The sequence below is a fragment of the Trichomycterus rosablanca genome, chromosome 20 (assembly GCF_030014385.1).
Source record: "Trichomycterus rosablanca isolate fTriRos1 chromosome 20, fTriRos1.hap1, whole genome shotgun sequence".
NCBI lineage: Eukaryota > Metazoa > Chordata > Actinopteri > Siluriformes > Trichomycteridae > Trichomycterus > Trichomycterus rosablanca.
Genome location: NC_086007.1, coordinates 1,087,625 through 1,230,303, shown reverse-complemented (window position 1 = coordinate 1,230,303; position 142,679 = coordinate 1,087,625). Strand labels below are relative to the sequence as shown.

Sequence of the window (142,679 nt, the reverse complement as noted above, 5' to 3'; positions counted from 1 at the left end):
AACTGTTTTTATTATTTTATCTGCATTTTCCATACTGTCCCAACTTTTTCTGATTTGCGGTTGTATTTTCCATGTACTGGTGAAATCAAACCAGCCCTGTTTATATAAGCACAGGTACACTATATGGAAAAAAGTATTTGGACACTTGACCATGAGCTTGTTGGACATCCCGTTGATCTTCTCTACTAGAACAGCCGCTCTTCTCTCAATATTTTTAAAGTATGTCTGTGGGAATTTGTGCCCATTGAAGTAAAAGATGGCAGGATTAGTGTGGCTGGGTATTGACGTTGGTCAAGTAAGCCTCAGATGATTTACATATACAGTACATTGTCATTTAGCAGACGTTTTTATCCAAGGAGACTTACAGTACCGTGACTGTATACTGTCTAAGCAATTGAAGGTTAAGGGCCTTGCTCAAGGGCCCAACAGTGGGAACCTGGCAGTGGTGGGCTTGAACCTGCAAACTTTTGATTACTAGTCCAGTACCTTAACCGCTAGGATACAACTGCCAACGTTCCGGTTCATTCCAGAGCTGTTGAGTAGGGCTGAGGTCAGGGCTCTGTGCAGGCCAGTTTCTTTAGAGGCCTTCCCTAAACTGTTCCTTTCCTGTTCCGGCATGACCAAATGGGCACAAATTCCTACAGTCATAGTCCTATGAGAACCCTTCTCAGAAGAGTGATTGTTGTTCTAGCTGATTGGTCATACAGAGGTCACTGTGTTTTAATAGTGTTAGTTTTTGACGAATACTTTTGACTCCAGTAAAATCAAGAATAAGAAACTTTTTCCAAACAGTCTGGACGCTTGCGAATAAGCAGATTTGAAGCTGACTGGGTTTCTGTTCGCCTGCTTTAATCCACCTACTAAAAATAAAAGAGCAATAAAAGGCCGGAGCGCTAATTAAAACCCTGCGTGTCAAAACAATAAACGCGGGTCCAAAGATGAGCCCGCGTCCCTTTACTTCTGATATCCTCGTCTCCTCGGCGACGAGGCGCAAACACAGACGGCGGGCCGACGCCACGGGGGATGAGTCTCCGGTCCAGAGGCCAATAAAGCAGACGGGGACTGTGGGACTGTGCGTGACACGAGCGCACTCATCCTCGCCACGGCCTGCGACCCGGCCTGATAATCAGAGGCTTATCAGATAGCGCTGGTTTCATCCTCAAGTGATAAATAAGTGTAAATAAGTATTCTAAAGTATGTGGACGCCTCACAACAAGCTTGAGGTCCTAGTTCAAAACGCTCAGCGCTAAGCTGGACTCGCTTCCCACCTCGAGGAGGCTCTGTGAAGGAGTCCTGTGGTATCTCTTAATGACACACCATGGTATTTGGACTTGTTACTGATATCAGTCTGGATGGTCCATTCGCAGCACAATGCGTCCATGTCTTCCGTAAAAGAACTGTAATCCTGATTCACCAGCAGGTACCTACAGAACATCTTGGTGCCATCTCTTAGAGACACACCCTGGTAATTAGGACTAGTTACTGATATCAGTCTGGATGGTCCATTTCATCTTTGGTCCGCACCACACACTGTTTATTCTTTCCAAAAAAGGCCTGAAATCCTGATCTGTCACGTTCCCACTGTGTGACGGTCCATTCCAGGTGCTTCGGAGCCCAGAGAACCGGACGCCGCTTCTGGACATTGTTAACGTAAGGCTTCTTTCTTGCACAGTACACACTATATTGCCAAAAAGTATTCACTCACCCATCCAGATCATTAAATTCAGGTGTTCCAATCACCTCCATGGCCACAGGTGTATAAAACCGAGCACCTCGGCATGCAGACGCTTCTACACACATTAGTGAAAGAACAGGTCGCTCTCAGGAGCTCAGTGAATTCCAGCGTGGTACCGTGATGCCACCTGTGCAACAAGTCCTTTCGTGAAATTTCCTCACTACTAAATATTCCACAGTCGACTGTCAGTGCTATTATAACAAAGTGGAAGCGATTGGGAACGACAGCAACTCAGCCACCAAGTGGTACCACGTAAAATGACAGAGCGGGTCAGCGGATGCTGAGGAACATAGTGCGCAGAGGTCACCAACTTTCTGCAGAGTCCATCACTACAGACCTCCAAACTTCATGTGGCCTTCAGATCAGCTCAGGAACAGTGTGTAGAGCTTCATGGAACGGGTTTCCATGGCCGAGCAGCTGCATCCGAGCCTCACATCACCGAGCGCATGGTGTAAAGCACGCCGCCACTGGACTCTAGAGCAGTGGAGACGTGTTCTCTGGAGTGACGGACCACGCTTCTCCGTCTGGGTTTGGCGGTTGCCAGGAGAACGGTACCCGTCTGACTGTATTGTGCCGAGCGTAAAGTGTGGTGGAGGGGGGATTATGGTGTGGGGGTCGTCTTTCAGGAGTTGGGCTCGGCCCCTTAGTTCCAGTGACAGGAACTCTTTGTGAGAACAGTTTGGGGATGGCCCCTTCCTGTTCCAACATGACTGCGCACCAGTGCACGAAGCACAAGCTCCATAAAGACGTGGATGAGCGAGAGTCCTGACCTCAACCCGATAGAACACCTTTGGGATGAATTAGAGCGGAGACTGTGAGCCAGGTCTTCTCGTCCAACATCAGCGTCTGTCCTCACACATGCGCTTCTGGAAGAACGGTCAAAAATTCCCATAAACACACTCCTAAACCTCGTGGAAAGCCTTCCCAGAAGAGTTGTAGCTGTTATAGCTGTAAGGGTGGGTCGACATCATATTAAACCCTGTGGATTAAGAATGGGAGTCACTCAAGTTCATACGTGTGTGAAGGCAGACGAGCGAATACTTTTGGCAATATAGTGTAGATTTTGATTCTATCAGATATTAATGAATGAGCAGCAGAATATTTATCACATTTTAAAAGAATAAAAAAACAGTTTTGATATGGTGAGTTTAGGCAGTTTAATGCAAAATAATAACAATAAATCAGGTCTGAAACGCGGCCGTATATATTCTGCACCCACCGTGCTGCGTACAGACTCACATGCACCGATAAATCCACTCATACGTACAGTACTGATTATCCTAAATATAATATATTCAACATCTCGTCTATGATTCAAACACTAGCTAGGCTAAGCTAAGGCAGAGACGATTAAGGTCACGTCCTCGGAGACGTTCTGCTCACGTGATGCGTCACGACACTTCCAAACACGATGACGACGACGACAAAAACAAACAAAATAAACAGAAACGATGAAATAAAGCTCAGTGTTCAGCATCCGACGTCGCTCAGAAACGGCCACACCCGGTCATCAAGCATCAGCCAATCAGAGGCGGAGATTCACCCCATCAGCCATCAATCAACCGTTTATTTTCCACCCTCAGTGTCGGTCAGAATATAAAAAAAATGGTTTTATATTGTTTTTTTGGTGTCCCAATCCACATCATTCTCTATCTAATACATGACAGATCAGTACACCCCCCCCTCTTCAGTCATTATATGTTTGTTTTTTTCTTCGTATTTAGTCATTTCCAATTCCAGACTGCGAACCCCCGATCTGATCTGATCGAGGAGAGTCGGATCACCACACACCCCCTCGGACATCTGCGCCGCTTCTTATCACCTGCCAGTGTCAGGTTCATCATGTACAGAGGGTCACGCTTAGGACACCCCACCCTCGCACAGGCGCAGTAGGTAGAGACCTGGTCCGACCTTCCCTTCCTCAAACACGGCTGATTGGGTTAGTGTGGACGCCCAGCCAGGTCGTGTAGACATGTTACACCACTGCTCCACCAGAGCACCCGTCATTACCAGTTTTACCATCTCGCCCCGGCGCTTCACATCCATGTTATCGGAGGAAATGTCTACACGAGCGCTATTATCTGCATGTCTGGTCTGGCTTTTATGAAGATTCACTCTTGTGAACAGGGAAAAACTGACCCAGGCGACCCATGTGACACGAGACAGTCGCCATTAGAGAAGGCTGACCCATCTGTGCAGCCAACCACCACTCACTGTCCACTCTATTAGACACTCCTACCTAGTCGGTCCACCTTGTAGATGTAAAGTCAGAGACGATCGCTCAACTATTGCTGCTGTTTGAGTCGGTCATCTTCTAGACCTTCATCAGTGGTCGCAGGACGCTGCCCACGGGGCGCTGTTGGCTGGGTATTTTGGGTTGGTGGACGATTCTCAGTCCAGCAGTGACAGTGAGGTGTTTAAAAACTCCAGCAGCGCTGCTGTGTCTGATCCACTCATACCAGCACAACACACACTAACACACCACCACCATGTCAGTGTCACTGCAGTGCTGAGAATCATCCACCACCTAAATAATACCTGCTCTGTGGGGGTCCTGACCATTGAAGAACAGCATGATAGGGGGTAACAAAGCATGCAGAGAAACAGATGGACTACAGTCAGTAATTGTATGCCTGATCGGTGTAATTTAGCCTGATCAAAATTAATATTTTAACTAGAATGAATGTTAGTTTCACATATAAACATTCTACATTGATCTTGGTGTGATTGCTTTAGTTTGTTAAGCATCTGTGTGTGTGTGTGTGTGTGTGTGTGGACAGGCTCTGTACCCACAGCGACCCCTACCAGGATAAAGCCCGTACTGAACATGATTGAATGCCCCATCGCTCCTAATTAAAACGCCGGCTTAATGAGACGGTCGTGGAGCAAAATGCAAACGAACGATGCTCAGTGATTATTTAATTATTTAACGTTACTATGGTCACCAAATAGCTAAACACGTCCTAAATTAGGGAGACAAACATCACAAAGACAAATTTTCACGCCACACATCACGGTCCGTCCCCCCCAGCTCTCCCTCGCACCCATTTTTGGGTCCCGATGTGCCGCACCGACTCTCTGGTGTGTGTGTCCTGTAGTGGAGACGGATATTTAGGGAAGGGGGTGTACGTGCGCCCCAGCTTCCCCCCTCTCCTTAATTAATGTGTTCCTGTTGTGTTTTGCCGATGGGTCCGGATGCGCCGCCGGGGCGGGGTCACGCCCGGTCCTTGCGCTTGAGCTTGTGGAGCTTCTTGGTGCTGCAGTTCTTGCTGAGGAGTTTGAGGACTCGTTCTCTGTGATCCAGGACCTTCAGCATGGCCTCGCGGGCCTCCGAAATCTGGTCCATCACCAGCTTACAGCGCTGCATGTTACCCTGCGGGGGGGCAAAAACATTCTGGTGTAATTTTAGGTATCACGAACGCCGACATATGTGACTATAGCTAGAACAGCCTTTAACTTCAAGATTTTGGAGTCAGGATCAAACCCGAGGTGCCGAGTTCTGAGTTCTGACTTGCCTGTATGAGCTCGCTGATGCGGTGCAGATCTTCCTCGGCCGCGCCTTTCTTCTTGGGCGCCAGACCCTCCTGGAGGTTGTTCAGACGGCTGTAGACGTCGTGTTCCAGGTTGGTCTGGGGAACACACAGGAGCAAAATACGAGTCTGCATCCCAATTCGTCTCATTCACACATGAGCGACCTCACATTCATCAGACCCGCCCAGATTTACATTCTAAACGATTAAAACATTTATACGGTGCACGGAAAAGACTCTAAAAGACAGACAGACAGATAGAAAGACAGAAAGACAGAGATAGAAAGGCAGACAGAAAGAAAAAGACAGCGAGAGAGAAAGACAGACAGAAGGAGAGACAGACAGACAGAAAGACAGAGATAGAAAGGCAGACAGAAAGAAAAAGACAGCGAGAGAGAAAGACAGACAGAAGGAGAGACAGAAAAAAGATAGACAGAAAGAAAGACAGAAAGGCAGACAGAAAGAAAGAAAGACAGACAGACAGAAAAACAGACAGACAGAATGACAGAAAGAAAGACAGAAAAAAGAGAAGAGACAGACAGAAAGGACAGAAAGACAGACTGAAAAACAGACATATATACAGAGAGACTGAAAGACTCTAAAAGACAGACAGAAAGAGACAGACAGATAGAAAGACAGAGATAGAAAGGCAGACAGAAAGAAAGAGACAGCGAGAGAGAAAGACAGACAGAAGGAGAGACAGAAAAAAGATAGACAGAAAGAAATAGAAAGAAAGACAGACAGAAAAACAGAGAAAGACAGACAGACAAAAAGAAAGACAGAGAAAGAAAGACAGACAGAATAACAGAAAGAAAGACAGAAAAAAGAGAAGAGACAGACAGACAGAAAGACAGACTGAAAAACAGACATATATACAGAGAGAATGAAAGAGTCTAAAAGACAGACAGAGCAAAAGACAGACAGAAAGAAAAAGACGGCAAGAGAGAAAGACAGACAGACAGGAGGAGAGAGAGAAAAAAATAGATAGAAAGACAGACAGACAGACAGAAAGACAGAGATAGAAAGGCAGACAGAAAGAAAGAGACAGCGAGAGAGAAAGACAGACAGAAGGAGAGACAGAAAAAAGATAGACAGAAAGAAATAGAAAGAAAGACAGACAGAAGAACAGAGAAAGACAGACAGACAAAAAGAAAGACAGAGAAAGAAAGACAGACAGAATAACAGAAAGAAAGACAGAAAAAAGAGGAGACAGACAGACAGACAGACAGACAGAAAGACAGACTGAAAAACAGACATATACAGAGAGAATGAAAGAGTCTAAAAGACAGACAGAGCAAAAGACAGACAGATAGAAAGACAGACAGAAAGAAAAAGACGGCAAGAGAGAAAGACAGACAGACAGACAGGAGGAGAGAGAGAAAAAAATTGACAGAAAGACAGACAGACAGAAAGATTAAAAGTCAGTCAGTCTGTCAGTCTGTCCCGACCCTGGCAGAGGAGGGCTGTAGACAGGTTACACAGGGATCTGTATAGCGTACGGAGCGTCACACAGTTCAGCCAGGCTGCGGTAATGAGGAACCCCTTCGCCCCCCCTTCCCTCAGACACAGGCCACGAAGGTCGATCAGAATGAATTTGGGATTAACCACGTTATGAAAACTTGCTGCAGGCTGAGAGGAACGTTTCTGGGTTCAGGGTGAGACTCCATCATGTTCAGTAGCAAACCGTGAGGTAGAACGAGTTTCTCACCAGCTGAAGCAGCTGGGCGGCACACAGGTGGACCTTCCAGCCCTGAGCTCGACACAGCGCCCCCTTCTGATTGGCCACATCCTGCAACGTGCCCTTCTTCTCATCTGAGACGACGACACACACACACACACACACACATGCAGTGTTATACCACTTATAATATGAACTAGAGATGCACGAGTACGGATACTAGTGTCGGGTATTAGCCCGATACCGCGCTCATTAACTCGTACTCGTACTCGCAAACGAGGCTCCGATACTAAACATCCGATACCGTGTACCTAGTGCACGTCGCTGCGTTAACGCCGGGGTTTTCAACCTGTGGGGCGCGAGTGCCTGACCGGGGGGCGTGACATTGCGAGATTTTTTTACTTCTAAAACTAAAGCAATTCATTTTTCACCCACGGGAGACAGATTGAATTATTCTCACTGACCACGACGCTCACACGCACGTTTAATGTTATTTAGTTCCGTTTGAAAAAAAAAAAACCCTTCAAAATAGAGCTAACAGTGAAGATAACCGGTTACAAAAGCAGCGACCGCTGTGTTTGTGTTCAATACTCTGTTCACAGTGTCGATACAAGTGATTCAGGAGTCGACTCATTTTAAGCTTCTTTTCTCAGTCATCTCTCCGTGTTTACTGTTATAATGAATGATGCGGTTGTAAATAAACACCAAATACTACAGAACATTCTGTGTGACTCGCTTACCTTATAAAGCTCAGGCTTAATTATACTGCTTATTACCACAGAGCGGGAGCCGACTCGGAGTCGTTTACGAATGTACGTGCCGGTAGAATCGGCTCAGATGGGATCGGACTGTATTATCCTTTTAAAGTAAATATTTCAATCAGCAGAATCGCATCGCATGTATGATGTGCACAACGTTAATGACGTGCGTTTATTAATGAACGTTAACGTTAGCTTGTCAGAAGCTTTCTCAATGATGTCTGTGCGGTGTTTTTTTGTTTTTTTTTTACAATTAGTGACGGCAACCCAAGCAACTGTTCCACTGCACTATTTTACACTAAAAACTAAACTATTCCATAATGCTCCAGATTGCATCATTCTAAATACAAAAATACATGTACTCGTACTCGTACTCGGTTGGGAAAAAATGGTATCGATGCATCCCTAATATGAACAGAACAGTATTACACAGAAAATTATTGTTTTATCAGTTGTAGTGAGACGAGAACTGAAATGAAGCTTTTATTCGATGTTCACTACTGGAGAGCGAGCGAGAGTACAGCGCGTCAGCAATACCTTTGACCCGGACGTCGCTGTGTCTCTGGAAGTGATGATAAGCAGCTTTCCAGGGGTTCCGGTACTGACGCAGGAGCGTGATAGGGGGGCGGATTTTCATCGGGACGTAGCGCACCCCCTCCTCATCTACAGCAGGTACACAAAACACAACACGAGGCATTACATTACTGACATGGACTGGACGCCGACGTCCCGGAGGCTTCATGAGCCCGTTGATCTAAGAGGAAGCGGGACGGACCGATGTACTCCTTAGGAGGCGATTTGCGCTTTTCGGGGCGATGGCCGAGAGCTTTGATGGGCGGCTTCTCCTCGTCTGTGCTGTTGGTCTCCATCATCTCGCTCTCCTCGGTGGAGATCACATGCTGCTGCTTCCTGGGCTTCTTCCTGGGGGAGGCGCCCGGCGGGAGATCCGAAGGCGTGACGGCGAGAGCGGAGGCGCCGGTAGGGGGCGCCGCACCCGCTGAAAAAGAAGAGTTGAGGGAAAGACAAAGTGATTCTTGAAGCACTGGTGGGGAAAAAAAAAACACATTAAAATCACATTCAGGGGCAAATCTCTGCAACGGCGCCCCCTAATGTCTGGGTACTCGGAGCGCTCTCATTACCTGCTTTTGAGATGTCCACAGGCTCCTCCTCCTGCTTAGCGTGAAGGTCCGGAAGGGTGGAGCTAACGGCACAGGCGGCGGCGCCACCGGCCGCCGGGTGAGCGGGCGGGGCGATCACGTTGGCCGTGGACATGACGGACGGAGTCACGGCCATGGCGGCGGCGGCCGGCTGAGACGGCGGAGCGCCCGAGGTCAGGTGGGAGGACGCGGCCTGGGCGGGGATCTGGGAAGAACCTGGAGCGGCGTTCTGCAGCAGTTGCTCCACGCTCTGGCTGGGAAGGGCGTCCACGCCGGCGGGTACAGGAGGACCCAGAGCCACCAGGACCTCCGATTTGGGCTTGAGTCTGCAACAGAGCACAGAGAAGTTGGAACCGCACAAGTGGCTGGCAACTGTCCCAGCCTGTTACAGCCTCAGTCATCCACATGCTGGTTAACACAACGCTTTAGGGAAGTCCCACGTCTGCCTGCGTATTGGTTTAGTAATGGAGGATTCGTACCCTGCGGGTCGAGGGGATCCTGCGGCGCTCCTCATGCCCACGTCCATCCTGGCCGAGTCGCCGAGCTGAGTAGCCGTCATCAGGTTTTTCCTCACGGCGGAGCTTCAGATACACAAAATGCACATCAGTACAGGCATCACATGTTCAAATATAATGTTACGGTTCCGTGTTTCAGCGTGAAGGAAGAGGTGTGATGGTGGTGTGGGAAGCATTTTTAGCTGCTGGTACTGCCGAGTTGCTTCACGGTAAAAACTCTCCCCACGGTCCATTGAGCTTTTTATGCACATGTAATAACAACAAAGAGAGTTTGGACACGTTTCTTGACTCTCTAAGGGCGCAGTCACATGGTCAGCTCAGCACTCAAAGTGCGGTTATAAAACGGATAGTTCCGGTCCTAAAATCTGATTGGCTGCGCCGCGTTCGAAGCCGTTGTAAAGTCGCCGATATACGCGCACCTATGACCACCTCACATCATCCCATATTAATACGCCACTGAAAAGAACAAGTACAAACTTGGTTGAACACTAATTTAACTCATGTACAATACATGGAAATGTGCAGATTAATATAAACAGTAATCCTGATCATTAAGCGGGTGTTTCGTCCAAGAAATAATGTAATAGTGTTTGTGGAGGAATGTTTATTACGAATGTTATGTTCGCCCTCATGTTTTGTAAGTGTTTTTGTAAATTAAAACATCTATAAATTTAACATTGTTGTATTTTATTATATTTTATGTTGACCACTCGAGACCAAAACATCCTTCCCCGTGATAAAATCGCAGTAACGCACGGTCTCTCGTGGCTTATTGCTTTCATATGAGCTGAATCTGCATCAGTGTGGAACAAGCGTCAGATCCAGGGTTACAGCTCCACATGTATCTGTGTTTATCTGGATTCTCCTCCCTGTTTCACTTTTAAACTTGTGTTACAGCTCCAGCTTCTGAGAAATGGTGAGAATCAGAATCAGCTTCTCCCAGAGTCTAAAACGCTTCTGGTTCAGAATAAAGCTTAACGTGGTTTAATGTAGTAAAAGAAGGAGACAGGAGCACTAAACTTCTCTTCATTATTACTGCTCATAAGTTCCTCCACTAATCACGTTCCTCACTCGCCGTTTTAAGTGTTGTTTGTCCGGCCCGAGTCGCTTTAACCGCGTCATATCAAACAGTTCGTCTCATTGGAGGAGCTTTGAAAAGGTCAGCGACCGGTACCGATCCGTGGGTCATTTATTACCGGGCCACACAAAGAATAAATAATTAGAGACGCTACAGGAGTAATTACATTTCCAATACTCTTGGGGTGTTATTGTCTCTAATCACCACTAGGTGGGAGCAGAATCTCGTTGCGGCGTAAAATGGAAACGAAATTGGTTTTGCCGTCTCTCATGCGAACGGACTCTTGTTTCGGACTCACCCGTCGGTGGCCGGCTTTTTGCGGAGGATGCTGGGCCGAGGGGACGAGACGAGCGTCGACGTCCCCGATCCGGCCCCCTGGGGGTGAGTCTGGGTCACCGCGGTGATGGGCTGGCTGCTGTTGAAGGTGTTGCCGATGGAGTTGCCGACCAGGGCGGAGCCGTCGGCCAGCACCACTGAGGAGAGAACAAGCATTCGACGTTCAGGCGTGGTCACGCGAGCGCGCTCATTTCTCAGGGATGTAAAAACTCCTGACCTGAGGTCTTGGCCTCGTTGGCGATTTGATGGGGGTTGATGGAAGCAGCCTGGATGCCCTGGGGCGTGATCGTGGAGCCGCCGTGAAGCCCCTGGGCCGTGATGGTCGCGTTCTGGCCGCCCTGCGCGGCCACGGCCGCCGGCTGCATGTTCTGGGTGTTGATCTGGGCGATGCGATCCACCGTCATGAGCTGCATGGAGTTCAGATGGACGGCAGAGGCCATGCCCACACTGGGCTGAGCTGCGCTAGGAGGCTGGGCCGTCACTGTAACACACACACACACATTAAATAAAGCCTAAATAAACAGTACACCATGTGGCCAAAATTATGTGGACATCTGACCATGAGCAATGACATGGAGTTGCCAGCTGTACAGTCGATCTTCCGATTCGTCTCAAAGCTGTTTAGTGGGGTTCAGGCCAGGCCAGGCACATGCATCATTTCCCAGAAAGCACTATAAGAAGGCCCGCCTCACGCCGAACTGACCGGGCGTCCACAAAAACACAACTGTCCCAGCTTGAGGGAGGAGGAAAGGTTGGACAGGGTCTCTTCCAGCGGTCACTGCACCAACATCGGCAGGTGATAAAAAGAGGCCACAGATTGGGCACAGGGGAAAGGGCGGGGGCTGCATTTTGGGTACAGCATGGATAGTTCAGGATTTGTTTTGGTCTGTAGGGTACCATGTAATGGAAAAGGGGCACAACAGCACTTAACAGTGACACCGTGTCTGTGAGTGCCAGTACACGACGTTCCAGTGATGTGATGCTCGTGTTTCTGTTCTGAATACAATTCCAGGTCACGGCTTCTGATCGAAACGAGCGAGTTACCTGGATAGGGTCGAATGGTGGACACGGAGCTGGTGATCGGGGTGTAGGTCATCGGGTAAGAAGCTGGTTGATAGGTGGGCAGAAAATATTGAAACTGCACGGGAACAGACGGCCTGTGGATAACAATTATTATTCATTGTTAATAATTATTCATAACAATGTGCAACTTTTTTCCCCTCATGTGTAATTATTACAATGTGCAATATTTTTCCCATGTGCAATTATTTGTAAATATTTTACTGACTTTCTTTATTTTACTGAGTTTTTCTGACTTTTTTATTTTTATTATTATTATTATTATTATTATTATTATTATACAAAGTTTAACATACATATTAAGTTACACACACACACACACACACACAAGTGCATTAAATTATTCTGTAGCATGAAGAAAACACTTTCTGCAGGAGTTTATCAGTCTATCCCACAGCTGTGGAAAACTTTTGGCCCACTTATTTTTTTTAATTTACAAGATCCAACTCTTCCATTTGATGCCCACGTCCACAGAACGTTAGAGCTTTCTTCTTTCTCATATGTGACGTTGCCGAAATCCCACCACGCCCCTTCTCAATCTGCTACAGGATCTCTCGGTCACACAATTCAGCAACACTTGGTGACCGACGACGACTTTTCTCCTTGGCATGACGTAGACACACGACTTGGTGCTCTAGAACCACCCGGCAAAACTCTCGATCCGGCCCGCCACATGAAGCGCCGATGCATTTTTAAATAAACGATGCCGTCACTTTTAATTCAGTGCGTAATTCCATGAAATTGTGACTGAAGAGTGAAGCTAAATTAAGTGAATACAAGTTACTTCAGCGGTACCAAATCTTTGTCCAAACCAAGTACGAGTAAAAAAGAAAGAAAAGTGGATCTCGAGCACACACTCTAAAAAATAATATACTGGATCTACTTAATTGTTAATTATGGTAACAATTTGCATGCATTAAATGCAACAAGCCTTTCGCTGTTAAACTAACTTAACTAAATTAGGTAATATCAACATGAACATTTTTAACACCATCACGCTAAATTAATCTGAACCTAATTCATTTAAATTTCATTGTTTTGTTTCACAAACCCAAATAAATGAGGTCCCGCTAATATGAATATGCCGAATATTATCGGAATGTCGGCGAGAGAAGGCGGCGATAGGAATCAGCTCTTTTACTGAATCATTGGACAGACGCTTATTCATACACATATTCATTCATACCACAAACACACATGCCGATTCATTTCTCAGCGTATCAACAGAGTTGAGTCAGTTCATCTGGACACAACACTCTACAATAAACTCGTGTCCAGACGAACTGACTCAACTTCGCGAATTTGTGTACCCGGGTTATCGAGCACGCATCAACACATATTTCATCGTAGCCACACTGTTCCCAACGCTGGGCTGCACACGGTCACTGTAGGTCTGGAAACCACTGCCGCAAGTCCTTCTGGGTAAAGCTCCGCCCCTTCCCAGTACAGTCGAATCCGGTTAATCGGACCACATCGGGACGCGATCGTTTTGGTCCTAATGACCGGCTGGTCCGATTACACGAACGTGCCCTATGTTACAAGGAACGATCGCTTTCTCGTGTAGACTTTAATCGGGATTGACGGGAGGGAATTCCTCGCACGTGTTGCCGGACGCTCTCGTTTACGCTCGACTTCATTTCGCCGAAAAGCGGAGATGCAGATGGATCCGATAACCACGCTGCTGGCTACTGGGTGCGTCGTCGTGGGAAAGAAAGTGGTGGGCGCGTTCACCTCCCGCTGGTTTCGCTCTCGTCAACACAACTTTTGGGATTTCCTGACCTTTGATATCTCGCTGACCCGCTTTGCATCCGCTCTAAGCGGCGACTTGTGGCTTCTTTTTTCTTATTCGCTCTCACGTTCTTTGGTCCGATTGAACGGAATTTTGGTCCAAATGAGCGAATAACATCACACGTACATAATAGGATTTGTTTCTGTACTCTAGGATTCGGTCCGAATAAGCGGCTGGTCCGATTAACCGGATTCGACTGTATTTAAACATAATACATTCAAGCAACTCAGAAATTTTAGTTGGCTCAACTCAAAATTGGTATGATTTTGTACTAAAGCAAAATAATGCGTTGAAAAAGGTTTCAATTTTGAGTTTGTCTAAAATAATGTCTTTTTAACAAATGTAACAAACTTAATTATTTTATGTTGAGCTTACTTGTTATATTACATTTAATTTACTAATGTGCTGAATCATTTTTTAGAGTGTAGGAAAATTAACCCGGAATGGACATGCGTTTATTTTTTTTAATAAACGGGCCATGCCGTCTTCTCATGTCTGGTGCGCTTGGAATGCATGGCGGTGGCAAAGGGATATAATTCACGGAGGCATCACGTAACGAAACACCCAAAACTCGGCGATCTCCGAGGTGAGGACAGAAAGCACAAGATTAAAGCACTAAAAGACTTCCGACCACCACATTACTCAGTCGGCGTCAGAAAGACGGTGCAGTATCTCCCATCGACCAGGACATTCCTTGTAACTACCTGATTTTTTGTAGCTGTATTACAAATTCATGTGGACAGGTCTGTAAAAAATGACATTCGTGGCCCTCTGGTGTAGGTGTTTGTGTGAAACCGGCCCTTGGTAAAGAGAAGTTGTGCACCCCTGCTCTAGAACACCACTTTTATAGAGGAAGTAAGCATATTGTGTTATCTTAGCATATTTGTATAGAAGTTACTAAGGATCACAAAATTGCTATTTAGATCCTGATGAATAAAAAACTTAGTAAAGTAGAGCTTTGTCATAGCTGCAATCACAAAGCCTGTGATGAAGCGTCCGCATACTTCTGGTCACACGGCTCATCATTAAACGCTCTCATTAACCTAAATGACAACTAAGTGGCTCCCTCTAGGGTCAGTGTGTACCTGTTGTCACTGCGGTTGTCCATGGCGGCAGGATTCGGGGACGAGCGGAGGGTCGGGACCCCAGCAAACTCGGGCTGGATGCGGGTGGAGGTGTGTGTGATGGGCTGCGGTACCACCTTGGCTGAAGTAAGAGTATAAGAGTAAATAAATGGGCAAAATGGGAAACGAATTGGGATCGGTAAAGGTTTCATACCGACAGGGATGGTGGAGGTGGTGACCGTGGTGGCGTGTGTGGAATGCGAGGCCATCGGCACCGTAACTATATTGCCGCCGGTTGTCGTGGTGGACGGAGCCGTGTTGGTGGCCAGGATAGGAGCCACTGTCGCTGCCGCCACGGGCGTCACAGAGCTGAAGATCGGTTTCTGCAGAGAAATAAAAACAAGGGTGCATATGAGTCCAACGAGAACACGTTTACACCCTTAGCTTTGTGAGGTTTATCAGTATAGTAGAGGGTGTCCACAGAACAAATCAAACGTAAATCAGGCACTGAACCTTTAAAAAAACAAACACAGTCGACACAAAAAGTCTGCTCATCACTAGGAGGAGCCAGAAGGACGTCTTGAGCTCTTATGAAACGCGTTGACGCTTTGACGCTGTACCCGCTGCAAAATACGACGACTGCACGGTCATGTTATTAGGCTGCTGTTTGGTATTTATAGTCAGATCCAGATACTGGTCCTGGATTATTAATCAACAGGGGAGGGACTGAAAGACTGCTCACCTGCGGCATCGAGTGTGGGAGCGCCTTCTGAGCACCCATGGCCGGGTGCGTCGGGAGGGTGATCCGCGTGTGCATGTCCCGGGCCGAAGCGGGGCGCTGGATACTCAGGGTGGCGGGGGGTGGGTGAATGGTGAGAGCTGAGCGCCTGGGATTAAACAGGAGGAGGAAGATCGTTATAAACGGTTATAAAAATATTCCATATTCATTCAGTTAGTTTCACTGTATAAAGTGGATGAACCCACTAGCCCGGGTGCCTTGAATGACAGATTAAACAACCGAGTATGAGTCTTTGTCCAAATCCATAAACAACTTGCCTCGGGCCCTTAAGCTAATCAATCTCAGTCAATAAGAATACCCATTATAGTCCACTGACTAAAAAAATAGTCCTGATCTAGGCAGAGTGGGTGTAGTTTTACATATTCTTGGCATCTTCTCCAAATTTACTTCTCCTCATTTTTTTTCACACACACATACACGGGGCTCTCACGTAGAAACAACTCGGTGTTCTTCTCTTACCCGTGCGCCAGCTCTCCCGAGTGAGCCGTCACCGTGTTGATGACAGGAGACTGAGGCCTGGTGGCCGTGACCGGCGCTACTACTGTGGGCAACACCGCCGTAGAGGTGGTCACTATGGGGCGTGACTGCAAAAACGAAAGACAGAAATCATTGCATCTTAAATCATTCAATGTGAAAGACAATCAGCAAGGGTGCGATTACTTTTCCCCCCCCAGTACAGTACACAAACAAATATGCGAGGGGGAACCTGTATGGGCTGATGGATGATGTGCTGGACCGTCGGCTGTCCTGCTCCGGGGTTCGGGTTGGACGCCGGCCTCAGCACCGTCGCTCCTTTGGAACTGGACATGACGGCGGCTGCCGCGGCTCCTGCCGATCACACCGACACAAGACGACGCGTCGGAAGTGCGTGAGCATTTATTTACAGTCTAAGTGACGCTGAATGGTCGACCAGAAATACGAGCATACGAGCACTGACCTCTGGGTAAATGCGAGGGGAACTGATGCTGCGGAGCGGCCGAGGAGCCGAACTGTAGGGTGGGCGTCCCTTGGCGGATTATCTGCACGTTGGTGGCCATAATACGGTGCAGATTTCCAGCGTGACCCTTCGAGAAACAACAACGAGCATCCCATTAAGTTACGATATCCCACAACAATAACGTAAAGAAAATTTACATTATCTAAGCTTGACTTATTTGAAGCAGCTTTGCGATATATCGTAAATATCGATATATCCGATATTACTTTTACATGATGTTGAAAATGACCGTATTCGATATATCGAGTGTGTGTAGAATACACAGGTTACCATTCGAGTCAACGAGTCAGAAACGACTCTTTTCAAACGAATTATTCATTGGAATGGAATCAGGGAGCTGTGCTCTTGTCTGTGGTAAAGATTCATTCGTTTTGCGTAAACGACTCCATGAATCAGTTCATCTGTTAAAGAGATTCAGATGTATAAACCAATCAGAGCTTCCGAATTCAGATTTTGGGAGGGATTTCAATCTCTCTCTTCATTGGTTACCGCTTTCAGCTTTGTACCGCGACAGCCGAGGAAATAAATGATTTAAAACGGTTTTCACTTTCATTAGTTAGGAGGACGAACACGGTTGGAAATGGATTTTTATATTCTGGAAACATACGGATGGCCTCAAAAAAGAAAAAAAGTGAATTACATCCCTAATGGAACAACACACACAAATATTTAGTCTCAATTTTTTTGTTTTTGAAAATTACTTAATTTATCTGGATTTTAGAGCTATATAAACAAGCTTTATTGTTAGGCTATGATTCGGTATATTATTGCTTTTTAATGACAAAAATGAGACAGATTTAAGACAAATCAAATGCGTGTTTACTGTTAAATACAGAACAGAGCAGAGCAGAGATGCGCAATAAGAATGCACGGCTTTTCTCTATTAAAAAAAGGCTTAAATTTAGCTTCTAGCCTAGATATTTTAAATGCACATCTAATCAAAATACGGTAAAAAAACAAACAAACAAAAAAACGAAACCTTTCGTTTAGAATAAAGAATAAAGTCTATAAGACCTTAAACCTGCGTTATCGTGTCCTTGTTGCGCGCTAGAAAAAACAACATGTTCACCTGATGTGGTCTGAGAGAGGATCCGAGTGGGGTAGCGATGTTCCCGGCGGCACTAAAACCCTCTCTGATGGTGTGTGTGCTCGCTAGGGCTGTCGCACTAACCGCAATTTTGAGATATCGCGGTATAGACCAGCCAACCGCAGGGCATGCCAAGCAACCGCATCACCGCGATATTCACGTTTTTTCTTTCTTTCTTTCTAATCTTTTTTTTTTTTTTGTTGTTGTTGCAGGGTCCATCTTGTTTTATACGCTTACATTCGGGCGTAATAAATGTTAAATAAATTCATAATGAAAATGAGCTAAGTGCGTCATTTTCCCGCAACCTGTCCGCATCCGTTGCTGCTGAGCGTCGGGCTTTGTGTTTTAAAATGTAAACAATCGCAACATGAATTATAGGCAAGTTTATTAATGATTAAATTGAGTTCACACTCAATAAATACTAATTTAGACCATATTCAAACAGCCTTGGCGTACTAAAACACTTAATGATGGTTAATATGGCATTGCAGCCTGCAAATTCTCTCTTCCTGGCTTGCTGGAATGATTTAAATGCATTTTTTCGTTGAATAAAAATGTATTGAAACGAATAATAACTTAAAATGTAGTTTATATTGTTATGTTAATTATATCTACTAAATAGATAGTAAATAGTGGCGCGATAACCGGGCTAGATTTGCTCTGCTGTGTAAAGTCGCATGCAGGTTCAGTACACGTGTGTATTAGTGTAACGTCAGGAACATCACTACCCCACTCAGATCCTCTCTAAACCACATCAGGTGAACATGTTGGTTCTTCTACTGCGCATGATAACGCAGGTTTAAACTCTTACAGACTTTATTCAATTTTTTTTACCATATTTTGATTAGATGTGCATTTAAAATATTTAGCCTAAACTCTTTTTTTTTTTCGTTTCACAGTGCGTATCTAGTCTAGGCTAGAAGCTAAATTTAAACCTTTTTTTAATAGAGAAATGACGCGCATCCCTGCTCTGTTCTGTATTTAACATTAAACACGCATTTCATTGGTCTTAAAGCTGTCCCATCTTCGTCATTATAAAGCAATAATATACCGAATCATAGCCTAACAATAAAGCTTGTTTATATAGCTCTAAAATCCAGATCAATTAAGTAATTAAAAAAAAAAAAGGCGATATCACCGCATACCGCGATATTAAGACAGGCTGAATATCGCAAAGGGGAAATTCTTTCACCGCGACAGCCCTAGCTCAGGTAAGCAGCGGTTATGATTTTATGCTGCTGTTTGGTTGATCTGGGTCGCGGTGCCGCTGTTTACCGTGCGCTTTTATTTTGCAATGATAGCAAAGCATCATTATCAAATATTAAACGTTTTTGGGATTTTTTTTCATGCTCACTTATTCGAAGTAAATTGGACGGCATAAATGTGACTGTGAGATTATATACATGCAGCCTTGTAATAATACAAAATATATAGAACATCTAATATAAAGAATATCAGAACTACAGTATTTTGTGTTTTTAAGATAACTTATAAACGATATAAGCTAAAATACGGGCAGTGGCCTGCCATTGCACTTTAAGTTTACATTATATCGTATCGTATCGTATATCGTCACTTCTCAAAAGCATATCGACTTTTTTTTAGTCATATCGCACAGCCCTGGTTCATCCCGATCTTCACGTCGGATCCTTTTAAGCTCCATCAGATTATAAGCAGAGCATCTGGAAACCGCTTTCTTTAAATCTCTCCACAACAATCCAATAGATTTCAGGGCTTTGCCTTGAAGCCGCTCCAGTGTCGTCTTGGCTGCGTGCTTTAGGTCACTGTCGTGTTAACAGGTGAAGGCTCTGGATACATTCTAAACACAGGGTACAGTTTTGCTCACCTGCTGCCCGCTGATGGTCGCGACAGGGATGGCAGCTGCCTGAGGCATGGTGCCCTCGAGGTGCCCGGGACCTTTGTGTGGCAGGGTGAGGGCCGGGGCCGGGGCGATCACTCGGCTCGGGATGGAAGCCTTCAGGGCAGACTGAAAGAGAGAGAGAGAGATCGCGATCGCAGTTTTACACCCATCACACGATTAACACCGCTGACCGGAGCGCGGCAGAAGGGTCAACGCACCACCAACGTACCTGCACCTTGCCATGTCCCTCTGTGAAGGTGACGGGGAGGTGCTGGGTGAGTGAGTGAGGTATGGACGACGGCGCCCCGTACGGCCTCACCACCACCGGCTCCTGTTTATCGTCTCTCAGAGGAAGCGCGGTGCTGGAAAAGGGAGCCAGGTTCACGTCCCGCTTGGCATCATCGTGTCCTCCTGAAAGAGAGCATGGGCATGACGTGGATGGCACAATAAGCATCGATGTGTGAATACTAGGGTGTTGCTAAGGTATCCTCGGTGGTCGCTGGGGTGTCGCTATAGTTTTCTGGGTCGTTTCTAGGACATTTGCTTGTTAGGGTGTTACTAGGCTGCAGCTACGGTGTCCCAGGTGGTTTTTAGGGTATCGCTAGGTGGTTTCTATAGGACTGAGAGGGTGCGATGGTATTAAAGATGATTTCTAGTGTGTTGCATTGGTATCCCAGGAGGTTGCGAGTGTGTTTCTAAGCAGTTGCTATGGTAACCTATGTAGTAACTAGAGGGGTCTCAATGCACTTGCATACGAAAGGCTGATTGGCAGAAAACGTACGTCCAGTTAAAAAAGCCAGAATCAAGTCGCTCTGGACTGCAGGACAAGTTCACAGAAACAGAAAAAAATAAAAAATCTGATATTATTAAGCTGCACATCAGAATAAATGTAGTTATTTATATGGTGTTTATGACAGTGAGACTGACCCGTGCTGTTCTGCTTGGCTTGGACCGAGGCTGAATTCGGCGCTTGTGCGGGGTTCAGTCCTGCTCTCTGGTACTGCTGAGAACTCATCTTCTACCGCACTCACGTCCTGAACATCAATAAACACACACACACACACACACGACACGTCTGATTCTCTGAGCGGGTAGATTTTGACAGACCAGTGATATTTATACTCGGACTGCACAACGACGCGTGTCCAAGGACGGATTGAGGATAGTCTGGGCCCCTGGGCAAAGAGTCAGAGTCAATGGCCAGGAGTGACGGTGAGTTCAGGCGGTTTTGGCGCATCCTAATCCTGAGTGAAATATGAAATCTGGTAGCTTGCCTGGCAATTTGTAGGTCCCTAGAAAGTCAAGGAGCCATGGTAAACGACTTCTATGGAAGTCAAGGGCCCCATAGCAGGGGCCCTCGTGATCAAGGGCCCTCTAATGGTATGCCCTGCTCTTCTCTAGGGCCCCCTGGTAGGGGCTCTCATAACCAGGGCCCTCTAAAAATATGCCCCCCTCTTTCCTAGGACCCCTAATAGCCAGAAGTCGAAGTCAGAGCAGTGCCACAACGCCTCATCCATTTTCATAAGGGGCCCAAAAGCATGGCTAGGGCCCCCAAAAGCATGGCTAGGGCCCCCAAAAGCATGGCTAGGGGCCCCAAAAGCATGGCTAGGGCCCCCAAAAGCATGGCTAGGGGCCCCAAAAGCATGGCTAGGGCCCCCAAAAGCATGGCTAGGGGGCCCAGAAGCATGGCTAGGGCCCAGAAGCATGGCTAGGGCCCCCAAAAGCATGGCTAGGGGCCCCAAAAGCATGGCTAGGGCCCCCAAAAGCATGGCTAGGGGCCCCAAAAGCATGGCTAGGGCCCCCAAAAGCATGGCTAGGGGCCCCAAAAGCATGGCTAGGGCCCCCAAGAGGCCCTGGGGTCAAAGTCCCTAATAGTCAGAGGATCCTTAAAATGGAGGGCCCTCGGAAATAAAAATATATTGTATCATAAATGTTGATAGGCATCGCAAAATGTTTTGGGCCCCCTGACCTCAAGGGCCCCTGGGCGCTGGCCCCACTGGCCCGGTCAGTAATCCAGCCATGCGCGTGTCGGTTGTTATACTCGACCACCTTCGACCCGTAGTTGAGCCAATGCTGGATTACAGATTTAATTGAACATGATTTTGAGCAGTTTGCTCAGGAGACCAACAGTGGCGGGACTTGAACCGGCAACCTTCTGATTACTAGTCCAGCACTTTAACCAGTGAGCTATCACTGCACATGTACATGGAACAGTGGTCTCTTTCTTGCCAAACACAAAACACACCAAATACAAGCCGCTAAAATGTGAAGGACACTGTCCACAGTCGAGCATGTTTTACACCGCCTTTGGTTTGGAGGCTGTACTGCATTGTGTACTTGAACTTGATTGGAATTTGAGGTGCCAATTTTGGAGTCAGAACATCACAAAGCTCGTCTGACTGTGGACAAAGAATTGAACATGATTTTGAGCAGTTGAGGGTTTTGCTCAGGAGTGCAACAGTGGCGGGACTTGAACCGGCAACCTTCTGATTACTAGTCTAGTGAGCTATCACTGCACCTGTACATGGAACAGTGGTGCCAGAACATCACAAAGCTCGTCTGACCGTGGACAAACTAAAATTCCAGAACACAAACGTTCATCTCAGCTGTATGTAAACTTCTGAGCACCAGTCTGGCTGAATATTACATAACGAAAGAAATACAGATATTATTAATATTATTATTAACCGCATCTGTTGTGATAATAAAGCTGCTCTGTTTTCGTATGAACTGAGCTGATTTATAGTGGAATAAATGATCAATAATTAAGATTATTATAAACACTGGAGGATTTTCTGGTGCTAACATGCTAACCTGACAGGATTCTACTAGCTCAAGAGGCTAACTGTTCTAGCACAAACACAAACGCCGCAAAATAAAACGAAATATCGAGACTTTAAACTCAATAAATGTTGTTTTATATAAGAATGGTGATTTTTAATCGGATTTATGTTACCGTGTAGTGTGTAAATCCTCTCCATCCGCTTCTGTTTGTTCCTGTAGAACCGGTACAATCGTCAGTTACAGAGCACAGCAATAACAGCCGCTCAGAGAGATTTCAATATAAAAGTCCCCACACTAATACAAATAAAATCGCAAAAATAATAAACTAAAATTAAATAAATGTAATAAAATTACATTCATAGATAAATCACGCGGCATGGTGACTCGGTGGATAGCACTGTTGCCTCCCTGTGTTCAATTCCCAGGTGGAGCGGACCGTATCCATTCTGTGAGGAGTTTGCATGTTCTCCCTGTGTCCTTGTGGGTTTCCACTGGGAGCTTCGGTTTCCTCCAAAAAGTCCAAAGACATGCAGTCAGGCCAGCTCGAGCTACTAGAGATGTTAGGTGTGCTAAGGTGTGGATGTGTGTGTGTTTGCCCTGTGATAGACATGAGTAAATCACAACCCTGAGTAGGATAAAGCAGTGATAAAACACACAATGAATGAATAATAGGGAAAAAATAGAAATTAAATAAAGTTACATTAAAAGAAAAACCAAAACATGAAATAACATTAAAGAAAATAGATACAAAAAGGATAAATAATAGATAAAAACCTTTCTTGGCAGGAGTTATAAATAAAAGGCTGGATTAAATCAATCTATGTGACCAGAGGTAAGATTTAACACCCACACTGTTTACTGTGCCACTATGCTTCAATAAATCATAGTAAAATAAAACAGTTAGAACTAAAACTTAAAAAAATAAGCATTAAAGTAATATTTTGATAAACAACAATGGCTGGTATGTACCAGTACTAACTCTATTATTATTATTATTATTACAATAGAAATAAATTAAAAACAACTTGCATAATTTACTACTGCACCCCCCCAAGCCCGGTCCGAACTCAGCAGCACAGGCAAACCAAAGTTCTTACTGTGAATCGCTGGATTTCCTTTTTGGCAGATAGAACAAGAATCTGTCCAGAAAGTTCCAATTTTACTTTATCTATTTATGAAACGTTATTCATTGTTATTTATTTAACATCAACTACTGAGAATCATCAGACGAGCACTGATGTTTCTCCTTCAGCTTAGTGCTGCTTTTCTCACTGCCCTCCCACCATTCCTGGAATTCTGGTCTGTTTCATATAGTGAAGTCGAGATATTTTGGATAAGTCGTTCCTAACGAGGTGCTTGGGTGGCTTAGACCCGGGTTTGAAGCTCAGCAGTGCTATCGACCCTACATGATCCCGTTGGTCTATGTTTTATTCAACCTGGTTTCTCTTTCTGAGCAGGAAATAGAAGAATAAGAGACACAGACTCTGGGTTGTCGGTTCTAAGCCCGATCTGATCTGCTTTTATTCCTCCAGGGTTTGTGTACAAAAACACGATCGTGTATAAACATGAAATGAAACATGGAATTAGATGTTCGGTGTTCATGCATGGAACTGTGAGTGAGCAAAGATGAGAGGATATTTAGGAAACAGGAACTCGTGTGTGTGTGTGTGTGTGTGTGTGTAGATATGCTGGAACACATCAGCACTTTAATCCAGATGAGATGATTTATTAATGAAACACGTTTATACAGTTTATATTCTCTTTCATTTCTAATCAGATTGACCCGAATCTCTAAAAACATTTAGAAACACGTGGCTCAGGGATACAGTCAAAAGTATGTGGACACCCGGGCGTCTGTAGGAATTTGTGTCCGTTTAGTCAAAAGGGCCTTTTCTAGTTTGCAGACACAAATGAGAAATCTATTTTTGCATCAGACATTCCAATTCATCCCAAACGTGTTAATAAAAGTCTGGTCTGGAGTTTCTGCACGTCATGGGAATCGCTCGAGTGAGTGATCAGAAGAGGTCGCAACTGCCCCGGAGATGAGGAACACTGTTTCGGCCATTGTCCCTCCCCCTACAGACGCACAGCCAATCACGTGTTTGTGCAGGCGCGCGTCTGACATTATTATTTATTGATCTTAATAAAATTTCTATTTCTTTCAGTGTGATAAGAAGCTGATTCACAGAGAGCTGAATTTCTAGGAACACGCTGATCTTCACCGGGGGGGCCGATGGTTGTGGACGGGACGAGCCGCACGCAGCATGCCGAACGATTCCTTCTCTTTTAATTGAACCTGGATCGGACACGGAGCTACAGCGCTAGATATTTCAGGTTCTGAGCCTCCATCGTGGAGTTAATCAGGGATGGAGGTGAAGCGACGGCTGCATCTACAAACAAAACAAAAACACACGACAAAAACGCTGCATTAATGAAAAGCTTCGGGACTTTTTTAGGTCACAGAAGTGGATGGCTTGGATATTTTTAGTTCTTTTATTATGGGGGTGTCGATCTGCCCGCGTGTGGGTACGATAATAAATAAAACATAACATTTAAATCGCCAGTGTGGTGAGTGACCAGCGTTCTGAGTGTCTGATCTCGAGCCCTAATGAACATGAAGTCGTACGTGTGCACGTGTGATACCTGCATCGTGGCTCGTTCGGGCCCCGGGGCTCCTGTGCTGGCCCTCGATGTGCGCCGTCATCTCCTGGCGGTCGGGGGTAGAGTGGCCGCACTGTAGGCAGCTGTAGCGCCCCCTGGTGTGCTCCCATAGAATCCGGCTGCTAAAGGACTGGCCTGAGAGAAACGGGAGACGTTACACTCGCGCCCGGCCACTTTATTAGGAACATTTATGCATTCGCTGCAACTGACTGAGGTCCGACTGTTGTTCTGTAGACTTATCGTAGATGTTATTCGGTCGCTGGAGCGTTCTCGGGCCTGTGATGCCACCAGTGCGCTCTCGGTGCCAGTCTCAAGCCCTGATGCAATAAGCACGCTTGGCTTTCCCCGCCCCCAAACACACCCGATCCGGCTCACGAGGGCTTTGATAAATAGCTCCAAAGTTAAATCGGGTGTGCCGGGAGTGACGAGAGCTTAAAACTTCAAGCGCTAGGTTAACAGAGGGCTGAAGGTCCAGCTGACAGGCCGAACACTCCTGCTGCAGCACTCAGGGGTCCACATCAGCGCTCCTTTACATCAAACACTTACATCCAGGCCTGATCTGTGCATGAACCCTCAACGCTCGGTTAAATTTTACTTCCAAAAGCCCAACAATAGAACAGACATCAGCCAAGACATGTTTAGTAGTGTAACAGAGGCTTATAGCGAGCAGATTAGCTTGGCGTGAACTGCACAGAATTGATATATTTAGCTTAGCAAAGAAGCCGCCGTACGCCGAACATGTCTCAGCTGGTGAAGAAGAAACGGTTTGTTACTTTATTTACCACTTGTAACCCACGGTCACACCAGAAACCTCCCGCTGCAGTACAGGTCAGGTATGAGGTGGAAAAGGTCCACCGCCGTCGCTCGGTTAGCATTTCACACATGCTTCATTGATCGACTCAATTCATTCTAACGTTGCAGAGGGAATAAAAGGAGGCGACCGACTGGCTCGAGATCCCAGCAGTGATGTGCTAGTGGATTAGAAATGAAGGGCCCGACATTAAGGCTCCTGATTGATTCATTTCAACCTACAGACCGATCCACGTCACGTCACAACACGCCAGCTTGGGTGGCATCGTAATGAATCCCAGCAGACAAACAGCAATGGTAGCAATAAAAGACTTTTAGCGCGTCCAGTCGCCCGATTGCGTCACGCTTCCTCTCCACCAATGCTGATCCCCGCTCTGATCGAGGAGAACGAAGCTAACCCACGCCCCCTCCGACACGTGGGCAGCAGCCGTATGCATCTCATCACCTACACTTTGACGAGTGCAGTGCAGCTCAGCGTCGTGTACGGAGAGACGCACCCTGAGAGCACTCTCTTCTCATCTCTGTGCAGGAGCCATCAATCAGCCAGCAGAGGTCATAATTGCACCAGTCATGAGAGAGACCCCATCCGGCTTAGTCCTGCCCATATCTGAACAACAGGCCAATCGTTGTTCATGTGGCCGCTCAGCCTCAGCCGGCAGGTTCGGTACGATGTAATCAGAAGGTCGCTGATTCAAGCCCCACCACTGCCAGGTTGCTGCTCTTGGGCCCTTGAGCAAGGCCCTTAACCCTCAATCGCTCAGACTGTGTACTGTCTCTTTGTATAAAGGTAAATAGAACCGAGATGCTGTTTCATCCACAGAGGGGGAACCTGGTGTGACCGAGGCTTAACACAGAAACCCGAAACGGTGCAGAGATGAGCAAGCGCACAGTGGACGTCAGCACGTCCGAAACACCTCCACCAGCCCAGCACACCGAGCTCGGATCTGAACCGGCTCAAGCCAGCGCAGACGATCCAGCTGAAAGGGGTGAAGGAAGCAGAAGGGAGAACTGAACTGTGGGTAATCTGTTAGAATCTGTACGTGTGATACATTGGCACGGCCGAAGCGGCGTTAGCGGCAGCAGCGTGTTGTTAAGCCGGCCCGGCTGGAAGGACTTCACACGGTTCCTGTGTTCCTCACCTGCACTTCTTCTCTCATAAAAGCCTGAGGGGAGTTCCATCTGTGCAAAATGGGCGCAGGCGGGTCTGGTAGAGGACAGCCACATGATAAAACACAGCGTAATCAACAAATAAATAAACACACAGTATGATTTTCTATCCTGATTCTACGTGCTGCGTTCGACTCGCTCCGGAATTGGGACAGAACACCAAGAGGACGCGCCTACTAACTATAACGTACAGGTGATTCAGCACTATGGGAGGAAAGCTCCGACCTCAAAGCCGACGTACAGCTTTGGGCTGAACTGGAATGCTCACTGTGAGTGTGGACTGCTGTGAATTGAATGCCTGTGGTTTTGGAACTGGACGTCAGGTGCAGTGTAAATCGATATGGTGTCTTACACCCAATCAGGAGTTGAGGAGACGGTTTCTAGGTAACGGGGCGTGTCCTTTTGATGTTTTTTCCCCATCCCTGGTGGGAGGTGTGGCGATGCGAGCGGCGAGCGTCAGTCGAACGCAGCGGCTGATCGGACATCACCGCTGCAGGGGTGCACGTCAGATTACCTTGATTCTTCCTCCAGACCGCGTTGGATCCAGGCGGGGTGTGCGGCAGGTAGGACGCCGGTCCCGCCGGCCCGAACCTGAGCGAGCGCTGAGGTTCCGGTTCGGGCGCCGGGGACAGACTGGGAGGAAAGGAACCGTACGGGGCGTCCTGCGGGTTCCGAGGCTGGACGACCTCGGACGGGACCCGAAGAGCCGAGATCAAGGGCGCGGAGGAATCGGACGCCTCCTGGGGGGTGTCCCCCGACGGATCCGTCTCTGTGCCCGGATGACCAGCGTCTGGTTTCGGGGCCTTGCCCTTGGCCACCTTGGCGCACGTCTGCAGGTGTTTCAGGAGGGTGCGGTAGGAGCGAAGTTTAGCCCTGCAGCTCTCGCACCTGAAATCAGACGAGTTGAGGCGATCAGATTACGAGAACATTCGTGAAAGAGAGAGAAAATACATATTTCATCAATATTAGGGTAGCCGACCACCCTCAGCACCCCAAATTTGAGTCTCGGTGGTGACTGATGGAGGAAAAAGCTGATGTGAGGTCAGATGAATGTAAAGAGCACAACCCCTACGAATTTATTTATTTATTTCGATGTTTATAGCTTGTGGTATTGCTATACATTGTCGTTCTCGTACGTATTTAGGTCCAGCCCCTACAAAAACACCCCCACTGACCTCACTCACACCTAGGGCCAAGACTTTGTCCTCTTTATCTCCCTGTCTAGTCATTTCCAACTCCCAACTGTCAATCTGCCGCTTGTACAAGACGTTTCTGGCTATTTTTAAAACTAGTCTTAAAACCCATTTTTATTCCTTGGCTTTCAATCCAGCATGAGACTTTGCCCTTGTTTTATTTGCCTTATTAGTTTTTACCGTTTTATTTGTTTCATCTATTTCTTTTATTGTTTTTTATTGTTTTTATTTTCTCATTGTTTCTAGTGTTTGTTTTATAAATATCTATGTACAGCACTTTGTCACAGCTGTTGTTGTTTTTAAAGTGCTCTATAAATAAAGTTGAGTTGAGTTGAGTTGAGTTTCCTCAGGCACGTGTCCAATCTGTGGACACGTCTTATCACCTGTCAGTGTTGGATTCCTTACAGGAAACCACGCTAAGCTCCATGTGAAGACCCCCTCCCACTTCGAGCAGGTGCCCGGACCAGTCCTGGAGATCTCACATGGTCACATTCTCGTATAGAAGAAACCCAATCCGACCGTCCCTCCCTCCCTCAAACGTGCACACTTGTGTTTGCGTGGACGTCCGGCCAGGTCGGCAGCGTTAGCATGTAAAACTGCTGCACCATTAGATCCCCCCCATTGCCAAATTTTTAACAATCTGCATGTTTTTGGAAAGCTCTTTGGCCAGAAATGAGGTAGTGCAAAGGAGTGGAAGCAACAGTGCAGTTAGACTCACAGGAAGAAGTAATTTGGTTTGTGGTGACGCCTCATATGATCCATCAGCTGCTGCATGCTGGAGAAAGATCCATCACATCCTATAGTGGAGCACAGGAACGATTTACCTGGGAAACACAAGCACAGCCGGCGTGAGGAACTCGCGGACCTTCGAACGACGCTTAACGTGACCTGTTGTACTAAAACGGCGAGTGAGGAACGTGATTAGTGGAGGAACTTATGAGCAGTAATAATGAAGAGAAGTTTAGTGCTCCTGTCTCCTTCTTTTACTACATTAAACCACGTTAAGCTTTATTTTCAACCAGAAGCGTTTTAGACTCTGGGAGAAGCTGATTCTGATTCTCACCGTTTCTCAGAAGCTGGAGCTGTAACACAAGTTTAAAAGTGAAACAGGGAGGAGAATCCAGATAAACACAGATACATGTGGAGCTGTAACCCTGGATCTGCACCTTATTCCACACTGATGCAGATTCAGCTCAGATTCAAGCCGAGCACCGAACAAAGCGGCGGTCTGCGCCGAGGCTCGCGGCGAGCAGAAATCATACCTGGGACGGACTGTGCCGGGTTGCTGTGATGATCCCTGATGTGGTTTCGCAGCGCTTCTGCGTTCGTGTACGTCCGCTTACAGTTATACAGCGAACAGGGTTGAGGGCAGTCTGCACAGGACACAGGACAGGTCAGCGTAAACGTGTATCCCTGTGTACATAAGAACCGAATGGAATTATACTTACTGTCCATGATGAATCTGGAGTGCAGTGATGGCTGGAATTCAGAAATGCAGAGAAAATCCTTCACTTTTACCTCTAAACTAGAAAATAAAACAGTAAAAATAATATTTTGGTCATTAGATTAAATGCACTATTTGGACAAAAGTATTGGGACATGTTTCTAATTTTATGCACAATTTGATGGAGTCAATTCCAGCTCAAGTTCATACTGTCACTACAGCAAAAAGGAGAACATACCAAATACATCAAATTGTTTTTGCTGATCGTGTTATAAAAATACTGTATTAATAGCGAGCAAAATACAAAATAAAAGCTTTTTACTTGATAGTGCACAAACAATTTAATAACATACATTTAAAACAACAAATTAACATAAGCAACATTAAATGCAAAAGTAAAGATACATAAAATAATAATTATTACTATGTTATGATAATACAGATCCGTTTACTAGAGCTACGTGCTAACAGTAATGCTAGCGAACGTTTAACAAAGACAAAAAAATTGTCACAATATTTTATTATTATAAGCTTTTAAACGGAGTTAAAGTCGTTTGTTGAACTTACAATAATCGGAGGATTAATTCTAATAAATAAATATAAATGTTTATATTTGAAAGCTCGTCTTTCAGCGCCGCCCGTCTCGTACGTGCGCGTCCACATACACAGTCATGGACGCGCGCAGTTACGTCAGCGCGTGCTCGTAATTCCACCAATAGAATCCCGAGTATGAATCTGCGGGGTCGCGGTGGGTCCCTGTGCGAAGGGTCAAAAGGAAACACCCTGAACAGGTCGCCAGTCAAACACAGGGCAAACACACACACACACACACACACACACACACACACACACACACACACACACACACATTAAAGGTAGCACATCTCGATAGATCTAGATGTTATTATAAACTATACTGCAGTAAAGTTGGTTTATATTCGAATATTCGGATTTCTTTCTTCAACAGCTTTTAAAAGATGCGTCCAAAAAGGCTCATCTGTGTAACTGCTCATTGTTGGCAATCAAGACAATCAACTACATCTGAGTTTACTACAGTAATAGATGCTTTTCACAATGTAAACTATACATTACTTTCACTGTGTGCTGTAACCGCTACAGGAGCTCAGGGAGTCTAAACACTCACATAACACAGAAACAGCAGCAGATAGAGATCATAGAGGTCCGAGCACTAACACCTTTTATTTTATTGTTTTAGGAAATACTTTTAATAGCTTTATAACAGCTCATCGCTTTGAATTATGATAGAATAAATAGACAGGCTTTACACAATATTTACACCTCTCAGACTACATGTTATTAGTTTATTGTTGTGAAGTTTTGTAAAATAAAATCGTTTCAGTGGCTTTTGAACAAATGTTCTAAAAAATAAGTTGTTAATCGATTGGAACCAACATGACAAACATCACCTCTTAACCTGGCAACTTAATATCTGCCTTATTAAGCTGACAAAATTTAATAACAAAAAAACCTTCTAAACAATTCTTCAAAATGCTCAACAACAAGTTGTACTTCATCAAATGTAAACCAGAAGACAAACTACACCTGCTATACTGACACTGTCACCCTTTATTACATAGTTTTACACAGTATTACTAGTTAAGATCTTTATGAAATAATTTCAATACCTTTTAAGTACTTGTCACATTGCTCTAAAACAAGTTGTATTTTAATAAAAATCTGTTTTTATTATGTAATAAAGGGTGACAGTGTCAGTATAAGAGGTGTAGTATGTAATGTGGGTTACACTTGATAATATACAACTTGACGAATACTTTAAAAGCTATTGAAGTTATTCATACAAATCTGGTGTAAATAAAAAAGCAGGTGTAGTTTGTCTTCTGGTTTACATTTGATGAAGTATAACTTGTTGTTGAGCATTTTGAAGAATTGTTTAGAAGGTTTTTTTGTTATTACATTTTGTCAGCTTAATAAGGCAGATATTAAGTTGCCAGGTTAAGAGGTGATGTTTGTCATGTTGGTTCCAATCGATTAACAACTTATTTTTTAGAACATTTGTTCAAAAGCCACTGAAACGATTTCATTTTAAAAATCCTCACAACAATAAACTAATAACATGTAGTCTGAGAGGTGTAAATATTGTGTAAAGCCTGTCTATTTATTCTATCATAATTCTAAGCGATGAGCTGTTATAAAGCTATTAAAAGTATTTCCTAAAACAATAAAATAAAAGGTGTTAGTGCTCGGACCTCTATGATCTCTATCTGCTGCTGTTTCTGTGTTATGTGAGTGTTTAGACTCCCTGAGCTCCTGTAGCGGTTACAGCACACAGTGAAAGTAATGTATAGTTTACATTGTGAAAAGCATCTATTACTGTAGTAAACTCAGATGTAGTTGATTGTCTTGATTGCCAACAATGAGCAGTTACACAGATGAGCCTTTTTGGACGCATCTTTTAAAAGCTATTGAAGAAAGAAATCCGAATATTCGAATATAAACCAACTTTACTGCAGTAAATCAACAAACCTTGGTGTGACTACATTTCCCAGAGTTCATTGCTGCTGATGTCGAAACTCTTATATTTCCGTGACTAGTTAAACACTTGGCGAAGCAAATAATTCAGTGTCGTTCATTTATTTAGTTTGTTTTTGTACTTATTTCAGTATAAATCAGGTTAAATCAAGTTTTTGAGCTAAAATGTCCTGTCCAGTGATTCATTCCGGTGAGTAATTTCTGATTAAATATGATGATCAAACTCTTGGTGACTTGTGCTTGAGGATAATGCTTACCTAAATCATAAAGCATTATATAAACATATATATACATATGTAATATATATTATATAATATAAATGCACACGTGGAATCATTTATTACCCTGAAATAGAGAAAATATTTGTTTGCACTGGTGTTAAACTGTTGATTTTACTATTTAGATTCCAGTTAGATCCAGGATTATTATATAGAAGCTTTAATCAAATCTTTCATAGCAGATTTTAGATTTTAATCATTTCTGCAACTGTTTTCTGTGACTGAATGACTAGAACACTGAACCTTTTCTATCCAAAAATAGTTTATAAACATTTAAAATGTATTGTGGGAAGTTGGCTAAAAATTTGCTGGGGCAAACATGTAAATACAACAACTTAGATGACTGATTTGGCGGTGAAGAAAGTTTTAAAGCATCATTACATTTGTTTCATGACTCCATTATTTCTTAGTTTGTCTGTTTTGTGCCCATATAAATAGGGCTAGTCTGACTCCACCACGTAAAAAAAAAAGGCAGTTCCATGTACAGATAAGCGAATGTAATCTAAGAAGTACCAAAAACCTGTTTGTCTTTAATCAGAAGTTGCTGGAACTTAGCTGACAGTGTTCACAGTCAAGCAAGCTTAACATCATTATAGGCTCAGAGAAAGTAAGAAGGAATCTCCAGGTCATACCTTTTTTAACCATGTCATCAGGAACAAACTTGACTGAGGCTTTAAGTTGCTAGTTTGAAAGCAGGGGCTGTTTGCATTGCAACCTCAAAGCCAGTGGTTATGTGAAGCTCGCTTGACTTTCGACAGTGTTACTCATGTCTGTAGCCTTGTTGTTTGTTGATTACATAAGGCCATCCAGACAAAAGGTCAGAGAAAACGATTAAATAAACGGTTTAGACTTCAGTCTAAACAGCAGCTTGAAATGTTTCCAAAGTTGCAGACGATATGGTGCTGATATATAACGAGCCTGTACTGCTTAAATCATCTTTTTACATGACATCGAAATGTTTCTTCTGCTTCACAGCAGTGGATTTGAACCAAGCCATGCTCCCTCTGGACTGGATTTTGGGCACATGGGAATCAGACGAGCCCGGTGAAGGTTCATTTCCCTCCATCACGCCTTTCCGTTACACTGAGACGCTGCATTTTACTCACGTGGGCCAGCCTGTCATCAACTTCATGTAGGCAGCATTCACATATACGATCACGTCCTACATTTGTTCTACTCTGAACCGTAAACACACAGATTTTCTACAAACCTCTTTATTTGGCCAAAAGTATGTGGACACCTTATGTTCCAGTTTACCCCAAATGTGTATAATAGGGTTGAGGTTCTGTACAGGCCACTGGAGTTCCTCCACACCAAATTTTGCCTTTTGAATCAGTAAAGAATCTTTACCAAAGCATAACATTTATGTTCTATAATTGATTCAGATCCATCTGATACATCATGGGTGTAGTTGAAACACCCATTAGGAAGGGGGGTATCCACATACTTTTGGCCATATAGTGAATCATAAACCTGTTACCAGTCAGGCGTGGTGTATTTAGAATATTATTTTTGCAGGTTTAACGCCTTCCATGCTGAGAGTAAAAAACCTCTGCACAGGGAGTGTGGTTTCATCCGGCTTCAGCCTGGAACCAACAACGTGGCCTTCATCATCGCTCAGAACTCAGGTGAAGCCTTAATACCAAGGAGATTTGTTATCTGTTAGGCTGAACAGGACTGATAACCAGCAGGGTGTTTGCTCTAACAGGACTTGTAGAGATCGAGGAGGGGGAGCTGGTAGGACAAAAACTGACCCTGCAGAGCCAGGCGCTGGCCAGGACGTCATTTGCCACGAAGCCGCACGTTCAGCAGGTCTGTTTGTTAGAATAAGTACCAAAATCTCAGCTAGTGCTTAGAAGTAGAGTAAAGCAGGTCCTGCTACCCATTATTTGACCCGTTTTTTCCTCTCTGTTCAGATTTGTAGGCAGATCCAGCTGAGATCTGATGGCAAACTCGAGCAGGTCGTGTCCATGGCGCTGGAGAACCAGCCACTGACCCAGCACCTACACATCACCTACCGCAGAGCTTCCTGTCCTCAGAAGAGTCCAGTGGAAAACTGAAGAGTGGTGATGGGGTGTCCAGCAAGCACTTATTATTAAACCACACATGGTTTATTGCACTGTTACATCTGGTAGCTGGTGAAGGCTGAACTGTTACTGGTGGTGGGATGAGACAAGACTAATGTAGCTAAAAAATGTATAAAATTGTGTTCTTTTCTTTCCATTACTTTAATATGGGTGTGGTCATACACTGAATATCATAATAACTACGACTGTGCCAGCACTGAAAGATCGTCATGTACTGGTGTGTAGGAGCACCACTGATGACATCTTGTATAGCAGGGTGTGGCATTACGATTCTATTATTATATCCAACATAAATCATACAGAATCATATTTTGTTCTCGGGGAGATTCATGTACACGACTGTTCAAAACAGTTCAGCTTAGCTGTATATAAACTGACATTCCAGGTTATAATCTAAATCTGGATGTTTTGTCTTTGCATATCTCATTCCCACACCTGAATTAAGTCCCAGCCACACATTATTTTCATGTATACGAGATGTCACCAGCAGGGCTCAGTGGTGTGATTAGTTGAGTTTTGGGGGTTTTGGAGTTAATCACTATTTAGGTAGCTTTTTCTCTAATAATCGTTGCGGTATTGTGTTATACATTCTGTAAAATTAATAATAATAGGTGAATGGATTAATCAGGAACATGAATTAATTGACTTTGTACTGGAATCTTTATATGATGTACAACATGAGCTAAACAGAACAATAATAAACTTATAATAAATGCACCTCCTGAATGAGTTATCACTGCGTTATTGGAAAAATTACATCAGATCGGCCACTTATGGGTAGATTTATCTCTGTCAGGTGGATTTCAGCTCCTGGCAGCCATGTGGACGGTGTTTCCCTAGACCAGCTTTTCTCAACCGGGGTGCCGTCAAAAATATTCTGATAATGATGAGTCGTTCGCGAACGATCCGATTCTATTAAAAGGCTCTTTAAAATGAACAAAAGGAACCGAGTCGCTCCTGTAGGAGACGCTATATACATACAGTATATATGAGCGAGACACACACACACACACACACACACATACACTCTCAAAAAAACTCAAAAGAAGCTTTATTGGAATGACAAATAAAGACGTTCGTATTGCCAAAGCAAGTTACAGACAAATAATAAAAATAACAATAAGAACAAATATATACAAAACAGTTGCATGTGCAAAAATATAAAATAGAATAAAATAATAATAAAAACAGTGCAAAATAATAACAATAAAAATTATAATATTTACATTAATGAGGTAGTAATAACAATCAGTTTGTGTGTGTGTACACACACACACACACACACAGAACGAGAGACACACACAAACTGATCGTTATTACTACCTCATTAATGTAAATAATATAATTATTATTTGTTATTATTTTGCACTGTTTTTATTAATATTTTATTCTATTTGGTATTTTTTTTGCACATGTAACTGTTTTAGTAAGCAAGTAATTTATTTATTTATAAAGCACATTTACAGTACATCCAAAGTGCTGTTTTGTATATATTTGCTCTTTCTTATTGTTATTGTTATTATTTCTCTGTAACTTGCTTTGGCAATACGAATGTCTTTATTTGTCATGCCAATAAAGCTTCTTTTGAGTTGAGAGAGCCGTAACCGAGCTACAGAGAGAACTTGCAGAAAAGAAGCAGTGCTCTTAGTATAAGGACAAATAATTGAGAAATAAACTATAAACTTGTTTAATTATGTTAAATCTGATTCGTTCATGGCGCGAACTGAGCTTTTCAAGCGTAACTTACATCAACAACAAGTACAGGGAGCGACTGAGGGCTCTGGACCAGGAGATCCGTGTCTGCCTCTCATCCATCCCTGCCAGAATAGGGTGATTGTGTGCATCATCCCAGGCTCAGGTTTCCCATTAAAAGTAAGTCACGTTTACCCCTCCCTCCCTAAGTGACATCTTATGGTGTGTGCACGTGTGTGTTAGCAGTCCGAGGGATGCAGAGTGTAATTTTTTTAATACATTTTAGACTGGGGTGACTTGAGATTTTGCATACTTTTAAATGGTGCCGTGACTGAAAAAAGGTCGAGAAACACTGTTTTAAAGTATTCGTCATATTGCTCCAAAACAAGTTGTATATTATCACGTGTAACCCACATTACATACTACACCTCTTATACTGACACTGTCACCCTTTAGCATTGCACACCATGCACACATGCCTACATTATACATATAAACAGGCATGTGCGCAATGCTAAAGGATGGCAGTGTAGTATGTAATGTGGGTTACACTTGATAATATACAACTTGTTTGGGAGCAATATGACGAATACTTTAAAAGCTGTTGAAGTTATATAATAATCTGTTTTTATTATGTACTAAAGGGTGACAGTGTCAGTATAGCAGGTGTAGTTTGTCTTCTGGTTTACATTTGATGAAGTACAACTTGTTGTTGAGCATTTTGAAGAATTGTTTAGAAGATTTTTGTTATTACATTTTGTCAGCTTAATAAGGCAGATATTAAGTTGCCAGGTTAAGAGGTGATGTATGTCATGTTCAAGATGTTGGTTCCACTCGATTAACAACTTATTTTTTAGAACATTTGTTCAAAAGCCACTGAAACTATTTCATTTTAAAAAACCTCACAACAATAAACTAATAACATGTAGTCTGAGAGGTGTAAATATTGTGTAAAGCCTGTCTGTTTATTCTATCATAATTCTAAGCGATGAGCTGTTATAAAGCTATTAAAAGTATTTCCTAAAACAATAAAATAAAAGGTGTTAGTGCTCGGACCTCTATGATCTCTATCTGCTGCTGTTTCTGTGTTATGTGAGTGTTTAGACTCCCTGAGCTCCTGTAGCGGTTACAGCACACAGTGAAAGTAATGTATAGTTTACATTGTGAAAAGCATCTATTACTGTAGTAAACTCAGATGTAGTTGATTGTCTTGATTGCCAACAATGAGCAGTTACACAGATGAGCCTTTTTGGACGCATCTTTTAAAAGCTATTGAATAAAAAAATCCGAATATGTGAATATAAAACCAACTTTACTGCAGTATATCAACAAACCAGAGAAGAGACGTGGTTGTGATTACCGGAGTCTTGGTGTGACTACATTTCCCAGAGTTCATTGCTGCTGGTATAAAAGCTCTTATGTTCGTGACTAGTTAAACACTTGGCGAAGCAAATAATTCAGTGTCGTTCATTTATTTCCTTTGTTTTTGTACTTATTTTAATTATTAATCAGGTTAAATCAAGTTTTTGAGCTAAAATGTCCTGTCCAGTGATTCATTCCGGTGAGTAATTTCTGATTAAATATAGATAGATAGGAAGGAAATTATTATTGTATATATAATATAATACAATAAAATGTAAATGAATAAATATTAAAAATAAATATAATATAATGTAATGTAAAAAAATAAATATTAAAAATAAATATAATATAATATAATATACTGTAATATAATATTATGTAATGTAATAAATATAATATAATGTAATGTAATAAATATAAATGTAATATAATATAATATAATATAATATAATGTAATATAAATATGATGATCAAACTCTTTGGTGACTTTTGTGCTTGAGGCTAATGCTTACCTACATCATAAAGCATTATATAAAGCATTATATACATATATAACATATATTATATCATATAAATGCACACGTGGAATCATTTATTACCCTGAAATAGAGAAAATGTTTGTTTGCACTGGTGTTAAACTGTTGATTTTACTATTTAGATTGCAGTTAGTATTTTATAGTTTTACAGTATTTTACAGTTAGTTATTATATAGAAGCTTTAATCAAATCTTTCATAGCAGTTTTTAGATTTTAATTATTTCTGTAACTGTTTTCTGTGACTGAATGACTAGAACACGGAACCTTTCCTATCCAAAAATAGTTTATAAACATTTAAAATTTATTGTGTGGAGTTGGCAGTGAAAATTTGGCAAACATGTAAATACAACAACTTAGATGTCTGATTTGGCGGTGAAGAAAGTTTTATAGCATCATTACATTTGTTTCATGATTTCTCCATGATTTCTTATTTTTGTCTGTTTTGTGCCCATATAAATAGGGCTAGTCTGACTGCACCAGATGTCTGCCTTAAAATAGAGACTGCTGGAACGTAGATGACACTGTTTACAGTCAAGCAAGCTTAACATCATTATAGGCTCAGAGAAAGAAAGAAAGAAAGAACGAATCTCCTCGTCATACCATTGTAACCATGTAATCAGGAACTAGTTTGAAAACAGTAACAGTAAACAGTTGCCTGTAACCTCTAAGCCAGTGGTTATGTAAAGCTCGCTTGACGTGTTACTCATGTCTGTAGCCTTGTTGTTTAGTGATAACATAGGGCCATCCAGACAAAAGGTCAGAAAAAACCATGAAATAAATGGTTTGGACTTCAGTCTAAACAGCAGCTTAATATGTTTCCAAAATTGATGCTAATTGGACGTTATGGTGCTGATCTTTTTTTACATAAAATCTACATGTATGTTTTTTCAGCAGTGGAATTGAACCAAGCCATGCTCCCTCTGGACTGGATTTTGGGCACGTGGGAATCAGACGAGCCCGGTGAAGGTTCATTTCCCACCATCAAGACTTTCCGTTACACTCAGACGCTGCATTTTACTCACGTGGGCCAGCCTATCATCAACTTCATGTAGGCAGCATTCACATATACGATCACGTCCTACATTTGTTCTACTCTGAACCGTAAACACACAGATTTTCTACAAACCTCTTTATTTGGCCAAAAGTATGTGGACACCTTTTCCAACCATGAGCATTATTATAGAGTTGGCACTCACTTTTCTTCTTGGAAGGCTTTCCACAAAATATTGGAGTGTGTCTTTCCTGGGAAAAGAGCATTTCATGTTGGACAATAAGGCCTGGCTAGAATCCGATGTTCCAATTTAGCCCAAATGTGTACAATGGGGTTAAGGTTATGGTACAGTACAGGCCCACTGGACATCCTCCACACCAAACTTTGCCTTTTGGATCAGGAAGGAATCTTTACCAACTTATTGCCACAAAATCGAAAGCATATCATTTATTTTCTATAATGGTTTTTGATGGGTGTGGGTGAAACACCTGAACACATACATCCACATACTTTCGGACATATGGTGCTTGATAAACCTGTTACCAGTCAGGCGTGGTGTATTTAGAATTTTATTTTTGCAGGTCTAACGCCTTCCATGTTGAGAGTAAAAAGCCTCTGCACAGGGAGTGTGGTTTCATCCGGCTTCAGCCTGGAACCAACAACGTGGCCTTCATCATCGCTCAGAACTCAGGTGGGTTTTAGTTTTCTGGACGATGAAGCATTAATATCAATAACACATCATCTGTTAGGCTGAACAGGACTGATAACCAGCAGGGTGTTTGCTCTAACAGGACTTGTAGAGATCGAGGAGGGGGAGCTGGTAGGACAGAAACTGACCCTGCAGAGCCAGGCACTGGCCAGGACATCATTTGCCACGAAGCCGCACGTTCAGCAGGTCTGTTTGTTAGAATAAGTACCAAAATCTCAGCTGGTGCTTAGAAGTAGAGTAAAGCAGGTCCTGCTACCCATTATTTGACCCGTTTTTTCCTCTCTGTTCAGATTTGTAGGCAGATCCAGCTGAGATCTGATGGCAAACTCGAGCAGGTCGTGTCCATGGCGCTGGAGAACCAGCCACTGACCCAGCACCTACACATCACCTACCGCAGAGCTTCCTGTCCTCAGAAGAGTCCAGTGGAAAACTGAAGAGTGGTGATGGGGTGTCCAGCAAGCACTTATTATTAAACCACACATGGTTTATTGCACTGTTACATCTGGTAGCTGGTGAAGGCTGAACTGTTACTGGTGGTGGGATGAGACAAGACTAATGTAGCTAAAAAATGTATAAAATTGTGTTCTTTTCTTTCCATTACTTTAATATGGGTGTGGTCATACACTGAATATCATAATAACTACGACTGTGCCAGCACTGAAAGATCGTCATGTACTGGTGTGTAGGAGCACCACTGATGACATCTTGTATAGCAGGGTGTGGCATTACGATTCTATTATTATATCCAACATAAATCATACAGAATCATATTTTGTTCTCGGGGAGATTCATGTACACGACTGTTCAAAACAGTTCAGCTTAGCTGTATATAAACTGACATTCCAGGTTATAATCTAAATCTGGATGTTTTGTCTTTGCATATCTCATTCCCACACCTGAATTAAGTCCCAGCCACACATTATTTTCATGTATACGAGATGTCACCAGCAGGGCTCAGTGGTGTGATTAGTTGAGTTTTGGGGGTTTTGGAGTTAATCACTATTTAGGTAGCTTTTTCTCTAATAATCGTTGCGGTATTGTGTTATACATTCTGTAAAATTAATAATAATAGGTGAATGGATTAATCAGGAACATGAATTAATTGACTTTGTACTGGAATCTTTATATGATGTACAACATGAGCTAAACAGAACAATAATAAACTTATAATAAATGCACCTCCTGAATGAGTTATCACTGCGTTATTGGAAAAATTACATCAGATCGGCCACTTATGGGTAGATTTATTTGTGTTTCCCTGGACTATCCTGTCCTCTGTTTGGGTCTTCCGGTTTCTTAATGGCTTATTTGATATACTTCTAGTTGTATCCACCTTGTTGTTGGCCGTCCTTTTTCTTTTTACCTTAAACTTTTTTAGGCATAACTGTATTTTACAGTGAATTGGAACCTCTCATCGAGAGGTTTTGTTTGACTTGGTTGGGGATCCATTGGTTTCCTGTATGGCAAGCCATTTTAGCTTTTAATCCTTTTTTTCTTGATATCAGGAATTCAATTTTTGATATCAAGAATTAAATTCTTACTAGTAAAAAATAAATTCTTACTAGTTAAAATTTATTTTTTGATATCCAGAATTAAATTTTTACTAGTAAAAAATGAATTCTTACTAGTAAAAATTTTATTTTTGATATCAAGAATTGAATTATTACATGTTCTAATGATAATTAGTTGATTTGCATTTGGATTCAAAGGCGGGGCTAACTTGGGTTGTGCTTTTCTTAAAGAGACAACATACCACATGTACTGCAAACCATTGTAAACAAAATAGTAAAAGTTGTACATTACAGATTTTGCAGCATACTCAAGCATTTACATTAAAAAATAAACATGTTTAAAAACTGCAGACTGAAAATACATCTAACCCTTAAATCTATACTCTATCGCGTAATCTACATATCAGTGTTAAACCACATTTCTTTTGTAACGCAGACATGTTAATAATGTATGGAATGACGTGTATGAAAGCTGTAAAATGTAACATCACTTCATTACTGCAGTGCATCCCAACTCTCTCACATCTACACTTCACAAAGTCAACTACACTAATGACCAACTTTCTAATGGAGTTTCTCTGGTCCAACTTACAATGTGCAACAGTCCAGTAGATGGCACTTGGAAACCAGAGACTGAACGGTCTACTAATAAATACACATTTGTTTGATTCATCTATTAATGATGATTATTTTAGAGAAAAAAAAAACAGATCTTAGATTTTTTTTAAAGTCAATTATTGATAATTACATTTGATTTCCAATCACTTGCAATGCCTGTTTAAGTCAAAGCTCCTGATTCTCAGTGTTTCACATGCCAGTGATTTATATACAGTGTAAGAGACGAAAATCACTGTCAGATGTGTGTAATGCCAGGTCTATGGTCAGTGTAATAGGAGTATGGTTGCCAGACACTTATGTAAGTCATCTTACAGATGGTAACAACAAATGCGCTTTAAGAAAATGTATTCAATTTAATATAATCCAGTCATTTTATTTATCACTGTCATTTATCAAACTCACATTTTATTGCAGACTTGGCAACCCTGAATATTTGGAGACACTCCCACATGCAGTGACAATGAGCTACTATTGGATATATTTAAACAGACTCATTTGAATACAATTTTAACTAGTAAAAATTTAATTCTTACTAGTAAAAAATTTATTTTCTGATATCAAAAATTAAATTCTTGATATCAAGAATTAAGTTTTTACTAGTAAGATTTGAATTCTTGATATAAAAAAATTACATTCTTGATATCAAGAATTGTATTTTTTATGGCAAGCCGTTTTAGCTTTTAATCCTCCTTTTCTTGATATCAGGAATTCAATTTTTGATATCAAGAATTAAATTCTTACTAGTTAAAATTAAATTTTTGATATCAAGAATTGAATTTTTGATATCAAGAATTGAATTTTTGATATCAAGAATTGAATTTTTGATTTCAGAAAATAAATTTTTACTAGTAAGAATTAAATTTTTACTAGTTAAAATTGCATTCGAATGAGTCTGTTTAAATATATCCAATAGTAGCTCATTGTCACTGCATGTGGGAGTGTCTCCAAATATTCAGGGTTGCCAAGTCTGCAATATAATGTGAGTTTGATAAATGACAGTGATAAATAAAATGACAATGGATTATATTAAATTGAATACATTTTCTTAATGTTTGCTTAAAGTGTTTAGCTAATCCCAAGTAGTTAATATTTTTTAGTTTTGGTTATTGTAGCGCATTTGTTGTTGCCATCTGGCAACCATACTCCCATCACACTGACCATAGACCTGGCATTACACACATCTGACAGTGATTTTCGTCTCTTACACTGTATATAAATCACTGGCATGTGAAACACTGAGAATCAGGAGCTTTGACTTAAAGAGACATTGCAAGTGATTGGAAATCAAATGTAATTATTAAAAAATCTGAGATCTGTTTTTTTTTCCAAAAATAATTATCATTAATAGAGTGTACAATCATTAAAATGTGTATTTATTAGTAGACCGTTCAGTCTCTGGTTTCCAAGTGCCATCTACTGGACTGTTGCACATTGTAAGTTGGACCAGAGAAACTCCATTAGAAAGTTGGTCATTAGTGTAGTTGACTTTGTGAAGTGTAGATGTGAGAGAGTTGGGATGCACTGCAGTAATGAAGTGATGTTACATTTTACAGCTTTCATACACGTCATTCCATACATTATTAAGACGTTACAAAAGAAATGTGGTTTAATACTGTAACAGTATGTGTTTATGTATGGAACGTATGACGGTTTTATGTTTCAGTACGGAACAAATAGAGCGACGCACACAAATTTATGCGGGGTTTTGTGTTTATACATGATAGTTAAAGTTTGTTACTGTTGTACATTTAATAAATATAAAATAAGCAAGTACAAAGCTTTAACCGTCCATTCTGTTTATTGACACGATAGTCAAGAAAAGGAACAGAGTGAAACAAATACTGATATGTAGATTACGCGATAGACTGATATTTTTAGTCTGCAGTTTTTAAACATGTTTATTTTTTAATGTAAATGCTTGAGTATGCTGCAAAATCTGTAATGTACAACTTTTACTATTTTGTTTACAATGGTTTGCAGTACATGTGGTATGTTGTCTCTTTAAGAAAAGCACAACCCAAGTTAGCCCCGCCTTTGAATCCAAATGCAAATCAACTAATTATCATTAGAACATGTAATAATTCAATTCTTGATATCAAAAATAAAATTTTTACTAGTAAGAATTCATTTTTTACTAGTAAGAATTTAATTCTTGATATCAAGAAAAGGAGGATTAAAAGCTAAAACGGCTTGCCATATTCCTGCCCTAGTAACCCAAATCTATATACAATTTCAATAAAATTATTTCTAATCAGTGCAAATATTACAAGTCTAAATATTAGCTCCTGTTTTTTACTTTAAAATTAAATAAGTTCTAGCACTCCAAACTGTGTCCTTATGGGCCTTTGTGTACAGACCTTGATATTTAGATATTTAGAAGGGTGTAATTTGATAAATCTGATTTCTGTTGAATGAATGTTCATCTATAAACCAGTACACATCCAACCTTTATTTAAACACAAACCAAACAATGAGCAACAGTTCTTTACATCTCTTAGAGAAATAAATATAAAATACTGCAATAAAAAACAAGATAAATATTTAAAAAACTACAAACACAACACTTATTACAACACATACACAAGCAGCAGCACTACATACATATAAATATATAAAATAAATAAAACTAATAGAACAGGTCCTGCCACTGGACCTACATTCAAAATTCATCTGGTTTTAGGGGAAATTAGGGGAAAGGACATTGGGGGGTCACAACCTGTGTCTTGCATTTGTGTACTGTACTACATTTGCAGTCCAAAGTTCACATACTCTTGTATGACTCTTGGTTATAACAGTTTCCGTGTTTATTTGGTAGTGTCCAATGTTGGCTGCTCCTTTCTGATCTAAAATAGAAAGCAAAAGTACCGTACATGGAACAGTGATCTCTCGCCAAGGTCAGGAAGATTTCCCGAGAGGAAATCTGTCCAAATCTGTCAGATGTAATCCAAAAGCCACCAGCAACCAGAAAGATCTGTTATGAACATGAGTGAAACTGTCCACAGTTAAGCGAGCTTTACATCTGACCATGAGCTTAACAGACTACAGTACAACAAATAATCCTCTCTTTAAAGCTTGACTGAAGTTCCCAAACACATTAAAAAGCAAAAGCAGGAGATTCTTACACTCTACTTTGCTTTATTGATAATAAAACTTGCTGTGTGTATATTTTTGGCCCAAAATAACATAAAAACATAATCAAAAATCATTTTAGGGGGGACAAAGAGGTGCATTGCAGTCAAACACAGCAGCAATAGAACATGTATGTAAACTTTTGACCTCCGCTATATAATCACGCGATTTACAGCTTCTGTAACGGTCTGTTTAAGCCCAGCTGACTATAAAAAGAGTTAAAAACCATTATTGTCACCCTAAAGCTTTGATCTGTCAGAATACTGATCAGAAAGCTAACAGCTAATAGCCTGGAGCTAATAAGCCAAGAGAAGCTTTTAGCTGTCAGATTAGCATTGTGCTAACTGTACAAATCACCTCACACTCAGGGATCCCAAACATACATGTTCATAGTTTTATATCTATATAATCTGTTCCACAGTACTCAGGTGAAAAGATTAAACCAGGGGTTGTACTGCGGGAGTTTTAAAGGTGTCATTTAAATGATTAAATTATTTTTTTTAATGAATCAGCAGAACGTGGTACTGAATTAAAATGCATTATTATGCTAAACTGGTAGCTACAAGCTCCTATTACAAAAGTAGACACTAAAGATGTTGCGGCTTACAAATGTGACCAAACACAATGTGCGATTGAGGGTTAGGGGCCTTGCTGAGGGCCCAAAAGTGCCAAGTGAAGTGTTGGGGCTTGAACAAGTGACCCTCCGAGCACCGGTCCAGTACCCTGACAGCTTAAAGTGGGTCAGTACTTATGTATATTTTACTCTTAGGTATACTTGGACTGTTTACAAGCTGTCTGTACTATTTTTTGCCCTCTCCATATCTAGTTCTGGGCGACCGTATATAAAGTGCATTACCCAGGGGGCACTAGGTGATGCTTCCCTGTTTCTGTTTCTTTTCCCCCCACCTCAAGCACTATTTGATACAGACTTATCCATGCTAATAATCCTTCTTCTGGAAAACCAGGACTGAGCATCACACGTGTGGTCATTTTGTTCACGGTGACACTGAGTGATGCTGCAGTGTGACTCAGGCCTCCTTTTAAAATAAAAATAAATCTTAGTATTATGAAATTGTAATGTCAGCACAATGCACAGCACACACCTCACGCCGCTGGATGAGCAGCCAAACTCAATGTGAAGTGATGAATGAAGCTTATAGAGGGTGGAACCACTAGAGGCTAACATTTGTCCATAAGTCCTGGCTCACAGTCCACACTTCATCAGGTAGATGTATATGGTCTTCATAAAGTGCTTCCAGGTCGTGACCATAGATGACAGCCAGTGTGGTTGAGGAGGACTCTTAATGCTTCTGACACACTCCAGTATGTCACTCTAGAAAACAGAACGACAGCTATTCAATAACATAAGTACACAAAAAAGCATATGTTAAAACATATTTTTTTATTTTCTATCGAGAATATGTGGACAGTATCGAAAAGTCAAGAAATCCCAACTAATTTAGTTGAACTCCACCAATTCTGCCAAAAAAATTGTCAAGGTTCTGACCAGAATTGTTCAAGAAGCTTGTTGATGGCTATTAAAATCTGACAGATGATTGGCTGCTGTATGTATATTTTTGACCAGTGGATTGTCAGGTTTTTAGAAAATCCACAAACTTATGAAGGAACTTTCAGAAGGTTTCTGAAGGTTATTTGGGGGATGCAATACGTCCACCACTTCATCAGTCATAGAAAGAGAACAGCTGAAGTCCCAACTACTAAAATACTAACAAACACTACAGGTGTATGTAAACTTTTGACCTCATATACAGAAAGTTCCTCTTACCCATCCTCCTCTTCTCCTGAGCCAGGGGACCAGGATCTTCCTCGTGAACTCCCCCAGGCTCTCCTCTATAGTGTGCACTACACCAGGACGGTCCTGTTTCACACAGTCCACGGCCAGACCTCCCGCCACTGCAAAGACGGCCGCCACCTTCCCCCAGGTGATCCCTGTCAAACACAAGCAAGAACGTCCCAAAGGTTCCGCACCTGTTCATCACACACACTCGCCACAGAGCATTCTTTTAAGAACAACTGCCTGGTACGTCTATTCATTCATCGTTTTATAAGCTACACATACGATATACAGATAAACTTTGTGTGTATACAATTACTGACTGCAAGACAAAGACCCTAATAGTCCGGACAATGTTTGGGCAGTGGATCCTTTTCAGAACGGACACCAATATAGTAATGACATGCCACTAAGAGTGCTATTATGAATATAGCAGGCGCAGCAGTGTTGTTGGGATGGCCTGTTTAAACATAGTGGCCTCTTTATTAGGAATTGATTAGGAACACATGCCCTGTTAGAACTGGCCAAAGGTGGACAATTAAGAAGTGGACATTTCCTGATTTCAGGATGCTGTGGGCTTGATATTTTTGGTCACCTGAGCGCATGGCAATAAAGTTCTGATAGCTTGATAGTCCAGACACCCCAAATTCTTCTAGCCTGTTGTGGCAGAGGGTTGGTTTACATCTGTAAAAAAGTACAATGTGAACATTCCAAATTTATGTGGACACATGAGCTTTGCATGTCCAATTTTTAAAACCGCAGGCATTGAGCTGAAGGTGGCTCCCTCTGTGGAGCTTTTGCTTTTCTGGAAAGACTCATCACAAGATTTTAAAATGTGCCTGTGGGAATCTGTGCCCAGTCAGTCAAAGAACATCTGTAATGGTCAAGTACTGTTGACAACGTTGGACGAGAAGGCCTGGGTTTCACCACACTGACATGACACGCCTGCTTCTTACTGTTTACGAGAGATCGGACCAATTTATTAACAATTTTGGACCCTCCTGTAAGATCTCTAACGTGCAGAGTAAAAAACATGACGTACCTAATGAAAGAATGTCCGTCGCCACAAAGAGAAAAGCATTAGACACCACGCCCTCTGCTGCCAACGAGATACTCAGCTGCTTGGCCACATTCCGATAGACATGTGGCCGCATGTTCTCCAGCTCATCACCTGATAAATAAAAAATGTAAAAATTATTTTTTTAATTAAAAACTGCTTTACGCTGCTATGAGCTTAAAGGCTGCAGTGCAAGAAAGAAGCTTCTACTACATAACCACTTCCCTTAAAGCTCGACAGAAGCTGGATGTTGACTATTTGAATGAGGAAAAACCTGGATCAGATTTCTAAACCAACAGTAATGACTGTAGTGTTGTGCAAAAGTTTGGACGCCCCCCGATTAATTGTACGTTACCGTTTGGGTACTGGGGAAGTGAAAGCCCACTGTTGGGCCTCTTTACCCTCTCTTGCTTGCACTGTACTCAGTGTGATTTATAATGTAAAGGATTTGTATGACCCATCACCTTTTTAGGCCAGCGGTAGCTCAGCAATAAGGGTACTGGACTAGTACCCTATGCCACTAGTGGGGCCCTTGAGCAAGGCCCTTAATCCTCAGTTGCTAGTCTCTTTGGATAAAAGCATCTGCTAAATGATGGAAATGGATTTAAAGACCTTTTTGGCAGCATTGCGTTGCTGCAAGTTACTTGTGAAAGTGGAAAAATTGTATAATCACAAGTATAAAGTTAATACACATTTAAATACCGCAGGAAAATGTAAAAAAAAAAAAACTTATTAAGATCATTAATTAAATAAATAAACTCATTTACAACATCAGTGCAATAACATTCTGTTTCTCTCCACTGACTCAGTAAGACTATAATAACCTTCAACCAAAAGTTTACACACTGCACCTTTAATGAAGCTCAAACTTCCACCTTTTTTTAACAAATATTCAGTGATATATTTTATTTCTCACCTAATTTAAGGAGCACAAGTGATGCCTCCCCAACACACCCTCGTGTTACAGGCAGGAAAGGTTCGACTTTACCCCAGCTCAGTCCTTCCCGAGTTATTCTGGAGTACATGAAGTTCCTGCACAGCAGTTTAGCCTGGAACACCAGCTCATTTTCATCCAGCACCTCCATCTTACTTCACAGATATAAAAACCAAACGTGTCTGTGGTTCAGCTCTCAGAGCTCATCTTCAGCTCCTCGGTCAAACACAAACGCGCCTCGTTAAAAATGCGCAAAACTTCATGTAGTGCCGCATTGAGGATCTTCTCTGAGCTCTAGGTTCAGTCAAAACTATCTTTAAACGTTAATACAGGTCTGTAAGAACTAATTAACATCGTGCTGATTAATGAGACTACAAACACACCTCACTGCCAGCACGTCTTATCGAGGTGTTCCTCAGAAACGCCAGTCGGAAAAAAAAAGTGCGCAGGTAAGGCTCTCCTTTGATGGAAGCCCAGAAACTGCTTTAGGGTTTGTTTGGTATCTTCTTAGAGATGTGAGGAGGAAACGAGCTGTCGGATCAGTCAGTTAGTGAAGGATTATTGTCGCCACTGATTACCAGTCACTTATTCTGAATGAACTGAACCCTGGAGCGCACGGTGCCGGTACTGGTGCTAAAATCCCGAACGGTTCAGCGCATTTCCTTGCTGGTCTTGAACCTCGAACCTTGTGATGCAAGCCCACATCCACGTACGTAATGCAGGCCAATGGAAACGCAGCTCTGTTCTTAAAAGGTTCTCTAGTTTGGAGAAACTGGCACCAGCTTTGACACCATGTTGGTAGTGCCTCCCAGTTGGGTTCCTGAGGCTTACATAACACATTAATTGGTTTGGGGTTTTTTTTAAGCTTAAGCACATAATCCAATCTCAGGTGTTAAGACTATAAATACTTGCTGTAGGTATCATGCCAAAAATAATCAAATAATGGGATTAATGAATAAATTAATGACACCATATATAAAGCTCTCATCGTTTTTTTCTTTTAGTTTGAACTTCAGGGGCACCTATTAACCTGGGTTCGATCCTCAGCCGGTTTCTTCTGGGTACTGGGCATTTGCCCACACCTTTCAAAACCATGTCAGTAGGTGGACTGGCTGCCCCTAGTTGTGAATGAATGAGTATGCGAGTCAGCAGGGAACACTGCAAGTCACTACTTAGTCACTTGCACCAAGAAGCAGCCAATCCACCTTCTGCCTGCTTCTAAAACCGTCAAAACCATCACGCACAAATTTACAGCAGCCAATCTATCTTTTGAATGCTTGAGAGAACATTCCAAACTTCTCACTAACAATGACTGAGGTTCAGTGTTGCAGTGGGTCAAGGACCTACTACTGCATGCCAAACTACTGCATGCCAATTGGAAATAAACCCCGGACAGAACACTACGAACCATCGCAGGGCATTAAAACACTCTGGAAGCATCTGATGGAACTGGGTTGCTGGAGCTGTGCAGCACCAGTACTGTGATGTTCATGTCTGGACACAACTCATCCCTGAGAGCGGAGGAGGCTTCGGACGTCAGCAGGATCAGAGGAAGTTCATTCATGCTCTGCTGCACAGGATTAAGTCTAAAATTATCGTCAACAGGTTTGTTTTTAACCTGCACTGGCAAACGACACATTTAATACCCGTTTAGAACAGACAGGGCAGCACCAACATGGTCCTGACTTTTGGTTAGTGTCTGTGGGGAGTTTTGCATGTTCTTCCCATATCTGAATAGCTTCACTTATAGTACTCGGGTTGCCTCTTGTTGCAAAAACACACATAAAAGTGACACAGCTGCACCATGTTGCCCTTTAAGCATGGGTGAGTGTGTGTCAGCATGTGTTGGATAGGGTCCAGGGTGTGTTACCTAGTGTTACCTGGCCCACCGCAACCCTGACCAGGATACAGCGATTACTGAAGAAAAATTACTAAATTAATGAATCAAGGGGGAAAAAACACAGTAAGTTAATCAAGCTGGGTTGTGAGAATTTGTCATGTTCTCCCTAAGTCAATGTGGATACCTTATCAGAAGCAGGCAGTAAGTGGATTGGCTTCTCCTCGACCTTGATCAGAATGAAGCTGTTACTAGAAAGAAGTGAATCAAAAGGAAGAACTACAAACTGAAGAACTGAGCAGCCGCGCAGAACTACATCTCCCAACAATAACGATGAAGTCGCGCATGCGCGGTCTTCCTCTACCAGCCCGTCTGAGCCGCGCATGCGTGCTTTTTCCGCACTGTTATTTTTTTGTCCTCCATCAGATCGACCAGCAGCGATGATCCGATAATCGATGATCACGGTTTATTCACGCAAACACGCCGCACTGTGTGTTGGTTTTTATACAAATGGAGCTGAATGACACCTGATCGTCTTCATTAGTGTGTTTGGATTCGGATGTAAAGAGACCGGAGGCCGAAAACAGGGCTGACTGGGAGCACTGGGAGTACTGGGATCACTGGGATCCTTGCTGCTGCTGCTGTTTATATCTAACAATCAGTTGAGGCACCAGGAAAAGAACAGCATCCGATTACCCCTGCACAGCTTGTAGTTTTGGGTGACAAAGGGGGCTGAGGGAACATCATGGCCCACCTTCGTGCCATCCACAACCAGGTAACCTGCACATCCCCAACGACATGGGCTGTGTCCCAAATGCACTGTATTGTTCCAGCATTGGACATCCTATGCAATGTGGGTGTCACTCTCTCTATGCATTCATTGTACACTCCATGGTCAAATGTATGTGGACACTTGATTATTAGCTTATAGGAGAACATGCCATTCCAGAACCATTCACGTTCAAACATTCATTGGGGAGTCTTTTTAAGATGTCAGTGCTGTCATTAGTGAAATCATGCACTTGGAATTGGATTTTGGAAAAGGCCTGGCTCGCAAACATCGACATTCCAGTTCATCCCAAAGGTGTTTGTTGGGGTGGCGGTCAGGCATCAGATGTGGGAGACTAGTGGGTTATTTTCAATAGTTGGTCGGTGTGCCTAAAACATCCAAACCTAATCATTAGAAGGGTGTCCACATACTTTTGGTCATGTAGTGTACAGATAGGGTACAGAAACTATTTGGCAAACCCAGTGTGGTGCACTGAGATGATGGATCAAGTGTTCGTTATACACATTGTTCACAATGGTGCAGAGTAAAAACCCTCGTTTATAGACCAAACAGTTTAATTATATGTGCATTAGGGTCCAAAATCTATAAATGATGGCTCATATTGGTAGGAAATACAGGAGGAAGGGCCTGGGTTCAATTCCCCAGTAGGGCAGCCAGGGTTCCTTCTGTGTGGGTTTCCTCCGGGTGCTCCTGTTTCCTCCGACAAGTCCGAAGACAAGCAGTCAGGTCAATTAGAGCTACTAGAAATTGTCCTAAGTGTGTGTGAGCTGTGTTGGATTGGTGACCTGTCCAGGGTGTTTCCTGTCCACTGTGACCCTGACCAGGATATAATGGTGGTAAAACAGACAGTGAATGAATCAGTGCTACTAAATTTGTACGTTTTTTTTTTTTTTTTTTTGGGGGGGGGGTTAATGTTTTGGCTAATACGTCTCTGACGGCCTCTCGCTCTCCGCGTCTCACCAGAATGCCCGCCTGGACCCCGAGGAGTACTTCACCAAACAGGAGCGCATCGGTAAGGGCTCGTTCGGCGAGGTCTACAAAGGCATCAACAACCGCACCAAAGAGGTGGTGGCCATCAAGATCATCGACCTGGAGGAGGCCGAGGACGAGATCGAGGACATCCAGCAGGAGATCACCGTGCTCAGCCAGTGCGACAGTCCCTTCGTCACCAAGTACTACGGCTCGTACCTGAAGGTGGGTCTTGTAGCTGCCTCATATGGAGCGTTCGGACGTCCCATTTAAAAACAAACTCTATTAACGTAGAGTGACCTCAGTGTAAAGCTAGAAAACAGCCATTCTGTGGGAATTTGTGCCCATTTAGTCAAAAAGAGGATGTGTATTGATGGGACACTGATGTTGGTCAAGAAAGTCTTATCTGGTGTCCCAATACTTTTGTCCGTATAGTGTTTTTAGGAAACGTCCTAGATGGTGGAACACACAGAGTCACTTGAGGTCACTTGTAAGGGACGTGTGTCAGCAGTTCTGGGATTTTAATGATTTCAGCATCTGTTCCACAAATCTCCGGGTCAAAAATATACGGACAGCAGCTTTGATGATTAATTCGGGTGTGTAAAAGCTGTGTAGGATCATTTCCTTTGTGCCACGGCCTCTTCATTCCTCAGTCATGATTAAGATCGATGATTCTGGTCACAGAAGTATCCGGACAGCTTACACTGAGCTTGTTGGATACTCCATTCCAAAAGCATGGGCATTAATATGGTGGCACCCTTCCCCTTTACTCTTGGGAAGGCTTCCCACAACATTTCAGAGTGTGTCTGTTGGAATTTATGCCTATTCTGTCAAATAATCCGGGTTTGAGCGACGATTCGAGTATGTTCAGAGGAGAGATGCGCTGAGGGAGGACATGCAAGGGTCGGTGTGACCGAGAAGTATGTTCAGGATCAATGATCCGCTGTAATTCACCAAAGACAGGCGGTTTGGGGGGGGGGGGGGGGGGGGGGTATAATTAAAAAAGCAGGGGCAGATAAGGTGACTAATTATTTCAGTCTGAAATGTGAGGTTCTTTTCTGTACCAGCACCCAAGTAGTGGAACAAACTTCCCCTGTCTGTTCGTACATCTGAGTCTCTTATGCCTAGTTCACACTACACGACTGGTCGGCGCTAGATTTGCCGGCTCGGAGGCAACTCGGCGATTGAGACTCGGCTCTCGATCGCTGTGTGTGAACTACTCAACAACTCGATCCGAGCGGCTCGACTGTAGAAAAATATCTAGCATGTTAAATATCTGGATATCGGTCGGCCGACTGGCAGTGAGTGCGGTGTGAAACTACAGCCAATACGTGGTTTGGAAACCCGGGGGAGGAGATGTAAAAACGTGGGAATCAGAATACATCGGCATACACACAAGTTTTACAGTATTTGTGACCTTATATGTCCACGCCAAACCATAATACCCACACTGCATTGCAAAAAAAAAATATTTATTAACCTCCAACTCACTATAGAACAAACAATCCCTGCTGGTCGTGTTGCCCAATCCACTCGGATTCATTTATTTTTCCTACTTGATTTTACGCTGCACATCAGCGCACAAACTTTGATCGCTCGCTGCTTGTTGACGTGCATTTTTGGACGTGGCGTCATTAAGAAAATGTTTACTGTGGAGGTTCTTCTGGATAAATGCTAAAGGTAAAGGTAAATGTTCTTTTCTGGTGTGTGATTCACAGGGAACGAAACTCTGGATCATTATGGAGTATCTGGGAGGAGGTTCTGCTCTAGACCTGGTGAGTTTTAGAACCTGCGTCTTTAATAATGAGATAAACGTTTTATTAGGGTTGCTGACTTGATGTGCTCCGTTCGTCCCTCAGCTTCGGCCGGGTCCTTTAGAGGAGACGTACATCGCCACCATACTGAGGGAAATCCTGAAGGGTCTGGAGTATTTACACTCGGAGAGGAAGATTCACCGTGATATTAAAGGTAAATAATGATGACCGGTGTTAGTGACGCTTTTATCCAAAGTGACTTACAGTACTGTGAGAGTATACTGTCTAAGCAAGTGAAGGTTAAGGGCCTTGCTCGAGGGCCCAACATTGGCAACCTGGCAGTGGTGGGGCTTGAACCAGCGACATTTTTTATTTACTAGTCCAGTATACTGCGGTAATTAAAGCACTATACGGACAAAAGTATTGGGACGCCCTTTCTATTTTCATGTGTTTTAGATACAACAGATACTTACAGGTGTAATAAATCAATCATATAAAGCAAATGATATGCTTCCAACTTACAACAACAGTTTAGGGAAGGCTCCTTCTTGTTCCAGCATGAGCATGCTCTATAAAGACATAAAGAAAAGCTGCACAGAGTCCTGACCTCAGCCTCACTCAGCAGCTTTGGGATTAACTGGAACACCAACTGAGGCTTTCTTGACCAAATGCTGCTCGTCTTTTGACAGAATTGGCACAAATTCCCACAGACATACGACATGTAAAGAGCTGTATGAGGACAGCTAGTCACGAGCCTGTTAGACAAACGTGTTCCAAAACCATGTAGCTACTGTAGATAAGCTGCTTGATAATGAAGGGCGTCCACAATCTTTTGGCTGTATAGTGTAGATGTCCATGACCCAGCTGTACCCTCTGTGTGTTTGTATCATGCAGCGGCGAACGTGCTGCTGTCAGAGCAGGGCGACGTGAAGCTGGCGGATTTCGGCGTGGCGGGTCAGTTGACGGACACGCAGATTAAGAGGAACACGTTCGTGGGAACCCCGTTCTGGATGGCGCCGGAGGTCATCAAACAGTCCGCGTACGACTTCAAGGTGAGTCCGAGGCGGGTTCGGGGCCCCCTGTGGTGGGTGGTGCTAATGTTTTGGCTCATCTGTGTATTTACCTGTACGCTTCGTCATGCTTTGGATCATTTCGAGGAACCGGAGGAACCAGAGGATGAGACCTGATGTTGATCTTGTTTCTTGTCTGTGTGGGTTGCAGGCAGATATCTGGTCGCTGGGTATCACCGCCATCGAGCTGGCCAAAGGCGAGCCGCCGAACTCGGACCTGCACCCGATGCGTGTGCTCTTCCTCATCCCCAAAAACCCTCCGCCGACACTGGAGGGCTCCTATAGCAAACCCTTCAAAGAGTTTGTGGAGGCGTGTCTCAATAAAGACCCGCGGTTTGTAAGTACACGTACAGGAGACGATCGATCCTCAGTGATTTCTGTCTTCATTAAAATACTGTCGTGATTTATTATGATTAAATACTTATTCATCCATTCATTCATTCATTCATTCACTCACCCATCCATCCATCCCTTCATCCACCAATACACCATCTATGTATCTTACCGTCCATTCATCCATCCGTCCACCCACTGATCTGTCCTTCCACTAATCCATTCATTTATTAATCCATCCACCCACCAATACATTCATTCATCTATCCATCAATCGTCTGCTGTTTATCCATCCATTAATCCTTTCATAAATCCATACTACAATCCATACTGTATATCCACCAATCAATTCATCCATCCATCCACCAATCCATAGATTCATTTATCCATCATTCTGTTTATCCATTCATTCATCCATCCATCAATCCATCCATTCACCAATCCATTCATTCATTCATCCATCAATCCATCCATTCATTCATCCATCCATCAATCCATCCATTCATCAATCCATCCATTCATTCACCAATCCATTCATTAATTCATCCATCAATCCATCCATTCATTCACCAATCCATTCATCCATTCATTCATTCATTCACCAATCCATTCATTAATTCATCCATCAATCCATCCATTCATTCACCAATCCATTCATCCATTCATTCATTCATTCACCAATCCATCCATTCATTCACCAATCCATTCATCCATTCATCCATTCATTCACCAATCCATTCATTCATTCACCAATCCATTCATTCATTCATTCACCAATCCATTCATTCATTCATCCATCAATCCATTCATTTACCAATCCATTGAACCACCAAGCCATTCATGTATCTTACCATTGATCCATCTGCTTTTTATCCATTTATCTATTCATACATTCATAAATCCATACTACAATCCATCTATCTATCATCCATCAGCTGTTTATCCATCCATTAATCCATTATTCTGTCCATCCATTGCATTTACCCATTACTTCTATCCATTCACCCATCCATCCATCTTTCAATCCATCCATCCATTTATCCATCAATCCATCCATTCTGTGTAACTGTTTCTTCATTGACCCTCATGAAGGGCTGTGAGGTTTTTTTTAAACTAAATGAATCGTTTTCTTCTGTACAGAGACCCACAGCTAAAGAACTCCTCAAACACAAGTTCATTACACGCTACACCAAGAAAACCTCCTACCTGACCGAACTGATCGACCGATACCGCCGCTGGAAATCTGACGGACACGGAGAAGAGTCCAGCTCGGACGACTCGGACATGTACGCCATTTACCTGTCTAACTGTTCATCCATCAGTTCATCCACCCATCTACAAACTCGACCATCTAGTCATCTGTCCACCTGTCAACTCACTCGTCCACTATTGGCCAGTCCACCCACCTATTCAGCCATTTGTCTGTTCTTTCAGTCTGCTGTTCATCCATTCAGCCAATCCTCCACTCATTCATCCACCTACTCATCCATCCAACCGTCCACACACTCACCCATCCATCAATCTGTTCATTCATCTCTCATTGTTAATCCCTCCACACATCCATCTATTCACAAATCCATCAGTCCTCCATCTAAACACCCATCTGTTTACCTGATTTCACTCAGCGTCTCATCGCCGCTGTTTCGTGTGTACAGGGACGGAGAGGGTGATGAGAGGGACTCGTGTCCTATGTGGACGTTCCCCACGGTGCGCCCCAGCTCCATGAATAAACTACAGAAAGGATACCCCACTTCAGACTCAGAGGTAAGGGTGAAACACCTGAACTCATAATTGTGATCAAATTGCGTGTTTCCTCTCGTAACCATAAAAACCTCAGTTATTCGCATCTTTCAGTTAATGCTGTGATTGTATGTATATGTATATATATATATATATATATTAGGGCTGTCAAACGATTAAAAAATTTAATCGCAATTAATCTCAGAATTTTATATAGTTAATCGCGATTAATCGCATTAAAAAAATCTGTGTAAATGTTATAGAAAACAAGGATTTTTAAGTGAAATGTTAACATTAAAATGGTGAACACATTTTATGCTAAATGTACTTATGTTAAAAACTGCTGGGACAAGAGAAAACTGTAAGGGAGTTTTATTCACTCACATACTAGGCAGTAAATGTCAGATTGTAGGTTAAAATTTCTCCATCAGCAAACATTGTAGATCAGCGGTGCTTTAGGTGGGATAAGGCGTAGTTATTGTATCAGACTTGTCTGTGGTTGTATTGTGACGATGGTTTGATGGACGTTTCTACACGAAGTGAGTGTGTTTTGACCCTTTTGGGCTTCCATAGTTCATGGACTAACGTGCTTGACTCAGCTTTCCGGTATTTGGTACCGTAACAGAATAAGTAAAAAAAAAAAGTATTCTGCTCCCGACAACTTGTGAATATAGCGTGTATTTATTTCTTTATTAAGCAAGTACATCCCTACAACGCTCGGTTACATTATGATAACAAACCGCAAATGAAAAACGGTGGCAAGTCCGACATTAAAACGTTTGTTCTACCAGTCAAGTTTCAACATGAACTAGAATTTGCGTTAACGGCACTATTTTTTTTAATCGCGTTAAATTGAAATCGCGTTAATGCGTTATTATCGCGTTAACTTCGACAGCCCTAATATATATATACAGTATATATATATATACAGTATATATATATATATATATATATATATATATATATATATATATATATATGTGTGTGTTATTTTTTTTATATATGTTTTTTTCATACAGGCGGCGGAGACGGTGAAGAGACAGCCGAGGTCTCAGTGCCTGTCTGCTCTCGTCTCGCCCACATTCAGAGAGGTACCAGCAGCTCATTTTGATCTAATGTTGTTCTGTGTGTAAATCAGCCGGACTGGGATCATCAGTAGGAAGATTTTTTGGTGGTGGTGGTGATGTTGGAACGTACGACACGCTCACCTCACTGTAATTTTTATAACCACAGTTTAGAGCCAGCGAGAGAATTTCTGTGGTACTGAAGTGTGTGTGTGTGTGTGTGTGTGTGTGTGTGTGTTTACCTGCTCTGGTTTACAGCTGAAGGAGAAGCGGCGGGCGAGCGGCGGAGGGATCGGGGCGATAGAGGAACTAGAGAACGCCTTTAACCTGGCTGAGGAGTCGTGCCCCGGGATCTCGGACCTGCTGGTCACACACGTGATGGAGAGAGTGTGTCGGTGAGAACCATAACACACCTTCATCTACACAGAACATCCTCAATTCTGATTGGCTGGCAGGTGTGACGGAACCGCTCTGAAGTAGATCCGGTCGGTTCAATCGCGGTTCTGAATCGCTACGCCGGATGAAATGTAACCGTGTTAAGACGGATTTCAGGTTTTATTGATGAGCGGCTGGCGCGGGTTGATTGGCAGATCAACGTTTTCACCATACCTGTATCACTCTGTGTAGGTGCGCCCTGGTTGCTAAGCAACAGTGATGGTTCTTTCAGCTTCGGCAAACATCTCACTCATGAAGGATGGACGGATTGGATAGTCGAACTCGTTTGTGGTTTGGCATTAGTTAACCACTCTTCCCCCATCCTTAGGCTCCTTATTTAACCAGTCACGATGGCATCACCCTGTCCCAAATATTTTGGAATTTTAGAACGTGTTGCAGGCATCGAATGACGAATAAGCTCATGTTTACATAAATCAAAGACTCCCATCTGTTTGTGCGCTTCCGCATCGCTGCATTGTGTTTTTATTTTGCGTTCATCCTCCTGTCCCATCTTTTTTGGAACTGGGTCCGCAAGAACAAGAGAGTTTTTTAGTATTTATATTATTTAGTTACAGCCAAAGCCAGTCATAAATATAAATATAGGACTATAGGTGGAGGAAACAGTACTTCATTTCACATTAAGGTCTTCAGCTCCACCTCGTCTCTTATTTTCTCATCACGTGACACTTCGCTGGGTTTCATGTCTTGATTATTTAAGATCTATGTCCACAATAATACGATCATTAGCAGACTCCTGGGTTTTATTCATTCTTTTATTTCTCAGGTTCGCTCTCAACGGAAACGGCAACACGACCCCATCGTCACGGTGAAGCCCCCCCCGAACCCTGAGACTCCACGTGGACCATCTCATCACCTCCCCTCCACCGTCCAGATCTTTTACTGAGGAATTCTCAAATATTTTTACAGTTACATTTCTTTATAGAACCGAGAGAGTATTTAAAAGACAGACTGAGTGAGCGAGCAAGTGAGCAAGAGAGAGACCGAGTGAGTGAGAGAGAGAGAGAGAGCGAGAGAGAGCGCTCTGTGTTTACCTGTTAGATCCAAAATCCTGTTATAAACATTTATGAAAACGCTGCGTCCTGTTGTGATTTATTGTTGGTTCACATGTTCTATTCAGATGAAGTAAATACACTATATGGTCAAAAGTATTGGGTGCCTGATTATGAACCTGTTGGACGTCCCATTTCAAAAATAAACTAGTAAAATACGCCGAGCAGGTATAACATTGTGAGCACTGACAGGTGAAGTGAATAACACTGATTATCTCTGATTAGGGTTAAATTGTGATGGCTCCAAAACTGCAGCTCTTGTGGGGTGTGTCCTGGTCTGCAGTGATCAGAATCTATCATGAACAGTGGTAAACCAAGGACAGGGTCATAGATGCATGAAGGCTGGCCCGTGTGGTCCGATCCAACAGACGAGCTCCTGTAGCTCAAACTGCTGAAGACGTTAAAGCTGGTTCTGATAAAAAGGTGTCGGAATACACAGAGCAGCACAGTTACAGGGCTGTTATGACAGCATTTGTATGGCTGGGCTTTGACTGATCAGTCGATGTTCCAGTTCATCCCAGAGCTGCTGAGTGGGGCTGAAATCAGGGCTCTGTGCAGGACACTGAAGCTTTTCTTCATGTCTTTATATGACTGATTTATTATATCATACGTTAGCAACTGTTGTGGCTGAAACATGAATTCAAAATTAGAAAGGGCGTCCCAATACTTTTGTCCATATAGTGGGCATGTCCACAGTCAAGCAAGCTTTACACTAATACCAAGTCCAGAAGACTTCAATTCTGGCCCCATGAGACTGATTTTTCTCACATACACTTGACATACAGTTGTGTTAAAAATAATAGCAGTGTGTTTAAAAAAGTGAATAAAGCTCAGAATTCTTATAATAACTGCACATTCTTTTCCAAATCAAAACATGAATTAAAATTGATCAAATGTGTTATTACTTTACAGAAAGTGAAGAAAAGGGAATATTAGGAGTATATAGCAGTGTCTGCATTTTTCTTTACAAACTCAAACATTTACTGTTTAAGCTGAAAAATGCTTCAATATTTAGCTTTCCTGTAAACCACTAAACTAATAATCAGTTGTATAACCACTGTTTCTGAGAATTGCTTCACATCTGTTTCATGGAGTCAACCAACTTCTGGCACCTGTGAACAGGTATTCCAGCCAAGGAGGATTGGACCACATTCCACAATTCCTCTGCATTTCTTGGTTTTGCCTCAGAAACAGCATTTTTGATGTCACCCCACAAGTTTTCTATTGGTTTAAGGTCCGGAGATTGGGCTGGCCAGTCCATAACATTAATCTTGTTGGTCTGAAACCAAGATGTTGCACGCTTACTGGTGTGTTTGGGGTCATTGTCTTGTTGAAACATCCATTTCAAGGGCATTTCCTCTTTGGCATGAGGCAACATGACCTCTTCAAGTATTTGGATGTATTCAAACTGATCCATGATCCCTGGTATGCGATAAATAGGCCTGACACCATAGTATGAGAAACATCCCCATATCATGATGCTTGCGCCACCATGCTTCACTGTTTTCTCAGTGTACTGTGGCTTGAATTCAGTGTTCGGGGGTCGTCTGACAAACTGTCTGCGGCCACTAGACCCAAAAAGAACGATCTTGCTTTCATCAGTCCACAAAATGTTGCGCCATTTCTCTTTAGGCCAGTGAATGTGTTCTTTGGCAAATTGTAACCTCTTCAGCACATGTCGTTTTTGCAACAATGGGACTTTGCGGGGGCTTCTTGCCGATCGCTTGGCTTCACACAGGCGTCTTCTAACCGTCACAGTACTCACAGGTAACCTTAGACCTTCTTTGATCTCCCTGGAGCTGATCATTGGCTGAGTCTTTGCCATTTTGGCTATTCTTCAATCCATCCGAATGGTAGTTTTCCATTTTCTTCCACGTCTTTCTGGTTTTGGTTGCCATTTTAAAGCATTTGAAATCATTTTAGCTGAGCAGCCTATAATTTTCTGCACTTTTTTATGTTTTTCCCTCTCCAATCGACTTTTTAATCAAAGTACGCTGTTCTTCTGAACAATGTCTGGAACGACCCATTTCACTGTTTTTTAGAGAGAAATGCACCATAACCAGCATGTACAACATCTGCTGCTTTTATACTTTAATAAGGGCCACCTGTTTGACACCCATTTTTTCACAGAATGAATGACCTCATTAATTGAACTTTACACTGCTATTATTTTGAACACGCCCCTTTTAGTTACTTATTCAATTACACAGAATCAGCAGTATGCATGTCATGATGGTTGGGTCTGTTGGTTTTTTATTACTGTACTACACCTACTAGTAAGTTTTTTGCCATGTATAAATATAATTTCTACCAAAAACAGTGATTGATCTGGTTAGTGATGTTGGACTGCTATTATTTTGAACACAACTGTACACCAGCACCACCCTGATAAGACAATGGGCAGTTGTAGCCTAGTGGTTATAGTACCGGACTAGTAAGCAGAAGGTCGCTGGTTCAAACCCCACCAGTGCCAGGTTGCCAATGTTGGCCCTTGAGCAAGACCCTTAACCCTCAACTGCTTAGACTGTACACTAAGTCGCTTTGGATAAAAGCATCTGCTAAATTCTGAAAATGTAAATGTATAAACGATATCTCCGCCCTGGTGGTCCTCGGTGGTATTACCACTGTATACCAGTATACCCAGAAGTCACCTGTATGGTGGGTGGGCCTGATGAGAAGCTACCTGCTGTACCTGCCTGTATGTGATCTCACTTTTCTGCCCTCTGGTGGCTAACTGTGGGAATTTCATGCCGTGTGAAAGCTCGAGCCCTAATCCTCCTGGCTGGAGAGGTTCCTGAACTGAGTGAAGTTCCTGAACTCGGGTGCATCTGACTGGAGCTGTTAATACATCACAATAAATATAATACAGACTGATCGAATATTAAACACGCAGATCTCTATATCTACAAGGAAATGGTGAGCAGGTTTATTAGAAAGAGGATCTAGGAGTGGAACTGTGGGGAAGCAGCACAAAAGGACGTTTTGTGAGTTGGATAGATGAGACATCTGAGATCAGGTTGGTATAAAGTTAGGAGTGGCAGCACACACCCACACACACACACGACAAAGCCTTTTCTATCCTGTATCAGGCAACACAGACCTGGTCCCGGAGTTGTTCACACTATGGGCAAAAGTACTGGGACGCCCTGTCTAATTATTGAATTCACATTTTTCAGCCACAACAGTCACTAACAGGTGTAATAATCAATCATATAAAGGAAATTATAAGCTTTATAACGTTGCAGCAACAGTTTAGTGAAGGTCCTTTCCTGTTCCAGGAGTGTCCGGCACAGAGCCCTGACCTCAGCCCCACTCAACAGCTCTGGGATGAACCGGTAGTGGGTAGCACTGCCGCCTCACAGCAAGAAGCTCCTGGGTTCGATCCCCAGGCGGGGCAATCTGGGTCCTTTCTGTGCAGTTTGCATGTTCTCCCCGTGTCTGCGTGGGTTTCCTCCGGGAGCTCTGGTTTCCTCCCACAGTCCATAAACATGCAGTCAGGTTAAATGGAGACACTGAACTGCCCTATAGGTGAATGGGCGTGTGTATGTGTATGTGTGTCTGGCGCCCCATCCAGGGTATTACTGTGTGCCTTGCGCCCACTGAAAAGCTGGGATAGGCTCCAGCACCCCACCCGCGACCCTGACTGGATTAGCGGTTAAGAAAGTGAGTGAATTAATTCCACGTGTTCTTGGGTGGGCAAGCCGCAGCCTAGTGATTAAGGTACTGGACTAGTAATCAGAAAATCGCTGGTTTAAGCCCCACCACCGCCAGGCTGCTGCTGTTGGGCCCTTGAGCAAGGCCCTTAACCCTCAATCGCCCAGACTGTATACTGTAACTGTACTGCCAGTCGCTCTGGATAAAAAGCGTCACTTAATTCAACGTCCCAAAAAACAATAAAAAACATTAGAAATGAAATTTGACCAGCTGAGTCCAAACACTTGGACATGAACGTATTTAAAACGAATAACTTTTATTGTTTTTAAAAAATCATGCTTTTTCTAACCAATGCTACGGTGTTTGGCACAATCCCCTCATTTCACAGTTGGCATGGTGCTAAAATTCGGGGCCGAACCGTTCCTCAAAGAGCACAAACGACTACACAGGTTCATCAGGACTCAGCTCGGTTACACGGGGCGAGAATCTGGTACAAACGGTGACAGGAACTGGAGTCTGGATGGCGGCGTGAGAAGCAAAATTCAAAACGTACAATAATATCACGGACACTTAAAATCTCTTCATATTTAAAAAGCGTTAATTCTGTTTATCCTCCCATTATTATCACTTCATATCAGCACACGAGTCTTAACATGAATACAAAAATAACTAAAGATAATAATAATACTGCTTACAAGAGGAAACACAACTTATATCCCAAACAAGTAGAAAAACTAAAGGAGTGGCGTAGTGAGACCTGCACCAGAATCTCGTCTCTTCTCTTTCCTCTCTCTCCACGTCTGGTGTTCAGTCAGCAGCTCTGCACCTGAGAGGAGCCAGAAAATATAGAAAATAGAAAATTACGTCTCACTCTGGCCCCCAGTAAGTCCGGTCCGCACCCGCCGCTGACACAAACCCCATATACGAAAACTGTAAGATGCAGAAACAGAAGAATCTGTGATGTGTTCATTCTCATGAACCTTTACTTCATTAAAGTAAAAAGTAAGGATTTTCAGGGGGCAGCATGGTGGCTTCCGGGTTCTTCTCCCCGTGTCTGCGTGGGTTTCCTCCCACAGTCCTAAAACATGCAGTCAGGTTAATTGGAGACAGTGAATTGCCCTATAGGTGAATGGGTGTGTGTGTGTGTCTGCCCTGCGATGGACTGGCGCCCCTGGTGTTACTGTGTGCCTTGCACCCATTGAAAAGCTGGGATAGGCTCCAGCCTATCTCCGTGTGGAGTTTGCATGTTCTCCACTCCGAGATACAAAATTGTTCATGAGTGTGTTTGATTAAACTTGAGCTGATGAATCTTGTGTGATGAGTAACTACCTGTCCTGTCATGAATGGAACCAAAGTGTGTGAAACACGACGTTAAATCCTAATAAATAAATGAATAAATTACATTTAATTATTTAAACACTCTACTAGAACTGGTGATCCCAATGCATGCATAACAAATAATAACAGTCACATATAAATAAATGCAGGCCTGGTTCTGCAGCCCTTACCAAGCCGCTCAGACGTCTCCATCTCCGTCACCCTGCTTCTGCATCTGCTTCTGCATCTTCATTATCATCTCCTGCATCCTCCTCAACTGCACGTGTACACACACACACACACACGTTAACTTTGATGCACACACACAATCAAGAGAGAAATGTTTACCATATAGACATATTAGTTATTAATGACCTTCTATTGATTATTATTATCATTTCATTATTATTAGATGTGTGTTTGGTGGTGAGACGTGTACTGTACCTCTGCCTCCTTCTCCTGGAGGATTATGTCTTTGTCAAGTTCCTCAGGCTCCGGACCATTTCTACACACGCACACACACACACACACACGCACACACACAGGTGAGCATCCTGGAGTTTAACCTCTCATGTAGTTGAATGATTTACTTAGATTTGACACTGAAGTGTGTTAGAGAGTCATGTTCAGTGTTACAGCAAAGCTCAAGTTCAAGTGTGAGAGTGTGAGTGAATTGAGAGAGTGAGTGAGTACTCAGAGCAGACGTAAGCAGCAGACAGTGTGAATGAGTGAATGCACAACTGTGTTAGTGGGCAAGCACAAGTGTTTATACTTCTGTGTGTGTGTGTGTGTGTGGCAGTACAAGCATTAAGCTGACAGACAGCAGTGCTTTCGTTTTCGGTGGTACCTCCCCCTCCTGTACTCAGACTGAGGGGATCCGACGGGTCGTTTGCGGTGCGGCTCATAACGGTCCGACCGTTTCCACGGCTCTGGACGTGCCGAGTGCGCTACGCTGCTCCCCTGCTCAAAACTGTACACACACTTATATCACCCGCTTATATCCCAATAGTGGCCATCACTGAACCCAAACATCTGCTCATTCAGAGCATCACTGTTAGTAAAGGTCGTCAATGATGTGTGCTAACCAAAACGGGACATCATAACATCGTCCAATCAGATCTACAGATAAAAGGATGTGGACACCTGAATATAAGCTTGTTGATTTCTATATTCCTTTCTTCTTCTATTTTTTTGCTTTGTTCGTTCGTCTTTCCTTCCTCCTTTCCTTCTTTTTCCTTCCTTCCTCTTTTCCTTGTTTCCTTCTTTTTCCTCCCTTCCTCTTTTCCTTCCTCCCTTCCTTCCCTCTTTCCTTCCTTCAGCAGTCCCCAGTCTTTTGAGAAGCTTTGCACAAGAATTTTGAGCCTGTGGTAATTTGATCCCATTCCATCAAAACGGTGCTTGTGAGGTCGGGACTGTTGCTGGACTTGAAGACTGTGTACACGGTCAGCCAAACCCACTTAAAATTCCTTTACATGGTCCTGGCAACAAATTACTGGTCAGAAAATGAGCGAGACATACTGTACATCACCATTCCCTCGTCACTGCTGTCGTGTGAAATAAGCTGGAATCTCACACGCACAGATAAACTCATAAAAAGGTTTCAGGGTTCGATATAAAAGCCACTTTGGGTTTGGGTCCTAAACTTGGAGTATGTGGAGCTTTGGGGGAGGTATAGAAATGCAGAGCAGACAGAGCGGTACGTACGCAGGCGACAGAGGCAGAACGTAACCATGGGAAGACAACCTGCCGCCCCGTTTGAGGCGCTCTGAGCGGAAGTTCTCGTAGTGCAGATCCTGGGTCACTTCCTGTAGATCCTGCATGTGGGTGCTGCACACAGAAACGGTCGGGTTTGAGGTTTGAACGATTTGGTTCTGTATCCAGTTACAACCATTTATTCATGCATTCATGTGTGTGTGTGTGTGTGTGTGTATATATAATCTTTTATGAGCAGGGTGTGTGTGTGTGTCATACATGAGCATGGTGCGCAGTTTAAGGAAGTCGTTGTGTTCGGGGTTCTCCACCTCCACCACGCCCCAGGGGTAAAGACGCCCACGCACCTTCTTCCCTTTAGCCTCAATCTGCTGGTTGGAGCCCACCACTGCAAACGGGACACTGGTCTACACACACACACACACAATGATGTTTAATCAAACACACTAAATGAAAAGAAATATAAGCTATTATAAATATATTAATATAAAATGAGAAAAACTGTGGATGTGGTCATAACAGTCTGCTGCCGCTTACTATCACCTGGCAGTGTTGGGTTCCCACAAAGAGCCGTATTGCGCACAGAGAGCCACACAGCAGCAGGAATCACACAGTCCGACCTTCCCTCCATCGAACACGGTCGATTGTGCACCACCTGATTGGCCCTTTAAGAGTTCTTTTGTAACTTTTCCAATTACTTTCCCTCAGATATTACACCTCACATATATGGTGCGATTTGTGACACACCCCAGCGCCAGGCCATTCTTCACATCTGAAACCTTGTCAGAAGACGTTTGAGCCGCGCGTACTAACACAGCGACGATAAACCGTAAAGAAAGAGGTGACGCACCTTCAGAATCCTCGTCTGCTCCTTGAACTCCTCGTCCTCGTCCGACTCGGCGTCTGGCAGGTGGTAGATCTTAATGCCGTGCTCATCGATCTCGTCTAGAATCTGTAAACACATTTATAGGCTGAAACACTGAAATATGAATCATATTAATGTGGACACGGTGTCAAGGCAAACTTAAGGCCGCGTTCACATGACCAGTGTTCCAGCTGGCGGTACCACAGAGTTCTGATCTTGAAAACGATCCAGTACAAACACTGACTGATGGTACTGATGCTTTATTCAGGTGCAGTTTTGTATGAAATGTGTTTCGGAAACAGGAACGGTACGCAGCGTCATTATTTAGAGACGTGAGATGACGTTTGTTTTTTCACATTAATGATATTCACAGCAGGAATCAAGTGTTTATGCTAGTTTTATTGGTCTTGCATTATTTATATGCACCGATCAGCCATAACATTAAAACCCCCTCCTTGTTTCTACACTCACTGTCCATTTGATCAGCTCCACTTACCACATAGAAGCACTTTGTAGTTCTACAATTACTGACTGTAGTCCATCTGTTTCTCTACATGCTTTGTTACCCCCTTTTCATGCTGTTCTTCAATGGTCAGGACCACCACAGAGCAGGTATTATTTAGGTGGTGGATGATTCTCAGCACTGCAGGTGTGTTAGTGTGTCCGTGTAAACACCGTGTCCACTCACTGTCCACTCTATTAGACACTCTTACCTACTTGGTCCACCTTGTAGATGTAAAGTCAGAGACGATCGCTCATCTATTGCTGCTGTTTGAGTCGGTCATCTTCTAGACCTTCATCAGTGGTCACAGGACGCTGCCCACGGGGCGCTGTCGGCTGGACAGCAGTGACAGTGAGGTGTTTAAAAACTCCAGCAGCGCTGCTGTGTGTGATCCACTCATACCAGCACAACACACACTAACACACCACCACCATGTCAGTGTCACTGCAGTGCTGAGAATCATCCACCACCTAAATAATGTTTTACATTAGTAAGGAATGTGAGGATTATTTCTGTATTCTCTTGGATGAGGATTTCTTTTCCTGTACTGGGTGTGTAGTGTTTGTCTCTCTCTCTGTTGTTGAGTGAATAACGTTCAGACACACGCAGCGTCGACCATTCAGTCCCATTTAAAAATGTATAACGTTATGGTGTTTGTGACAGACGCCGAGAGCGTTCATGTGAGCGCGGACGATGAATAAACGTGATTCAACACGAGCAGACGTCTAATTCAGACGCAGAGCTGTAAAAGGAACAAGATGTGATAGTGTTACCCTGCGTTTCAGCCTCTCGCGCTCCTTCAGCGTGAGCGTATCAGCCTTAGCAATCACAGGAACGACGTTCACTTTGTTGTGAATGGCCTTCATGAACTGAACGTCCAGCGGTTTCAGCCTGAAGAGACGAAATATAGAGAGACGTTAGATTTACAGCATCTTCCAAAACCTCCAGAAACTGTTAAAGTTCTGCTGAATCAAGTTCTGATGATGAATCACATTGTTCTGTTGAATCAAATACTTCTGCAGAATCAAATTCTGATTAATCAAATCATTCTGTTGAATCTAATTTAGATTGTGAATCAAATAGTTCTGTTGAATCAAATTATGTTTATGAATCAAATTAATCTAATGATTCAAATAGTTCTGGTGACGAATCAAATAGTTCTGGTGACGAATCAAATAGCTCTGTTGAATCAAGTTTTTATGATGAATCGAATACTTCTGTTGAATCGAATACTTCTGTTGAATCAAATTCTGATGAATCAATGATTCTGTTTAATCAAATTATGATGAATCAATGATTCTGTTGAATCAAATTGTTTATGAATCAAATAGCTCTGTTGAATCAATTTCTGCTAATGAATCAAATACTTCTTCAGAATCAAATTCTGATTAATCAAATCATTCTGTTGAATCAAATTCATATGGTGAATCACATAGTTCTGTTGAATCAAATTATGTTTATGAATCAAATTAATCTAATGATTCAAATAGTTCTGGTGACGAATCAAATAGTTCTGTTGAATCAAGTTTTTATGATGAATCGAATACTTCTGTTGAATCAAATTCTGATAAATCAATAACTCTGTTGAATCAATTTCTGCTAATGAATCAAATACTTCTGTTAAATCAAATTCTGATGAATCAAATCATTCTGTTGAATCTAATTCAGATGGTGAATCAAATAGTTCTGTTGAATCAAATTATGTTTATGAATCAAATTAATCTAATGATTCAAATAGTTCTGGTGACGAATCAAATAGCTCTGTTGAATCAAGTTTTTATGATGAATCGAATACTTCTGTTGAATCAATTTCTGATGAATCAATAATTCTGTTGAATCAAATTCTGATGAATCAATGATTCTGTTGAATCAAATTCTGTTTATGAATCAAATCATTCTGTTGAATCAAATTCAGATGGTGAATCACATAGTTCTGTTGAATCAAATTATGTTTATGAATCAAATTAATCTAATGATTCAAATAGTTCTGGTGACGAATCAAATAGTTCTGTTGAATCAAGTTTTTATGATGAATCGAATACTTCTGTTGAATCAATTTCTGCTAATGAATCAAATACTTCTGCAGAATCAAATTCTGATGAATCGAATACTTCTGTTAAATCAAATTCTGATGAATCAAATAGTTCTGTTGAATCAATTTACGTTTATTAATCAAACTGATCTAATGATTCAAAGAGTTCTGGTGATGAATCAAATAGCTCTGTTGAATCGAATTCTGTTGATGAATCGAATTCTGTTGATGAAACAAAAACTTCAATTGAATCTGTTGAATCAGAGCCTATCACAAGTTTCCACTGCTCAGGGGTCCAGCTCTGGTGCTCTGTGCACCCGTGTATTCGCAAAAGCTGCATGGCTGTGTCTCAATCTGCACACAAAATCTTATTTGGTGAGGTCAAAGTTGCAGCGTTAGGAGATAGGATGGTGTTTGGAACGCAGCGGCTCTGCTCTGCGCCGTGCTTTCTCTGGGACTCTGTTAGTTGCCATGCCTTGTTATGTTGCTTTGAGCTTTTATAGCTAGGACATGCTGCTAATAACCCTGTAGCCTGCTAGACTCATCTGTGCGCTACAGCGCTCGTGTTTCTGTTATTTTGTCCACCACATGTACATGCTGTCCGTTACCCAGGTGTACTCACCCATGGCCGAGAGGAGAGATGAAGTAGAAGCAGCAGTGGACGCGGTTATCCACGATGTGCCGGCGGTTCAGGCCGCTCTCGTCGTGCAGGTAACGCTCAAACTGGTCATCGATGTACGCGATGATGGTGTCAAAGCTGTGAGAAGATATATTATTAAAAATACTTTTATTACAGACATTCGTGCACTAGGTGTCGTCACAGGATTACAGCTCGGCCGAGCGCCCTGTGCGGTTCACTGTAGAAATAATCACCAGTCCTGGCTGTTGATGGCGTCTCCGTATCCGGGCGTGTCCACTACAGTGAGACGGAGCTTGACTCCACGTTCCTCGATCTCCACGGTGGAGGCCTCGATCTGCACCGTACGCTCGATCTTCTCTACAGGCGTGGTACAGTGAACGAAAAAAAACAAGCCAGGTCATTTCAACAGCACATTTCACTCACAGATCATCAGGTACATTCAGCTATTAAGCTGAGCTGCACTGTGTATTGTAGCGTTTATTTATTCTATCATCTAATATATCAGTGTAGTTTAATGACTGCCATGAATTGTGGCTCTTTTCTTTAAAAATCTGTGAAATCTGTCATTTATTAGGCACATTTTTCAGTGAATTTAGTCCTAGTTATAACTGACTCATACAATGTAATGCAACACTGTCAGAGCAGTGTCAATATTTAACTGTGTCAAACTCTAGGTGAGTAACTGACATTGTTTTTATAATACTGGCCAGTACTGGGGATGTAACGATGCACCACAAAGCAGTTACAAAACGGTGCACACGTGTCACGATTCGAATCTGTAATTTATGTAAAATGAATCGATATTCACTTTAAACAGCAGACGGCGCTGGTGCTATTCACCTCGCCTGGTTGACGTCACTACACAGAGTTGTATGGGACTTTCCAGCCAAATGTATTCATGCGAGGAGCCTTTCTTTATTTGTATTATTCATTTATTTATATAATGTGGGATTTGTTTTACACAAAAAGGGAAATGTGCAGCATTGTTTTGCATAGTTTGTACCTACCTCAGAAATAAAAGAACATTCTTTATTTAGATAAATAAATATTTTTTTAAAGAAATAATAAAAGGAAACTGTCATAATTTGTCTTCAATTTCATTTTCCCAGTATCGTGAATCGTATCACATCGTGGGTAGAGTGTATCGTTACATCCCTAGCCAGTATCCATCCTAACGTCCATCCTAATATTTTTATAGGAAAAAAGGGGTAAAAACGACTGTGATCCATTCAAATTAAACTTAATAATAATTCATGATCCTGAAATAAAGCAGCTAAATAAACAACGATAGCGCTAATTTCACGCTGAGGGATCTCACTGACCTGCAGCTCCGGGGATGACCCTCTCTGGATAGAGGTCAGTGAGAAAGAGGCTGTTGATCAGAGTGGACTTCCCCAAACCGGATTCACCTAAAAACAACACAACGTTTAATCAGAACACTTCAATCAGACCGAGACGACAAATCAGTGACCAAACCCCACAAATCCCCAAAAAAAACAGGAAACACAACGAGACCAGCGCAAAGCTGGGACCTCATGATGGGTCACGATGTTCTGCTCTCGGTTTTCACTTCTTCGTCTTGGTAGATTTTGAACACTGAAACACCCTGATGAGCCAAAACCTAGTGTGTGTGTTCCAAAACCTGGTGCGCTCTCTACATACAGGCATTTCTACACGTAATCCTACACGCTCCAGAGAAAGAGGCTGAATAGGCTCACTAGTGAGGTATCTTACAATTTCAAGGGTTTTTGGACTCCGTTCTTGAGCATGTGATGCATCCTTAGAGATCAAGGCAATCCCAGCATTCAGTGCGGCAGCTCTTCTCTCACAGAAAAATAATTTTCAAGTGTAAATAAATTATTATTGATTTTTAATCTGTATAAACTTGCACAAGTGTTTTTATTTGCAAATTCGGGCTCGTCAGAGAATTTAACAGTTTTCGGTACACGGAGGGAGACGGGTTAGTTGACACGCTAGCACGTTGTGCCACCTCATCCTATTGGTTCGAATGGCATAAGGCTAACTCTGTTAGCTTAGTTAGTGAAAACTGATGTTATCGCTGTCTAAGTAGCGCGTTCAAAAAACCTGCCTTATAAGTCAATGACGTATTAGAATCCTCTCTACCGAGGCAGCTGCCTGTGCAGGCAGTAAGACAGCGAGGCAGCTCACTAGGTTTTCGAACACACCCTATTATGACCACCCGTCTCACATGCTGCCAAAACGGCTCCGACCCGCCGAGACGTTTAAAGGAGTCCCTGTAGCGTCTGGTACCAGGACGTTAGCAGCAGATCCTGCAGATTTTGCCTGTTCAGAAATGACCTTTGGTCCACGTGCTCTTCAAGAAAACAGGGTTTGATTCACCAGACCAGTCGATCATCTTGTTGCACTAAGGTCCAGTTTGAACAGTGGACAGGGGTTTCGATGACCCTGCTGAGACTACGCGGCCACGTACGCAGAGGGTTCGATGCACCGTGTGTACAGTGGATCTTCTGTTGGTCCGTGCCAGGCGCCACAGCCTTGGTGAGTCAACGGTTTGTGGCTCGTACCTCATCGAACCTCCAACTTCAACCCAGTCATCTGGCCATAATGATCTAGTCCTGATTGAATCTCTCAGGTCTTTATGCTGATCAGATCTGCTGCATTCAACACCTGAACTACGAGACCTCTAAAAGATCCCTCAGCTAGGGCTGCACGATATTGGAAAAAACTGACATTGCGATATTTTTTTTTTTCCTGCGATATATATCGCGATATTAAAAAAATGCAGGAATTTTCACCACATTATTAATAATATTAATAATGCATGTATCTTACTCTAAATAAGGGGCTCATCTGTGAAAAAGCGTGGTGCCTACAAGAGATACAAAAGATTATGACCAGCTACATCTTTGTACTGGGTTGAAACTGAGCATTAAACTAAGAAAGCTTCAATATCACATGAGGGAATTAACAGGATTGACAAAATGAAGTAGTAAACATTATTTAAAATAAAACTATACAAACAAAAGAGCAGCTATACACCTGTTCCAAATCCGCCTTAATAAGCTCACTACTGAGGCATCTTAATATTTCAATGTTATTTTGACTCAAGAACGAGTGAGAATCAGAAGCGTCCTTAGTGACGAAGGCAATCCCAGAATTCATTGCGGCATCTCTTCTCTCACAGGAAAGTAAACATGGCTGACGGTGCGGACAAAGTTATTTTCAAACGTAAATAAACGTTTTTATTTGCAAGTTTGGGCTCGTCAGCAAATGTCAAGCAGCAAAAAAAGTTGTAGCATGACGCATTTGATTCAATTTGCATTAAGTGACATCGCACGTCCTGCGATGTGACTATTGCGCGTGCACACATCGTGATGACGATGCTGAAACGTTATATCGTGCAGCCCTACCCTCAGCCTCACATGCATTGGTACCAATCAGGCACCGCTGTGCACATTTTTTAGAGGATGGTCCTAACATTTTGGCTCATTAGTATAAAATAAGAATCCCCCCCAGTGTCCCACGGATTTCTTTTAGGGTGAACACCCTGACTTTTTCCATTCCTCACTCAATCCATCCCTTACTTATTCTTTCATTTCTCTCATATTTTTCCTCCCTCGAGCCATCCCCACCCCTTTCTCGCCTGCATGTTTCATTCCTTGATCTGTTTCCTGCTTGCTTTCTCCTCTTACTCCATCCCCGGGGTCCGTCTTTCCCACGCTCGTACTCCCCCCCCCCGCACCTCATACCGACCCCACAGCAGATCTGCTCCCTGTCCTCCCTGTCCAGAGAAAAAAAACCGAACCCTACATGAACCCTTAAAATAAACCTTGAGGCCTGTTCGGTCTCTCTCACACACACACACACACGGATTCCCACAGTGGCTCCCGTAATAAACCAGATCCGGAATGCCGCAGCCACCGCATTTCTGCTACGTTCGTGTGAAATCCAGCCGCCCGTACTTACCGACGACCATGAGCGTGAACTCGAAGCCCTTCTTCACTGATTTACGGTGGACCTGGTTGGGCAGGTTGGCGAAGCCCACGTACCCAGGCGTCTCTGGATTGGTGAACTGCCCCTGTAACACACATCACACGATCACGAGCCGCCCCCTTAAAAACCTGCTGTGTAAATAGTGTTCGCTCTCTTACTAACAAGGTTCAGACAGACGGTCCTTCAAATCTGAACAAGTTTGATTTAGGTTCTAAAACCAAGATGTACACAAACCTCTAGCCTGGACACCCAAAACAAGCAGATTTTGGGATATTAGTGTTTTATTCGTACTTTCCTGCTGGATAAAAGACTCAGTAACGGCTGTATGAAGTGACCCTGATGATTCCAGTTTCATATATACACCGATCAGCCATAACATTAAAACCACCTCCTTGTTTCTACACTCACTGTCCATTTTATCAGCTCCACTTACCACATAGAAGCACTTTGTAGTTCTACAATTACTGACTGTAGTCCATCTGTTTCTCTACATACTTTGTTACCCCCTTTCACTCTGTTCTTCAATGGTCAGGACCACCACAGGACCACCACAGAGCAGGTATTATTTAGGTGGTGGATGATTCTCAGCACTGCAGTGACACTGACATGGTGGTGGTGTGTTAGTGTGTGTTGTGCTGGTATGAGTGGATCAGACACAGCAGCGCTGCTGGAGTTTTTAAACACCGTGTCCACTCACCGTCCACTCTATTAGACACTCCTACCTAGTCGGTCCACCTTGTAGATGTAAAGTCAGAGACGATCGCTCATCTATTGCTGCTGTTTGAGTCGCTCATCTTCTAGACCTTCATCAGTGGGCACTCAGTCCAGCAGTGACAGTGAGGTGTTTAAAAACTCCAGCAGCGCTGCTGTGTCTGATCCACTCATACCAGCACAACACACACTAACACACCACCACCATGTCAGTGTCACTGCAGTGCTGAGAATCATCCACCACCTAAATAATACCTGCTCTGTGGGGGTCCTGACCATTGAAGAACAGCATGAAAGGGGGTAACAAAGCATGCAGAGAAACAGATGGACTACAGTCAGTAATTGTAGAACTACAAAGTGCTGATAAAATGGACAGTGAGTGTAGAAACAAGGAGGTGGTTTTAATGTTATGCCTGATCGGTGTATAGTGAACAGTATGAAACCCCCTGCACCCTTGAGAGTTCCCACACCATCGATCCAACAATATTAACAAGTGTGAACAGTGGGATAATCCACTAGCACACCAGCGCTGAGATTGTGAGCTCTAGGGTTTGAATGTCGACTCTGCTACCGGTCGGTTGGGCGGCATCTAGCAGACAAGATTGCCTTTCAGTGCGAGTGGGAAAAGGCCGGACTAAAAGGTGGGGTTATCGACGCTGTGTGAGGACCCTGTACAAACACGGTGCGTGGCTCTGCATACGTGAAGCCGACCTCATGCACAAATCCACTGAAGTATGGGAGAATATAAAGGGATTGATGGACTGTGCACACTTTTATACACGTGTTAGCAAGAGATGTGCCAGAAACAACCATATTCGATCATTATAATGGGTGTCCACATACTTTTGACCTTTTAAGACCACACTGTCTGGCCGACGATTCACGATACACAGTTGAGGATTTGAGGTCTGCAGACGCCGTTCAGTACGTGTTTGGTAGTCGAGGCCACGATGGCGGGACGCGAACCAAACTTGGTACAGATCAGCAGGTGTTGATGCGTCCGTTACCTTTCATTACATGAACAGCAGGAAGCTTCTCAGAGCGACACTCACCTTCAGTTTATCAGCCTGAGACATGATGATCCGCGATCCAAACCTGGAACAGAGAAGCACCGAGCGCTGAAGATGGAACCAACCAGACTCACGCCAACAAGTGAAACACAGCTGCGCTCGCACAGGAAGTGAGCTCACGGACGCTGAAAGGGTCTGACCGCAGACGCGCCACATCCTGCTCCTCCAGTTAACTGATCTGAACTTAACGCCGCTCCAAAAACAGTCACGAGCGTAACTCACATCAGGGGAGAGAAAACAAAACACAAACCCTGTTCTAGTCTCTTTACAACACTGCAGCTTTGTCATAAGAGAGTGCGAGTGCTAGACTGGCCTGTCTGCAGTGTGTTGAGCCTCTGAAGTGTTTTATCGAACCATGATAAAAAAAAGTGGCGCTCGAGTGGCGCAGCGGTCTATAACACTAACCCACCACCTCCGAGACCCAGGTTCGAACCTCATACTAGCGGTGCTCTCCACCTGCCGGGCATCTACACAGACACGACAGGCTGAATCTCTATGGCTGACGAATTGGCGCAACGATTCCCGATGGAACCAGACCCCGAGTGACCATGACCAGGATGAAGCGATCCCTGTCCTAACTTTTCTGGAACATTAACTTCATAACAAAGCTGATTGGTCGGGACGTTAAATATTTAATCTCGGCACTGCCTTCAACTGAACGCCGGTCAACAGGATTTGCGACCCGCTGATGACCGATCTGATTTAAATTCCTCCTACCGTCCCAACATTTTTTTTTTGGACAGTTTTTTTAATGTCAGAGGTTTTCACTGAACTGTGAATCTCGATACTCTCTGAAGCAGGAAGTCTGACCTTCCACTCGATCTAAAACAGAAACAGGAAGTGCTGGACCAGATGCAAATCCAGACCGAGTCTCGGCTCAGCAGTCTGGACACAAATAGCTTCGACTTTCCCTCCTGTTCGAGATCGTAAAGCTTAGGGAAGGACCAAGACAAAGCTGAGCATTCAGAGCGGTTCCGGGTTTTTGTACAGATGCTGCACAACCACGAGAATAATAATTTGACATCGTAACAACCAGCCAAAGTACGCCAACCGAGTCCAGGAGACAAAATCTTTTAACAGCCGCCACCTCGTCTTTCCTCTGATCTGAGGAAGGTAGCATGGAAAGTTTTACAGTTTAGGGATTTTTGGCTAAATTGCAACATAAAAAGTGATGAACGAAGAAGGGTTCGGGGGTCAAACATGATGCCACTACACAATCGGCCGTGTTTGTGGGAGGGGAAGGGCGGACGGGGTTTCTTTCCGCTGTGCTATGCAGTCGACAGGACTGGTCTGGGTGTCTACGCAAGTGGCGCAAGAGATTCTCTCTGTGAGAATCCGAGACTGGCAGGTGAAAAGAAGCGGTGGCAGATTGAACACCTAGCTGAGGGGTACGTGTGGTGATCCGGGGCGGTGCGAGCGGGAACACACTAGCCCACCACCGTGAAGAGTTCCAGCCCCGGAGTTCGAATCTCAGTGGTGCTACCGGCCTGTCCAGGCACAGAACAAACCAACCAACATCAACTTCATTCTCCAAACAGGAACTTCATTCTGTAGCATCTGAACACTTTAAGCCTTTTTTTGGGGGCGTGAGTTCACATTCCCAGCGTCAGGGATGTTGATGTTGACCACAGTTATATGTACCCTGGGGTAAAAGCGTCTGCTAAAAGGCGTAACCGTAAATTTGTGTAGTTGTGTCGGCCCGTCCGGTGGCTTCAGTGGTTCGATTCCCAGGTGGAGCGGTCCTGTTCCTTTCTGTGCGGAGTTTGCATGTTCTCCTCGTGTCTGTGTGGGTTTCCTCCGGGTGCTCCGGTTTCCTCCCACAGTAGAAAGACGTGCAAGTGAGGTGAACTGGAGATAAGTGTAAGCAGTAACTACCTGTGAATAGAACCAGAGTGTAAAACATGATGTTATAATCCTAATAAATAAATAATAAATAAATAAATAAGTGTTGACCTGCTTCCAACAACAGAACAATATAAATATAAATATAAACGAATGCAAATTTCTACCAAACATTTTGCTACTGGAGCAGATATGAAATATTAGTTTAAACTGCTGCTTTTATGTTGTTATTAGATATTATAATGATTATTTTTATTATGTTTATCATTTTAATAAGGAGACAGAGCTGCTCTCCTAACAGTCTGTACAGGAATGATAGGAATGTGCTTCAACACTAAATAATCACTCAGAGCAGGATGTGAGCTGCTTATAGAGTAAAACATGCTGAATTTATACAGATATTCTAATAAAAATACGTGTTTATTATTATAAATGAATAAAGTGAATTAAAATGACTGATGCACTTTTATATTATATATTGTATATGCAATTAAAACTTAAGACTTAGATTAGCTAAGGGTTGATGGTTGATCTTACTGATTTAACTGACCCCACTAGCACCTATTTAACTAATATATGAAGTATTTAAAGATAATTTAATGTAAAATACATAAAAAAAAAGTAATAAATCAGTTTGAGCTCTTTTACACTGATCAGAGCCAGTACACACTGAGGTTAGCCGGGCAGGAAACGTTAGCTTGTCATTTATTTCAATTTAAACGCAATAATTCCTACACCGACCGACATGTTCACGTTGTTTAAAGATAAATAAACCTAATAAACCTTCTCCCTTAAAGAAATACAAAATAAAACATAAACAAATCCACATATTTACCTTTTTTCTCCGGCGGTGAGAACAAACCGAACTGTGAGGAAACTGCAAATTCCTCTCCAGCCTCAGCCCACTCTACTGCTGTGCGCCGAGCAACCAATCAGAATCCCTGAATGTCCTAGCTTGCACTCTGATTGGCTAAGACGATTTGATTGACGGGTCAAACTAAAGCCCGCCTACTTTAGGTTCCTGCAGTACACACAAGCGGCGCTAGAGGGAGACAGAGCGCATCTGATTGGTGGATGCAAATCTGTACTAACGGATTTATTCTGATCAGGGTCGCACAGGGTCCGGAAAACAATAAGCGCATTGCAAGAACGCAACCTAGACATGCGTTCTTGCTAATAATCAATCCCCGTTTAATATGCATTACATTAACTTTGTAGCATGTGCTCCTAATCTGTTCATATTCCTGATTTACTCCATTTTTATTCTTTTAAATCAGTTTTATCAACCACTTTATCCTGGTCAGGGTCGTCGCGGGATCAGTTCCACCAGGAAACACCAAGCACAAGGCAGGAATACCCCTGCTATCAATTGCAGGGCTTTAACCCCCCTCAGACATAGCCAATCAGGTCTGTGTAGACAGACTGGCCGATAGCATCCCTGAGATTCGAACCCAGATTTCAGCAGTTGTGGGCTAATGTACAGACTACTCAGCCAATCGAGCGCTCTAATTTACTTCAGCTGGGGACTTTTCTGTGCCCGGATATAAATGAGAGGGCTGTAACGAAAGTGCCTGCTTAAAAATCAGCACCTTAAAGCTCAAATGAAGTTTGTTTGTATTTACATGGACCAAGAAGGCCGAGCTTTCTTGCATGATGATCTGTAAACCTCGCTTGACTGTGGACAGGGACACCTGTGTTCCAGCAGCTTATAATTTACTCAGACCTGTTTTTATCTTGTTTTTTCTTTGGAGACCACTGTTCCATGTACTGTACTTATAACCAACATGATTCTAAGAGAAACGCAGGGTGTCAACAGAGACCGTAACAATGTGAGGAAGAAACCATGATGAATAGAAACGTTTCCACCTGGAGCAAATTAATGTTCAACCAGGCGACAACTGACTGTCAAGGACTGTCAATTAAGAGGAACTGACATGTCAAGCATCTGCACCTCCGTGCCCCCTCTGCTGACCATAAATGGCAAGGCAGGAGGGCATGATTCTGTAACCGAAACCCACCAGCGGTCACTACAGCATGTGGCTCCATCACGTCACACCAGCATGAAGGTTTAAAAACAAACTTTGCACAAATCAGATGAGGAGATGGGAAACCAATCAGCTTACACTGTTCTTCGTCTCAGCCCTCTGATTGGTTCGTTTAGAAACAGCATTCTGACTCTCACAGCGTAACAGGCTGATAAGAAACGTCTGAGTCTCTGTTACACACCTTGTTGATTTTGTGATAAGGAACAACAGTTTGACTTCCTTTAACTGTTTTATACATTCTGTGCTTCTCATGCAGATTATTTTAATTAAACGTTTCTTCATTTGTAAGGAAACGTTTCTGGGTTTTTTTTTTACTGGTCTCCTCCATCAAAGCTGCAAGACAAATAACACAACACCCTATTAAATAATACGAAATGCTTCCATGAATGACCGTCCACATATTTTTGGGTTTTCTTTGTTGAAATGGGCTCACAGAGGTGAAAGAATCTGATCCAGAAACAAAAGTGAGCAGATTAGAATTAAAATTTATCTAAAAGTCTTTTATTGACAGGGTGGCTCGGTGAGTAGCACTGTTGCTTCACATAAATAAGTTCGAGTTCTTTCTGTTTGGGGTTTGCATGTTCTCCCCTGTCTGTGTGGGTTTCCTCCGGGTGCTCTGGTTTCCTCCCACAGTCCAAAGACGTGCAGTCAGGATGATTGGAGACACCCTGTAGGTATGAAGAACCATTCTGATTTCACTGAAGGTGCCAGTCATAGAAAAGCCCTGGCAGCAGCGCTGGCGTTCTCATGTCCACTCCCTCGAGATTAAACCCAAACGCTCCTCCCTGTTCCACCATTTCTTCTTCCACCTTCTCACTGGCCGTTACAGCTGGAGGAATCGAACATGGCTACCAGCGGGTTACAGACCGGCGGCTTCGTGTTAGGGCTCGTCGGGTTGGCCGCGACCATCGCTGCCACCGTCATGAACAACTGGAGCACCAAGGACCGTCAGGGCGATGTGGTCACCTCTGTCTACACGTATAAAGGCCTGTGGAAGGACTGTGAAGTGACCACATCTGGATTCACCGAGTGCCGCCCTCTCTACGGCCTTCTGGGATACTCAGGTGGGTTTAGGGGACTAAAATGTGGACTTGGGTGGGTCAGAAGGACTGAAATGTGGACTATGGTGGGTTTAGGACACTAAAATGTGGATTCAGGTGGGTTTGGAGGACTAAAATGTGGACTTGGGTGTGTCAGAAGAACTGAAATGTGGACTCAGGTGGGTTTAGGACACTGAAATGTAGATTCGGGTGGGTTTGGAGGACTAGAATGTGGACTCAGGTGGGTTTGGAGGTCTAGAATGTGGACTCAGGTGGTTTAAGACACTAAAATGTGGATTCAGGTGGGTTTGGAGGTCTAGAATGTGGACTCAGGTGGGTTTGGAGGACTAGAATGTGGATCTGGGTGGGTCAGAAGGACTGAAATGTGGACTACAGTGGGTTTAAGACACTAAAATGTGGATTCAGGTGGGTTTGGAGAACTAGAATGTGGACTTGGGTGGGTTTAGGACTCTGAAATGTGGATTTAGTTGAATTCGGAGGACTGAAATGTGGACTCAGGTGGTTTTGGAGGACTGAAATGTGGACTTGGGTGGGTCAGAAGGATTGAAATGTGGACTAACTGGGTTTGGGGGACTAAAATGAATTCCAGGGTTCGTATCTCAGTGGTGTTATCAGCTAGCTGGGCCCCTACACACTCAACAATGACTTTGTCTGTTTGTGCCCGAGGCTTTGTGATGAATTGGCACCCTGTCCAGGGCGTCCAAATACTTTTGGCCATATTGAGTATTTATTTACTCAGACCCAGGAGCAACCAATTCACCTTCTGCATGCAGACGCAGGGAGAAGATGCCAAAGTCCTGACAGACAGACAGGGTGATGAAGGAACGAACCCAGGTCCTCAGGTGCCGTGGTAATGTGCAGCACCCACACCTCCAGCTGTGCTCATAATAATGTAGCCGGTACAGAAACCACCTGAATATTCACGCTGCTTTCGGGTCCTGGTTCCCCGGCGGGGTGACGAATGCAGAACTGGAGCAGCCACGCCCACATGGACTCAATGTTATCAAGAATCGAACAAACAAAGCTCCAAATTCCCCTTTGATCCACTTCCGTTCCCATAGCGACAACTTCACTGAAACTACCTCATAATCTACCCTGGGTGACCAAAAGTATGTAGACACCTGAGAATGAGCTTGCTTTACCTGTCCTATTCCAAAACCTCAGGCATTTTTACCCAGCGTCCACTACTCTGGCAAGGCTGTCCACAAGATGTTGGATCATGTCTATGGGAATTGTGCCCGTCTGTAACGTCTGCCAGTGATGATGAGACGATCTGGATCGAAATCAAGATTCTAGTCCACACCAAACCCGAGAACCATGTCTTTACAAAACTCACTCTTGTGCACAGGGGAACAGGAAAGGGCCTTCCCCAAACTGCTGGCACAAGGTTGGAAGCACTTCATCCTGGTTAGGGTCACAGTGGGTCCGGTGCCACTAGGAAACTTTAAAAGCAAGGCAGAAATAGACACCAGACCTTAGACATATGCTCATTGACTCAGTCACTCACACTCAGGGGCAATTAAAAGGAGCCAATCCATCTTCTGCATGTTTGGGGGGGAGGGGGGGGGGCACTTACGGACATTACAGTGACCAGGGGTAAAGATTAAACCCATGTCTTCATGCTGATGCATGCCACCCTCCTGTGCCACCACACCACCTGACAAATTACATTTACGCTACATAGTGGCACAATGTTGGTTTAAACCTCGGCTCCAGTCCCTGTTCATGAAGTTCAACATGTTCTCCAGGTATCCTGGTTTTCCTTCAACCTTTCAAACATATGCAGAAGATGGATTGGCGACTCTAAATGCCCTGAGATAGATCGGTACCCTGTCCAGGATGATCCTGACACAGACCCGACTCACTCACACGTTCACAGTTAGTACGTGAACGCCTGTGTATCATTACTGTTACTCTGTACTGTTTGTATTACTGTTGATGATGAACGTCGTTGCTCATCGCTGCATTATAACGAGCGCCGTGTCGTCTCTCAGGTCAGTTCCAGGCCGTGAGGGCGCTGATGGTGGTCGGCTCGGTCCTGGGCGTGGCTGCCGCCGTCATCTCTTTGTTCTCGCTGAAATGTTTGAAAATAGGAAGCGCCGAGGAGTCGACCAAAGCCAAAATGACGCTGACGGCCGGAATCATGTTTGCTATAGCAGGTAAACGACTGAAGCAACCTGATTCACTTTTATTATGATAATCACCAACTTGGTGCCCCCCAAAACGCAGCTTTTATTGCAGTAACTGTCCAACAGTGATCCTGGGGATTTTTTGCCTCTCTTACCATCCTCCACTCGGTTAGTAGAGGCAAAGCAAACTTGGTCCTGGTTCAGGCACTTTTGAGTCATTGACTCCTCATAACTGCTGCAGTTACGACCTCTGCTGGATGATCGATGGTACTGCACACAGACGAGGGATAATGGAGATCGGTTTGCGATATGGATCTCCGTATGAACCCGTCTGGCACAGGTGAAAAGAAGCGATCTGTACCAGTCACAGCTCTCCTCGGTCAGGAGTGGAGGTCTGCAGCAGTAGAGAGGAAGCAAAATGCAATCTAGGAATTGGATATGACTAGATTATGAAAAATGAAAAATAATTCACCGCTGGTTGTGGGAGGTGTGAAGTGGGAATTGAATATGATTAAATTGAAAGAAAAGGAGACAAAATCCAAACAATCACTTATTTCTGTGTTTTTATTTGTAGGGCTCTGTGGCATCATCGGAGCTTCTATATACGCCAACCAGATCGTGGCCAGCTTCAGGATGACCACCTACAACCCCAATTACGGCGGGATGAACCAGATGGAGATGGAAGGAATGGGGATGGGAGGAATGTCCATGGCTACCACGTAAGAAAAAGAGCGAATATTTCCCACAATCGCGCTACAGAAGCCGAGATAAGAACCCTTTAGACTGAAGCAGGCCACACTACGCTGCTGTGTGTGTGTTTATCTGCTGTAGCTAGGCGTGGTCAACACTTAATCATGGTGCTGTTTGTTCTGGTGGGCAGGTACACGTTCGGACCCGCCCTATTCGTGGCCTGGATCGGAGGGGGCGTCCTGCTGATAGGAGGAGTTTTGAAGTGTGTGGCGTTCAGAGGGATGCAGGCCCAGAGCACACCGTAAGTATCCCCCCCCCCCCCCAACACACATAATGCTGATATTTAATTACATAAAATAAAAAGTCACTTAGCTTAAATACATTTAATATAATTTAAAATACATTTAATATCATACAATTACTATTATCAATATTTATTTGTAGGAAGGTTTACTATATGATTAATTAACAAAAACTAAAATAATAATACTAAAATTATAATAAATAAAAAAAATAAAAAACAATAATTAACAATAAAAATACAATTAATAAAAATAATATAAATATAATCTCAATTAATAACTATAATCAATATAAAAAGTAATTAACTAGTAATAATAACATAATTAAATAATAAAAAAATACTTAAAATAATGATAATAATAAAAATATATTTAAACCCAATAGCAATAACATAAATTTATTATCAATTACTAACTATATAATCTATATTTATAAGTTAGTTTACTATTAATAATAAAATGATAATAATAACAATAATAAATATAATAATAAAATAATAATAAATAAAAATGATAAATAATATTAATATTAATAAATTAATAAAATGAATAACAATAATAATAATAATAATAAATGGTTCATTGTATTTATTGTCTATAGATTTACTAGTAATAATAAAAAAATAAATACAAATGACAAAAATAATGAATAATATAAATCTAAAAATACTTAAAATAATAAATAATATAAACAATAATAATAATAATATAAATATATTAAAAAACAATAGCAATAATATCAATTTAATATCAATTACTAACTATATAATCCATATTTATAAGTTGGTTTACTAAATAGTAATAAAATAGTAATAATAACAATAATAAATATAATAATAAAATAAAAAACAAATTAAAATAAATTATACAAATACATACAAGTCCTGAAGCTAAATGTTTTTATTTTACAGGAACTATAAGGCGGTGATGTATAAAGTACCAGCTCAGTCCAGAGCAGCGGATGGGAGCAGTGAGAGAGAACAGAAATACGTCTGATCACACGTCTGATCTCACTTTATTCATTCTTTATTCATTCTTTATTACTCCACTGAATAACACGTTTCATATAAATATATAAACCTTTTATTTTCTTTAACACATCCGTCCTTCCGGACCACGCCCTATTAACCAGATTCTTTAAACAACCCTAAAATCTGGGTAGTGGCAGCTCAGCAGTTAAGGGACTGGACTAGTAATCAGAAGGTTGCCGGTTCAAGCCCCACCATTGCTAAGGTGCCACTGTTGGGTCCCTGAGTGAGGCCCTTAACCCTCAATTGCTTGAACTGTATTTAGTCAAAAGTCGATTTGGATAAAACCGTCCACTAAATGTTGCAAATGTAAAAGTAAATCTACTGCAGCCACGCCCAAGAGCTTAATACACACAGAACTGTAAATCAGAAACAAACTTACCGTTTGACTCAGTTCTTTTAGATATGATTTAATGCAGTTTTTACCTAGTTTACCTCCAGTACTGAGATTTCTTCTTTCTTTAAGCTTGAATCTCATCAGGGTAGAAACCCGGAGCTGCAGGACTAAACCTTCCTCAAATATCTGTTCCCGTTTCTTGAACCACATTAAAAAACAAACTGGATGTTTAATAAAAAATGTCTGTGACTGTATTTGTTTGCTTTTTGTACCAATAAACTGAAGTGGATTGAATATTGTTCCTGTCGTTATTGCCAGCATGAAAATCAAGCACTATAAACAGGGTGTTTAAACATTGCAGCAACAGTTTAGGGAAGGTAATTTGCTGTTCCGGCATGCCTGTGCCCCTGTGCACAAAGTGAGACCCATAAAGATACGGTTCACCAGGTTTGGTGTGGAGGAACCCTATTCAACACCTTTAGGATAAGCCGCTCAGGTGGTGCAGCGGTAAAAACACACGCTGGAACCAGAGCTGGGATCTCGAATACATCGTATCGAATCTCGGCTCTGCCTGCTGTTATGTCTCTCTCATAACTAAAGCAATGACGACCTCTGCTGGCTGATTGGTGGCGCCTGCACAGAGATGAGGAAAGAGTGCTCTCAGGGTGTGTCTCTCCGTACACCACGCTGATCCGCATTGCACTCGTAAAAGTGTAGGTTATAAGATGCATACGGCTGCTGCCCACGTGTCGGAGGGGGCGTGGGTTAGCTTCGTTCTCCTCAATCAGAGCGGGGATCGGCATTGGTGGAGAAAATACATGAACAAAATATATATATATAAAACACCTTTAGAATAAATTCACTCATTCCTCTACTTATAGTCTGTTTAACCGCTGATTTATCCTGGTCAGGGTCGCAGTGGGTCCAGCTTTGAAAAGAAAAAAACAGACCTGCTGCGATCCTGACCAAAATAAAGTGAAATAAAATCAAAATGATTTTGTCTGCAACAGAAAACCAGCCGATTGTGTCCCGGTATACAAAGCAAAGTGTTTATGTTTATACAGCGACACCTAGTGGGAATCTGGAGGGACTGGAATTTTATTCAGATTTAAACAAAACACAAATAACAAACAGCATTAAATATGAACAAACACAGAATATTAATTACTAAAGAACTTCAGCACTGAGCTGCAATCATGGGAAACTCTAGAAAATCCCATCAAATATCCCGAGGAACATGTCGACCTCCTCACGCTCCTCCATCCCACTCCTGCCAAAATACATTTCACATTAGAATCGCTCCATTTTACATCAGTAGTTACACACATTAGTTACAGCTTGAGTCAATTGAAATACCCGGTGAAGCCTCTGTGCTCCTCTCCTCTCTGTGAATCTCTCTTCGAGAAAAAATCAAACCGACCTCCGAGTGAAACGCCTCCCGTGTTGATCTGTTTTGGAGGTGAAGCTTTGAGTGATGAAGTCTCACATCCAGTCCTCAAAACAATAAGAAGCTCATCAGTTCAATACCAGCAATATTAAAACCTGGAGGATGAAGAGATGAAGGTGAGGAAGCTCCACTGACCTTAATGGTGTGTTTGGTCTCACTGATCCTGGTGCAGCCACCACACTGTCTAAAGGAACAATAAATGATAAAGAAATATAAATAAATATAAGTAAAACATCATTAGAACATTTTTACCAGCTAGAATATAGTTATTCTCTATTTTTTATTATTATTTGGAACGCTGTTATTCTTCATTTCCTAATTTTTTTTAATTCTATTTTTTCCTTTTAATTGGACCACGTTATCATGGTCAGGGTCCTGGAAGGTCCTGCTGCCACCCAGAAACACTCTCTGAACCGGACATGAATCAATTCACTTAACTCACTCGAACCCAGAGACAACTCGCATAGACACAGGGAGAACATACAAAACTCCACATGGCACTGACCAGAGCCATTGGTAAACTTAGGCCCTCAAAATAAAGGCTGCTGTGTGATCAATCTATGTAATCTGATATGTGTGATCGTGTGATCTAAGTGATCTGTGTGATCTAAGTGATCTGTGTGATCTGAGTGATCAGCTGTTAACTATTTAAACCTTTTGTTAAAATAAAAAAAAAATCACCCGTTGCTTGAGCACAGTCGTCATTCCGATTCCTGCCGTACGAATCGTCGCCAGCAAGCAGCAAGTTTTCATCCTCAAAGTCATCCCAGTCGTCCACTGTGAGGTCAAAAGTCACATTGAGGGTATCGGATGAGAAGCTGCCGTCAGTGCTGAGGCCCAAGCGTGAAGTGGTGCCGTAAGCCTCGCTCTGATTGGCTGGATTTCTGCTCGTCTGTCTGTCAGAAGCATCTAAAACAGGGATATGGATAAGCCTGCAGCCTCATCAGATGCATGCAAATCTAACAGAAGTTAGAACTATGGGTAAGTACGCGTGGTGCAGCAGTCTAATACACGTCCGCACCGGCCTGACCGCTCACTGTGCAGCTTTATACGTCACTGCAGACCAAAACCAGTTCCTGCTGTAGTAAAAAATGTGCTTACCGTCATGATATGTCTGACGATCAGGCTGCTCTTGGGGCGTGGCGTACCTCTGCTCTGCTTCCACGGATTGGGACGCATTCTGAAGGAAATACTGTTCATCCAATCTGCAGAAAAACACCATTATGGACGCCAGCATTCAAAATAAAGGTAAACATTTGATATTACAAGTGGGCAGCATTCACTGATTTACCTGGTAAGTGCCGGCATCATGTTTTTTGGTTTGTAGGAGAAGTTCTGCATGCTGACAGTTTCAGCCTCAGTATTCATCCTCATCTGTAGGAACACATGAAGGTTATAAAGACTGTAAACTGTCCTAAATAAGAACCTGAATCAGACTGACAGGTGACAAACAACAGTGCACCTCGTGGATAGATGGAATATCAACAGTAAGAAACTTTTTGCGTGTTGTTTCCTCCTGTTCTTTATTGTTTTGTACAGATCGGTTCCTAAAACAAAGCCTAGGTCTCAAAGCCTTGCTAGTCTAACACTAACTAACCTAACCATGCAGGTATTTCTATTTTCTACAGCATCAAATGGATTAGGACTTAGGACTTAAGGAAGACAAGCATCACCCAGGCGGTGGTATAAACGTCCCCTGTTGGTTCGCTCAGTCTACTGCTGCCTTAAAAATGACTGGAAGGCACCCAGGTGGCGCAGCGGGATATTCCTCTAGCACCCCAGCTCTCTTCGGTTCGAAACTCGTCTGGGTGCCATCACGGTTCTGCTAGGGCGGGATGCCCGGACTATGTGAGCGGGGTCTTCAAACGCTGTTCAAGGACCCCGATTAGCAGATAGAGGTGCCTGTGCAGAGTGCACGGGCGAAAAGAAAGGGTCTGCTAGGACTGCGCACGTGTCGGAGGAGGCGTGAGCAGCAATATACCCTCCTCGAATGCAATCAGACAAATCGACTACTCTGATTTGGGAGAAAAATGGGAGAAAATGCATAAATAAATAGAAAACAAATGACTGGAGTACCAGTTCTTCACCAACCTCGCACTTACAAACTTTATAAACGTCACAGCTCGCTTTCAGAACATTCAGAACACAATTCACATCAGATTAATCTGAATCGACTGAATAAAACCATGCACTGATGCTTAAGACTAGACTTTTCAAGCACTCAGACGTGACACTGCTCAGGTACGTATACGTAATCCGTTACACTGATCATTATGATAAGGCTGGCTGACCTTCAGACGTTTGACGGGGGTCTCCATGAGCCTCTCGTTCCTCATCTTCAGATCCTGGAGGTAGGATGAGAAAGTGGATTCTGGATTCACGACCCTTTTGAGCACCATGGGTAATTTACCTCCGGATTTACCTGAAGCAAAGCAACAGAATGAACGAACCAGACAATCAGATTACACGTCATACGGCTCATGAGTGTTTCTGGGACTCACAGCAGTCATGGGCACAAAGGTCCTTGTTTTTACACAAGTGGTTGCAGTGACGTTTGCTGGGATCAGTCTGAGCCGAATCTACAGTGAGGAGAGATTTAAATAATAATGAGAATTAACATGCATAACAATTTTCTGCTATTATTTAATGAAATAATCCTTTTTACTCAGGTTGTCTGAGTCATAATCGGTGAACACATCCTTTACGGGGCATAAATTATGCATTTTAAGGCATAAATACTGTTTATTTACTGTTTATTTACTGAACATATACACTGATAAACTGCATTCAGTTTATCTGACACACCCATCACTCTGGATTAGAGTGCCTGACCCCACTAAATAAGCACAAGCTCCCACAGACACACTCCAAAATCTTGTGTAAAGCCGTCTCAGACGAGTGGAGGCTACGAAGGGAACATATAAATGCACGTGATGTTGGATTGTGATGCCCACATACTTCTGTCAGTCTGGTTCTTCTGACCCTGGTTCCTCTGACCTCTGTTCTGCTGACCCTGGTTCTTCTGACCTACGCTGCTTTCTTCTCTGTACCCCTGCGCTCTGTGTGGCGCACACACCGGGCTCTCCACGCCATACACATCAGCTCTGAAGGTCTGTGCTCCAGAGTAGAAGGTGGTGAACCTCTGCTGGATGTCCAGTCCCACTGCACGGCACAGCACAGAGACACGATAGAAACACACCTCATCAGCTAACACAAGCCATGCATGGTCTCACAGCTTTAGATTTTATTAGAAGCCTAATTCTAATGTAGGTAACAAGTTAGAAAAGCTAAACACCGCACCGTTTAGAACAAATAAAATAGACTATTGGTCGTACTATCCTCTGGGATGAACTGGAATGTCAACTGCCAGATATATGCAAGTCACCCATGCCACAAGCACTGGTGCACCCCCATACATTTACATCACATTTACATTTTCAGCATTTAGCAGACGCTTTTATCCATGAGCGGAACACGATGAGCAATCGAGGGTTAAGGGCCTTGCTCAGGGACCCAACAGTGGCAACTTGGTGGTGGCGGGGCTTGAACCGGCAACCTTCTGTTTACTAGTCCGGTGCCTTAACCACTGAGCTATCACTGCCCATACCACGACAGTGTGTGATATTTACATTTACATTTACTGCATTTAGCTGACACTTTTTATCACTATACATTTCAAGCAATTGAGCATTAAGAGCCTTGCTCAGGGGCCCAACAGTGGCAACTTTGTGATGCTAGGGTTTGAACCAGCAATTTTATGATTACTAGTCCAGTACCTTTTGTGCACCTTTCGCTGATAACAGTCTGGATGGTCCTTTGGACGGACAACTCAACTGAAATAATAATAATAATCTGACCACAGCTCACGTGTCCACTGTCTTTTGGTCCATCTGAGATGAGCTCAGGCTCAGAGAACTTGGAGAACTTTTCGGCTTTCTCTTTGTATAATAGAGTTTGTTCCATTTCTTGATGCAGCGGCGGACTGTGTTTAGTGACGACGGTTTTCCGAAGTACTCCCGAGCCCATGTGACTATATTTATCACAGTAACATGATGGTTTCTCGTGCAGTGTCGTCTGAGGGCTTTACCCTACATGGACTGGGAATTCTTGAACCTTTTTACAATATTGTGTACAGCAGATGGTGAAAACCTCAACCATTGGCAGGACAGACAGTAAACCGTACACACCGTATTCAGAGCTGATCAAACTGATGCTGAGCTCGTCTCCTATCGGCGTCCTCGAGACCTCAAACTTCCTCGACCAGCTTCCAGATTTCAACAGCAGAGTGTCTCTGCTCATAAAAACACGACACACGCTTAAAATACTTAAAATAGCCGAAAAAAATCCAAATGTGACACCAGATGTGAGCAGCGAGATCTCACGAGATCTTCTGTTGGAAGACCACGTTGTTGTCACCGTCTCCAATCAACAGGGTGACGTGATGGTGGTCGGGCGCAGTCCTTTTGATCAACAGCTCCTCAAAGTTCTTCAGGTGCACAGCGACGATGAGCTCTGCGTTGAAGACGCTGTATCTCGGAAGCTGCAAAAATAATAAATACATTTGAATACATTGTAGTGCAGCAGCCTCGAAATACATCGATCCAAAACATCAGGGCCACCTAAACAGCATCTGTAGACACCGACCCCTTTAGTGGTCCCAGCCAATAAGAAATCAGTTCATTACCCCACCTTTCAAATCAACCAATGAGAACATTCTCCTCATTTATTCAATCCATGCTGGGTAGCACTGTTGCCTCACAGCAAAAAAGGTCCTGAGTTCGATTCATAGGTGGAGCATGTTCTCCCCGTGTCCTCCGGGTGCTCCGGTTTTCTCCCACAGTCCAAAGACGTGCAGTCAGGTTAATTGGAGCTGATAAAATTGCCCTGTGTGTGTGTTTGTGCCATGGGATGAACTGGCAACCCTAACTACATTTACATTTTCGACGTTTAGCGGACGCTTTTATCCAAAAGGACTTACAGTACTGTGACAGTATACAGTGTAAGCAAATGAGGGTCAAGGGCACAGCAGCAGCAGCAATCTGGGAGTGGAGGGGCTTAAACCAGCGACCTTCTGATTACTAGTCCAGTATCCAGTACGACAAATACGATAAATCAGTAATAAAACAGACAATGACTGAATGAATGAGTAAAAGACAACCACCTGTTCCAGACTGACTTCATATTTTGGGAGTCGGCTCACAGCCTCTCTGATCTGGTTTCCAAACGGAGGATGGCGGTTCACAATCTGGGCAGAAACAGACATCAGAAGTCGTTTTCAGAGGCGCTCACCGGCTGAAACGCGGCATACGTGTGATGGGTCCGTACCAGCTCCAGTTCTCGAGGATTGGTCGCTTCAATCTTGCTGAACGACGTCAGTCCGGCATTCACCATCGCGTTTGCCAGTGACAACCCTAGCACGGTAAAATTATTACTGAACGACCATGCTGTGAGAGTGAATTTTAATCTTTTTTTACATTGATCAGCCATAACATTAAAACCACCTCCTTGTTTTTTTACACTGGGCGGCGTCCTGTGAGCACTGATGAAGGTCTAGAAGATGAGCGACTCAAACAGCAGCAATAGATGAGCGATCGTCTCTGACTTTACATCTACAAGGTGGACCGACTAGGTAGGAGTGTCTGATAGAGTGGACAGTAAGTAAAAACTCCAGCAGCATGGCTGTGTCTGATCCACTCATACCAGCACAACACACACTAACACACCACCACCATGTCAGTGTCACTGCAGTGCTGAGAATCATCCACCACCTAAATAATACCTGCTCTGCGGGGGTCCTGATCATTGAAGAACAGCATGAAAGGGGGCTAACAAAGCATGTAGAGAAACAGATGGACTACAGTCAGTAATTGTAGAACTACAAAGTGCTTCTATATGGTAAGTGGAGCTGATAAAATGGACAGTGAGTGTAGAAACAAGGAGGTGGTTTTAATGTTATGGCTGATCGGTGTATATCTTTATAAACTGTCATTTCCCCCAATCTGATCAATGTGAGCCAGATCAAAAAGTTGGAAGCATATTATTACCTTTATATAATTCATTTATTACACCTGTTAGCAACTGTTGCGGCTTAAACACATAAATTTAGTCATTATAAGCGGGCGTCCCAATACTTTAATCCCTGTAGTGTAAAGTGATATTGGGTGTTTGGGTTGGTCCAGCAGTGTATTACACTAGCCCACCATCGCTGAGATCCTGGTTCGATTGATAGGCAACCTGTCAAAGGTATTCTTGCTCTGCGCCCAAACCAGTCCCACTGTGACCCTGACCAGGATAAAGCAGCTGAAAAAAGCAGTTACCAAAGCCGCAAATTTATACTTCATGTAAATAAAAGCAGAGGTAAGAGAGAAAGATAAGCTCAAATATATAAATAAAACATTAATTTCATGTCCTGCAAAGATCATCGTGTCTGTAACTAAACATCTGCCAGATGTTTAGGCGGTTTATCCCACCGATCCTGTCCAGCTGTTTGGAGACGTACGGCGAATCTTCCCACAATCTGGCTCGGAAACACTTGGCCAAAACCACAGCGTTCAGCTGAGCAGAGAAATTCCTCCTGAAGTTCTGACCGAGTAATTCCACCAGACCTGCACAAACACAGACACACACCATTCACACTGGTGAGACGTCGAGATTCGGCACAGTAACTGCCGGAACTTCAATACACTGCCGCTTTTATTCCAAACCCATTACATCTGCTGAGTCTGATCCCGTTTCTGAAGATCTTCCCCGTGTCCTGCGTGAGTCCGAACTCCTGGATGGGGATGCAGCCCAGCTGAGCCTGAATCAGACTGTCCAGCAGGAAAAACAACCAGGTTTAACGCACAGCAATATTCTGAGCAATGCCATTTTTGGAATAATTATATAAGAGAAAAGCTGTATTTATTTATATATTTTATATATACAGGTCCTTCTCAAAAAATTAGCATATCGTGATAAAGTTCATTATTTTCCATAATGTAATGATAAAAATTAAACTTTCATATATTTTAGATTCATTGCACACCAACTGAAATATTTCAGGTCTTTTATTGTTTTAATACTGATGATTTTGGCATACAGCTCATGAAAACCCAAAATTCCTATCTCAAAAAATTAGCATATCATGAAAAGGTTCTCTAAACGAGCTATTAACCTAATCATCTGAATCAACGAATTAACTCTAAACACCTGCAAAAGATTCCTGAGGCTTTTAAAAACTCCCAGCCTGGTTCATTACTCAAAACTGCAATCATGGGTAAGACTGCCGACCTGACTGCTGTCCAGAAGGCCATCATTGACACCCTCAAGCAAGAGGGTAAGACACAGAAAGAAATTTCTGAACGAATAGGCTGTTCCCAGAGTGCTGTATCAAGGCACCTCAGTGGGAAGTCTGTGGGAAGGAAAAAGTGTGGCAGAAAACGCTGCACAACGAGAAGAGGTGACCGGACCCTGAGGAAGATTGTGGAGAAGGGCCGATTCCAGACCTTGGGGGACCTGCGGAAGCAGTGGACTGAGTCTGGAGTAGAAACATCCAGAGCCACCGTGCACAGGCGTGTGCAGGAAATGGGTTACAGGTGCCGCATTCCCCAGGTCAAGCCACTTTTGAACCAGAAACAGCGGCAGAAGCGCCTGACCTGGGCTACAGAGAAGCAGCACTGGACTGTTGCTCAGTGGTCCAAAGTACTGTTTTCGGAAATCAAGGTGCCAGAGTCTGGAGGAAGACTGGGGAGAAGGAAATGCCAAAATGCCTGAAGTCCAGTGTCAAGTACCCACAGTCAGTGATGGTCTGGGGTGCCATGTCAGCTGCTGGTGTTGGTCCACTGTGTTTTATCAAGGGCAGGGTCAATGCAGCTAGCTATCAGGAGATTTTGGTGCACTTCATGCTTCCATCTGCTGAAAAGCTTTATGGAGATGAAGATTTCATTTTTCAGCACGACCTGGCACCTGCTCACAGTGCCAAAACCACTGGTGAATGGTTTACTGACCATGGTATTACTGTGCTCAATTGGCCTGCCAACTCTCCTGACCTGAACCCCATAGAGAATCTGTGGGATATTGTGAAGAGAAAGTTGAGAGACACAAGACCCAACACTCTGGATGAGCTTAAGGCCGCTATCGAAGCATCCTGGGCCTCCATAACACCTCAGCAGTGCCACAGGCTGATTGCCTCTATGCCACGCCGCATTGAAGCAGTCATTTCTGCAAAAGGATTCCCGACCAAGTATTGAGTGCATAACTGAACATAATTATTTGAAGGTTGACTTTTTTTGTATTAAAAACACTTTTCTTTTATTGGTCGGATGAAATATGCTAATTTTTTGAGATAGGAATTTTGGGTTTTCATGAGCTGTATGCCAAAATCATCAGTATTAAAACAATAAAAGACCTGAAATATTTCAGTTGGTGTGCAATGAATCTAAAATATATGAAAGTTTAATTTTTATCATTACATTATGGAAAATAATGAACTTTATCACAATATGCTAATTTTTTGAGAAGGACCTGTATACACCAGCACCGAGATTATATATAATATATGTATTTTATGAATTTTCTCCCAATTTAGTGTAATCAATTTGTCCTCTGCTGCTGGGGAATCCCCTATATTTTGCAGTTGAGGAGGGTGTACTGCTGCTTACGCCTCCTCCAACCCACGCGCAGCCCTTAACGGAACCCTTTTCCACCAATGTACTCTGCACAGATGCCTCTATCTGCCAATCAGAGTCCTTACACAGCGTTTGAAGACCCCGCCCACGTAGTACGGTCATCCCTCCCTGCAGGCACTGTCAATTATGCACTGCCGCTAGATGGCACCCAGCCGACCGGTGGCAACGCAGAGTTTCGAACCGAGGAGTATCCCGCCGAAAAGCTGTATTTAAACACTTATATAGGTTTTAAATCGTACCAGTTAACTTTCATGTCATTCGTTTTGATCTTTCCATCCATCGGATACCTGAAACAAAACCGGAATGATTTAAACGGTAAATCTGCATCAGTTTGACACGATTAAAAAATACATAAATAATACATAATAAACAAATAAATAATTAATAAACAAATAAATAATTAATAAACAAATAATAAATACATAAATATAAATAATAAAAAAATTATTAATTAATTAATAATACATAAATAATACAAATAAATAATAATCAATACATAATAAATAAATTCATAATAAATAATAATAAATAAATAAATACATAATAAATAAAAAAATAACAATTAATAATAAACAAATACATAAATAAAAAATAAATACATAAATAATAATTAATAACTAATAATTAATAAGTAATAATTAATAAATAAAGAAATTCATTAATTAATTAATAACTAATAAATAACTAATAAATAAATAATTATAAATAATAAATACATAATAAAAAAAGTAAATACACTAATTAATTAATAATAAATAAATAATAAAAATAAATAATAAATAAATACATAAAAAATAAATACATATTAAGGTCACAATAAGAGCCTGGCTACTTTGTGGGGAGGAAACCTTGAGTCACCTGCTCCTCTACGCCCCCTGCTGGCCATAATGACACAACAGGTAGGAATGATTCTATAACCTGCTGCCCCCTGCTGGTCTGACATTAGAACTCAGTGTATTTTTCTCAGTATTTTCCTGCATGCCTTGTGTATAAATAAAGGTACAATTCTGACCTGATGGAGACTCTGTTCCTATCCTTGTTCAGCATGTTGAGAGTTCTCTTTTCACTCACTCTCAGCTGTACATCGCTGAACTCCTTCCCCTTAGAGATCAGCTCAATCTAACGGGATCAGTATCGGACAGACTGAGCAGCCTGTAAACTTTTTAGTAGCTGTATACACTAACAGAGCACTTAATTAGGAACGCCTATCTGGCACAGGCATTAATTCATTATTTTATTAAGTTACACCTACCCTACAGATGAACTACGTAGGTGTACAATTACCGACTGTAGCCCATATGTTGCTCGACTGAACAGCTTCGAAATGAACAAAAACATCTACTGAGGTTTTCTTGACCAACATCAGTGTCCAAGCCATACAAGCCCTCCCTGTGGCTCCCTGTGCATCCCAACAACACTGCTGCACCTGCTACCATATTATGACCGAGTTAGTGTCATTGCTCTCTTACAAGGGTTTCTTTTGATTGATAAACTGGGTACACTGGGTGACTATGTACAAAGCAACGGATGGGCTACATTCGGTCATTGTAGACCCACAGTAGGTTGAGTAGTTGAACAATATATCCAGTAATGTACTGGTATAAAGGGGCATCTGGTGCACACTTACCAGTTCAGACAATGTCTCTGTACCTGTCACCTTACTGAACTGCTTCATGGTGTCAAACGCCACACAGTACCGAGCCATCAGCTTCCCGCTCTCTGTGCACAACACACAGTCCATCCATCCATCCAGTCAGAAAAACCAGTAATGTGATTTAAATCATGTTAACATATCAAGTTTGGCCATTTCATTTATCTCTGTTATTCTTTCTGTTTGTGTCTTTTAGTCACAGTGTTGTTCTACCTTGGTTAGGGGGTGCTAGGGTGGCGCAGGGGTAAAGTACGCGAGCCCACTCACTACGGCAGAGATCTGGAAATCTAGGGTTCAAATCTCAGCAGTAGTGTCAAGCCAATCGGCTGTCTGCATGAACTTGATTGGCTAATGTCTGGGGACAACCAAAACAGCCCAGTTATAGAGAGGCACGCTAGTCTTGTTAGTGCGCTCTTAGTGCTGGTCCCAAGCCCAGGAAGGGCCGTTCCTTGTGAAATCTGTTATCCAGATCTAAATACAGGAGCAGCCAGGGTTAAGCATCCTGCAAATTGGGTTTATTTCCAGTTCTTGCAGGTACGGGGCTACACCTGACTTGCTTTTCATCATACTGACCCAACCTTTTTTTTGGAATTTGATAGGGTCAGGAAAAGGGGTCCATAATTTTAGCTTATGTACCACACTGATATAATTTACTTATAATTTCCCCCCCCCCTTTTTCTCCCCCCTTTTAGCGCATCCAATTGTTCAATTAGCATCGTGCTTCCTCTCTGTCTGTGCCGAACCCCGCCCTGACCGAGGAGATCGACGCTAACCCGTATCCCCTCCGACATATGAGCAGCAAGCCGGACGCCTTTTGCCACCCACGCATTTATGAGTTTGGCGCCACCTAGCGTTGCATGCGGAGAGACACACCCTAAGGGCGCTCTTCCTCATCCCTGTGCAGGCGCCTCCAATCGGCCGGCAGAGGTCGTAATCGCATTCTGACAGAGACAGACCCACATCCGGTTCTTTGTCCAATCGTTGCTCATACAGCCGCCCAGCCTCGAACCGGGGAAGCAGAGCTGGATTCGATACCACGTATCAGGAATTGGAGAACATGCAAACTCCACACAGAAAGGGATCGAACCCAGGACTTTATCACTGTGAGGCTCTTGATGTAAATCACTTTTATTTAATTTACTGTTTTTAACACCTCTTTATCGTGGTCAGGGGAATTGACTGCTGCGCCACCCGAGCTGCACTTTTAATATAAGAAATGGAAACACTCACCTTTAGGCTTGATGTTTATGTCTTCGTCCATCGTGATTAAATTAAAGGAGGCCAGTGAGTTCAGGTTTCTTATACAGAGCTCTGGAACACGACGGAAGACAAATTTTAACCCGTAATACATCAATCAATAACGATCGTATACACTCAGAAAGACGTACGTACCTTGCAGTTTGGTTTCAATCCCACATTTGTCCAGATCAGCAGAAAAACCTGCAACGAGCGACTTAAAACGCATCAGAATCAAACGGTGACGCTGTCTGCAACCCTGACTCGATAACACCGACGTCCGTCACTCACCGTAGTGTTTGGGATTCTTCAGGGCACGGATGTACAGGAAAGTGGAACGGATCCAGTCCAGAGCCATGTTCACGTCCGAGATGGTGTGAAGGACGATCTCAGCGTTCAGGTGCTCCACCAGGTTTGTGTGCAGGCTTAAAAAAAAGAGTCACTGACGTATAAAGATCTATCACAAACCCTCAAGCTGTGGTAGAACCATGAGGAGAGCACATGGACGTGACGCCGTACCTGCTCTCTATGGTCTCGGAACCGCTGAGGAACTGCAGGTATTTGTCTCTGGTCTGAGAGCGGGTCATGATCACAGCGGTCGCTGATGAATCGAACTAGGAAAGAAGACAATTACAAGTAATGGGGTCCACTGTAGTCCCAAATGGACTACAAACCCCAGGAGCTGGAGCACCTGGAGTCTGGAGATCAGTGCAGTGCTGAGTCCTAGGACTAACCCCAGTCGGTAAGGACATTAATGAAGGAGAAAGAAAGACGCATTCAGGCTTTTAAAAAAGGTTGAAGGAGGATAATCACCCACCACTGAGCGACTGTATGAGATGGCCAGAACAGAGAATGAGCTGCTGAACCACATTCATGCATCCGCTGAGATGTTGAAGCGTATGGGGGAGAAATATTCACATCAGGAACCGAACAGCGTGAAGTCCCAGCACGACTGTGTTCGCCGTGGCCATGTATTATTCAGTACTGGGATCCATCAAATGTGACGTTTGTGTTCGTGTGCACGTTCTGTATCTGTGTGTCCTGCTGAAATGTCACCAAACGCGTTCAATTTGGCTAGCCGACGCTCTCGGCTCGACTCTTGGCCTGTTCTAATTGGCATGTCGTGCCGCCAGGCATCCATTTAGTGTAGGCTGTTCTTTATTCTGTTTTCCTACTCCAATCCTGCCCAGTCGCTTCACTCTCTCTCGTTCTTATTTATCCACACGACATCTTAAGTAAACGCATCCTCATTTTGTATTTTAACTCCTTTCCTTCCACTTTATTTATATCCAATTCCCTCTAACATCTCCTCTACCACTGTTCCCCCCACTGGTCGATTCTTCACACCAGCTAACGGTGGATCCTTACAAAGAGCCGTACCGCCCAGACACACTCCCAAATCTTGTAGAAAAGCCTCCCAGTACAGTGGGAGCTGTTTTTTTGGAATAAGATGCCCTCCAAGCTTACGGTCAGGTGTCTACATACATTTGACTATAACGTCTGAGATCAGCGTGTATTGAACACGTGTTCACAAGTTCAATTCAGTACCGTACCTGCGGTCTTCCGGCTCTACCGATCATCTGCAGCAGGTCGGCTTCGCTGTACTCCTGACACGCTCCACCCACGTAGTGCAGGGTGGATTTGATCACCACCAGGTGAGCCGGGAGATTCACACCCATCGCCAGAGTGCTGGTGGTAACTGTGTTAATGGATGATTGCAAAAAAAAGAGGATGTGAACTGGTCCCAAGCAAAGCGAAGATATACAATATATGGACGAAAGTATTAGGACACCCTTTCATGATTACATGAAGGCACTTTCCTGTACCAGCACGACCCCGACCCCGAAGGACCTGCTGGTGGAGTCCATGTAGTGGTTTTAATGTCACGGCTGATATGTGTATGGGTGTGCATGTGCACTCACAGAGGACGGGCAGGTCGCCGGCCGTAAACGCATCCTCAACCACTTTCCTGTCTGACATACTGACGCCGGCGTGGTGATACCCGACACCACACATGACGAGATCTAAATCGGGGCGGAGAGAGGACATACCACATGAGTCGACAGGAAGGACAATTCATTACCTGGGCGATGCAATTGTGAGCACCAACCTCTGAGTTTGGTGTCGAGGAGCGAGTTGGCGTACCTCATCAGCCTGCGTGCGAACACAGTGAGTTACGTCACTACAAACGTACACACACACACACACACACACACACACACACGTTTCTTTCTAAAGCTGCGTTCACGCCGGCAGTGACTTCCCGCCCCTCGTCACCCGAACGGATAACCGCTTTTGCTCGTTTCCTGTGGGTGTCTCTGAGCTCGTGCTCACCCTTGGTTGGCATGGTTTTATTAATGCCAAGCAAATGCCATGGCAGTACGGCATATTTTACTGGACAGTATCTACAGAGCGGATAGAGAAGATCTGACCACAAATCAGATACGAATCAGATACGAATCAGATACGAATCAGATACAAATCAGATACAAATCAGATACAAATCAGATACGAATCAGATACGAATCAGATACGAATCAGATACGAATAAAATTCAAATTAGATACAAAAAGATACGAATCAGATACGAATCGGATACGAATCGGATACGAATCAGATACGAATCAGATACGAATAAAATTCAAATTAGATACAAAAAGATACGAATCGGATACGAATCGGATACGAATCAGATACGAATCAGATACGAATCAGATACGAATCAGATACAAAGCAGATACGAATCAGATACGAATCAGATATGAATCAGATACAAATCCGATACGAATCAGATACGAATCAGATACGAATCAGATACGAATCAGATACGAATAAAATTCAAATTAGACACAAATTATATACAAGATACGAATAAAATACAAATCAGATACGAATCAGATACGAATCAGATACAAATCAGATACACATCAGATACGAATCAGATATGAATCAGATATGAATCAGATACAAATCAGATACGAATCAGATACAAAGCAGATACGAATCAGATACGAATCAGATATGAATCAGATACAAATCCGATACGAATCAGATACAAATCAGATACGAATCAGATACGAATCAGATACGAATCAGATACAAATCAGATACACATCAGATACGAATCAGATATGAATCAGATATGAATCAGATACAAATCAGATACGAATCAGATACGAATCAGATACGAATCAGATACAAATCAGATACAAATCAGATACGAATCAGATACGAATCAGATACGAATCAGATACAAATCAGATACAAATCAGATACAAATCAGATACGAATCAGATACGAATCAGATACGAATCAGATACGAATAAAATTCAAATTAGATACAAAAAGATACGAATCAGATACGAATCGGATACGAATAAAATTCAAATTAGATACAAAAAGATACGAATCGGATACGAATCGGATACGAATCAGATACGAATCAGATACGAATCAGATACAAAGCAGATACGAATCAGATACGAATCAGATATGAATCAGATACAAATCCGATACGAATCAGATACGAATCAGATACGAATCAGATACGAATCAGATACGAATAAAATTCAAATTAGACACAAATTATATACAAGATACGAATAAAATACAAATCAGATACGAATCAGATACGAATCAGATACAAATCAGATACACATCAGATACGAATCAGATATGAATCAGATATGAATCAGATACAAATCAGATACGAATCAGATACAAAGCAGATACGAATCAGATACGAATCAGATATGAATCAGATACAAATCCGATACGAATCAGATACAAATCAGATACGAATCAGATACGAATCAGATACGAATCAGATACAAATCAGATACACATCAGATACGAATCAGATATGAATCAGATACAAATCAGATACGAATCAGATACAAATCAGATACAAATCAGATACAAATCAGATACAAATCAGATACAAATCAGATACAAATCAGATATGAATCAGATACGAATTGGATACAAATCAAATACGAATCAGATATGAATCAGATACGAACTGGATACAAATCGGATACGAATAAGATACGAATCAGATACAAATCAGATACAAATCAGATACGAATCAGATACAAATCGGATACGAATCGGATACGAATCGGATACGAATCGGATACGAATCAGATACGAATCAGATACGAATCGGATATGAATCAGATACGAATCGGAAACTAATCAGATACGAATCAGATACGAATCAGATACAAATCGGATACGAATCAGATACAAATCGGATACGAATCAGATACAAATCAGATACTAATCAGATACGAATCCAATACCAATCAGATACGAATCAGATACCAATCAGACGTTCCCACTAAAAATAAAAATCCTGGAGGGAAATCACTTGTCTATAAATTTCGTCCCTGTGTAGTCCATCACTGCCTGTGCGTCAATATGACAAGAAAAGTGTGTTTGTTCTTTCTTTGTTTATTCTTCACGCATCGTAAAGAACGAGGAAGTTTACCACAGCAACCGTGAGTTTCTTCTTCATCTCTAGTAGGAACAGCTATCTAACATTTCACAGGGGAGGAAATAAAGCACATACCGCTCTGCTCAATGCTAAGTTCCTACTGATGAAAAATGACTGACCCCTGAGCGCTTTGTCGGGTCACTGCCGGTGTGAGCGCAGCGCGAGAGAAAGACAGAATAGAACCATCGACACACCTCTGCCTGTGATCAATACTCATGATGAACCTGGCGTCCTTGGCGAGCACCGCAGCCGCCTGCTGAACTCCTTTCCTTGTGGAACAGAACTGTCAGGAACACAGAGTAACTACGGTTACGCCGGAAAACCACAACCATGTAAGAACCCCGCCGAATCGGACCCACCACCAGCGCCGGCTTCTGTTCCGAGTACGTCTGAACGATGCCGGCCATCTTGTAGTTGAGCGAGAGGTCGAATTTGAACTCGTTCTGCTTGTTTCCGCAGGGGAACCCCAGCACCACCTTCCTCAGTTTCACCGGCCGGTGGCTCTCGTCCATCTTCAAACAAACCGCCGGTCCGGATTCGTCCGACAGCCACTCCGATACCTACAGGACGATGTACATAGACGAAATTCCCTGAATGCTTTTATTTATTGATTTCTCCTCTATCACCCACTCACTCTCGCCTGGGAAACATTTAGACTAACATTTTGTTTGTTTTTGGAGTAGGCAGGAGGCTGAAGAAGTTTTTTTTTTGTACTTTATTGTCCTGAGCAATGACAGTAAAGTTGAATCGATCTATCTATGTATCTATTTATAGATTTAGCATGGGATCTCACGACGGCTTCCGTTCCACTCTGTGAAGCTAATTTTGAACCAATCGGGGCATTTTTACCAAAAATAAATACGTTTGGAACCTAAGGACGGTACGTTTTTCAATAGCAGGGAGCGTGACGACATCCATGGGCGTGTCAGGTTGTAGAGGAAGGAGAACGTCTTCTTATCACTGGTAGTCAATCTCTGCTTGCTTTTTAGATCAAAACAAACATCTGTAACAGCAGCACAAACGCTCGCAGGTAATCTACACGCCCGGTCGGCTTGTTACTACTGTTCACTTCCGTTGTTCAGCGCTCTCTGTTGTTGGTTACATTAAAAACTGGTGCAAAAGAGACTTCCGGTCATGGCGGACGTGCTCCTGAGCTCTCGGAACAACAAATGATATTTTAACACTACTCCAAGTCATTAAAGGTGCATCTAAAATGTAAATTAGCTAACATATGTACATGCCAGTTAAACCAACGAAATTCGAGAGCAAAAACAGATACTTAGACGGCTAGCACTATATCACCAAACAAAACCCAAGATTCAGCCATGGAGCTATTCTCGAAGCCATCGGGTCTCTCAAAACAGAAAACATGCAGTGACATACAGAAGTAATGGAGAGTATGGCAAGTATCAGGGTGGATCTAGAGTCCATCAGAAGCCGACTCACGGGTGCCGAGAGCCGCATCAGTGAGACGGAGGATGTAACGACGCAGCTAGAGTCTAAAGTAAAATCTGAAGACATGGAAAACCGATCACGACGCTCCAATGTCCGTCTTTTTGGGCTTCCAGAAAGCGCAGAGCGAAGAGATATTGAACGCCTTCTGGAAAAATGGATACCAGAGATCCTCGGGGCTGAACACTTTCCTTCGCCGCTAGTGATAGAACGAGCACATCGGATTCCTACCAGCTCTTCAATCACTCAAAACCGGGGATCAACCTCACGGCCACTTATAATGAAGTTTCTTAACTTCAGAGACAAAATACGGGTGATGAGGGCTGCGCAGGCTTTAGGCAAGGTTATATACGGCAGGGGTCTTCAACCTGTGGGGCGAGTACTTGCCCAAGGGGGTGCGAGCGGCTGTCCTTGGGGGGGTGGGGGTGGCGGAGGACGCGGCAGGCATCCGCAATTGAGCCGTGGTCCACTAAGGGGAGGTTGGCATCCGTGCCTTATCCAGGGGAGGGGGGCGTGGTGGAAGCAGCGCTTGGTACATGCGACCGAGTGCTGTTCCACCAAGGGGAGGGGGGCGCAAGTCATGCTCGGCACACGAAGGGGGGCGCATGCCTAAAAAGGTTGAAAACCCCTGATATACGGGACGGCACAGGTGAAGTTTTTCTCAGATTTCTCCACGGAGGTGCAGCGACAGAGAAAGGCTCGCGACCCAGTGAAACAAACGCTGCGCTCCGAAGGGGATTAGGTTCGGGTTGATGTTTCCAGCAAAAACTGGTGCAAACGCGGGTCGGTTCTACGAATAGCACCAAGGTTCGGTTCTAAAAAGCCTGAACGGAACCAGTTCACGATCCAGAGTTAATTAGGTAGAAAAGAGCTACACAAGACCTAAAACTAGAGATGGACCGATCGGGGTTTTTGGCACCGATTCCGATCTCCTTTCAGGGACATCGGCCGACAGCCGATTCCGATCGGGAGGGGGGGGGGGGGGATTAGCAGTAAATAAACTTAAAAAGAGCCTCACAGTAAAGATAAACCGGAGCAGCGTGTGTGTGTGTGTGTGTGTTTGTGCCTTTAGAAGAGACGCTTTTTTCACAGTATCGCTATAAGTGATTCATCGATTCATGAGTTGATTCGTTTTTATGTGAAGCGTAAGTTTCTCTTCTCAGTTATCTCTCCGTGTTTACTGTTATTATTAATTAAATGTCGTGGTTTTAAATAAACACCAGCTACTACAGAACATTCTGTGTGACTCTCTTACATTAAAAAGCTTCATTACACTGCTATTACCACAGAGCGGTAACCGAGTCAGACTCGTTCCGTCTAAGGAGCTAAAAGTTTTCTAAAAGTTCAGCAGATGATCCTGAACTAACGAATTTGGTAATGAATAAACTTTTGCCTCTGATTGGCTCTGTAACGTTTTCTGTTCTCATCTACATCACAAGTCAGAACCGCTTACGATTTACCAAAGTGAACCAGGAGTTTATATAACGTGCTGATAGAATCCACTCAGATGTGACCGGGTCGAATTATCTTTTTAAAGTAAATATTACAATCAGCGAAATTACATCGTAAGAGCTTTCACGATGGTTTCTGTACGATGGTTGATGAATGGTGATGTGATGGTTGGCGCTTCGTAGCTCAAAGTCTGGATCGATCCACTGAGCTGTTAACTTAACGTGATCTTTATATATCACACCATCGGATCGGCTACTTTTAGGAAATATCGCCGATCGCCGAGAGCATATTTTGATTAAAAATCGGCCGATACCGATCCGTAGCCGATCGATCGGTTCATCTCTACCTACAACCAAGGTGAAGGTGGAGTGAATCCGTAACATAAGACGATCCGCCCATCCATGCATCCACCTGCACATACTCACGTCCTGAACGTTAGGAATGGTAGCGGAGACGGCTACGAATCTCATGCGGGTCTCCGAGTCCGGGTCCTCGGCCGCGCGGTACGTCTGTATGGTTTTCATCCTGCTCACCACGACCTCCAGAGTCGCTCCTCTGGTCACGTCCTTCACCACGTGGACCTGCAACACAGGGCCAGATCAGGACAGAACCCAGACCCCGACCGAGCCTTGGTGCATTCGATGCGTGGCGTGTAGCCGACAGACCTCGTCGATGAGGAACAGGCGTACTGACTGGAGTAAGAAGTTGTCCCTCCACCTCCTCGTCATGCTGTCCCACTTTTCCTACAGAGAGGAACCATTCAACATCGATCAAACAAGTTAGAGGTTCCAGTTCTGGTTCAGTCTGGAGTAGGGATGTAACGATGCACCACAAGACAGTTACAAATCGAATCGATACTCACTCACAGCAGAGGGCGCTGGCGCTATTCACCTCGCCTGGTTGACGTCACTACAGGGTTGCCAGGTTCGGAATTTTCCAGCCAAATGTATTTATGTCAGGATACTTTCTTTATTCGTATTCTTTTTCTGTATCGTATCGTGAGCCCAGTATCGTGAATCACAATGCATCGTGGGTGGAGTGTATCGTTACACCCCCAGTCTGGAACGAAGCACACAGGGCGGAAACTCACCGGCGTCGTCATGATCAGGTGGGCGTCCTGAATTTCGAAAAACTCGTCGATCTCGGTGTCACCCGTCACCTCTTTGCAGTTCAGCCCCAGGGGTCCGAATTTCCGCTTCCAGTTCTCATAGCACTGACTGCACAGGGCTTTAATGGGAGCCACTGCGGAGCGATAGTGGCAGAAATGAAATGAAAACCAGCTGATGGCTGATTTTTTTATGAAACAGTAAAACAAAGTCATCATGCATGAGCCATGAGCCCTGAGAATGTCAGAGCCATCCATAACCGGGAGTCCAAGCAAGCAAAATCTGAGCTGCTCTCTGGGTACCGACTGATTAAGTGCAGAGAATGCTTTACAAATATGAAAAACCCACTATAGATAGCTTTCACATCATTCCAGGGCTCAGCCGTCTCCATCAGCAGTCGTATAATGGCCAGCTCGAACAGCACAGTTTTGCCCGAGCCGGTGGGGGCACAAGCGACAAAGTTCCTGCTGGTGTAAAGAACCTGTAACAGAATCAAACAGCACACGTTACATCTGCAGCGAGCTGTAACTGTAACACGAGGAGGTGGAATAAGTGACACTCACATCGTCCAGTGCTTTACTCTGCACGTAGTTGAAGTACGGGAACTCGCTAAAGACGTCCCTGAACTTAGCGGCTGTGTAAATATCGTTAAGGCGGCGCCTCTGAGCTCTGAGCTCGTCAAACGATGGCACAGTATTATGCCAAGTGCAGTTTAAACTGGCATTACAAAGACGATTAAAAGTTGCCTAATGCCTTGGCACTCCCGGACCACTTGGCCAATTATAGAGTGGCTTTAAATGCTGCCCGATCAAGTTACCTTACTTCTGAGTTTAAAAAAGCTGGCAATAACTCGTCTCAACTTTTTTCTATTGTTAATAAGATTCTGTGTCCCCCATCCGACTCTGTCACTGCCTCGTCTGATCTCTGTAATTCTTTTCTCACTTTCTGTCTGGCATATATAGTGAACTCTCTACTTCTGAATCTGTCTCCTCTAAATCCGGTTCTTACATTTCTCCTTCCTCTTGCTCGTTCCCGTGTTTCTCCACTGTTGACGCCGATACCATTGAGAGAATTATATCTACATCGAAATCTGCCACTTCTTTCCTTGATCCTGCTCCTACTGCCCTTCTTAATCTCCCACATTGTCAATCTCTCACTTAGCTCTGGATTGGTTCCTGGTGACTTGAAACTTGCTGCGCTCACCCCTGTCATCAAGAAACCCGGATTAGACCAGTCCATACTCAGCAATTTTAGGCCCATTTCCAACCTTCCATTCCTCGCTAAAATTCTAGAAAGAGTTGTAGCCTCCCAGCTGCTCGACTACCTGGACGCAAATAACTTATCTGAAATCTTTCAGTCGGGCTTCCGTTCTAAACATAGTACTGAAACTGCCCTCACCCGTGTTACAGATGATCTTCTTCTCGCCTCGGAGAACGGCCTTGTCTCTATCCTCCTCCTACTTGATCTCTCGTCAGCATTCGACACGATTAATCATAACATTCTATTGGCACGTCTGTCTGAGATTGGTCTCATGGACACAGCTCTCACCTGGTTTAAGTCATATCTCACCGGCAGGTGTCAATTTGCTCATCTGCTACCGTTCAGGTTCTACAAGGTGTTCCACAGGGATCAGTCCTTGGACCCCTCCTCTTCACCATCTACATGCTCCCTCTTGGCCCCATTGTACGCCAGTTTGGTCTGAGCTTCCATTGCCATGCTGATGATACTCAGCTATATACTAGCTTCAAACCCTCTGACCCCGTGCCTCCCCCCTCGCTTACCGGTTGCATACAAAAGTTACATTCCTGGCTGCATAACAATTACTTAATGCTTAATCTACACAAAACTGAGCTTCTTTATATTGGCCCCAAATCTGCTATCTCTACTCTCTCAAATGTGGCTCTTAATATTGGTTCCACTGTCATCTGTCCCACAAATTGTGCCCGTAATCTTGGTGTCCTCTTCGATTCGCACCTATCCTTTGACTCTCATCTAGCATCGGTTTCCAAATCCGCATATTTTCACTTGCGCAATATCTCTCGCCTACGTCCTTTGCTTTCACAAGACTCTGCTGAGACTCTATTTGACCATATTACACCTGTCTTGGCTAAACTGCCTCCGTAAGGATTAAATATAATATACTCCTACGCACTTTTAAAGCATTACATGGCCTGGCCCGGGTATACTTAGCCGACTTACTCACTTACCACTCTTCCTCCCGTAATCTTAGGTCCTCTGGCTCCAATCTATTGGCTGTTCCCAGGTTCAAGCGGGCTACTTTGGGTGGCCGTTCATTCAGCTGTGCTGCCCCTCGCCTCTGGAATTCCCTCCCTCCCTCCTACTCTCCGCTCTGCTTCCTCCCTCACGCTTTTCAAATCTTTGCTTAAAACATCTCTTCAATGAGCATTTTTCATAGGTTTTCATAGGCGCTATATAAGTATAACTTATTATTATTATTATTAAAAGGATACGGATTTCAGACACAGGACGGAGAATCCCCTGTCCAGACGGGCCTTAAATGAACAGAAAACAAGCATTCAATCATTACAGCACTGAATAATTACTCATTTATGTAACATACAGGACTTTCTCACACACATATATATATCAAAAAAGCTGTAATTTCTCACTATACTATCATTTTTTTCTATTTTATTTATTTATTTCTGTATTTTCTCCCATTTTTCTCCTGATTTAGCGTATCCGATTTGTCTTCCGCTGCTGGGGGATCCCTGCCTGCATTCGAGGAGGGTATATTTTCTCCTCCTCCGACCCGTGCACAGTCCTTCTTTTCTCCCGTGCACTCTGCACAGGCGCCTCTCTATCTGCTAATCAGGGACACCCACATAGTCCGGTCATCCCGCCCTAGCGGACACAACAGCCAATTAGTGTCTGCTGCAGGCACTGCTGATTATGCCCGCTAGATGGCGCCCAGCTGACCGGTGGAGTTCAGAATCTCTGCGCTGGTGTGCTAGAGGAATATCCCGCTGTGCCACCTGGGGGCCTGTATACTAAATTTATTTTTAAATAAAATTACATTCATTCATTCAGTGTCTGTTTTACCATTGCTATATCCTGGTCAGGGTCGCAGCGGGTCTGATTCATTGGGTGAAGGTCACCAGTCCATTAGAGGCCACACACACACACACACACTAGCACATACAAACACCCACTTTCTTAACCGCTTATCCAATCAGCCTATCCCAGCTTTTCAATAGGCGCAAGGCACACAGTAACACCCTGGATGGGGCACCACACATACACACACCCAATTAACTCCGATTAACCTGACTGCATGTTTTTGGACTGTGGGAGGAAACCGGAGCTCCCGGAGGAAACCCACATGAACACAGAGGAGAATCAAACCCACACCCTTCTTGCTGTGAGGGCATTTGTCTAGCACTTATTTATTTAGGCAACTGAACCTAGTATTTGCTACAATGCTACAAATAAAACATTCTATGAATATTATCTTGGATCCTCGTGTTTTAAAGCCATCGCTGATGTACCCAGGTCTTTAGCAGGAGCACTGCTTAATATATTTGTGCTTTTGGGCTTTCTTTGTTTCTATATTAACAAAAAAAATAGCAAGCTTGGGTGTGATTGCCTATATTTTGGGGGGTTTGGTGGTCAGAATGGCGATGGAGATGCCATCGTGTGCTGGAATGCTGTGTTACCTTGAATCTGAAGAGGTCTGGGAGTAAAAGGGAGAACAAAGGCGTCGTTCTGTTCGGGATCGCTGCATTCCTCCCTCTGGCCTCTGACTTCTCCGAGAGGGCCGCAGGAAGCCACGGCCGGCGGCAAGAGCGGATGCTGGGTTGCCATGACAACTGGGCTGATGCCATGGTCGTTTGTCGCTGGAACGGAGACCGGGTTGAACTTCCTTATGGGAGGTCTAAAAAGCCTACAGGGTTAAAGTAAAAAAAAATAAAAAAGAAGCTTGTAAGTCAAAGATAATACTGGACACTTGGAAACGATGGATGCTGCTGCACTTCGTCATATATTGTGATTTTCTAATGCTGCAGGCAACAAGTAGAGATGTTTTATGCACAAGCTTAGCAAACCCCTTCTAATGCACAACATGGGTCAAAAATGACCCATATTCATCCATTCAAGAATATTTTCATGTGCACATTTGTCAGTTATTCATGTATTAGCTGTCTTAGCTAATAAAAGCTATCTATACTAGAATATGTTAACAGCTAGCAAGCAAATAGTATTGGACATATTCAAGATTCAAGGGCCTAATCTTTGGTTGTCTTTCAAAAGATCAGTAAATATGTTTTTGATTACAAACACTTACTGATGTCAGTAGTTTCTGTCAAATTCCATAGTAAATACATAAGGGTCATTTTTGACCCATGTTGTGCATTAGGAGGGTAGTGATACAAAAAAGATTTTTATTAAAAAAGCAAAAAATATAAAACTGAAATAAGGATTTGTGATGATCGAAAACAAGTTAATTGAAAAATTCATGGAAGCTTGAATGACAAAATTAATTTATTGCAAAGATATAGAAAATAAAAACTCAGTTGGGTCACTTTTGACCCAGGTTGTGCATCAAAGGGTTAATAAACAATGCTTTCTGTTAAAACATTTAATAACTGTGACTTTAATTGAACAATACAACACTTAAAAACAGAGTGAAAGGACAGGACTACAGCCTCGTTTAACGTCAATTCGCTCCAGGTGGAGGGATGTGCATATTAATCACAATAACAGCCAGGTTTCTAAGTTTCCTTGTTTTATCTGGATGTGGGTTCGCTGGTGGATTGAGTAGCTGACTGTGCCACACCCCAGCACTTGTTTTTTTCTCACGTCTGTCCCTGTTTTCTTTCTTCGGTGTGGATTTTTAGGCACAGTGTTGATCTGCCTTGGTTAAGTCTCGTGCGACTGGGTTCATTCCAACAATACAGCAGGTTCGGGGTTACATCTGGAAATTGTTCTGTAGATGGTACACATGTGTCTTATGTAGGATCTGATTGGCACCCCACAACCGCTGAGATACAGGTTCACCGGTCGGGCAACTAGACAGACTGGATTGGCCATGGCTGAAGCCCTACAGTGGATTAGCATCCTGTTTAGGGTATTCCTGCCTTGTGCCCAGTGTTCCCCTGTGAATCTGAGTCGCGACCCTAACCAGGATAAAGAGTAAAGGGAACAACTGAAATACATACCGGGTCTTGACTGGAGGGCTGGTAGAGAAACAGAACTGTCTGTTTTCTCCAACATTCAGAGGTGTATTAGGACAGGTTTGATCACTACCCACAGGGGTATGAAATGTATCTGTACATGTATAAGTAATTTCAGGTCCCCACAAACTTTCAACACCCTGTCCAGCATTGCCACTAGGTCTTTTACAAGGTGGCAGAAACTTCCTTGGCTTCTGAGAGAAACCTGAGTGAACAGAAGAAAAATGAATAACGTGATCAATCGGATTAATTAACCAATAATCAGTTAATTGAAACAATCTCACCAGTTAAAGCCAGGCTTTCTGCTTCTTTCTGAAGGTCTTGGGTTGCTGGTATTTCAGAAATAGATGGTGCCGCATCCAGCTGCCAGGCATTTTGCTCCTGGCATAATGGCCTTCTGTAGAATTATGTATATTATGTATATTGTGTTTACTTCCTATTAACCATACAGCTTTATATCATGTTATAACCACTTACACCTCGTGAACCACTGGTCTATCAAAGAACAGGTTATCCAGTGAGAAGCAGAATTCCTCAGACTCCACCATCATCTGGCTTCACTACATATGACCTGATTACAATATTTTGGAGAGGTGTGGGTAAAATGCACATCATTTTATAACATTTTTTAATAACCTTATGCATGTTATCATTTACATTATCATAACAGAAACCTATTTAAACGAATCCACCATTATATTAAACCGATTTCACCATAAGCCAAGATGTAAAAATAATATTTGCTGTTAGATTATAACTTGCAATTTTTAGTTGGGCCAAAATTGATGCTGCAACCTCAAACCTGCTGTCTAACTTAGGTAGCTATAACCTGCCATGGAGATTGGCGACTGGGCACGGTCACAGAATCATGTCCGCCTGCCTTGCCAGTTGTGGCAGTGCCTTTCTATATGGAATATGTATTTTTTATGAGAATTCACAGCTGGAATTGTATTGGGGAATTAAAATTACTACAAGTTAGACTAGGAGAAAACAGGGTATAATATAAAAAGAAAATAAAACAATTTAGTTCATTTGTCAACAATCTATAATTAGTTCAAACGTACTAAAATAAAAAAAGGGACATCACTGTATTGACTTACAACTTCTGAAACTATTATTTCGAATATCTTTCCAGAAATGATTTTTAAAAAATAATATCTGTCACATTTTTTGTCACAAAAACTTACTGAGGTAAAGTTAGCTTATTTAGCATTCTAATCTGTGCTAACGAGTTATCTACTAAATAAAGTTGTATATTTTTAACATGAAAACATAAAAAAAATATGACATTAGTGTGCTCACAACCGAAAGTAGTTCTAGTTCTAAATAATCCCACAAATAAATCATTGATAAAAATAAATTGCTGAAATGTTTAGAGAAAGTTAGCTGCTAGTTAGCGCTAGCTTACTAGCTATTCCCTCTTTCGATCTCATGCTAACAAAGTCAACGTATTAAGTTCGATAATATTACATTAAATATAAGTTAATTTCGTTTGATATGACTTTATCTTAGTTCATCATTTTACAATATAGGTGTTAATCTGTTAAAAAAAACACAAACCAGGGTTCAATTCTGTGAAGAGCAAAGCTAAACGAATTAAAATGTAAGCTCCGTCCCAAATAGTTTATACTCTTACATCAAGTGCACTACATAGGACGCATAGGCTAGTGTCTTAGTAAGGTTATGTAGTGGACATATAAAGGGAGCATCTATCCGTTTGGGATTCTTGCCGTAAACGCGAAAAGTGGGGAAACCTGCAAACAAAGAATAGTCACATATTCCAGCTAAGTAAAGGGAAAACAATAACAGCAGATAAACACATATGGATTGCAATTTACAAATTAAATAAAAAATATTACAAATGGCTTTGTGACCACATCAGATTAATATATGTTACCATATTAGTCTTATATTGGTCTATATTAGTCTTCCTTGAGGCTGTAACCCTGCTAAACTGTTCCACACCACCTTAAATACCACTGCACTTTAGATCACATTGAACTCTGTACTATTCACAAGTGTATTATTTTACCTGTACACACAATCAGTATTTGCAAATTTGCATATGGCACTATTGCACTATTTACACCAGCACAACAGTAATGTATATATTGTATATACAGTGTATCACAAAAGTGAATACACCCCTCACATTTCTGCAGATATTTAAGTATATCTTTTTATGGGACAACACTGACAAAATGACACTTTGACGCAATGAAAAGTAGTCTGTGTGCAGCTTATATAACAGTGTAAATTTATTCTTCCCTCAAAATAACTCAATATACAGCCATTAATGTCTAAACCACCGGCAACAAAAGTGAGTACACCCCTAAGAGACTACACCCCTAAATGTCCAAATTGAGCACTGCTTGTCATTTTCCCTCCAAAATGTCATGTGATTTGTTAGTGTTACTAGGTCTCAGGTGTGCATAGGGAGCAGGTGTGTTCAATTTAGTAGTACAGCTCTCACACTCTCTCATACTGGTCACTGAAAGTTCCAACATGGCACCTCATGGCAAAGAACTCTCTGAGGATCTTAAAAGACGAATTGTTGCGCTACATGAAGATGGCCAAGGCTACAAGAAGATTGCCAACACCCTGAAACTGAGCTGCAGCACAGTGGCCAAGATCATCCAGCGTTTTAAAAGAGCAGGGTCCACTCAGAACAGACCTCGCGTTGGTCGTCCAAAGTAGCTGAGTGCACGTGCTCAGCGTCACATCCAACTGCTGTCTTTGAAAGATAGGTGCAGGAGTGCTGTCAGCATTGCTGCAGAGATTGAAAAGGTGGGGGGTCAGCCTGTCAGTGCTCAGACCATACGCCGCACACTACATCAAATTGGTCTGCATGGCTGTCACCCCAGAAGGAAGCCTCTTCTGAAGTCTCTACACAAGAAAGCCCGCAAACAGTTTGCTGAAGACATGTCAACAAAGGACATGGATTACTGGAACCATGTCCTATGGTCTGATGAGACCAAGATTAATTTGTTTGGTTCAGATGGTCTCAAGCATGTGTGGCGGCAATCAGGTGAGGAGTACAAAGATAAGTGTGTCATGCCTACAGTCAAGCATGGTGGTGGGAATGCCATGGTCTGGGGCTGCATGAGTGCAGCAGGTGTTGGGGAGTTACATTTCATTGAGGGACACATGAACTCCAATATGTACTGTGAAATACTGAAGCAGAGCATGATCCCCTCCCTCCGGAAACTGGGTCGCAGGGCAGTGTTCCAGCATGATAATGACCCCAAACACACCTCTAAGACGACCACTGCTTTATTGAAGAGGCTGAGGGTAAAGGTGATGGACTGGCCAAGCATGTCTCCAGACCTAAACCCAATAGAACATCTATGGGGCATCCTCAAGCGGAAGGTGGAGGAGCGCAAAGTCTCGAATATCCGCCAGCTCTGTGATGTCGTCATGGAGGAGTGGAAAAGCATTCCAGTGGCAACCTGTGAAGCTCTGGTACACTCCATGCCCAGGAGAGTTAAGGCAGTTCTGGGAAATAATGGTGGCCACACAAAATATTGACACTTCAGGAACTTTCACTAAGGGGTGTACTCACTTTTGTTGCCGGTGGGTTAGACATTAATGGCTGTATATTGAGTTATTTTGAGGGAAGAATAAATTTACACTTTTATATAAGCTGCACACAGACTACTTTTCATTGTGTCAAAGTGTCATTTTGTCAGTGTTGTCCCATGAAAAGATATACTTAAATATCTGCAGAAATGTGAGGGGTGTACTCACTTTTGTGATACACTGTATCTGCTATACTTATATACTCTATTTATTATCAAATCAAGGTTTGTCACATACATAGTCAGTAGTTACAAAAAGTTAACATAAAGTACACATAAATATATATTATACCAAAAATAGAAATGTTTAAAATCTAAAGTGTAAGAATACAGAAATTTAAAAAGTGAAATTAAAAAAGCTTAAATATAATTAAAAATAAAAGTAATTTAAAGTGAACCAAGTGTGCAAAAGTGACAACAGTGCAAGAACTTTACATAATATTGATCAATTATTGTGCAACATATGCAATAAGTGTGAATATCGTACACAAATACAAATCTATATACATATACATACATATTATCATTCATTACTCGTTCATTTAGCAACTTTTATTCCACTTTCATTACTCTGTAATTATTGTAACTATGTAATTATATACTACTCTGTACAATCAGCATTATCTTGTGTCTCCTCATTTCACTTACCTGGTCACTTCTGCACTTATTATATTATGCATTATATGTAAAAAATCTCTATCTTGTAGTTCTGGTTAGATGCTACTGCTTTTAATCGGCTCTGTTCTTATACTCTGCACAATGACAATAAAGTTGAATTTAATCTGAGAACATTTTATTTGATTATGGCATAACAGGGATGTTTTAATGAACTGGACAAACTGGACATTTCTCACAATGCTGTGAATCTGATTATAATCAATTTTATCTTAAATATTGTAGTTTCAATGTTATAATCATCAGTTTTTGGATGCTATACTGTTGCTACGAATGCTATAGTGTTGTTGTTGCTGTTATATTTTTTTTATTCTATGTTTATATATAGTACAACTTTATATTATTTAATTAGATGTTTATATGGTAACACCAGCACCAAAAGAAATTCCTTGCACACCTGGTACTTGGTGAAAATAAAGATTCTGATTCTATTTCTTAGAACAACACTGAGGATTCACAAGATAAATCACTTGATCACCACACAACACAATTTAATATTCAATTTGGTTTCACAACATGCAAATCTTACAGAAACTTAAAGTACCATTATTTCTAGTGCAGGAATGCAATGTGTGCATGTTTGACTACATTAAAACAAACGGTTACACTTTAATTCTGCCAAGAATATTCAAATATACATAAATAAATACGATAAAATACCAAATGTGATCCATTAATACTTAATTAGCTCATATTTAATGAGTCTGTTTCTCTGCTGTATGTGTAGCAACAGCCGGCGAACTGCTTTACCGCGGTCAAAACTCGGACCTGTCATGTTTTATTGATCATTTATCATGTTATCAAAGATAATCAAACATAATTACACTTATTTAAGGTCTTAATTTGGTGTAATTTGTTTTAAAATGAACCGAATGTGGATCTTTTGTCGGTCCTTTCAGTCTCCATACACGACTGGGGTGTTTGGTGCCAGTTATTTGGACGATTCCACTTTGTGTTTAGGTAAAGCCGTGTGAACTACCGCGTCAATTTATCAAATTCAATAGATTATTCATGAATATCTGAATACCCCAATACGTTCTATGTGTTACATTTAGTAAATACATTATAATTTGTTTTATAAGATGTAAATCTTGTAGTTTATATTCACACACATCCGCGTCTCCCCTAAAGCTTTGTAATGGTGCTGTCCATGAAGCATCGCGAAGACATGGCGGCTTCGAAATGGATGGAAGGTTTTTCCACAAAATGAAATGATTCCACCTCGGTGTTTTTCTTCTCTCTGCCGGCAGCACGAAGGTATGCATTCAACACTTCTGCTCGTAATGGATTTTAAATTAAAGAGATAAATCTACGCTGTGGAAGAGCTGTTAGCCTAATGTAGATGATAATAGGCAGCCCTTGCTACCTTGCTAACACTTTAGTCCCCATGCACAGCATGAATTAGGAACAGAATAAAGACTTACAGCAGTTATAAGCTGTTAAAACGATGTTTGCATGTGTTTCTGCACACACTGTGCAGTCTGGGACTCTGTGCATGCTTTACTGTGCACAGTGCTCATGCTTGATGCTTGATTCTTGATTCCAGACCACCAGCAAAGATGGAAAATCAGACCTGATTAAGACTGGTGTGATAATATTCATGTGTTCATGTTGAATCTTAATGCTTTACTAGGTCTGATCTAATGAAGGACTTGTGACAGGACTTTAAACTTGTGACATGTGCTGCACGCAGTTGTGCTTTAAGTTCCTACATAGATGTGTTGGACAAAATATCGGAAACACTTTAAAGAACAGGAGCTTGACTCGAATGTGACTGAATCACAATCACAACTGAACAAGTGATTCTATTCGATTCATTTTATTACCCTGATAATACACTATTTCATTTAAATATGTGTGATTTTAAAGCAACATGAGGCAACTAACAGAGTTTCAAAGAGCCCAAATGATGGGAGTTGCAGGTGCATCATTTCACAAGACAGCAGATGAACTGTACAAGATCTGCAGCTCCGCTAGGACATGAATTAAATCACCATTATTAATCCATTATTAAGTTTTTTGTTGGTTATTAGTTAATGAACTAATTGTTAGCACTCCAAGTATCAAGTGAAATGTAAAACGATATTACCCACCAGCTAGGGCTGGGCGGTATGACCAAAAATTTGTATCACGGTATTTTTTACGATTCTGACGGATTCACGGTATTTATTTAATTTTTTATATTTTATATTGTACAATTACCCTTAGCTTTCCCCTAAACAATTAAAACTCCACTGTACAGCTTGACCACAGGTCTGTTGTAGAAAAGTGGACGACTTTAAATCTGTCCGTTTCCAGTTTACTTATAACGTTTCTAAAAGCTTCTTTCTTGACTGTATATAGAGGAATCGTGTCCTTGTGTATGTGCATCGTTACTGCGTTCGTAATGTCGTTCGTAACAGCCGTGGCTGGACAGACCGTCCAGTATAAAGTGTTTTAGTCTGTTCTAAACTGCCCACACGTCTTCTTTCATTGGCAGGTTCCTCTGGTGCACATTTGGTCTTCCTCTCTTCATCCTCCATCTGTTTTTGTTTATTTTTTTCACCATATCAAGAAAACCTTTCTCACCTGTTAACACTGTTAAGCTAATGTTTACTGGTTAACAAGTGAGCTGTATCTAATCTGCACGGCGCTCCATAGTGCTTTTAGCGCTAAACAATATTATATGATTTGCGCCCTATTGAAGATACAGCTGTTGTATTAACTGTGCTACGGTATGGCGGTATATGAAAAATCCATACCATACAAGAATTCAAAGCCGGTATACTGAATGTACCGTTGTACCACCCAGCTCTACCACCAGCTATAAATTATTAAATGTTTACAGTCGGTCAGGATGCTTATTTCGATTATTAGAATGCATTAATAGATTTATTGTTATTGTGTATTTTACAGTAGAGACTTCACAATTGTAGAAGTCTCGTGTACACTTGGAACCAGATGATGTCCCTCATATTGATTGATTTTGGCACGTTATATTGCAATCACTAATTTTTCTGGAAATAGGGTTTGTACATGACTCAGGTGTGTCACTTGGAACCATTTCTAACTCTAAGGTCCCATCTGAACTGCAAACCCTCAATTCTACCTAGGAGATCAAATTTAGGTCCAAATTTCTGCTTTTTATATTGTTGTTTTTTTTCTGCGTCTTGCAGACACAGTCCTGAGGCATGTCTGTCTTGGAGAAGAGTATCAAGACCGAAGAATATGCCAAACCCATATCAGGAATCTCTGATCATTTACTGAACACGCCAGTATTCTCCTCTGGAGGAAGCGTATTAGAACTGTCAATGCAGTGCCCGTACGAGAACATGACGCCAAACGGGGACCATTCAGATCTCCTAACACACGTCAGCTTCATCGACTCCATCTACGCCGAAGGACCCGCCAAGGCCGCCTACGTCAACGGGTCAAGTTCGCCCCATATTTCGGACGAAGTTCTGCTGGACATCTCCAAGAACGTGCCGGGGTTCCTGCCTGAATCGGCGCAAGCACAAAATTCTCCCAGTACGACCAGCGTCCAGTTGGAGGAATGCGACCCGCTCCAGAAAGACCATGAAGCGACTGCCAGGCAGATGTTTACAGCAGGAGATGTGGAAAACCAGGGAATGTGGGGCTTTGCCACGGACTCTCCGGAGAACTCTCCAGAGGACAGTTGCGACGATGGAGAACATCTGGACTGGAATCCCCATAAAGAGTTCCTGGACTTCCTAATGGAGGACACTGAGGAGATAACGGCCACTTCGAACTGTAGGAAAAGGAAGCGTAAAATGGACATGGTGGTCATGGTAGATCCGTCAGAAGACGACGGTGACCATGTTAAACTAGACTCAAAACATTATCACCAGGACGAAGGCAGCCAAGGAGCTCAAAAGTCAAAGTACTCAAACGGAACCAAAGTGACCTTTGAACACTTCTCCCCCAAACCAGTGAAAAGTAGGAAAACCAGTCAAAACCATACATTCGTCCGAGGATGCATATCTATAGAATCCGGCTCAAACGTAGAGTCTACGTTATTACCGAGCAATAAAAGCTACGAAAAGAAATCAGACTCACAAACGCACATGAAGAAAAATACAAAAGAGAAACCGTTTATATGCAGAGAGTGTGAGAGATCCTTCTACGATCGCGACTCTCTTCTGGAACACGTAGCCGTTCACCAGAAAAAGAAGAAGAAAAATCTTCCAGACGTTAAAGAACCCAATAAAACTAAAGACAAGGGCAAGAACAGACGGTTACACTGTCCACAGTGCTCCTTCGGAACCAACTGCCCGAACGACTTCGTCCAACATGCCAAAACCCACGAGAAGGAGAAGCGGTATCATCCGTGTCCGAAGTGTAACCACACGGCTCTGAACGAGGTCGATCTGGTCGGCCACTTGATCCGTAAGCATCCCGTCACTCAGGAGAAACCGTTGAAAAAGTGCAAGCAGGACGGGCTGCAAAGCGGGAAACGGAAAGTGGGCGCGGCGGGTAGGAGCGCGCCAACGTTGTGTAGGTCGAAAAAGAAAAAAAACAACAAGGTTGTTAAGAATCACACGAAGGTCCCACACCGACCCGTTTTAAATAAAGAAGAAGAGAAATCGTCTCACGGTTCGGAAAGTAGTAAAAACTGTTTACCGTCAGCTAAACCCTCTAAACCCAAAAAAACCCAACCGTCGGAAGGTTGTAGACTTTTAGAAATCGACAGAACGAAGTGGAAAGACTCTGTCAGCAATAAATTACCCAAGAGTAAATCCGTACCTGACAAATCCATTAAAACGCCTTCACACAAAAAGAAAACCAACCCTGATCCCAACTTGGACCACACTTGTGTCACCCAAAACAGTCCAGATGTTGGTAAATCCACCACCAAGATGTCTAGAAATCTGGAGGCCAAGTTACCCCTCAACAAGGCATCTATACCCCCTTCCAAAAGCAAAGGGGAACAACTTGCGCTAAAGAAAGTGACTTCAGTCAGCGTGGACCCTGATTTATTCAGCACTTACGATGGCGCTTCTGAAGGAGAGAAGACGAGCACCGAGTACCAATCTGTACGGCCAACGAAGTCAAAGCCTTTAAAGAAGTCCCCATCCAAAAGGAAAGCGTCGACTCCATTCCACAACCTCCAGGGCCAAGATATTCTGATCGACTTCCCCAAATGCAGGCAGATGTTTGAGCAGAACTCCAGCCTGTACCTTCTAAACAAACATGATCCTGACGGCATCAACGGGCAGTTCTGTAGTGACAGTTCACCCCCTGCGAAGGGAAGTCCGCGTGCCTTCTGCGATCCCTCCGAGCGAGATTTCCCTCCGGCTTTACCGCAGATGTTTTCCATCAAGGAGGAATGCACGGAAACGGAAGTGTGGCCCGATACCACCGAGTCGGGTTCAGTATTAATGAACGGGGGCGTGACGGTGAATCTGAAACGGTGCCCCTATTGCCCCGCACTGTTCGAGTCAGGGATCGGTCTGTCCAACCACGTACGAGGGCATCTGCACCGGGTGGGTGTGAGCTACGACGCCCGGCATGTCGTTTCTACGGCTGAAGTGGCGTGTCATGATAAAGGGCCCCATCGCCGGAGGGTGCATGCGGTACCCCGGATTCAGAAAGGTGGGTTTGATTTTTCTTCTTTTGTTCTTGATGATGTCCAGGACTGTAAATGTGAGGAACCCCTGGATGGTTGTCATTAAGGAATACTCCTAAATTATAAACAATGCTACTTAACACTACGGTCCTTAAATATCTTGAATATCCTGCATTATTTATGTGATGTTTGTGATACCTAAATAATAAAACCAGAGACCTTTCAGCTCTTTTCTTTTGGGTAATTCCATTGTTAGTAAATTTCCCAGTCGTCACATTTAATATTGAGACTCAAGTATCAAAGAATTAATAAATAAGCCGCTCAGGTGGCGCAGCGATAAAAACACACGCTGGAACCAGAGCTGGGATCTCGAGTACATTGTATCGAATCTCAGCTCTGCCTACCGGCTGAGGCTGAGCGGCCACATGAACAACAATTGGCCTGTTGTTCAGCTGGGCTGGACTAAGCCGGATGAGGTCTCTCTCTCTCCCATGACTGGTGCAATTACAACCTCTGCTGGCTGATTGAAGGCGCCTGCACAGAGATGAGGAAAGAGTGCTGTCAGGGTGCGTCTCTCCGTGCACGACGCTGGTGCAAGTGCAGGTGATAAGATGCATACGGCTGCTGCCCATGTGTCGGAGGGGGCGTGGGTTAGCTTCGTTCTCCTCAATCAGAGCGGGGATCGGCATTGGTGGAGAGGAAGCGTGACGCAATCGGGCAATTGGACCCGCTAAAACGGGAGAAAATGCATAAAGAACATATATAGAAAAAAATAGAATTAATAAATAAATATTATTTTTTCTTGGTCATTCCCATCAAACGACTTCATCTCTCACGAATGGACGATTCCTTTGGCTGCTCCGGTTTCCACAGTGGATCATTGGTCCGCATATTTGATCTGGCACAGTTCTTACACAGTGTCCGGGCCTGGGATTAGCACTTAGAGTGCACTGATATGTGTAAAGTACCGATTTGACCATTTGTGTCCAGTTTATAAGCTACACAAAGTTGACACAGGACTATAAAATAAATCTGGACTTTTTAAACGTACAGTTTAACCTAGTTTTGGCACTATCAAAAAAATTTTCTCCACATTTTCCTCCCTATTTAGCGACTCAATTTATCTTCCGCTGCTGAGAGATGCCAGATTGCATCCGAGGAGAGCACGTCGCTGTACACGCCTCTTCCGACACGTGTACAGCCCTCCTCTTCACGCCCCTGCTTTCTACACAGGCGTCTCTTCTGCCAATCAGGGTCCTTACACAGCGTATGAAGACCCACCCATCCCACACACAGTCCGGCCCCCACCCTGCAGATACGGTGGCCAATTAGTATCTGCTGCAGGCACGGCCACTTATGCCCACCAGATGGTGCCCAGCTGACCGGTGGCAACGGCGAGTTTCGAACCGAGGAGCTCAGAATCTCGGCGCTGGTGTGCTAGAGGAAAATCCCGCTGCGCCACCTGGGTGCCATGTTCTTCTCCTTGACCAGCCAGGAACCAGTGTGGTTTTGTGATGGTTGCCGTGACGTTACGGTGTATTAGCAGGTCCGTCGTTAAAGAATCCAATTGTAAAATTAGTGTGGCGTATAAATTCGGACAGGATAAAGAACCCACACAAGCTGTTTGTATTTTAAGTCGCATTCTATACATTTATTAATTTATAATGTATTTCTATTCATCATCCTCACGTGAGAGAGAATTGAGCTCAAGTGTAGAGCTTCAAGTTTCCGTGACTGCTCTCTCATTTTTCTTGTCCTCACCGTAACAGATGTGGACTTTCCAGATGCCGTCCAGTCCCCGAGCGACCCCCCTCCGGAGCAGAAGTACAACCTCGTGTGCCCCCTGTGTAGAGAGCGGTTCGAATCGAGGACGGGATTATCCAATCACGTCCGGGGCCACCTGAAGCGTCTGGGGAAGCCGTGCTCCACGACGACCACCAAATCGCCCGTGCTCGTCCTCAAAACGCTGATGCGCAATAAACAGTACCATTCCAAACTCCAGGCCCTGAAAAACAAAAAGAGAAGCAGGTCGAGGAACGCTTTCAATCCCTTCAGATTAAAAAACGGTCTCATCGCCTCCGCCGCCAAGGTGCAGCGCCTCGTACAAGCCGATCACGTCTCGTCTCAGGAAAATAACGGGACGGAGAGCAACGAGGACGAGAGTAAAGGCTCACCGTCCAGTGATCTAATAGGAATTCTGAAGAAGAGAAGAGCTCACGAGGAGGCCAGAGCCAGAACTCAACCCCAAACTGCTCGCAAAGCTTTGCTGGCACCACCGGTTAAAGAAGGAGCGCCGCCAGAACCTCTGCCAAATTCAGTATCAGGTATTACTCTTATACTCTTATGTTTTGTTGGATTTATTCGAATATGCTCAGATCCTGAGCGACTTTCAAACAGCTGAAAGCATAACGTGCTTAAAAAACCTACATTATTAATTATATTAGTAAATTATATTATATAGTTAAAGCTTCAGTCCAAAGTGACTGAGTGACACATTACGTGTGTGAAGACAAGGACAGTTCTATCTAGACTGCTTCAGGTTTGAGTCTCAGTGGTAGTACCAGCCTGGCCGAGCTCCCAACAGTCACAATTGGGCGCATCTAAGGTAAGGGAGGCTGGATGGGGCGTCACCACCACCGCAGCTGAAATTGTGTGGTTGGGGTGGCGGTGATTTTAATGTGTAATAGTTCCATAGTAGTTCTGAACGGGTTTGTAATCAGACCTGGCGCTGCACACTGAGGGCGTGTCTCAAATCAGCAGAGCATTAACATCCTTACTCCAGATCGTGAGCTCATTAGATTTAGGGTCTCACTTCAGACCTGAATTGTGTTTCAGAGAAAGGTAAACTGAACCGGAGGGTTTGTGTTCACTGTAACGCCACGTTCTACAGCGGCGTCGCCCTGTCCAATCACCTGCGGGCGTACCTGCGCCGGAAACAAAACGCCCTCCTGGAAGGAACAAGTAAGTCGTTCATTTTTTAGTTAAATAAGAGTTAAATACAGAATTAAAAGACGCCGGGCTAAAGACGTTTGGACTGGAACTGGTAGCAGAACTGCTCTGCTGTGTCGACCTCTGATCAGAGATGTTCACGAGTCACAAAATACGAGTCACGAGTCGAGTCATCTCATAATCTACACAAAACATATATTATAAATGTAGCGCAGAAATAAAGAAATAATCTGTAAGTTCAGATAAAAACAACAACAGATTAGCGAGTGTATTTAGCCGTTTTACTTTGTGTCTTTACTTTCCTCCTCATTGTGTAAATGAATGTGATTTCTGTAACAAGAAGGTTCCAGTTAAAAGCTTCAACTGATACGTTTTGTTTTCATTACAGAACAAAAGCGCTCGATAAATCACGGCACAGCGGCCAAAATCCCAAACACAGCAGAAACCATCATAACCGCTGCTTACCTTAGCTTCTGTTCTTCCAGATGCTATTACATTTATAAGCGTGCGTCCCATTAGGAACAGAATCCGTTATTTTGTAAATGTGCTTATGATTAAAAACCTCCAAACTTTTCCCGGTCGTGAAGTTAAACAGGAAGTGGTTAGAAAGCCGATCGAGCGTTTCATTACCACGTCATCTGTGTGACGCAAACCGAATAAATGCAAATAACAGCATTTCTTACTAACAATTACAATCAGAAGCTCTGATTGGTTCAGAAAGCGGCTCTTACGATCATTAGCGCCGATTCTGTAGGAGCGTTCCATTCACATGATCTGTTCCTGTGAAGTGCACTACGTAGGGTATTCCACCATTTTAAGTGAGATTCCAATCCGAAGGTAACGAAAATGTTCAAACGAAGTGAACTTCAGACTGTGTAGGGAGTAGGGAGCGACGCTTCATCACTACACCGGAAAAGAGTGTGACGGAGGCTCATAATCACCCCGATCCCTGTGTGTCCATCTTCTCACGTTATTAATCTGTGTTATTATTTTAGCGTACGACTGTAAGAAGAAGCAGCGCTCGAGATCCGGCTCTAAGAAGAAAACGCACCTTTTATCACAGACTCCTGAGGATCTGTACAGACTCACCTGCAGGTACCGTATGTGTTCTATTAATCATTATGTGTAAATATATAAATAAATGTAGAATTTGATGCCTGTATGAAAAACCCGATACAAGACTTCAGCTGCTCGACAGTTCGTGCTCGCCGTCGTCTGATTCTCCTCTTCTTGATGCGAGATACATCTGGACCGCAGGCAGGTCGGTCAGGCACACGCGCTCTGTGTCTACGAAGCAGAATTAAGCCTGGCATGATGTTGCTGAGCTAATCACAGACGTCGGGAGCAGGGGGACTTTCTGTAAGGATCCACTTGTATTTACACGTGGTACAGGGGTTGCCAGAGTGTCTAGGGGAATCGGATATACCCAAATTGGGAGGTAAAGTGGACAGAAATCTGATCGTAGGAGCAGCCGGAGGTGGTGCTGCCTTGACTGGAACCCGAGTCACTATACACTATATGGACAAAAGTATTGGGACGCCACTTGTGTTCAGCCACAACAGTTGCTAACAGGTCTAATAAATCAGTTATATAAAGGAAATTAGTTTAGGGAAGGCCCTCTTTAAAGACATGAAGAAAGGTCACCAAGAAACCTTGGTAATGAACCGGAACACCGACTGATCAATCAGTGCCCAGGCGTACAAATGCTGCCTTTTGACTCAACAGGCACAAATTCCCATACACATACATACTTCAAAGTCTTGTCCCTCTATTTTAATACCCTTTGTTTTTGAAATGGGACGTCCGACAAGCTCATGGTCAGGCGTCCAAATACTTTTGGTCGTATAGTGTGTATACGTGTGTGTATCTAATCTCTGTACTCATGTGTGTGTGTGTGTGTGTGTGTGTGTGTGTGTGCAGGTTCTGTGATCTGGTCTTCCAGGGCCCGCTGTCGGTGCAGGAGGACTGGGTGAAGCATCTACAGAGACACATCATGAACACGGCCGTACCGCACACGGGCGCCGCCATGGTGGAGGTCACCGGCCTGACCGGTCTGACCGGCCTCCCGGACGAGCCGAACACACACGCGCAGCCTCAGACGTCCGTATGAGGACGGGACCAGACGCACACGCAGGCGGGCGGGGCCGAGCGTACCGGTTCATGAATTTCCTCTCGGCAGCACGCGGTGACGCGGCGGTTTTTATACGGACGGTTCCACGTCCTGGTGTTTTATACATTTCAGTACTTAATGAGACCAAGACACCAAAACACAACTGTTACCTCAGACGCCTCACACACACACACACACACACACACACACACACCTACAGGTCGGGTTTGGTTAAAGCCAGAGAACAAACACGCTACACAAACATGTATGAGAGATCTGAACCGGTTGGAACTTTTAGTCCTGTTGAACCTGTAAAGAAAATAAATAGTAGAAATATTTCATTATAAAAGGTTTGATTTCTCTGATTTACGTTAAAATGGTCTGGTATTATTTGGGGAGTGTGTGTTCCTATAGTGTTTTTGTTATAACTAGGCATGTTCCGACGTTACAGAGAAAGGGGTGTACCCGGACGCACCCTAATACTCCATTCTGGTTTAATCTGGTCTGTTTTTGTGATTTTTTCCCCTCAGTTTTCATCCCTATTTATCCGTATCGCGCACGGAGAGTCGCGCACTGCTCTCCATTATTCCCCGTCTGTGCAGTGCCATCCATCAGCCAGCAGAGGTCGTAACTGCATCAGTTTATGAGGTTTAAAACATCTGTATAGGTTTTACGAGTGCCCCCCTAATGCTCTTGTCCTTTTACACACTGTGAATCCGATACAGCCTTTACTGCAGATAACGACGTCGAACCTGCAACCCTCTCCAGGGAATCATAAATTTATGGACAGTATTGAAAATCGTGTCATGCCTAGTTATAACCACACGGGTTTTAATCCAGATTCCGTTCACACGTCCTGCCGTCTCATTCGGACCGTCGTACATCGACCTGTGACGTCAAGTCATGCTGAGAGCGATCGAGCGAGCCGTGAACTGTTACTCGTGTCCACGTTTATTTTAAACTCTTATTTTTGTTATGAAATAATTTATGTCCAAATGTAAAGTTTTTGTTGTCGTGCAAAAAATAAAGACGTTTTTTGATGTCTCTGATCAGCTGGAATATTAACGCCAAGCGCTGATGTGTTGGTACCAGAGCGGTGCATCCATGGACCAGCCAGACCGACGCGTGACCACCACGTCGGCCAATCAGAGACAGAGATTTTGTCAAACGACACTGTCCAATCCAGCACTAACACATACAAACCCTGCTTCCAAAAAACTTGCGACATTTTGTAAAGATTTTGAAGCTTTGACTGATAAAAGTAGAATTTTTTTTATTTAGTTATAGAAAAGAGTATTTTGAAATTTGTTGGTATGGGGGCGTGTTTCCCCCCCATGTTCCATCAGAGTTCCTATTTAATGCTTTGGGAAGTGGGGACACTAATTTCTCATGTGGTACCATTAGCACTGGTTTCCAGTCGTATGTAGGTGTTGCCACAGCGGGTCATTTTGGTTTGTATATCAGACTGGGCGCAGGTTTTACCCCGGATGCCCTAACTGACGCATTCGGGACCTGCACTGATGGGTGCACCTACCAACAGCTAGACTTTTTCAGCCACCACCCACCCTCCAGATAGTAGCCAATCATGTACATGCAGACGCACAGGGAGCTAGTGGAATTTACTGTACTACTACGGTAGGCAGTGAAAGATCTCAATTATGTGTTAAGAAGCCTGGTAGTGTACAAGTCTGTCTGGCTGTGTCCCAAATCCACAATATTGTGAAATAATAAAGTGCGAACTATATTTAGGTCTGATGATTGAGCAAAAAGAGCGAAAGGAGCTCAAAACATTTCTAGTTGTTCTATTGTTTGTGGTTTTTGGATGTGGTGGGTGTTTTTGAGAAGCGTCTTTAGGTTACAAAGATGAATTTGGGACACACTTATTTATTATATATTTATTTATTATATATTTATTTATTTTAAATTTGTTATATATTTAGATTTATTATATATTTATTATATATTTAGATTTATTATATATTTAGATTTAATATATATATATATATATATATTATATATTTATATTTACTATGTATTTATTTATTATATATTCATATGTATTATATATTTATTTATTATACATTTATATTTATTTTATATTTATTTATTATATTTTTATATTTAATATATATTTATTTATTATATATTTTTATGTATTATATATTTATTTATTATATATTTATATGCATTATATATTTATTATATATTTATTTATTATACATTTATATTTATTATATATTTATATGCATTATATATTTCTTTATTATATATTTATATGCATATATGTATATTTAATATATATTTATTTATTATACATTTATATTTATATATTTATTTAATTTATATTTAATATATATTTACATCAATTATATATTTTTTTATTATATATTTATATGTATTATATATTTAATTATTATGCATTTATATTTATAATATATTTATATTTATAATATATTTAGATTTATTATACATTTAGATTTAATATATATTTATTTATTATATATGTATATGTATTATATATTTAATTATTATACATTATATTTATTATATATTTATATTTATAATATATTTATATTTATTATATATTTACATTTAATATATACTTATTTATTATACTGTATATTTATATTTATTATATATTTATATTTATTATATATTTAGATCTATTATATATTTATATTTATTATATATTTATATTTATTATATATTTAGATCTATTATATATTTAGATGTATTATATATTTAGATCTATTATATATTTATATTTATTAGTGCTTCGTGAGCGAGGGGTGGGAAGGACACGCCGAGAGAGGAGGCGTTAATTCCAGGAGAGGAAGAGACGTTTTCCTGTCCTGCAGCGGTGTGATAGGCAGGTCACTTCCTGTCACGTTTCCGTAATAAATCGTTAACTGGTAAAGAAAAGCGCTGGCGGGCGGAGTTTCGTCACCGTGTTTCGGAATGCTCTGGGTGTGAGATACACTATCTGGTTAAAAGTATTGGGACACGTGAACATTGCTCGCTTTTTCCTGTAGCTCTAATACTGTCCAGCTTTTCTACAAGACTTTGGAGGGTGTGTGTGGGAATTTGTGCCCATTCTGTCAGTAGACACAGTGCGGTCAGTGATGCACTGATGGGCTCTGTGTAGAGCAACTGGAGCTTCTTTGCACACGACTATTCAAACCATGATATTTAAACGGGTGTCCAGATACTTTTGGCTATATAGTGTAAAACCATAATATGAAACCACCTGACTGACCCTTTATCCTGGTCAGGATCACAGTGGGTCCGGTTTCCCCGGAATCACAGGGAGCAATGCGGTACCACACATCATACAGGACGCCGATCCACCGTTGAGTCTCGACCGTCCCTCCCCTCGTCCTCGGACACAGCCCGACCGGCCGATAGCACTAATGGGGATTCGAACCCTGGAACCCAGCAGTAATGAGCCTCTATCAGGGTTTTACCGGGTTTCAAATTCTCCTCTACCAGCATTTTTCCAATGATAAAAATCAAACAGAATTTTATGAAAATGATTTTAATTAAAACACTTTTCCAAAAATGTTGGGACAGAAGCAAACGTACATAAATACAGACAGCAAACGTTTACAAAACCATTTTGACCTGCGTTCAATTCAAGACAAAATATTTAATGTATTTAAATTCAATTTTAAAGCTGAAAACAAGCTTCAAAAGAGTTGGGACGGGGGCGTGTTCATCACCGTGTTATTTCACTTTTTCTAACAACGTCCTGTAACATCCTTTCCCTGTTTCTGTTTGATAAAACACCTCAGCTGCTCAGCTATTTTTTTTGTTATTTATTGTGCTTTAGAATGCACCATAAGATCTGCAGGCAGTCCAGTCTAGCTCCTGCACTCTCTTACAAAGAGTCTCTTGTAGTGAGGCTGTGTAACACACGGCAGAATGTGGCCTGGGATTGTCTCGCTGAAATAAGCAAAAACACCTAACGGGCGCTCAGGTGGCACAGTGCTCTGCTCTGAATCGCAGCTCTGCTACCGGCAGGCTGGGCGCCCACATGTAGGGAGGATGCCTCATAACTGATTCCTCAGAACTGCTGCAAATACGACCTCTGCTGGCTGATTGACGGCACTGCACAGAGATGAGGGATAATGGGGATCAGTGCTTGGCTCTCTGCATGAATCTGAGCCCCGTATGAACCCGCCTCGGCTACTGCACATGTGTCGGAGGGGGCGTGTGTTGGACACGGCTCTTTTCGGTCAAGAGTGGTCGGCATCAGGACAGAGGAAGCGTAATGCAATCGGGTAATTGGATACGACTAAATTGGGAGTAAAAGTGGGGGAAACAATCACATAGTATTTTTTCCTGAAGTCTCTGGATTCTATAATAATCCTTTAATAATGTTATGGACGGTAGATGGTAAAAATCTAGCTTAAATTTTATATTCATGTAATATTTATTCACACAGTTGTACAGGCGTTCGTACGTCCAGTGAACCTTGACTCATACAAGACAGGTTACAAATCATTTTGTCCTGTCTTTATTTGTGTTTCACCCACTGTCCCAACTTTTTTTGGAAGTGGGATTGTCTGTAGTGTGTTTTTACCCTCTGTCCAGTTCATTAGGAACGTATTTAAGTATCCCTTCATCCCTGCGCTGACCAGAGACCGGACAGGATACGGAGATGTGAAGACACTATAGTCATTCATTCATTCATTACACTAACCACTTCAACCAGGTCAGGGTCACAGTGGGTGGGGGATACACCCTGGAAAGCGTGCTAGTCCGTTACAGGGCAAAACACTTACTTGTTCACATCTAGTGGCGCTTAAGTGCAGCCAATTTCTGCATGTTTTGAAGACAAGGAATAAAAATCACATGGGCGATTCGAAGAACATGCAAAATTACTTAAGACAGTGACCCAAAGCACCCATGTGACCAGCTTTCATCCTGCGTTTGCACAATTGCTGGTCAGATTTAATTCCAGACTCATTAAAAACAGGACGGCTTGGGTTAATCAGAAGCCGCTGAAGCACAAGTGTGTCTGTCCACAGTCAAGCGAGCTTCACAGTCGTCTGCTTTCTCGTCCATGTGATTAGTAACAAACAAATAAACTTCGTTCAGCTTTGGAGCTTCTTTGTTGCATCAGAAGCTTTCAGCTCATGCAGATTTAAAGCCTGATTGACTGTGAACAGCTTCACCATTTACAGCAGCTTCTAATAATAAGAGGAATAAAAAGCGTCACATGGTTCAGCGTCGCGGTCGTGGTCTTCTGGGTAGCATATGTAAACCTTTGACTATGGCAGTCGTGCAGTAGGGAAGACTTGTGAGTGAGAACTGGCTACGTCTAAACTGAAAGAAAACACGCTGAGAAAATACAGGACGCTTCTGTAGGAACGATACGGCAGATCAACGAAGTCCAGAAGAATCTGAGTTCCACAACGATTGTCCAGGTGAAGCTCCAAGTGCCAGAAGTTACTGGACGGCGGTGAAGGACGTGTGATGATCTTGACTCATGTTCTCTTTGACCTCGAGCGGTAACGTGTCGAAAAGATGTTCCTCCACCAGGAACGAGCTCTTCTGAAGATGCCGACACTGGCTGAGCTGGGATGGAAGCTGGTCTAAGCAGTTCCCCTTCAGCTCCAGATAAACCAGTTGCGTCAGCTGTCCGACGGACTCGGGCATGACGGTGATGCAGTTGTTCCCCAGGCATAAAACCTTGAGTTTGGTGCATCTGAACAACTGTTTTGGAAGAACCTCCAGTTTATTCCCGGTGATCGCGAAGTGTTGGAGGTTCTGCAGGAGTCCCACCTCGACCGGGATGGATGAGATGGAATTGTGGCTGAGCTCCAGGTACCTGAGCTTGGGAAGATAGAACAAAGACGCCGGCAGAACCTCCATCTTGTTGTAGGAAAGGCAGAGCGACTCGAGGTTCTTCACCTGGCTTATGTTGTGCGGGATGGCGATGATCTTGTTGTGCCACAGTTTGAGGCAGGTCAGCCTCTTCAGGTGCTGGAAGCTCATGATCTCCTCGATGGTGCGAAAGCTGTTGGATTTCAGGTCGAGTTCTTGCAGGTTGGTCAAGCTAAAGATGGCGTGAGGGATTCTTTCCAGGTCGCAGTTGTGGAGGTCCAGCTCACGCAGGCTGACCATTTTCTTTAGGCTGTTGAGGACCAGTAACCTCGTCCCGTCGTTGTGCACCACCAGTTTGATGAGGTGCGTCGAGAGATCCGCGAGGTTGGTTGGAAGTTTGTTGAGGTTGCTTTTGAGGTACAAGGTCTTCAGGTGTCTCAAGTCCTTCAGGGATTCCAGACCGATCATCTTGTTGTGTTCCGAGTTCAAATTACCGATCAGGTAGAGCTCACGGAGGCTCTTCAACAGGTAAACCCAAGGTGGAATTTCGGCGACGTCTGTGAACTTGACGTGAAGGCAGCGGAGATGCTCTCGCAGGAAGGTGAAGGCTGTCTGCTCCACCTTGGCGGGACAGTGGTACAGGTGAAGTTCCTGCAGGTTGGTCATCTGTGAAACCTTGGCGGAAATCCTGACCTCGGGAATGAGCTCTAGTTTCAGGACCTCCAGCTCGGTGAGGTCGAACACGGCGTTTGGAAGTCCCGAGAGCATGAACAGCTGCAGCTCTTGCTTGTCCTGGGAGTTGCCGACGACGTGCCCACGGAGCTTCTCCAGTGTCCATTCGTGGTTGAGGCTGATTTCCCGCAGCTTGTTCTCACTGACTTCGGAAAGGAAGATGCCGAAGCGCTTGGAGTGTAGCTGGTCGTACTGGTCGACCATGTGCAGGAGGAAGGCGAAGTCGTTCTTGACGTCGGGGATGTCGCTGAAGCTGCTCTCCTCTCGGACCTTTTCGAACGAGTATTCCTTCAGCGGCCGCCGGAAGAGCCAGAAGAGAGCGTACAGACACACCAGACCGTAGATTCCGATCAGAGTCATGAACGTGTACAGGAGCTTGCTCAGCATGAAGGCCATGTTGTGGGTGCAGAAGAACCTATCATACCCTGTTAGATGTTCTATCTTGGGTTGGCATACGTAGGAAAAATTGATGGACGCAGCGAATGTTGAGGTGTAGCCCAGGATGACGACTAGCTTCAGGGCTTTGATGATCGTCTGCGCCACGTAGAGGTTGTAAATGAATTCGCTGTCTTCTACGTGAGCCCGAAAGGTCCGGACCTTCTCGAAAAGCGCCTTGGCCTGCTCGCCGTCCTTTTTGTCCAAAATGGTCATGCTCGGCCCTTTGGAGATGATCTTCTCTGCGGAGAACTTCACACTGTTGCTGCCCAGCATGGGCGTGGATGGGACGCCGCTGTCCTCTGGGTTTTCCGACGACGAGTGTTTAGGTCCGGCCTGTCCGGCTATGAGTCGCTGCTTGTTTTCCTCGGAGTCCTCGCAGGCCGTCTCAGACAGCGCCTTCGTGGTCCAGGGAGACTCGAAACACCTGCCGAGGATGGACACGAAGTGCTCGATTTTCGAGCTGGTTTTGGGGTATTTGAACCAGAAGTTGCTGCTGACCATCAGCACGATGCTGTGTATCAGGACGAGGTACGGGAAGTACTTGGAGTACCATGGCAGGGCCACGTGGTAGCAAATCTGGTTGATGAAAACGTACTGCTGGAAGTCCAGGTTTGTTTTCCGGCCCTTGGGTTCAGGTTGGGATTCAGGGGCGACTATTTCCCGCACTGTGCTTTCGGGGAGATCGGGAGTAGCCGTGGGCGCCGCACCCAGTGTCGTCGCGGGTGCTCCGGTTGATGCCGCGTGAGAGTTCACATTCGGATCGTCGTTTCTCTCGTCCAGAACGGGAAGACACGCCACGTGGTCTTTGGTCAACTGCATAGTCCCGGCGAAGACCGCCAACATCAGCATGACCAGTCCGAGGTAGTCCATGAAGACGTCCCACCACGGCTTCAGTATCCGATAGGTCGGCTGGACGTCGTTCAGCGAGGCCACTTCGGTGAGGGTGAACATCTCTGCAACACAAACGCGCATGGAATCAATACACAATATGGACAAAAGTATTGGGACGCACCTTCTAATTACTGAATTCATGTGTTTCTGCCACAAAAATTCAGTCAAATAAAGAAAACTACATGCATCTGACTCTGCAGCAACAGTTTAGGGAAGGTCCTTTCCTGTTCCAGGATGAACAAGCTCTATAAAGAAACACCGACTTGCAAGCTGTGTTCTAGAGGTGTTTGGTCACCACCGCTGGACTTCTTCCACTCCAAGCTGGCCCAAAGCGACTTACAATTGTGACCATATACAACACAAGCAACTGAGGTTTAAGGGCCTCGCTCAGGGGTCCAACAGTGGCAACTTGGTGGTGGTGGGGCTTGAACTGGCAACCTTCTGTTTACTAAGCTCTCACGTGGTGCACACGCTGTAAGATAAAAGGAGCTTCTGCACCAATTTGGAAGCCATGTAATTGATTCTATATCATTATTTTATACACCTGTGAGCTCTGGGTGTGGCTAAAAAGCACGAAATGACTAATCAGCAGGGGTGTCCACATACTTTTGACCCTACAGTGTGCATGTGTGTGTTGAGTATCAGTAACGTGTTGAATATAGCAAGTGTGTAATGGTGTGTCCTATATGTGTAAGAACAAAGAGTCTACAGAAACGTTCCGGTCTCGCACTACTGCATGATCTATACGGCTTCACACACACACACACACACACACACACACACACACACACACACACACACACACACACACACACACACACACACACACACACACACACACACACACACACACACACACACACACACACACACACACACACACACACACACACACACACACACACACACACACACACACACACACACACACACACTCGTAACGTTACCTTTGTTCATTCATTATTCATCTCGGACCTGCTGGAAACTCACACACAAAAGCCAACATTCCTCACTGACGGAGGCTGGAGGTAAAGACATAAAGATCGTACCCGGGTTCTGAGTCCCCCGGTCCTGCGCAGCACCCACACTACCTGCTGCACTGTCTTTGCCTCGCCCCGTCTAATTAAATTAAACAGCTGCTAACAGGTCTAATAAATCAATTATATAAAGGGAATGATGTGCGTCCAACTGTGCAGCATTAGTTTCGGGAAGGTCCTGTCCTGTTCCAACATGAGCGAGCTCTATAAAGACATGGAGAAGCTCCAGTGTTCTGCACAGAACCCCGAGCTCAGCACCACACAGTTAAACAGGCACAAATTCCCACAGATATACTTCAAAGTCTTGTGAGAAACCTTTGTAGAAGAGTGGTGGCTGTTATTATGGGATGTCCGACAAGCTCATGCTCAAGGGTCCAAAGACACGTATATACACACATATGCAAAAACACACAAATACACATCAGTAATACATATACACACACATATACACACATACATACATATACTGTATATACATACACACTACACACACACACACACATATATATATATATGTATATATATATATATATATATATATATATATATATATATATATATATATACGTATATATACTGTATATATACATACATATATACACACACACATATACATACACACATATATACACATGTATACATATACACACATGCACACATATAAACACACACACACACACACATTAACCCATACACTTACACACAAAATACACACATATACACACATACACATATATACACACAAACACATACATACACACAAAAATACACACGTATATACACACATACACATATACTATACATACACACATACATACACACATATACACACATACATACACACAAACAAAAATACACACATATATACACACATATACACACATACACACATATACACACATACACATATATACACACAAACAAAAATACACATACATATGCACACATTGTTTATACATATACACATGCACTCACATAAACACAAATACACACACATACAGCCACAAAACCTTTAACAGATCCCCCCCCCCTCTCTCTGGTTTATTTGGTTAATTAATTTGGTTAATTTGGTTAAGACACCCCGGGGGGTCTCTGGGACCCCAAAGAACAAGTCAGGAAAGTCACTGTCAGCTCATAACCAAACACCAGGTTTAAACCATGTTGTTGGTGGTTCATGATCAACAGGTTCAGTGAAGTTCAGCTCCAGCAGTAAATCCTCAGCAGATCGGTGATCAGTGTGATCCAGTGTGATCCAGTGTGATCCAGTGATCAGTGGTGAAGCCTGAATGATCCGATCAGAAATCAAAGTGTGTCAAAGATACTTACTGTGATCAAATCGATCAGATCCTGCAGTTACGATCCATTAACGTGGGAATCACATCGAGCTTTCACTGCTGTCACCTCCCTGTATAATCATCTCTACCATTCACACACACACACTCGTAACGTTACCTTTGTTCATTCATTATTCATCTCGGACCTGCTGGAAACTCACACACAAAAGCCAACATTCCTCACTGACGGAGGCTGGAGGTAAAGACATAAAGATCGTACCCGGGTTCTGAGTCCCCCGGTCCTGCGCAGCACCCACACTACCTGCTGCACTGTCTTTGCCTCGCCCCGTCTAATTAAATTAAACAGCTGCTAACAGGTCTAATAAATCAATTATATAAAGGGAATGATGTGCGTCCAACTGTGCAGCATTAGTTTCGGGAAGGTCCTGTCCTGTTCCAACATGAGCGAGCTCTATAAAGACATGGAGAAGCTCCAGTGTTCTGCACAGAACCCCGAGCTCAGCACCACACAGTTAAACAGGCACAAATTCCCACAGATATACTTCAAAGTCTTGTGAGAAACCTTTGTAGAAGAGTGGTGGCTGTTATTATGGGATGTCCGACAAGCTCATGCTCAAGGGTCCAAAGACACGTATATACACACATATGCAAAAACACACAAATACACATCAGTAATACATATACACACACATATACACACATACATACATATACTGTATATACATACACACTACACACACACACACACATATATATATATATGTATATATATATATATATATATATATATATATATATATATATATATATATACGTATATATACTGTATATATACATACATATATACACACACACATATACATACACACATATATACACATGTATACATATACACACATGCACACATATAAACACACACACACACACACATTAACCCATACACTTACACACAAAATACACACATATACACACATACACATATATACACACAAACACATACATACACACAAAAATACACACGTATATACACACATACACATATACTATACATACACACATACATACACACATATACACACATACATACACACAAACAAAAATACACACATATATACACACATATACACACATACACACATATACACACATACACATATATACACACAAACAAAAATACACATACATATGCACACATTGTTTATACATATACACATGCACTCACATAAACACAAATACACACACATACAGCCACAAAACCTTTAACAGATCCCCCCCCCCTCTCTCTGGTTTATTTGGTTAATTAATTTGGTTAATTTGGTTAAGACACCCCGGGGGGTCTCTGGGACCCCAAAGAACAAGTCAGGAAAGTCACTGTCAGCTCATAACCAAACACCAGGTTTAAACCATGTTGTTGGTGGTTCATGATCAACAGGTTCAGTGAAGTTCAGCTCCAGCAGTAAATCCTCAGCAGATCGGTGATCAGTGTGATCCAGTGTGATCCAGTGTGATCCAGTGATCAGTGGTGAAGCCTGAATGATCCGATCAGAAATCAAAGTGTGTCAAAGATACTTACTGTGATCAAATCGATCAGATCCTGCAGTTACGATCCATTAACGTGGGAATCACATCGAGCTTTCACTGCTGTCACCTCCCTGTATAATCATCTCTACCATTCACACACACACACTCAAACTCTCACTACCCGCTCGGCTCGGTGTGTGTGTGTGTGTGTGTGTGTGTGTGTGTGAGACAGCACTGGAAGATAAACAGGGTTCAATGTTCAGACGGACAGGAAGCAGAGGGGTGGGTGCTGCACATGCTCTCATTTACACCTACTGTGTTTCCTAAACATCCTCACACATCCACACACATCCACACCCCTCCACTGTCTGCACACTTTACACCCCCCCCCCCCTGAATTTAGTCATATCCAATTCCCTGATCACATTTCACCTCTACTCCTGACTAACACAAGCCCACTCCGACACGTGTGAGGTACCAACCACTTCTGTTCACCTGCACCAGGCGGGTTCATACGGAGATCCGTATCGTGTACTGATTTAAGTTACGCACTGATCCCCGTTATCCACAGTCTCTGTCCCTATATTAAATAATTTGTAGATGCGCCTTCGGCAGCAGTTACAGTTACATCTCCACAAGCTTTGGAAAAGATCACAAAGATCTGGATTTCTGAGAGAACGTCTTGAGAACGTCGTTGTTTACTGTGTAACTGTTGTTCCTGCTGCTTGCAGGTCATCCTGCAACTCTTTTCTACTGACTGCTGGCTATTTCCTTTTTCTTCCTTGTCATTAGTCTGTGTGTTAGTCTGTACCACGTGAGGAATGTGGAACCTGGTTTTTACGGAACAGTTCTGTAGCATTTCCATTCAGATGATTTAAAGCCTTCTTTAAAAAGAAATGGGAAGTGCTTGTTTTTATTATGTTTTAATTTATAATCGGGTCCCAGCCAGGTCGGGTTTGAATGAGGACAAAGTAACGAGGGTGGGTGATGAGTAACGCGAGACGTGAGAAGCCGGTTAATACGGAACAGAAGGAACCGAGTGCAGAACACCTAAATATAACCGTTATGTTTCCTCTCAAGGTCTCTCTGTGTCAGGTCGTCAGGGTGGTGCCGACAGAACCCAGGTAACCGAGCCTCTCCAGGGTCCCTCTTCAGGTCTCAGCCTGGAGACCTCGTCGTCATCGCCCTCCTTAAGCTTAGCTGTTTGTTCAGCGCAGTTAGCACACGGCGTTCCCTTCATATATCTGAATATGAGCTGGGAAATTTGACAGCTGCTCAAAATGAAATGTTTGTATAAAAATACGAGACAATAAAAACCAAAACGCAGCAACGAGGAGAGTCGAGTGAAACCCGACACACGCTGTACTAATATTATTTCTTTACCCATGATGCATTTCACCCTTGGAAAAGTAACTTCTCTGTAATTTAATAACACATTACACAATCTAAGTGGTTAAGATACTGAACTAGTGATCAAAAGGTCGCTGGTTCAGGCCCCACCATCGCCAAGTTCCCCCTGTTTGGCCCCTAACCCTCAGTTTCTTGCACTGCAAAAGTATTGGGACGCCCCTTCTAACTATTGAATGTATGTCTTTCAACCACAACAGTTGCTAACAGGTGTAAAAATCAATTATATAAAGGAATGCAACAGTTTAGGGAAGGTCCTTTCCTGTTCCAGCATGAGCAAGCTCTATAGGTTTGGTTTAAAAACCATTCAGCAGCTCTGGGATGAATCGGAACATTGACCGAAGCTTTCCTGACCAACATTCAAATGCGGTCATCTTTTGACTGAACAGGCACAAATTCCCACAGACTGCTCTCAGAGTAGACTTCGTTTTTGAAACGGGACGTCCGACAAGCTCACGGTCGGGCGTCCCAACACTTTTGAGCACACAGTGTATGAAGTGCTTCTGACAGCTGATGGATGTACGTGGTGAGTGTCTGTAATTCGGACCATCAGCACCTCAGATGTACAGGTGTATAACGAGGTGAGAAGCTTCCTGGCGGCTCCTCAGTGGCGAGACAGGAACCGAGTCGCTATATTTAGGACGATTCGTTCATGAGCAGAAATAATCGGACGGAATTCGGATCGGATGACGGGTTTAAAAGTGGCAGCAGAAGCTTCAGCTCCGAGTTCTCCTGGACTGCTGTGTGTTTATCAACAGTGTAAACATCCACAAACGCTCACACACACTGGGGAGGAACACACACACGATATGTGCAAAGGTATGTGGACACCCCTTCTAACTACAGAGTTAAGGGGTAACAGCTCAATTACCAATCAATTATACAGTATAATATAAATAATATGCGTCCAACTTTGTGTCAACAGTTTAGGGAAGGTCTGTGCACCTGTACACAAATCTGGTCTGCACAGAACCATGACCCCAGTTTTAAGGAACACCCATTTGGGATGAACTGGAATAGTGACTGTGAGCCAGGCTATCTGGTCTAACGTCAGTGCCTGACCCTCACAAAGGCTTTTTTCCGACTGAACGGTCACAGATTCCCACAAACACACTCCAAAATCTTGTAGAAGAGGGGCGACTGTATTAATGCCCATGGTTTTGGAATGAAGTGTCCAGAAAACTTATAGTCAAGTGTCCACATACTTTTGATCAACGAGCGTATTTGAAAACCTTACATGAAGCAACTCTGATTAGCAATTTTGTGGCATACAAAGTTATATGACTTATATGAAGTTTCATAAACATGACACCTAATTTTCCTTTACTGATTACGATTGACCACAGCTGATGATTCTCTGTGCCCATATAACCAGGGTTAGTATGACTGAACCCATTTACATCTACCCAAACTCTCACCTTATGCATAAAGAAAATATCTGGATGATCAGATGTACTCCAAACGCCATTAAAAACAGGTCTGCCATAAATTTGAGGCTGTTGGAACATGACTAACACTGGCCACAGTCAAGTGAGCTTCACATCACTGTTGCTTAATACGCTTGGCATGTTAGGTCACAGTGGCAGCGTTCCAAAGTCCTGCTGATCCCGGTCCACATGGGTTTCCTCCTAATCAATGCCAATTGCTCCCCCACGGTGTGTGTTTTCTGCCTTTCGCTCAGTGACTTGTACCCACTGCGACCCTAAATAAGATAAAGCCGTTGTCAAACAGACGATAAATAAATGAATACATGGATGAATAAAGAAATGAAGCTTTATTAACGTCCTTAATCACTGATTTGTTGTCACGTCCCTGGCTGAAGCTTCATCACAGCTGTACATCTAACTGCAGGTAGGGGGCGCCAAGGTGGCGGCGCAGTGGGATATTCCACTAACTCACCAGCGCTGGGATTCTCTGCTTCGGGGGGAGACGCGAATGTGTGTAAATATAAAATACAAGATGTACACTTTATAAACACTCGTTATAATGTATTAGGTAAATTTAATAGCCAAAAGATTTATTAAAATATTTATTTATTCGTTTACATGCGAGTGAATTTGATAAATTGAGGCGGTAGTGCACACGTGTTCACCTAAACTCAAAGTGGAATCTTCCAAATAACTGGCATCAAACACCCCAGTCTCCCAGTCAGTGTATGGAGACTATACTAGGAACGACAGATCTCAACATTTGGTCTATTTTAACAGAAATAACACCAAATTATGACCTCAATACGTTTAATTATG

At 43.0% G+C, this 142,679-nt stretch overlaps 11 protein-coding genes across 14 annotated transcripts; 5 read left to right on the top strand and 6 right to left on the bottom strand.

The window, feature by feature from the left end:
* Positions 1–2,878: 2,878 nt before the first annotated feature.
* sap130b (Sin3A-associated protein b) lies at positions 2,879–22,512 on the bottom strand. The gene is made up of 20 exons (XM_063016620.1): positions 22,421–22,512; positions 20,392–20,498; positions 19,694–19,875; positions 19,450–19,590; positions 16,457–16,583; positions 16,226–16,347; positions 15,979–16,103; positions 15,463–15,607; positions 14,935–15,103; positions 14,742–14,862; positions 11,832–11,944; positions 11,005–11,268; positions 10,750–10,924; positions 9,338–9,439; positions 8,841–9,184; positions 8,477–8,698; positions 8,239–8,364; positions 6,974–7,077; positions 5,251–5,364; positions 2,879–5,108 (listed from the first exon to the last, which is right to left on the bottom strand). Exons 2-20 carry the CDS (start codon positions 20,477–20,479, stop codon positions 4,950–4,952), a joined length of 2,943 nt encoding a protein of 980 aa, XP_062872690.1. The 5' UTR covers positions 20,480–20,498; positions 22,421–22,512; the 3' UTR covers positions 2,879–4,949.
* Positions 22,513–23,737: 1,225 nt separating this feature from the next.
* znf414 (zinc finger protein 414) lies at positions 23,738–30,276 on the bottom strand. Of its 2 annotated transcripts, XR_010015473.1 has the most exons (8): positions 30,091–30,276; positions 29,528–29,604; positions 29,342–29,452; positions 28,798–28,903; positions 27,401–27,774; positions 26,859–26,923; positions 24,892–25,044; positions 24,549–24,638 (listed from the first exon to the last, which is right to left on the bottom strand). XR_010015473.1 is itself a non-coding variant. In XM_063016635.1 (7 exons), the coding sequence occupies exons 2-7, from the start codon at positions 29,532–29,534 to the stop codon at positions 24,562–24,564; spliced, it is 828 nt and encodes a 275-aa protein (XP_062872705.1). In that variant the 5' UTR covers positions 29,535–29,604; positions 30,091–30,276; the 3' UTR covers positions 23,738–24,561. The 2 variants fall into 2 exon arrangements, 1 of the variants encoding a protein (XP_062872705.1); XM_063016635.1 differs by lacking the exon at positions 26,859–26,923 and having other exon boundaries at positions 23,738–24,638.
* A 1,801-nt stretch (positions 30,277–32,077) lies between these two features.
* LOC134334507 (peroxynitrite isomerase THAP4-like) lies at positions 32,078–35,116 on the top strand. The gene is made up of 5 exons (XM_063016847.1): positions 32,078–32,224; positions 33,288–33,444; positions 33,831–33,940; positions 34,021–34,124; positions 34,229–35,116. Exons 1-5 carry the CDS (start codon positions 32,200–32,202, stop codon positions 34,370–34,372), a joined length of 540 nt encoding a protein of 179 aa, XP_062872917.1. The 5' UTR covers positions 32,078–32,199; the 3' UTR covers positions 34,373–35,116.
* A 2,511-nt stretch (positions 35,117–37,627) lies between these two features.
* Positions 37,628–40,867, top strand: LOC134334570 (peroxynitrite isomerase THAP4-like). Its single transcript, XM_063016938.1, has 5 exons — positions 37,628–37,652; positions 38,884–39,037; positions 39,562–39,671; positions 39,772–39,875; positions 39,980–40,867. Exons 1-5 carry the CDS (start codon positions 37,628–37,630, stop codon positions 40,121–40,123), a joined length of 537 nt encoding a protein of 178 aa, XP_062873008.1. The 3' UTR covers positions 40,124–40,867.
* A 5,284-nt stretch (positions 40,868–46,151) lies between these two features.
* On the bottom strand, positions 46,152–48,884 carry bokb (BCL2 family apoptosis regulator BOK b). Its single transcript, XM_063017275.1, has 4 exons — positions 48,716–48,884; positions 47,785–47,913; positions 46,734–46,897; positions 46,152–46,280 (listed from the first exon to the last, which is right to left on the bottom strand). Exons 1-4 carry the CDS (start codon positions 48,882–48,884, stop codon positions 46,152–46,154), a joined length of 591 nt encoding a protein of 196 aa, XP_062873345.1.
* Positions 48,885–50,967: 2,083 nt separating this feature from the next.
* On the top strand, positions 50,968–59,816 carry stk25b (serine/threonine kinase 25b). The gene is made up of 11 exons (XM_063016722.1): positions 50,968–51,345; positions 52,324–52,554; positions 54,048–54,104; positions 54,189–54,297; positions 54,978–55,135; positions 55,305–55,490; positions 56,627–56,772; positions 57,142–57,250; positions 58,246–58,317; positions 58,549–58,685; positions 59,510–59,816. The coding sequence occupies exons 1-11, from the start codon at positions 51,316–51,318 to the stop codon at positions 59,553–59,555; spliced, it is 1,281 nt and encodes a 426-aa protein (XP_062872792.1). The 5' UTR covers positions 50,968–51,315; the 3' UTR covers positions 59,556–59,816.
* A 3,930-nt stretch (positions 59,817–63,746) lies between these two features.
* On the bottom strand, positions 63,747–79,001 carry septin2 (septin 2). 2 transcript variants are annotated; one of them, XM_063017385.1, is made up of 13 exons: positions 78,949–79,001; positions 76,254–76,296; positions 74,464–74,575; positions 71,838–71,924; positions 70,749–70,872; positions 70,498–70,632; positions 68,617–68,734; positions 67,327–67,428; positions 66,738–66,883; positions 66,471–66,593; positions 65,211–65,271; positions 64,958–65,043; positions 63,747–64,275 (listed from the first exon to the last, which is right to left on the bottom strand). In XM_063017385.1, the coding sequence occupies exons 2-12, from the start codon at positions 76,275–76,277 to the stop codon at positions 64,966–64,968; spliced, it is 1,110 nt and encodes a 369-aa protein (XP_062873455.1). In that variant the 5' UTR covers positions 76,278–76,296; positions 78,949–79,001; the 3' UTR covers positions 63,747–64,275; positions 64,958–64,965. The 2 variants fall into 2 exon arrangements, with proteins under 2 accessions (XP_062873455.1, XP_062873456.1); XM_063017386.1 differs by having other exon boundaries at positions 66,510–66,593.
* Positions 79,002–81,002: 2,001 nt separating this feature from the next.
* Positions 81,003–85,336, top strand: cldn18 (claudin 18). Its single transcript, XM_063017032.1, has 5 exons — positions 81,003–81,222; positions 83,214–83,378; positions 83,923–84,067; positions 84,229–84,339; positions 85,252–85,336. The coding sequence occupies exons 1-5, from the start codon at positions 81,003–81,005 to the stop codon at positions 85,334–85,336; spliced, it is 726 nt and encodes a 241-aa protein (XP_062873102.1).
* A 1,449-nt stretch (positions 85,337–86,785) lies between these two features.
* Positions 86,786–113,992, bottom strand: hfm1 (helicase for meiosis 1). 2 transcript variants are annotated; one of them, XM_063016898.1, is made up of 38 exons: positions 113,966–113,992; positions 112,883–112,976; positions 112,690–112,802; positions 112,391–112,610; positions 110,891–111,117; positions 109,685–109,726; positions 107,777–107,847; positions 107,562–107,694; positions 107,198–107,349; positions 106,773–106,850; positions 106,533–106,688; positions 103,563–103,763; positions 103,398–103,486; positions 100,816–100,859; positions 100,628–100,729; positions 100,259–100,404; positions 99,225–99,319; positions 98,997–99,130; positions 98,862–98,909; positions 98,700–98,780; positions 97,446–97,537; positions 96,831–96,937; positions 96,058–96,105; positions 93,864–93,961; positions 93,623–93,757; positions 92,478–92,563; positions 92,314–92,397; positions 91,535–91,692; positions 91,340–91,443; positions 90,111–90,314; positions 89,654–89,731; positions 89,444–89,574; positions 88,444–88,526; positions 88,254–88,357; positions 87,834–88,061; positions 87,288–87,336; positions 87,062–87,199; positions 86,786–86,975 (listed from the first exon to the last, which is right to left on the bottom strand). In XM_063016898.1, the coding sequence occupies exons 2-38, from the start codon at positions 112,954–112,956 to the stop codon at positions 86,912–86,914; spliced, it is 4,197 nt and encodes a 1,398-aa protein (XP_062872968.1). In that variant the 5' UTR covers positions 112,957–112,976; positions 113,966–113,992; the 3' UTR covers positions 86,786–86,911. The 2 variants fall into 2 exon arrangements, with proteins under 2 accessions (XP_062872968.1, XP_062872969.1); XM_063016899.1 differs by lacking the exons at positions 112,690–112,802; positions 112,883–112,976; positions 113,966–113,992 and having other exon boundaries at positions 107,562–107,680; positions 112,391–112,473.
* A 3,849-nt stretch (positions 113,993–117,841) lies between these two features.
* znf644a (zinc finger protein 644a) lies at positions 117,842–128,332 on the top strand. The gene is made up of 6 exons (XM_063016561.1): positions 117,842–117,915; positions 119,814–122,250; positions 123,994–124,548; positions 125,060–125,185; positions 126,169–126,268; positions 127,094–128,332. Exons 2-6 carry the CDS (start codon positions 119,829–119,831, stop codon positions 127,281–127,283), a joined length of 3,393 nt encoding a protein of 1,130 aa, XP_062872631.1. The 5' UTR covers positions 117,842–117,915; positions 119,814–119,828; the 3' UTR covers positions 127,284–128,332.
* A 3,364-nt stretch (positions 128,333–131,696) lies between these two features.
* Positions 131,697–137,633, bottom strand: lrrc8da (leucine rich repeat containing 8 VRAC subunit Da). Its single transcript, XM_063017058.1, has 2 exons — positions 137,537–137,633; positions 131,697–135,235 (listed from the first exon to the last, which is right to left on the bottom strand). Exon 2 carries the CDS (start codon positions 135,231–135,233, stop codon positions 132,735–132,737), a length of 2,499 nt encoding a protein of 832 aa, XP_062873128.1. The 5' UTR covers positions 135,234–135,235; positions 137,537–137,633; the 3' UTR covers positions 131,697–132,734.
* Between the last annotated feature and the right edge of the window lie 5,046 nt (positions 137,634–142,679).

Excerpts from the sequence above, each read along its gene's own strand:
- sap130b (XM_063016620.1), bottom strand. The coding sequence starts at position 20,479 with ATGAGTTCTCAGCAGTACCAGAGAGCAGGACTGAACCCCGCACAAGCG. Across the intron at positions 15,608-15,978 it reads TCGGGAGAGCTGGCGCACGG|GCGCTCAGCTCTCACCATTC; the intron begins GTAAGAGAAGAA and ends GTTTAATCCCAG. Across the intron at positions 15,104-15,462 it reads TCCCACACTCGATGCCGCAG|AAACCGATCTTCAGCTCTGT; the intron begins GTGAGCAGTCTT and ends ATTTCTCTGCAG.
- znf414 (XM_063016635.1), bottom strand. Across the intron at positions 28,904-29,341 it reads CCCGGCACAGTCCGTCCCAG|GTAAATCGTTCCTGTGCTCC; the intron begins GTATGATTTCTG and ends TGTGTTTCCCAG. Across the intron at positions 25,045-27,400 it reads GGTCTGGAGGAAGAATCAAG|GCCAGTCCTTTAGCAGCCGG; the intron begins GTAATCTGACGT and ends CGTTTCTCTCAG.
- LOC134334507 (XM_063016847.1), top strand. The coding sequence starts at position 32,200 with ATGTCCTGTCCAGTGATTCATTCCG. Across the intron at positions 33,445-33,830 it reads CAGCCTGTCATCAACTTCAT|GTTTAACGCCTTCCATGCTG; the intron begins GTAGGCAGCATT and ends TTATTTTTGCAG. Across the intron at positions 33,941-34,020 it reads CATCATCGCTCAGAACTCAG|GACTTGTAGAGATCGAGGAG; the intron begins GTGAAGCCTTAA and ends TTGCTCTAACAG.
- LOC134334570 (XM_063016938.1), top strand. The coding sequence starts at position 37,628 with ATGTCCTGTCCAGTGATTCATTCCG. Across the intron at positions 37,653-38,883 it reads CTGTCCAGTGATTCATTCCG|TGGAATTGAACCAAGCCATG; the intron begins GTGAGTAATTTC and ends TTTTTTCAGCAG. Across the intron at positions 39,876-39,979 it reads CGAAGCCGCACGTTCAGCAG|ATTTGTAGGCAGATCCAGCT; the intron begins GTCTGTTTGTTA and ends CTCTCTGTTCAG.
- bokb (XM_063017275.1), bottom strand. The coding sequence starts at position 48,884 with ATGGAGGTGCTGGATGAAAATGAGCTGGTGTTCCAGGCTAAACTGCTG. Across the intron at positions 47,914-48,715 it reads ACTTGTGCTCCTTAAATTAG|GTGATGAGCTGGAGAACATG; the intron begins GTGAGAAATAAA and ends TTTATTTATCAG. Across the intron at positions 46,898-47,784 it reads GACGGACATTCTTTCATTAG|GGATCACCTGGGGGAAGGTG; the intron begins GTACGTCATGTT and ends TGTGTTTGACAG.
- stk25b (XM_063016722.1), top strand. The coding sequence starts at position 51,316 with ATGGCCCACCTTCGTGCCATCCACAACCAG. Across the intron at positions 51,346-52,323 it reads TTCGTGCCATCCACAACCAG|AATGCCCGCCTGGACCCCGA; the intron begins GTAACCTGCACA and ends GCGTCTCACCAG. Across the intron at positions 54,105-54,188 it reads GAGGTTCTGCTCTAGACCTG|CTTCGGCCGGGTCCTTTAGA; the intron begins GTGAGTTTTAGA and ends TTCGTCCCTCAG.
- septin2 (XM_063017385.1), bottom strand. The coding sequence starts at position 76,277 with ATGTCTCAGGCTGATAAACTGAAG. Across the intron at positions 68,735-70,497 it reads ATCTCTCCTCTCGGCCATGG|GCTGAAACCGCTGGACGTTC; the intron begins GTGAGTACACCT and ends TCGTCTCTTCAG. Across the intron at positions 66,884-67,326 it reads AGCAGACGAGGATTCTGAAG|ACCAGTGTCCCGTTTGCAGT; the intron begins GTGCGTCACCTC and ends GTGTGTGTGTAG.
- cldn18 (XM_063017032.1), top strand. The coding sequence starts at position 81,003 with ATGGCTACCAGCGGGTTACAGACCGGCGGCTTCGTGTTAGGGCTCGTC. Across the intron at positions 84,068-84,228 it reads GGAATGTCCATGGCTACCAC|GTACACGTTCGGACCCGCCC; the intron begins GTAAGAAAAAGA and ends TCTGGTGGGCAG. Across the intron at positions 84,340-85,251 it reads ATGCAGGCCCAGAGCACACC|GAACTATAAGGCGGTGATGT; the intron begins GTAAGTATCCCC and ends TTTATTTTACAG.
- hfm1 (XM_063016898.1), bottom strand. The coding sequence starts at position 112,956 with ATGATGGTGGAGTCTGAGGAATTCTGCTTCTCACTGGATAACCTGTTC. Across the intron at positions 93,758-93,863 it reads CGGGATCAGACTCAGCAGAT|GTCTGGTGGAATTACTCGGT; the intron begins GTAATGGGTTTG and ends GTGTTTGTGCAG. Across the intron at positions 87,337-87,833 it reads CGACTGTGCTCAAGCAACGG|ACAGTGTGGTGGCTGCACCA; the intron begins GTGATTTTTTTT and ends TTGTTCCTTTAG.
- znf644a (XM_063016561.1), top strand. The coding sequence starts at position 119,829 with ATGTCTGTCTTGGAGAAGAGTATCAAGACCGAAGAATATGCCAAACCC. Across the intron at positions 124,549-125,059 it reads TCTGCCAAATTCAGTATCAG|AGAAAGGTAAACTGAACCGG; the intron begins GTATTACTCTTA and ends ATTGTGTTTCAG. Across the intron at positions 126,269-127,093 it reads CTGTACAGACTCACCTGCAG|GTTCTGTGATCTGGTCTTCC; the intron begins GTACCGTATGTG and ends GTGTGTGTGCAG.
- lrrc8da (XM_063017058.1), bottom strand. The coding sequence starts at position 135,233 with ATGTTCACCCTCACCGAAGTGGCCTCGCTGAACGACGTCCAGCCGACC.